Raw genomic sequence first — 144,179 nt, 5'->3', positions numbered from 1 at the left:
ACCTTGGTTCTAAATGCCACTTCGGACTTCCATGAGTGTAAATAAAATATGCCAGAGAAGAACTGAAATCTCATATGCTTAAGAAATTTTAAATGTCACTCAAAGTCTATATTTAGAAGTCCTCATAACTCTGGTGATAACAGTAAGAACTCAAACCCTTATTCTCATGAGTCTAAAATTGGACATTTAAAATAAAGTCCAGATAGAGAGTCAGAACCCCATCTTTAATGACAGATAAGATTATCTGCCATTAAATAGACTACCCCAGATTCTGACACTAGTCATTTTTTATTAATCCCTTTGCCAAAATATACAATCAGAGCTGTTAGTGAAATCAATTTTTTCTGTATGACGAATAATACAAATTCATCATTATTATTAACAATAATTTTAATACAAAAAGACGGATTATATGCCTGAAATTTGGGAATAAATGATTGAGAAAAATCACTGTGCTTTTTTTCTTTATATGTACAGTGGAAAGAATGATGCATGCATAAGTGTATCACGCATGTGCATTCACTAGTGTTTAATATAAAGTTGCACATTATAATAAAGGGGGCCAAGAAGAATCACAGAATCACAGAATCGTACAGATTGGAAGGGACCTTCAGAGATCATTGAGTCCAACCCCCCTGCCAAAGCAGGTTTCCTACATCGGGTTGCACAAGTAGGTGTCCAGGCAGGTCTTGAACATCTCCAGAGAAGGAGACTCCACAACCTCCCTGGGCAGCCTGTTCCAGTGCTCCATCACCCTCACTGTAAAGAAGTTCTTGCACACATTTATGCAGAACTTCCTATGCTGCAGTTTCCAGCCGTTTCCCCTTGTCCTGTCTCCACTCACTACTGAAAAGAGTCCGGCCTCGCCATTCTGCCCCCCACACCTTAAATATTTATAGACCTGGATCGGGTCCCCTCTCAGTCTTCTTTTCTCAAGGCTGAACAGACCCAGCTCACTCAGCCTTTCTTCATCGGGGAGATGCTCCAGGCCCTTCACCATCTTCGTGGCCCTCCGCTGGACTCTTTCCAAGAGATCCCTGTCTTTTTTGTACTGGGGAGCCCAGAACTGGACACAGATGAGGCCTCACCAGGGCAGAATAGAGGGGGAGGATCATTTCCCTCGACCTGCTGGACATGCTCTTTTTAATGCACCCCAGAATGCCATTGGCCTTTTTGGCCACAAGGGCACACTGCTGGCTCATGGCCAACCTGTCATCCACCAGGACACCCAGGTCCCTCTCCGCAGAGCTCCTCTCCAGCAGGTCATCCCCCAACCTGTACCAGTGCATGCAATTAATCCTCCCTAGATGCAAGACTCTACACTTGCTTTTGTTAAACTTCATCTGGTTTCTCACCGCCCAGCTCTTCAGTCTGTCCAGGTCTCTCTGAATGGCAGCACGGCCTTCAGGTGCGTCAGCCAATCATCCCAACTTTGTATCATCAGCAAACTTGCTGAGGGTGGCCACTATCCCCTCATCAAGGTCATTGATGAAGATGTTGAAAAAGACCAGACCCAGCACCGACCCCTGAGGAACACCACTGGTTACAGGCCTCCAACCAGACTCTGCACCGCCAACGATGACCCTCTGCGCTCTGCCAGTCAGCCAGTTTTCAACCCACCTCCCTGTCCACTCATCTATCCCACACTTCCTCAGCTTTGTTATAAGGATGTCGTGGGGGACAGTATCAAAAGCCTTGCTGAAATCAAGGTAGACTACATCCACTGCTCTCCTCCCATCCACCCAGCCAGAGACAACATTATAGAAGGCCACCAAGTTGGTAAAGCACGACCTGTCCCTGGTGAACCCATGCTGACTACTCCTGATGACCTCCTTCTCTTCCAGTTGTCTGGAGATGACATCCAGCACAAGCTGTTCCATCACCTTTCCAGGGACAGAGGTGAGGCTGACTGGCCTATAATTGCCTGGATCTTCCTTCTTGCCCTTTTTGAAGACCAGAGTGACATTGGCTATCCTCCAGTCTTCAGGCACCTCCCCCGTCCTCCAAGACCTCTCAAAGATGACAGAAAGCGGTTCAGCAATCACCTCTGCCAGCTCTCTCAGCACCCGTGGATGCATCCCATCGGGTCCCATGGATTTGTGAACATTGGTGTTGCCTAGGCGCTCTCGGACCACCTCTTCCCTGACTGAAGGGGGGTCTTCCATTCCCCAGATCCTCTCACTAACCTCCAGGGTCTCGGATTCCCGAGGGGGAGCTTTTTCACTGAAGACAGAAGCAAAGAAGGCATTCAGTATCTCCGCCTTCTCAGCATCCCCCGTTACCAGAACACCCCCCTCACTTAGTAAGGGAGCCACATTCTCCCCAGTCTTCCTTTTACTGTTAACATACTTTAAAAAGCCTTTTTTATTATCCTTTATCACCTTTGCCAGATTCAATTCCAGGCGGGCTTTAGCCTTTCTCGTCGCATCCCTGACAACATTTCTATATTCTTCCCAAGTGAAGAGTTTCCCAATAAATTTTAGTATTAATTATTCCTATATTCTATGACTTTGAATACTGTGTCGTAAATAAGGCATATGTTTAACAGGGAAGAGAAGGGAAATTGCCAAGTAGTTACTTGCCAAGTTTGCACAATCTGTTCTATGCACTCAGTGGTGCCTCTGGAAAAGCCGTGTGAGAAAAGTCGATTAAAGACCATACATACACAGAAGGACCAAATTAAGTTCACAGATAGAACCTTATTGTGGATTTTCTAATTTTTGCAAGTTATTGACTTCCTAACAAATATGAACAGTCTTTTAACCTAATATCTGTTAGCCTGTAACACTATTTAACTCATACTGGGCAGCTAGCGTGTCTTACAACAGAGTGATTGAAAGAAGTTCTCTTTAGAAACCCACTACTATGTATAGAGTAACTCTGGTTTTGTCATAACCCACTCTCTTTCCAGTATTATTTTAAATTGCTTTATGCACAAAAATTGCTGAAATTGGTCTTTTCAGGTTTTCTTTTGGCAGTTATCGACTGAAAGATATCTTTTGAAGTTCGTATTTATAGTAAAGTTACCTGCTCTTAGTTGTACTTTTCTAAAGCTCTGTTAGAAATCTGAAGCTCTTACTACGTTTTTCAGCTCAGCAGACAAGTCCCTTTTATGCACTGAACTCCTTAATGTTGCAGAACACCTTCTGACAGCAACATTTTTTGTACAGTTGCCCTTGTCTTCCTCCTCTCATTCACACTGACTCTAAAAATCTTTCAATCCTGCAGGCACATTTTAAATGTTGAATAAAAAGCCAATATGTAAGTCTTTCATTCAGCTATAAATGCAATGACCTAAAGACTCTCTGGTTCACTGAAGATTATTGTCTAAGTTCACTTTTTTTTTTTTTTTTCCTTTTAATGTAAAAGTAATGTCTGGAGTCAGATTGTCAAGGATGCTTACCAGCCACTGTTAAGAACTGTGTAAAAAATCAACACTGAAAGCACCTGATATTTTTTTATATATCTTGAGAAGAAAGTATGACTGTACAGGTGTATTCACTGTCAGGTAATTCACATTACCTTTGACAAAGAACACCACCTACAAGAATCCAAGAGAAAATAGAGCCAAATGTAAATCTAAAGCTTTTAAGAAGCTCTATGATAAAACAAATTTATCTAATTTTAAAGCTAAAATAATAGATAAATTATTCTCATAATTATATTTTAAATGGCATAGCATCCCCAGGATAATTCATACAATTTGAGAATCAACATCAGTGGTACAATAGCAGCATGACAGCAGATGGAAAGATGTGGTAAAAAACACTAGTCATATCTTGTTTTTAAAAATCATATTATTAGAATTATTATAAAATATTTTTAAAACCGTTGTAACATTATCTATGAGGACTAGGAAAGATTATGCAGGCAAGTCAAAATCTCAGGCTCATAGAAACATGACCATTAGGAGCATCTAGTAACAATCTCCCTGCTAAGCGGGGACACCTCCCACTCAATCAGGTTGCTCAAAGCTCCATCCAGCCCAGCCTTGAACATTTCCAGGGAGGAGGCATTTACAACCTTGCTGGGCAACCTGTTCTAGTGTCTCACCAGCCTCACACTAAAGAATTTCTTCCTGATATGTAGCGTAAATCTACCCTCTTCCAGTTTAAAGCCATTTCCACTTGTTCAGTCAGTTCGTGCCCTTATAAAAGGTCTCTCCTCTGCTTTCCTGGAGGTCCCCTTCAGGTACTGGAAGGCCACTGCAAGGTCCCCCTGGAACGATGATAATATTCATTACACAAAAATTATACTATAATTTAGAAGCCAATATTTAAAAATACTGTGGACTCCAAATTAGAAGTCTTAAATGGTTCTTATTAAAATAGTTTACGTTACAATCTTTCTTTCTCATTGCTGTATATAAATAGATTAATGAAGATCAAGTCATGAATTTAAATATTGGTAGATATGAATCCCCCTCTCTTACTGCATGTGTTCTTCAGATATATGAGTGCATTTACTCCATTATTATGACTAAGATTGTGTAGCTGCAAATATTCATACTTTGATCATATTTACATGCTTTATTTGAGACTGAGATGCTAGTTTGTTGTGTTTAAGGTTATTGCAAACAAAACATTTCAAAAAGGAAAAAGATCTAAAACTTGGTGCATATCACCTGGTATTTAGTGTATTTCTTAATTAAATATGTTAATGACTGTTTGTTTAGTGTATTTTTCTTTTGGTAGCAAGAACTAAAACAAAGGGAATTGAAAAATGAGAAAGGAAATAAGAGACATAAATCGACATGGATTTAGTCCTAAATCTACTACACAAAAAAAGTGAATCCCACTTGCTTGTGTTTTAGAACATGTGCTGGCTAACGCAGGCACTAATGTGATTGGAACAAACGGGAATTCTAGATATTAGATAATATTCTACTGATTGAATATACTGAAAATTATTATAGTACAAAACAATGAATTCTATTTATTTTATTTTATTTTATTTTATTTTATTTTATTTTATTTTATTTTATTTTATTTTATTTTATTTTATTTTATTATTTTTTCGGGGAATAATTGTGGTATACATTTGAATCATTACCAAATGATTTTGGAAGAAAATTAGTTCTAGTAAGAATGCTTATTAATAAAAAGTTCAATAAAATCAATTCTATGGTTTGGTTTTAATGGTTTCAAAAATGTAAATATTTTCTACTGTTACTATTTGCTGTTAATGAAAATTTTGGATACATTTAAATGTTCCTAAAATATAAGGCATGTCTTCTGATTCACATTCCATCACCATTTCATATTATAGTTCTCTTCAGCCTTAATGAAGAAAATATGTGTTTAGTAGCTGATTCTCATTACTAGCCAATAGCAGATGCTAGTGAAAAATTTCTATGGACAAGAGATCAGTTTTCTTATTCTTTTTATTGCCACTGGTGAAATAAATACAGAACTTAAATAGGATTCTTAACTAACAGTGATAATAAATCTTTATTTTTGCATGCTATTTCTCCTAACTGACAGTAACTCCTCAAAGAATGTAACGAGGACTAGAGATTTTAGGGTGAAGTTAGCACATTTTTATCTTCTATCACTTTAAGCACTGTATCATAACAACTGGAGTGGGATAGAGAAAGGAAAAGAAGAGGGAGAGAAAGAATTCCATTTTCGTAACCATAATAGAATATTTTGTATCAATGGTATAAATTTAGGAGACTTAGTGTTTTGAAATGCCTTTTTTTTTTTTTTTTTTTTTTTTTTTTTTTCAGCTTGTAATTCATGTTTTGTACATTTAAAGCCAACTCCAATACATTAATAAGGGAATATAGTTTCTACATAGTTGCATTAACTGTGGAGGAATAATTCAAAAGACAGATCACACACAGGCAGCTTGTTTCCTTTGAAACCTTTGTATTTCTCCATGACAAATTAATACATTGTGTGAATTCTCGAACATCATTCGCTCTATATTTTTTAAACATTAGAGGAGACATTTCCTAATAAACAAAATGCAACTCAGTGGAGAGATTAATTAATTCTTCGAGATTCTGAGTGTTTATTTGAAGCTACACAAAACTATTTGACATTCTCTGTTGCATTGCCTCCTACGCTACTGACCTTAAGCAGGCCAGGACCAAATAGCTGCACGTATACACCAATATGACGAACAGCAAAATGGCGTTTATTATGCGTGAACTCTAGCTTATATACCTTATGTGCTTCATCTACGCCCCTAAAGCATGTGCCATACATCAATCATAGAGCTGGGGAGGTCCTGCCATGTCACATCCTGAGGGGTGTCTCGCAGTTGCCTACTACAATTCTCTCTCCATTGAACATGGTGAGAGAAAACCCATCTAAAATTCAAGATTTTCATGCAAAGAAATCAAACTGGTTATATTTCATTCTGAACAGTTAAAAATTTTTGGAAGATTATATCTAAATTGTTAAAAAAATACACTATACTACGACCCACAATCCTACTTCTGTGTCATGGTTTTATGATTTTTTTTGTTATTGGTATTCCATATCATAACATCATGTAGTGCACCGGGAGTTAAAGAGTTAATGCTCCAGTTCTGTGGATCATGGTGTGAGAATCCTTCTTTGTTTTTTTGGCTCAAAGCTTGCTTCCTGAGGTTTTTCTTGTGATAAGACTCTGAGTGACTTGTCAAGGAGGCAACTGATGGGTGCTAACTGTGTGACAATCGATATCGCTTTGGGAACATTTGAAAGCCCCTTCCTCCAGAGCTGCTTGCTCTGTAGAAGAGCGGAAGAGAGTGCTCAGGAGTGTTCACTGGTGGAAGATCTGGCCTGTGACTAAACCGCTCCAGCTTAGTATGGGAGGCTGGGGGATGATACCATTGTATCCTGCGAAGGCAAGATACAAGTTGGTGCCTCCCTGCTTCCTCTTATCTTCTGGCAAGGCCAGAAAGATAAGAACAAAGGAGGTTCCTGCTGAGATCCCAGAGCCAGAAGCTGCCACCGCAAGGAGAACTGACTCAACCACCTTGGGTTTGAGCTGTCACTCAAAAGACAGCTGACTCAACCACTTTGAAGCATTGAAAAGGGGCCATCATAGCCATGGTCGTCATCGTCGTCGTCAATAGAAGAACTCCACCCAACGACCCACCGCTACTGAGCATCAAAGACAGAACTACGAACCTCGCTGGATCCATGGTGGTGACTATGTCCCTCTTGCTGCCTATAAAGACTCCTTGCTTCTTCTCTTCTATCTTTTCTATCGCCCTCCTTCCCTTCCCCATTACCCTAATTCATAATAGTGTCTGCCCTCCCCTTTCCCATTTCCCTGATTAAGATTTGGAATAAACTGGTCGGACCAACATTTGAACCATTGTTTCTTAATCTCACGCCGGGTATATAGATAATAAAAGAACCTCCTCTCTCTCCTATAAATTGGAGCAAGACACATGGACAGTTCCGGGTGCCTGGTTCTCAGAAGAGAACTATATGCTATGTACCCCAGAGGACTTTGCATTGTTCTGTTTCTGTTTCTCCTGGCAATAGGAGAAGAGGGAATGACCTCAAGTCGTGTGAGGATTGTTTCAGATTGGGTATTAGGAAGAATTTCTGCTCAGAAAGTGGTTAAGAATTGGAATGGGCTGTCCAGAGAAGTGGTGGAGTTGCCATCCCTTGAGTTATTTAAGGAAAGAGTAGATGTGTCACTTAAGGACAAGGTTTAGTGGGCAGTGTGATAATAGGCTGATGGTTGGACTAGGTTATCTTAGAGGTGTTTTCCAACCTTAATGATTCTATGATTCTATAATTCATGCAAACTATGAAATAAATTACTCGGACAGGACTGAGTACACATAGAGCACTGATACAACTAGTAACGCAGACTATCACAAATAAGCAGGTTTGGGACCTTTTGGTTTGGAAGTGGAAATTCTAGTTCTCTTTCAGTGAAATATTAGGCACCGTTCAGGACTAGAGAACAGAATAAGAATATCTGAAATACAAGTGATGTCCTCACCCGAGCAGGGAATGAGTCAAAACTGTGCTGCACAGGCCAAGCTTGGTTATTGATCTGAATCTGAAAACAGTGCAACAGTGTATCTGTGGCAACAACTTAACATCAGATCTAATGAAGCTGTCAATTGTATTGTTCTTTGAATCAATATATGCTTATATCAAAATCCCCAATACTGTGTGATCAAAAAATAAATAAACCTGGGACACAGAGACAGAGCTGTCAAGTACAGCACAGGATCTATAAAATGCCTTTAATTTTCTGAAGCGGAAATTGGAGGCCAGCTTAAATAGGTAGGAACAAATTCTCAAGAAACTTCTCAAGGGGCACCACATGCTACTTTACAACTAAGTTAATTTTACCGATATAGATGCAATCACATGTAGAGTTCTTCATTAGTTGCTTAAGAGTAGAACATTGTAGGGTAAAACTGACAATACCAGAGATTGACAGACAAAAACAGCAGAGACCTGTTGGAATCTGAGTCCTGCTAGAACCATATAACACTAGAAGGATAATTTGCATACATCTAATCTCAGATGGTGCTAGATGTCTACATTTGAGCAATCATAAATATGCATTGGCTTAGAAACAATGTGATTCAGTTTGAAATTGTAATACCTGAATTTAGTGGGTACAATCAAAGGTTTATGTGTGAACTAGCTTCAAACTAGTCATTATAATCAATCCAGATCTAATCAGCATTGTCACCAGAGCCTACAAATCAATTTATTCCAATCTAATATTAGCATTTGAGATAGAATTCAAACACAGACATCTGTTGAAACTTGAGATACTAAGTTGTGTACTGTGATTTAGAGGAATGTATGTGAGAATTGCAGAGAGAATACCAGACCAGAACTGCTATTCTGTTCATTCCTTTATTCAGCTGTGTTCCCCAAATGAATATATATATATATAGTTATTGTTATGTGATTAAACTTTCATCTGTGACTGCATCCATATTTCCCAGAAGTAACACCAATAGAAGTGAGCTCATCTTCTTTTCAGGCAATTGTTTTCCCCCAATAATTTTTCAAATAGAACCCCACAGTTCTAATTATTTGCACTCTCCAAACACAAAGCAACAACAACAACAAAACAGCAAACAACCTAAAATGTATAATTGCTCCCAAACAAATGAACAAAAAAAAAAAATTTCCCCAAAACAAACAAACAAGGGACTATCACTTTATTTCAGTTCTGTTTTTTTTTTTTTTTTCTAAAAAGGTTAAAAAGAAATATATAAAATGGACAATCTTATTTGTTTTTAGAGCATTATTCATTTAAAGAAACAATAGAGAAACAAAATTTTAAATGAGTAGAAATGGGATGATAGCCTGAATACATATAATAGTAGGTATAGTGTACACATAGTACACATTGCAGTTTTTCAAGAACGTGCAACATTCAGTTGATAAGCCTTGTTAAAACAATTTTGGTTGCATAAACTGAAAAAAAATATAAAAGAATAATCTAGATTAGAAATCAACATGACCTGCTGAAACCCATTACTAAACTATGTGCAGCATGAATTAACAAATAACTTTTTTTTTCAACTAAAACTCTTTATTTCCTGAGATTTCAAATGCCTCCTCAGAATTAATACTGCATTATGATTCTAGAAAAAAAATCATGTCCATCATCTTCCTCCGAACACATGAGAATGGATACAGTCATTCATTATAATTATACTTGTATTTATTTAGAAGATAACATCACATGTCAAGTTTACGCATGTAAATAAAAGTCATTTCTTAGAGTCCAAAAATAATGTAACATTAAATATGGATATGCTTGGTAGCACTAGCTGCATCTTCACTTCACACACACAAGAAAAAAAAGCATCTCTCGATGTTTACTTTGATAAACACTGTTGCTTTGTAAAGATGCTAAAAGAGTAATAAAGCAAGGAAGCAAGTGGGATTTTTCGTTCGTTTTGTTTTGCTTTTCTTGGGTTTTGTTTGTTGGTTTGTCTAGTTTTTTTGTTTGTTTATTTGTTTATTTTTCTTTTTTGTAGTCTTGTGAATGAATTCAGTGCAGGTTTATATCTTATATTAGTAGTCTACTGTTTTCAGGTTTTAGGTTATTTAGTTTTTATCATACTATCTCATAATAGTTATATAAAAGAAACAAAACAAAAAAAAATTGAAGTTTTAAGCTACATGAAACACATATTTTTGTTACAAACTCAGATTTTTTCCTGGAATATGAATTTTTGGTAGATGACCTGTGAATACTTGTGTTAAAGAACACTATGAATTCAGCTAGAGGTCACTGAAAGTTTGTCTCATAGTAAGACCCTGGGAGTCAGTATGTCTTGCCAAAAACTTTAACGCTTCAGTAAGTGATCCTTCTGAAGAAATACAACTACTGTGATCCTCTCTGTTTGTGGTTGATCTAAGATATAAACAGAGCTTGAGAAATTTATTGAATGGAAATCAAAATGAAAAATTTGAACAAAAAAATAACCTTCTGACACCTAGTCTTTGAGTCAGATTAAGAATGTAAACTACTTCATCATATGCTTAGTGAGGATAATGAAAATTCAAGTACTTTGTTGTTGTGAATAGGCTACAAAGCTTATTTTGCCCAAATTACTGAAGTAGATTTTTTTTCTAGTTATCACCATTCTGATATTGACTTGGGAGCCAACTGCTTTTCACCTCTGCAGGCCTGGCTGAATGTAGCGATTAATGTTTGGAAACAGAACTGAAAGCTGAATATCATTGCTGTTCTACTTTCATTCAAGCCCACCATAGTTTTTTCAGAGCCATCACAGTATCAGGAATGCAAGCGATGATTACATGGATTTCTTCAGGACACTGAGGATGTGCGTAGGAGAGGAGTGATTAGTTTTCTATCATTTCAGCTCTACTATAATATATATATTAATTTAATATATATATATATAAAATAATAATATATTATATATATATAATGATAATTAATATATATATATTAATTTATAATATATATATATAAATTTATAAGAATATGTCACTTTTTTTTTTCTTTTGAAACTTCTGTAAATCTTCATCTATCTACCTTATATTTAGGAGAAAAGAAAATTTCTTCCATAATCCTCACATAAGGCAATTCCAAGGACTCAAGAGTTTATCTTCCCTCAGTTACAAATAAGTACCATAAAATTGCCAGCAACTCTAGTATGAAATCTCTCTTTTTAAACAGATATTCTGTCTGTCTTTAACGACCACACTAATGAACATTTAATGGGCACAACTATTAAGATGTTTAAGTTCCCCTGACATGGAGAGCTGTATTTGAGAAAGTTTAATTTTGATAGAGACTTTTCTTTTGTTAAAACATAAAAACAAACAAAAAAATCCAGACAAATATTTCTGATTTCTCATTGAAAGACAACCAGGATACTGTTATTGTTTTTTTAAAACTTTTTTTTTTTTTTACTTTGCTTTAATTTGCTTGATTTTTTGTTGTTGTTTTTGTTTTGCCTTGAATTGTTTTGTTTTGTCTCATCAAAGGATAAAATATTGAATAGGGAGAAATATCTAGGGTTAAGTCATGCCTTTATGTATGTTGGGTATGCTGTTGAATTATTCAAAGTGATCCACAGATAAATTTCCCTGAAGGACTTATTTTATGTGAGATTCCTTTTCACAAACAAATCTGTGTAGACTCTTTACATAACATAAGGTACATTTCAAAAGGAAATTAAGAGCATTAACAGAAAGAGAATACATGAATTGATGAATTTTCAAATGGGAATGCTGTAATTCATGTCAATATAACATGATTCCAGCAACTTCCGTCTTAACATATTACAAAACAAGTGTAACATATACATTTATATATAAGTCGAGTGGTAGCACATTTACAATATAGATTATACTCTATCAATAGCAATGTAGAATACAATCTATATATTACAATATAGCTTACAATGTATTGTATTACAATCTAAATGATCAATGTTGTGTGTTTTTCTTACTACCAAGTTACTGATTTCCACCAATTTAAAATTGTTTGAGAGATAAGTTTTAGAATAAATACAAAATGGCAGTGGTACCAAAACTTTGAATGTTGATGCAAAGCATGAATATTATTAGGCAGATATATATTCCTCAAATAAAAGTTGAAAAAAAGGAAAAAATGCATTCTGACACTGAAAATGAATATGTTTTGAAAAGAAGAAAATTAAAATTTGAAGTGAAATTCCATTCTGAAAAGTTATTTCTGTTAATTCATTCCAGATACTTTCTTTGGGTAAAGTAATTGGCTTCCTTCAATTACAATTTTTCATGCAGCTTTGGGCATTACTTGCTCTTCCAACTATTTTGCACATTTCGTGTGTCAGGCCTTGGCTTTCATAACCTTTCAAAACACTGCTCTTGCAGAATTTGGACCACTGAGCATCTCTGACACATTTTAGTGTCAAGCACTGTAGCATGCAACACTTAGCTTTAGCATTACACTGTAACATCACTAGTCTGATGTGATTCTCATTGAATTTTAAGCTCCTTAAATTGAAAACAAACAAGAAGGAAAACCCATGTCTCAGAGAAGGTCTCAACATAATAATGCTTAATCTGGACGATCCTTTCTGAAAAATTTAGCATGGTGGCCAAAAATAGCTATTTGATATAGATTTCTTTTGGAATATGGGCCGAAGTTTTGCTGCAGTCCCTGCAGTACACTCTTTGTCATGGCCAAGTCCTGTTCCTAGCCAAATAATCATTGTTTTAAGCATGGTAGCCTACACTTTTTCTTATTCTACCTCTCCTGATTTATTCTGTATTTCCTTCATCTTTGATTTGTTTCTCATCCCTTGTCACGTGTTTTTGGGATCCTTTTCTTGAGGCACCAACCTGGCTTTGAGGATTCCAGTAGGTGGCAGCGTATAGAGGAGGTAGTTACATAAAAGGTTGTCATTGCCTCACATTACACCTGTGGAAGAATTAGCCCTGCACTCCTACTAATGTTCAGGACTATGAAATATTGAAATTATGACGTTCCAAGAACATCCACAGCAAATTTTGTTATTGAAGAATCAGTGCAGAGTCACTCAAATATCAGCATCTTTCTATTTATCTGCTATTCTAAGGAGCTCTTGCATCTTTCAGCATTGTTGCTAATTATCAGCTTTACCATTATTTCTACCATTTATTTCTTTTGAAATATGAACTGTAATCAAAGTTTTGTCACAATGCCTGACTTTATATATATGTTTACACAAATTATACACTGCTTGTGTCTTCCCAGATGATTTTTCTTTTGCTTTCATTGCACTTTATACCAGTAAGACAATTACTTCCAGAGTCAGGTGCGTTCACAACTGAGATAAATTACAAGAAACAGGGGTCATGATGACTTTTTGGACTACCTCTATTCAGTGTTCTTAGGTAAAGACTATTCGTTCTTTCCCAAATCAGAACCTCTTTTAATCACATTCCTGTAAGGATTTTCTCTTATTTCCTTTTCCTAAAATAAATCTATATAGATGATTACATCATGTAAAACTTTCATATCTTACTTGACAAAACCTCTGATTTATTAAAATGTCAAGCTAAGGCCAAACACAAAGCTCTCTGTAACATGGTGAGATGCATAAATTGTTAAGAAATAAATATGGCATTTGGCCAAAATTAAAAGTCACTGATGTTACACTGGATGTCTCATCTTTAGGTCAAAATGTCTTAACATGTTTTTATTCTAGTTATTTTTATGCACATTTCAAAATCTGTTATGAAAACAAATTGTTTTTTAATTCAGACTCAACTGAAACCTGAATATCTTGACTATAAGCCTGGAATTATTTAAAAATAACACAATAGATCAGAAATATATATATATATATATATATATATATATATAGGCTTATCACACTGATGAGAAGCAATTCACTGTATTTTAATTTACATTAAAAAGTATCTAAGACATGTCAACCATCTGTGATAAAATAATCCTTTGGAAAAACAAAATTGTAAAGCTATTTTGATTCCTTTTAAATCTCCATCAAGATTTCCATTGACTTCTACTATTGCTGCATCAGGGATATTCTTTCACTGTCTTTAACATTTGTTTAGCTTGCTATTTTCAAATAAACCTTTGCCTTCTCTAAACCTTTGCCTGCAGGTTTCTTAATGACCCATCAATTAGTATCTGGAGGATTTCATTTTTGGCATTGTCTCAATTTTCTCTTGCCTTTCAGCTTTGTGTCTCTGCATGTTTTCGTTTATTGCTAACCTTGCAGACTTTCCACATATTCTTCCAGAGCATGACTTTACAATGCCACTGGTCAGCAGCTTCAGGCTCTCTGGGTTCACTCCAGCAGGTCTCATGGACCAGTGCACATCCACTGTGTTGAAATGTACACTACATTAATTCATCAGTGAGATTGTTTTCATTTCTCCAGACATTCCTACAGCAAAGGTGAATCTTTCTAGTAAAGACAAAGACAAAGAAGACATTGAATACCTCAGCATTTTCAATTCAGTTCCCTTGTCTCATTCAGCAGCATTTCCTCTTGAATCAGAAGAGGTAGTGAGGTCAAATAGAAACCCAGGAAGTTCCATCTGCACATGAGAAGAAAACTTTGCTGTGAGTGTGACTAAGCACTGGAAGGGGTTGCTCAGAGAGTTTGTGGAGTCTCCTCTAGAGATATTCAAAATCTGCTTGGATGTGATTCCAGTAGCCCGTGTTGCAGTATTTCCCTGATACACTGTTAGTAACTTCATATTTTGATTCTCTTCAGTTCTTGAAAGGAAGCTTCTGAGCATATATGCTATTTTCTTTGATACTGCTCTAAGCAACTTGAGGCTTTTAAAGTACATCAATGTCTGAAAACAAATTAAGGGACAAACCAGCAGAAATTCTGTTTCCATAAATAAGAACTTAGTCAATAAAATATTAATAAGAGAGTAGATCCAACAAACAATGGCAAAATTCAAATCCATGGAACCACAGAGATTTCTAGTTTACTTTGACCACCATAATATTGTTTTAAATAAGGGAAAAAAATGGGAAATAAAAAAGAAAAATCTTCTATACAAAAGGAATGATCAAATTTCCAGATGGAGATTAGAAAAGCTACCAGAGAACACTGCGAAGGGTTGGCAAAATGTAGTCAAAGAAATGAACAGAAAAGAAAAAATACGGTGAATACAATCAACACAATGGTTTGTCTGTTGTTAAGAATTAGTAAGAACACAGTATGTTATTTTTCAAGTTGTTCTCTTGAAATAGTTAAAAGAATCTGTGAAAGATTATTCAGAAGTAGCTTTCAAAGTAGGAGTTGAAAATATTTTGAAAGAGACTAAACACCTGTGTAGGTTTTTTTTTTGTTGTTGTTGTTTTGTTTTTTTTGTTTTCTGTTTTTGTTTTTGTTTTTGTTTTCCCAGATATAATACGTCCTATTTATTTGCACAGAAACAACAGTGGATACAAAGGTCTCAATATTTCCTTTTGATAGAAAAAATCTCAGCTACATAGCACTGATTTTCATCATAGTCACCATCATTAGCTATGCATTTTTCCAGCTACGAACAAGAGTCTGCATGATGTGCATGAATATACACATATGTTTCTGTTCAGATCTGGTTATTAGGAAGGCTAATTCAATCAAAAGGGTAAATGCAGAGTTTCAGTAAGGACAGTATTGGGCTCCCAGTAACCAGTTACAGTTGAACTACTGAATCTTTTGTGGACAGAATTCACGTGAACTTGTATATCTTATCTTCATCTTTTTGTATATAATAGTTGGACTACTTTTATGTTATCAGGCAGACCTACACATTTTGTACAGTTTTTCAAAACAGTGAAATTCTCTTTAAGAGAAACGTACTCACTAAGACACAAAAAGGGAGAATATTCAAAATATAAACATTAGATAAACATGAATGATTTCATGTTGACAGACAAATACCATTATGAAGCATCAAAAAAACTCAATTGATTCTGCAGTGGAACATCTATGATCAAAAAGTAGAAATCTCTTTCTCATCATTCTGAAGAAAGAGGGTATGGCATTAATAAAAAAGGATGAGAAAATTGATCCTGAAATGATTCACATAAAATACTGCAGTATGAATGCATTTTACAGCATGTAATATGCCTAAGGTATTTTTTAAGAGAATGATAACGTAAACTAAAAGACAGACTGTAATGCTCATATGAAAAATTCTGAGCAATAATCTTCTGGCTATGGTGAAAGTAGAAAAATAAAAAACAAAACCTTTAAGAATTTAGACTTACATTAATGGATTGCGTACCAATGAAAAATTGTGTATGTTCTTTCCTTTACTTAACAATGATTTAATAATTGAAGAGAAATTATCATTTTGAGACTGCTGGTGCCTGCAAAGAAACAACACGTTCATTTTTTTTTTTGTCATAAAATAAACAAGCAAGTAAGTACATGTGCTTCTTACTCTGAAGGAAAAATTTTGAAAAGAAATATAATTTGATAAAGCAAATAAAATTCACATAAATTGTGAAATTTTAGTAACAGCAAGCAAAATAATTCATGTCTTATATTGCACAGAGAAGTGATCTCTGAGGATAGTTTAGCATGCAGCTACATCACACAGCAGATATGTAAGAAATGGAAGAGTGCAGACCATGAAGTTCCTCTCTCTTTGGATTACAGTTCTCACCCATACTCTAAAATTATGTGGCTTACTGAAATAATAACTATCACTTTAAAAGGCAGAAGTTCAGGTTTACTAACATGTTTCTATGTCCACTGCATTTTTGACCATGACATAGAGAATAATTGCCATGGCACTTAAAATAAAAATGTCTATATTTTAAAAAACTTTAGCCAATATTTTAATATAAGTAATTATTCCTCCAATCAATACCTTCAAAATTTAATTAATTAAAGACTATTCTCTGCTACCTCAGATCACCATGCTCTAAAACAAAAATATTAGATTTTTTTTTTCCTATGGGTTTAACACAAAGCATTGTATTAGTGATCAAAATTCAAAAGGAAAATCAATAGAAAAAATTCCACAGAACCCACATTTAAACCTGCTTTCTGATCTTTCAAAAACAGCAATCACTTTATAATACTGAACTTATTTTGAGACATACGTAGTTGCAACAGAAATGAAGTATCAAGTTCTTAGAAACACTGAAAAATAACAATTCACAGAACAAATATTTTCACCTCTTTATCCTTAGGTGAAGAACACTTAATAATTTCTCAAGCATCTGCAATCCTAGTATCCTCGGCAGAGAACCAGAAATTACTAAATAAAGGTAATTGTGAAGCAACTTGGCAGTGGGACAGATAGTAACATTCTGAGTCCTAACATTAATGAATTGCACTTGAATCATAAAACTTTGTTAGCTTTCTCATTTAGATACAAATTCATTCATCTTTCAACTGTTTGTTGTTTTTAGCAACTGATTTTTTTCCTATGACCTCAATTTCCTACTAAACATTTTGCTTTTATTTGGCTCCTCAGTCCCTCCCTTTACCTCAGAAATTTGAAGTCCTATTCAAAGATAAATTTCTACTCAGAGGTCTTAGTTTCTCTCTCATCATTCCATTCACAAAACCTGATACTTCTTTTTTATTTGACTATAGGAGACATCTTTATACCATTACCCAGACTCACTTGATCCATTTTCAGAAGTGCAAGAAGCAATACACAGAATAGAAAATACTAGAAAATTCTTCAAACAGAATACATTTATTTAAAAAAAAAAATAGAAAAATTGACTTTTTTGAGCTAATTGTCAGTTCAGAGAATTAAAAGTGACAGTTTGACAATTGACACATAAATATGATAAATACTATTTTATAATTGACACTAAATATGATAAGTAATATTTTCAGGGCCTGGATAAAAACAACAACAACAACAACAACAGTTATCCAATGTCATGACCTTTTGTACTGGCCTCCCTTCAATGTCTCCCTTCTGTGACATAAAATCACTTATAGTACTTCCATTAAAGAAACACACTGCTTATTTCTCAGCAAATAGATATTTTTTCTCTTGAGTTGTTTCTAATTGCAGTCAGTTTTAACAACCATCATACAATGGAACACAAGAAAGGCTACAAAAACACTCATTATACGTGAAAGAAGAAAACTATTACAATTCTAACTGACATCTTAATGGTATAAATAAATAAATAAAGTTATCTCAGATTTAATCATACAAAGGAAGGGAATTTTGACTTGAGACTACAGAAGAAAACTCAATAACACAATTTTGAATGTTCTGCATATACTTCCTATTGTCTTCATCCTTGGTAATATGGAACCTTACCACATCACTCCAGATTTTAACATAGACCATTTCTCCTCCTGAGGAGAAATACAGTGATTGTCTGTGATATTTTGTAGGGAGGAATACACCTCAGATGTCAGTTTCTTCTTACTGTTTATGAAAAGTCTGATTACAATGTTGATAAGTTCTTTCTCCTTATGACAATTCTGCTTAGGATCATATCTATTTTTGTTTTTATAAGGAAATCACAAATGATCAGTTACTTGTCACTAGTAAGTACTACTGTGTAAACTGGTTAAAAGCAATTTTACAGATAAGCTATTATGAAGAAAATCTACTAGGATACCTACCTTTTTTCATTTTCAGTTTTATGTATAAATTAATGTAGTACTTGTGACTAGTGCTTATAAACTTGGAGACTGTTACCATTCCCTGTGTGCATTTCCAGGGTTTTTGCTATCTTATTGAACTTGCAGTCTTATAGGAACCAGTCATCAATTTCCCAGTTTTCTTCAGCCTTCCTGTTGTTTTCCCCTGATAATATAATCAACACAGTATTGCTGTAACCTAGTTAGACATGCATCTTTGTCCTAGGGCCTAGTCATTCACTAGTCCTAGTGAATAGTCATACTTGAAAAATAACGATCCATTAAAACATATATGTGTGCATATAGAGATTCACACACACATACAGATTAAAAGGACTGGTAACTTGGAATTCTATAGGGGAGGATAAATTTGGATATAAGGAAAGGGTTGTTCACTGAGTGTGGCACAGGAACAAGTTCCCCAGGACAGTGATCTTGGCACTAAGCTTGCCAGAGTTGAAAAAGTGTTTGAAGAGCACAGATGTTTGAAGCTTGGTCGGTCCCATATGATGGAGCCAGGAGTATGACAATGAGCCTTGTGAGTCCATTTCAACTCAGCACAGTTTATGATTCTGTATGAGAGTTTCAAAAGTGCAAACTATCCCATTCATTCCTCCATTTTGGAGAGAAACGCAAGAAAGTTTTACCACGAGTAATGAATTTTCTCAGTCAATTTTTATTTAATTCATTGTTAAAGCAGCTGCTTAGCTAGTTAAACAAACAATTCATCTTTTTTTGTTGGTGGTGGGTTTTTTTGCATTCAGCAAATTACTTTTTCATTAATATGACTTTTCATTATCCAACAAATTCTGTTTCAAGATTTATTCATAACTATGAATAAATCAAGACAAAGTTAAATCAATGGAAGATCCTCTTGTATAAATGTCTGAAAGAAATACAATCACTAGTATTTTTCATGGTATAATAATGTGAATGTGGGGTGTGGGGTATTTTTCCTGGCTTTTTTTTTTTTCTTTTTTTTTTTCCTGCTTGCTTATTTGTTTTCTTTTGTTTCAGTTTAATGCTGTCTACCTTTTAAAGCACAGGTCAAAGTGGTGTTTTTTTTTTTTAATTTTAATTTTTATTTTTCCCCAAGTAAAAAGCCTGGCAAATCATCAGTCTTTTTTGCAGATTTTAACGTGAGTCTGACAAGACTACAGACATCTGAACAGACATGCTTTCTGAGTTGTCTGAAGCATGAATCATTCAGGTTAGTCCTATGCCTTTGGAATTTGGCTTAGTTGACCTCTAGGCATTTCAGTGATTGCACTGGATGCTTCACCACAAAAATCCTTTCAAGATGAAAGAACTACTACTTAGGTTTGTCATTTTAATCCTAAAATGTGAATTAAAAGATTGCTTATGTAAAGTGCACTTTATATCAAACTGTCTTAATAATGACCAATGATTCATCCTGAGGAACCAGTAAAATATGCAAAAAATGACATGAATCTTTAAGTAGTAGTTAACATAGGTCCTCAAACTGTGGTATATATTTGTGCTAACATGCTGAATTATATAAAATGAAACTTACAATAATAAAAAGAAAAAAGAAAAAAGTTTTTTTTTTTTATTTGTTTGTTTGTTTTGGTTTGTTTTTTGTGTTTTGTTTTTTGGTTTTTTTTTACTTCTTAATTAGTATTTTTTTAATCAAAGTGCACTGTTTTACTTGCTGAAATCCTTGGGGAATTCTTCTAGCTTGCTTAAAATTATATCAAAACTTTATGCATTCTATTAAACGATTAATTAATAATGTTGAAATCTCACAATAACATGCAATTCAGAGGATCTTGTGAATTGTATAGAAAAATCGTAACTGATGCATTTATAATAAGCAGCTTTCCTGTCCAATCCATAACTGTGTTATTGCTATATTGTTACAGGTAGATAATTGCACATGATCATTTATCTCATATTTATTTATCCACTCCAAATTAGTTTTCTTCACTGTATATTTGTGTCCCTCTCTAAGAGCACAGTCATACAGGAAGCCAATAAATGTTTTCTTTACAGACAGGATTTTTGTAGACCCTGGGCAGCCTGATCTACTACTAAATGGGGAGGTTGGCGGCCCTGCCTGTGGCAGGGGGATTGAAGATTCATCATCCTTGAGGTCCCTTCCAATCCTGGCCTGTCTGTGATTCTGTGATTCTGTAATTTACCTTCCTGTGTTCCTCTTCATGGGAAAAAAAAAAAAAAGAAAAAAAAAGAAAAAAAAAGAAAAAAGAAAAAAAAAGTGCACATGATGGAGAAATTACATAGTTACTAATTACTTCTTTATGAAACATTAATTTATTGATGATGAATTAGACCATCAAAAAATGTTCTAAAAGAAAAATCAAGGTCTCTGCAGGTAATCAGGTACACTAGAAATCATTTCCATGATAGACATGTTTTTTAAGAAATGTCTGTATTTATACCTTTACATTCTTTGTCTTCCAGAAACATTCATACAATATATTATCAAGCTTACTCACATAGCAACCTAGTCTAAAAATGCAGCCACGTCACTGATTAGAGCTGCTTTCTTTGCAGCATATTCAGTAGTAGAGGTTTGACTGCTGAGCTAGCTCTCCTATTAAAGAAAAGGTGTGGCTTGATTTCTGTATATGATAGACTGGAATTCAAACATTTCCAGCCAATTACTTGCTAAACTGAACATAAGAAAACATATTTTTTATTTGGTTTACATTATATAAGTTAGCATAAAAAATATGAATTGGGTTTTTTATTGTTGTTCAGATGCACTTTTTCTTGAGCTATGTTCAATGGTTTTTAATCCTTTCTCTCTTTTGAAAGCTATACTAAAACAAAGCATACAAACAAAAAACAAGCAAACAAACAAACAAAACACATAAAAAACAGATAAACAGTCTAAAAGCTTTCCTCATAATCAGGTGAGTTTTCTGTCAGAATCAAGATAAGATATAGAGGTAGTTAAAAATCTCTGAAGTATCTGGTTTATAAATAGCACCTGAGTGTCTTACTCTTTAAAAATTTATTTCAATCTATCAAGATTTTGGGATTTAGTTATACAAATTATATATGCCCATTTTCCCTCATATCTTTCTAAAAATATCCTATATTTTTCTCTTTTAGTAGCTGAAAATCAACAGAGAATGGCGAAGGAACTGATGGGTTCTCCTGTGCACATGCACATACACGTGCAACTGGTAATTTTATATTTCTATAAGCTGTGGAAAAACCCAAAATAGTACACCAGAAGTGGGATTCACCTCACTGAACTCTACTGTCCTCCAGTATAAAAATCCCCATCTGAGCTGGCAGTTTAGCCTTCCATTTAAATTGGCCTATTTTAGCTATCTATTTTAAGTTGAGATGAACTGAGCTCTGGTATACTCATCTGAAAACCAGTTACCTTGAAGAATTTATTACAGGTACACAGGGGACAATGATGTAAAACTGAGGCAACACTGCTGAAAATTGGATAGGAAAAAATGAGTAGTAAGTACATGAATTTTCCTAGCCTTCAGAGAGCTAGGATGTTAGCCTTTCACAAAGAATGTTCCAGACAGCATCTTATTTAGTTTCACATAAAAAAATGAATTTAACCCCTTAAACTTTTAAATTTGTAGTTTAATACATACTTATGCTGGTTTTTGTAATCTAGTAAATTTAATTGTCAGCTGTGTTTTCAGTCTAGATTTTATTTTATTTTTGTAGATAGATGTACTAGAGGCAAATTACAAATTTTATATATATATACAAATTTGTAAATTATATATATATATTGTCTGGGTAACTGGGGAATACAGGTGATATCTCAGTTAACCTGTTTTGTTCAGAGTAACTGGGGTAATTGAGGAATGTAGGAGATGTCCTGTTGTCATAGAAAAAAATCTCAAAGGAGTTGTTTTGTCCTGAATTTTTAAATCTCTTCTTGAATTTCAGTGTCTCTAATTTCCAGACATACATCCACTTCTGATTCATCCATTTAATCTGTCTTTGATTCACTACAAAAGTGAATCATGCTAACAGAAGTAAAATCATCCTCAGTATACAACCCAGCGCATCTCATGTCTGAAGCCTCATATGACAGAAGAACTCACATGCCCTGTATATGTTTATGGCCATCCAATCAACTCCTTATCCATCCTCCATATTTTTCCAATTTAGAGATAAAGAAGGACTATGTCGAAGGCTTTGTATGGGTACTCAGCCTTTTGGATTGTCAGGGTCACACTGAGTGAAGAGGAATTCTCCTGGGTCAATTTTGGTTGTTGCTGAGTAATAAGTGTGCACCTGGGGTTGGTTGAGGCAACTCACTGGGGAAGAGTTACAGCCATGATGGTGAGGTGGAAGGAGGCAGGACTGTCCTGCTCCACATGCAGCTCACAGGACACAGGTTGGACATTCCTGCTTTACAGCATTCCATGTAGATGGCATTAGTCATTCTTCCCTTAACAACTAATGCAGTCACTCCACCACAGAAGGCCACCAGATTGATCAGGCATGATCTGCCCTCGGTGAAGCATATTAGTTTTCTAGGATCACCTCCATGTCTTGCATGTGCCTTAACACTGCTTCTATAGAATCATAGAAAAATGGAATAATAGAATTGTTTGAGTTAGAGGACACCTTTAAAGGTCATCTAGTCCAACTCCCCTGCAATGACAAGGACATCAACAGCTAGATCAGGTTGCTCAGGGCCCCATCCAGCCTGACCTTGAATATTTCCAGGAATGGGGCGCCTAATACCTTTCTGGGCAACCTATTCCAGTGCTTCACTATCCTTCTAGCAAAAAAATGTTTTCCTTAAACCCATTCCAAATATCCCCTCTTTTAGTTTGAAATCATTTATCCTTGTCCTATCACAAAAGGATATTTGTCCACAAAAGGACAAAATATTTTCCTATTTCTATTCTATTTATTTATATTCTTAGTCTAAGAATGGATAGAGAAGGCTTTCTGATATATAGGCCCTGATATTTCTTTTTTAATACATGCAATATGAAAAACTGGAAACAAAACCTGAAAATGGGAGAAGTCGAAAATCGCTTTACTCCTATTCAGCATTTTGTGTTAAGCACTGTGAATTTTACAAAGAGTAGTACTAACTCCTAGTACTTGCTCTGATGTGCATGTGCAGCTATAGGAGATCCTTGAGCGCCTCTGAAGAAAGATCCCTATCTTAAAAATAGAAAAGGTGTTTTTTCTGTATTTTTAGTCAAGAGTGATTGCTTTAGGGCTAGTTCACTAATGACAACCATTGCTTTGAATAGCATTCCCAGAAAAAAAAAATGGGAGTATATATCAATTGCATGCACAGAAAGCAGCATTAGATTTAAACTACTTTCTCCTTTTGCTCACCTTAGCATTTTTGAGCCATTATCATTATTTTCTATTAGTCTGATACATTTTATTTCTTTATTGCTCTGACATCATACATCATCAGAAATCTTTATTATTCTGGGGATGCTGATGCTGTAAAGATGAAATAAAATTTACATTCCAATGTTTAGATTGATTCAGGAATATAAGTTTAGACTTTAAACTTTTACCATGTATATAGGGACCTTGAGACTATGCATTTCTGTTGAAGAGTCAATCAGGGAACCTGTAAATCAGATGACATTCTTAATTTTCCAGCATAGCTATAAAGAAATGGAACAATTGTCAATGGTTTAAGGGCCATTGACATTGCTAATGCCTTTTTCTTCATTCCTTTGGCCAAAGAATGCAGGCCACAGTTTGCTTTCACCTGGAGGGGCATTCCGTATACCTGGAATCGTTTGCCCCAGGGGTGGAAACATAGCCCAAACATTTGCCATGGGTTGATCCAAGCTGGAACAGGGAGGTGCTCCTGAGCACTTACAGTACATTGATGACATCACTGTGTGGGGCAACACAGCAAAGGAAGGTTTTGAGAAAGGAGATCAAATAATTCAGATAATGTAATGCCATTTTTCTAATGAAATCTACAGAATATCTATTAACTATTTACAAAAGAAAACCAACCAAACAAACAAACAAACACTTTTTTTTCTGCCTAAATTTGTCAGAAATATAAGAATGTATACTTTTTGAGATGATTGATACTGAAAACAAATGAAATATTCAAAACAGGACAGTTAAGTTTAAAAGAAGCTTGCAAATAGCCTAACAGAAATGTCATCTAAGCATCCATTTATAAAAATTTACTTCTGAAATGTACTATTCAATTGTGAGAAAAATGACCTAACTTCTGAAAGTATGTTGTATAAGCTTTCAAATTCTAACCAAATTTATTTCTACATCTAATTTGTTATAAGAACAAATAAACCACTTTGATATTTTTATAAACTATCTTTTTCCATTCCAAGCTTAAAAGGAAGGTATGTTTTTGCACATTAGGTGTTTCCGAAATATTAGATTGGGTAGAGATTGATAATAATCTCATACCACATTGCATAACAGTTTGAGTTAAGACTCTCTTTAAGACTAAACTCCCATTAGAGGCAGTCAGAATGATGCTTGAAAAAGTTTAGGAACAGAGTGATCACTTTTGCTGCCAGTTATTTTAAACTGTGAAAGCCGTAACTGATAAAATATAATCTGTGTCAGAGTGGAAAAGTGCAAGTGTTCACAAAGAAAGACTGCTTCCTTTTACCTGTCTGCAAGATAAACCTTCCAATGCTAGAAAAAGGAACAGCTCCCTAGGTGCTACAGTGAGATACAAGTTGCAAGGCTTAAAGAAAAAAAAACAACAATCTGTCCTGAAATACAGAAGTTTAAAGATGTTACTATGTCACTCTTCAAGGTGGAAACATAATTTGTACACCAAAATAGGGACATATCTGAAACAAAGTGAATTCAAGTGTGATAAAATTTGCTGAAGCAAACAAGTAGAGAGAGAGGAAGGAAGTAACCTTTAGAAAATTTTGCTCATTATAGTGCAGTGAAAAAAGAAGTAGACTAATGTGCACAAATATATAATAAAAGAGAACAGAATCACAGATAGCATTTATATATTTTAAATTAAAAGCATCCTAAGGCCCCAAGATTAACTTCCTGAGCAGCAGCATCTTCCATTCCCAGAGCCTATCCCTAGCCACCTCAGCATACTAACTGGAATATTTTAAAGATTATATAGGCAAACATTCAGAGGTTAATGTACCATTGTCCATGCCAGATGGACCAGACACAGGACGTTCACAGGTAGTGTATGGATGAAAAAAGTCATTGGGGTTAGATGTGATCACAAGGCAGGTAAATATGCTTGAAATGTTTATTTCTATTGCTTTGAAAAATACTGTTCAGCTGAGCACAATTATGCACCTGTGCCAGAGTTTGTAATAACTGACATAACTTATTATATTTGCCATTCTTTGATTTTGAATTTAACTGAAATGAAGCTAGCAGATTTTTTGTTCCTTTAGAAAAGAGAGAGTTCAATTTTTAATTTATACACAATTCATCTACTGTATAACAGCATACTTCCATACCAGATAACTGATAATTACATTTGCTATTGTGAAATGCAAAGCTTGCACAATCTGAAGCATCATCAGCTAATACCTGACTGGCTTAATAATTTTGTCTTCAATGGAGTCTACCCTGACTTCTGGTGAGAAATTTAAATCACATTTTAAGATACAGTATGTAGGTATAGGTGTGGTTTCTACCCTAGGTCAGTTTGTTATTCCTGGACGCCTTACTATCACTGCTGCAATTTCAGTTAACAGCAGCAATATATGTTTCTCATGGAGGAAGCATGCAGTTCAGGAAGACACACCATAGGTCAAGTCTCTACTGCTTTTAACTATTCTTTAATTTTGGAAGCAATCCAAGACATAAATAAAATCAGTCAAGACTTACTGAAGTACCAATCACTATTTTTTTTAGTTAATGGTAGTCAGTATTTCAGCTACTTCCTACCTTAAAACAAACAAACAAACAAACAAACAAAACCCACAAATATTACTGAGATTATTTCACTTATTCCTTTAAAAAATGAAATATTTATGGAATGAAAGCCTATCTCCAATATAAAAATATTAGCTAACATACTCCAGCTTCAGCAGAAACTATTTTTGTATTACACTGCTCACTAAAGGATATATTATATATCTCAACGTTCTTTTCTTTTACAAGATGTGTTTTATAATAATAGTAATAAAATAGTGCTATCTTTTTTGTATTTTCTCTCTCAATTCACTAGACAAGGATTTTGTACATCTTCTGTAAAAAATGCTTGCCATTAGAAAGGTCTAATCCATATCCAATACTAAATAGTGTCAAATATTTAAATATTAAAAATAATTTAAAAATTAAATACATTTTAAAAATACATTTCTCCTTATGAGTGAAGCATGATCAACAAAGGCACACTCTTAGGCTCTCTATGGAACTAAGGGGAGATACTTATTCTTGGCATATGGTGACACCCACTGTGACTGAAATGTTGTAGTCCTCTACATGATGTTTTCCTTTAAGCTGTTGTTCAGTTTTCCTGACATACGAAGCTTATTTTTCTATTCAGATAGAAACTGAGACTTGTTGACTTGTTGGAGACTATAATCTGCTCAACAAATTACATCAAAATAGGTACTTGGACAAATGTGCAGTGTCCAAAAGTAAACCACTCAGACTGTTACAGATTTTGCTATAGATGTAACTTTGCAGAGGAGTTTATACAGACCTCTCTCAGCACCTGCATAAATAATTTAAATATTTAATTTCACAACCCGTGTATCTCTCAGACAAAGAGACTGGTGATATAAACCTGGCATGGTAAAGCAAAGTTTATGTGTGTGAAAGAGAGACAGAAGGTAAGATGTGTGTAATACTGGAGGGGGATTCTCCAAAGGGCCTGCAAGAACAGGGGCTAGTACCCTGACTGTGTAGGAAGACTTATTTCACACAAGGAAGCAAGTGAAGCCTCAAGTGTTGTGTTACTCTATTTATTATTGTATTTCAAGTAGTAAGTTATTCATTAGTATTGTTTTAATTATTATTGTTGTGGTGTTATATTATTTTTAGTTATTATTGTATAATTAAAATTAAATACTAAAATAAGTGCTTGAATTAAAGTAGGGCTTATCTATATCCTTGGTATAGCTACATCCCCATTAACTGATACACATTACAACCTGCTGTGTGGTGCTCATTGCATGGATGTCGCAGGTGGAAACTATGCTTGTAAGAGAGTAACAATACATTTGATATAATGCAGTGATTTAGCAAAGCTTAATTGTGAATAAAACAGCAGTTTAACAAGATTTGAGATGATTGGATTTTCTGTACAGAGAGGATTAAATACATTCATCCAGGAGATTCTTCTGTTGAGTTGTGAGGTTCTAAGTGGACCCACTTGCTTTCTGAACTCCCTGAAACAGAGTAGTAACGAGTCTAGCTGTGACTGGATCCACTCTAGGTCCCAGACTTTGTCAGCGGTTTATGTTTAAGGGATAATGTGTGCACAATCAATCTAAAAGATAAAATTTTAGCAAAACTATCAAAGATTAAACAGTCACTTACTGAGGATCAGTATTGTCAAGGCAATCTCTGCAATAGATGTAACACTGAGAGGCATCCCTACTTGAAGAGAGATCCTGTCATGCAGCCAGCTGCTATGCAGGAGAGCTCAGGGGACTCTTCATTGTTTATGAAGTAAGATGATTGACTCATAGTCATATTTTGGCTGTTGAAACTAGTGTCTGCCATCAGTTCTTCCTGCACCCACTTTTAGACATATTTGTGGTCACTATCTGTTTTAGTGAGGCCTTCAGAATCATCAGTACTGTGCTCATTGTGTGCCTGAGCAAGGTTTTGTGTAACGGCCTGGCTGAATGAGCAAGCTGGGTGTGGGAAAGCACACTGACACAATGAGTAGAAGGGACAAAGGTACTGAAAGCCAGCACCATAGTTACTTTATGGCAAGCATGAAAACAAAGATTTCAAAGAAGCTAAGAGTTGTAAATACTAACAGAACTACTATAAAAGTGTCTTATTTAAGAAGTAGGAGGATAAAGGATACAGGCTTGCTGAGTCATCAGAACAACCTTTTGTGTAATCTTAGAAAAGCTTGAGCTTTCAAAATCTCAAAGTTAATAATACAAAACCTTTTCCACTTTCATTCCATGCTGGAGTGAAAACTGGAATTTATTTTCCTTGAGTGAATATTGTGCTGTTTACTAATGAACCATGGATGCCAAAAAAATATTACAAATTCATCTTTTTATTCTCTCCATCTTCATCATCTATCCATATATTAACTGACAGAACAGACTTCACAATAACAATATTTTTCAGGGAAATGCAGAAACTTGTGCCATGAATTCTGATTCAGTTTTCATGGTATTCTTGGCATGGACAGGGAGGAAAAGCATTAAGTTACAAAACAAGTAGTACATGAATCAAAGGCAGCTGCTTGGCAGCTGACTATTTTTCAGTTGCTAAACCCTTCTGTAGGTGTAGGATGACAAAGATCATCACTGACAAAGTAGAGCAGTATTAATGAAAAGGCAGTGCAACCTAACCTAGGAAGCTCAAAAAGTATTGCAAAAATCTTCCTACAGCTCAGCATTCTATTGCAAGGTCATGCAGAACAGCTTTCACTGGTTCCTTGTATTCACATTTCAGGCTGTGAAACAGGTCATCTGAAATTAAAATATCTGCCTTATCTTTTTTCAGTCTCCACAAAACAACCTGTTAACTACAGGAGAAGATGGGTGCAGAGATTTCTTAGATTACCATGATCTTCCTTCTCTTGCTATAGATGTAGCTTAAATTTCAGATGTACTGTAGCTCAGTAAATTCATCCAAGTATTTCAAGTATAATCAAGCAAGAAGGTAATTCTGTTGTTTTGGTTTTTTTCAGCATTTTCATGAAGCCAAATTATCATCATTTGTTGATAATTTCCTATTGACATTTCTAGTATTTCAAATCACTGTAGCATAGTTATTAAAATCATGCATTAAATATTTTAACTGAGTTTTGTTTAATTCATTTTAGACAGATGAATTTGAAAACCAAATGTGTAATTTCAACAGAAAATATGATCAGTTTGAAAAATATTTTTCTGCAAAATGAAGTCAATTGTAATTTCTGTTAATATTTTGTAATTCTTTATTAAATAAACCACAAATCATCTTTTCCATAGTTTTCCACAGAAAATGGTACTAGACTACTGAAGTGTTACCTTGACCAGTTCACCTGACTTTTTTGGTTTGTAGGGGGTGCAGGTCAACTGGTCTACCAGCACACAGACCTGTGCAAGTTCTGTTCTGTATAACAGTGCTAAACAATTAAAAGCAACTTGAATCTTTCTGGTGCAAATCTTATTTGTATTTGCCTGACGTTCCTAGGACATTTAATCAAAAGACAAATGAAAATAAAAAAATGTGATTCACCTTACAAAAAAAGGATGTCTGTAATTAAATGCATACATTTGTGCTGAACATTTTACATACCGTTTATGCCCCTTTTTGAAATAAGTGAATACTCATAAGCTTTATCATATTTTCTATGAAAAATAATAATTTATTTTGGTTTTAAAGTCTAGCACTAATCAAAGCTTCCTTAAAACTATATAAACGGCACATTCACAGTGAGGAATATGTAATTTTGAAATTATTTCAGTACCAGCACATTGTTACAATTTGCTACACGTTTTCTGATGCTGGTAAACCTACTTCTGTTTTCCATTTAGCTGTGATATTTTTCTCTCACATGGGTAATGTCAGTGACAAAGTGATGAGGTATTTTGGCTCAATATCAAGTCTTGAAAATTTGTACTTCATGTCTGACGGCTTTTAAAACAAGCTGGATTTAATCCATTTTTATGTACTAAAAAGAAAAAAAAAAGGAAAACCCTTTTTGCTGGAGTTAGCATTCACAAAAGCACTGTTTGAGCACTATAGGTAAGCATTATAGTTACATTACTGGCCAATGATTTCTTAGTTTTAAATACAGAGGCAGCAGAAGTTCCACTTTTGCCATTTGACCCAGACACATTACTCCTGGGGACAAAAATATATTTAAAAAAAAATACTGAGAGTTGCCCAGTTATTTCAGAGGTATTCAGCACAAGATGTTTTTTATGATACTAAGATGATAATAAGATATGATAATAATACTCTTATGATAATAAGAATACTAGTTAAAAGAGTGACTATCAATAAGTCAAATACATTGCAGGTTATGTATCTACGTCAAAAACATCTTTTTTGCCAACTCCCAAATATTTTAATCTAAAAATTAACTGTGCTGGCTCATCCTTTTCATGGCATCTTACTCTGTCACATGCGGTTTATAAGAAGTAAAGCCGATACAGACATCGGGCAGCAGAAGATACAGCAACATAATAGAATGACAGACAACCTTTACAAACCAGTTCTTATGGAAATCGAGGAGCAAAGAATGTATGGAAATTAATGGTAAAATAATGGAAGCTGCTCAAACATAAATTTAAATAACTAACACAATAAAGCAATATACTAAAACAACCTAGAAGCTGTATTTATCTTTGGGTCTTCTTGCCAAAAAAAAATTTTACTGTTTCACAATCAGGAACCAGTTCATATTATTCACCCCTTTCTTGGCATCTATTTTGTCTCAAATGCATGTCAAATAACTCAGTCTTTTCAATTTCCAAATACTGTTAGAAAGTAAAGAGCAGACATTTAAAGGAGTGTGAATGAAAATTAGCCATTACAGTGTATTTAAAGAGCTGGTGTAACATCCAGATAAAATAAGAGATTATCAATTTGTGATTCTGTTGGAGCACTGAAAAAAAGGAAGACATCAACATTCTTTCTTTGTAAAAGGAGAGGAGGCTCTTAGTCACAAAAAATGGGGATTCATTACACTCAATTCAGCAGGAAGAAGGATGTCTCAGTTACATAATGGGGAATTATGAAGACAGAAGTGCAAAAATGTAGGAATGTAACTGTATCATTACCTTATGTTTAGAGGGCTACATCTCCATAAATATTCCATAGGTGAAGAGAGATAATTAGTACTTGATTTCAGCAACTGTTGTTTTGTGTTTGTTTGTCTTTTGATTTTGATTTTTTTTCTGCAATTGAAATAAATAACAATAATCAAATTATAATAAATCATTCCATATATATATGATGAATGAAACTTAACAAATACATGTATTATTTACATGTGTTTGTAAATATGTATTATTATGTATGTTTAAATAAGTAGATTGTTAAATATTTCTATACATTTAGAATTTTTCCATTTATTTCAAAGGAAATTGCTTTAGAGAAAAATTTTACCAGCTGTAGCTTTTAAAATAGTTGCTTAGGCTATTTTTCAGCATACACTTTGCTGGTCTGAAAAGGACACTGTGGGGGAAAAAAAAAAAAGAAAAAAAAAAGATACACTTGTAGACCTCTGCTTTATGATCCTGTACAGATCCTCTATTTTTATGTTGCTCACAAAAAGTTTCTTTTTCTTTCATTCATATTACACCAGCTTTTAAAAAGACTCTGCCAAACTATATACCAAAGGTTTCACCAGAGGACTGAAAGAAAGCATTTTTATAAGCCAGAAAGATAATTAAAGGGTAGGAAATTGAATATAGGGAAGATTCAGCAGTAAGGTTCTCCAGACATGATAAATAATTATATTCTGAAGCATCAGTAATCAAAAAAGGAAGAATAAGTGTGTGAACAATATCATTCTCAAGTTAGCTCATGACACTAATATCTTCAGTTTAGCTGAATGCCATTCTCCAGAAGAACAGAAGAACATCACTGTTCATTAAAATGTTTAGTTTAACAGACAGCAGCTGTCAAAATAAAACAGCAAAATTTGGTTTTATTTCAAACTTCTCTTTGCCCATATCTTGGGTAGTGTGCACAGTTCTATCTGCCATTCTAAAGTCACAGGAAATAAGAAATGTACTGAGAAGGAAAGAAGGAAATAAATTACAAGAATGAAAGAGATAAGTTATTAAAAATTACTCAAAAGGCAGGACTGTATCAAGAGAAGGCTTGTGTTTGAGATTCATAAAATAATTGTCATTTTTTAGATAAATAATTGCACCATATTTTAAATTACATATAATCAACTGTAATCACTATTCAGCTAGTACTCAAACTCTCTTGGCCATATACAAAGGAACTCTTCCTGTAAAAAACTATTATTTACTTAGCTTTAACATAATTAAGTGATGAAGTAGATAGGGAAACTTCTGAAAACAACAAACAAACAAAACACAAACTCAGGCAGAAATGTGATATTTTTGTCAGTGGTGTGTATGATAAACTTCTGAATGAATGGGAGAAACTCCTTCTACATTGCACCTTTGTGTTTAAAAAGGATAACCAAAAGCAGAAAGAAGGAAACAATCATCAATTTCTGATCTAACAGAAACAAGGAGCAGTAAAATGAACCGAGAAGCAACAAAAAAATTCCTATAATGGTGTGCAAAATCTGATAAAATTTTACTTGAAGGTATTTTTACTTAGATATCTGAATCCTCTACCTTAAAAAGAGTTAATGTGTTGGAACCTGTAGCTGCTGATAATAGTCAGAAATTAGTTTACATACTGTTTTGAAGTATTCTGATAAGTACTGAAACTTATTCACACTCCCACTAGTCTCCTTCCTTCAAAACCTAGCTGAATCAAAAGATATTCCTCACTCACTGGATGTGATCTGTGATTGACAACAATATTCATCCATTGTGCAAGATGTGACTGTTCAACAAATGCCTTCAAAGAACCAGCTAGTGTTCAATAAAAATTATTGGGAGATCAGTTTAGAGCAGATGAAAGAAGCAGTCAGTCATATTGTCTTCATCTAAATACTTTTCTTTAGATTCTGTTATAGAATCTTACAGAAACAATCCACACAGGTATTAGAGCATAGAGGAACAACAAAAGTTAAAAATGTATTTTACCCAATAAAGATGCTGCCTGATGGAATCTGACAAAAAAAAACCCAAAACAAAACAAACCAACCAAACCAAACCCAAACCAAACAAAAACAGAAAACCAAGCACAGAACAACCAGTGCTTGATCATTTTTTTAGGTTTAATTATATTAATTTTATATTTACATTAATTATATTCAAGGAAGAAAAAAAAAAAAAAGAAAAAAAAGAAAAAAAAGGTTTCCAAATTGATATTTGAATTTTGACATAAAAATCTCATTTTTATTATGTTTAAAGCCACTTAACTATGTTATTAGTTAGCTCACTACATTTGTTTCTCAATTTAGGATTATTTGGTTAAAAATAATATGAAACTCTAAAAGGATTAAGTATGAATTAAGAACAGCTAAAGACGTTGTCATGGATTATGTTGCAGAAATTCTCCTAGAAAACGAATTGACTTGTGCTGATTATACACTATTTTTCTCCCTCTCTTCTGTAGTAGAAGGGCATATGAATATTAGTGAGTCTGTAAGACTCTGTTCCTTTGATTCTAAAAATTCACCTATGCCTGTTCTCCTAGTAATTTCCAAACCAAAAAGAAAATAAAATTTTCAGTACCAGGACACAATTTCCTTCCTACAGTTACTCAGTGAAATAGTAGTTCCAGCCTCATCAGGAAAGCAAGTGCTGTTCTAGTATAAAGTGTCAAGAATCCTACAAGATATATGTTCTCTCTTACCTATCTCTTTCCTTCTTTTTTTTTTTTTTTTTTTAATCTAAATGTTTTTTTCTGTTAGTGTTTCTGTGCATGGTGGCAATGACCTAATCAATAGGTCTGTAAGAAGTAAAACAGGCATGTAACAGAGATGTCTGTTTTAATATTTTCATCAGTCAGTATAAAAACTCATGCTTGGAGTGTCACACTTACAAAAAGACAACATTCAAATTAATAAAGTTTTTATTGGGAAAAAATATTTTTAACTATTTTATTTTACAGAAAATGAAAATGCTTAGGTACTGCTCAGAATTTTTAACTGGCATAAACCAGAAAGAGAAAACTTTCTGAAGTTATGCAAATAATTTAGTTATTTTTATTACAGCAATGTTACATATATACTGGTAGTAGTATTGCTTCTAACGTTACATTTATAAGCTAAATTCTTCTGCTTTTTCTGTTGAATCTCACTGGCTTATGCATTTGTTCAGGTATTCTGAACACTCCCAAAAACATATAACGAGCCATAAGCTGTGAGAACTAAGCAAACCAGTTATCTCTTCTTTCCTCAACTCTTCCCCTAAAATACATCAACACACAAAAAATGCAGTACATGGATATGTTTCTCATCCTCTGTTCTCTTTAGTTCTACCATTTTTCAGCCTTAAATTTTCTTTTGAGCTTTAAGGTATTCCAGAAAAGAATGTATTATCTTACGGTATTTTAACTTTGAATTGAATTGAATTGCTTTGTCTTCACGACATATACGACAACAGAACTAATAACAGCGAGTCTACCTCATGCCACTCATAAAGATAATAAGGAAAGTTATAGATATAGGGTATTAGTTGATGGCCAGATAAACATGAGTCAGCAGTGTGTCCAGATGACCTACAAGGCCAATGACATACTGACTTGTATCAGAAGTAGTGTAACTAGCAGGAGTAGGAAAGTGATTATCCTCCTATACTGAGCTTTGGTGAGGCCTCATGAACTGTGTTCAGTTTTGAGCCCTTGACTACAAGAAAGACATCAAGGCACAGGAGCATGTCCAGAGAAGGGCAACAAAGCTGTTGAGAGGTCTGGAGAACAAGCCTTATGAGGAGAGGCTGAGAGAGCTGGGATTGTTCGATCCGTAGGGGAGGAGAATCAAGGGATGCCTTATTGTTCTCTACAACTCCCTGAAAGGAAACTGCAGTGAGATGGGGGTGGGCCTACTGGTAGAATGAAAGGTAATGACTTCAAGTTGTGCCAGAGTAGGTTCAGGTTGGATATTACAAAAAAAAACTTCTCAGAAAGAATGATAAGGTATTGGAATATGCTGCCCAGGGAAGTGACTATTATCCCTGGAAGTTTTCAAGATAAGGGTAGATGTGTCACTTAGGGACAAGGTCTAGTCTGCAGCGTGATAATAGGCTGATGGTTGAACCAGGTAATCTTAGTGGTCTGTTCCTACCTTAATGATTCTATGATTGTATTCTGTTATGAAGTTGAACTGATGAATAGTTTTGGATTGCATGGTATTGATCTTTCTTAAAATCTTAAGAGCATTAAATTCCTTGCAGTTTTGTGAATACAGAGTTGCGTATATGTATCTCTTAATTGCCACATTATGTGTTGTTTACTGTAATTTGCTTTTTAGAATACAGAAAATTAGATGTACTCTCTTGCTTATTTAGTGAATTTGATGCAGTAATGTTAAACTTGTCATTTTCAGATTCTCAAGCAAATTTGTTATATAAAATAAAACTGATTAAGCTCGCATTTTTGAGATAGCACTTTAAGAACTTGATTAGTATCTACACTATATCTTACCAAAAAAATCTCAAATTTGTTTTGAATTATCACAATTAATAAGAGGAGTCTGCAGTTTTCAATAGTATTTACTATTTATATATATATAGTATTTAGTATTAATAAACACTTATTCAAGCATTTATTTCACGCTGAAGTAAGCAAAACTGTATTGAAATTGGTCAGTGTTTGTACAGTAGTGCTTAGAAACATTTCAGTTATGCCACTATTATCCTAGCATTTTAGGGAAGTCTCATTTGTCTATGAAAGTTTGCTTTGGGGTAGGAGTTGGCTGCAAATTGTTCGTACATTTTTAAATCATATGAGCTTAAAGAAATTGTTGTCATTATACAGTTTTAGTTATTGTTTTATTTTTTCTCCTATGCTTGACACTTAAAAATAAGTTAATGCCTGAAATTTAGGAAACTGAAATGCACTTATGGCTCCAGGATCAAATGCAAAAAAAAAAAAAAAAGTATGCAAATAGAGATCTTTGTTTTTGCAAACGAGTAAGCATAAAAATATGTACATACTTTATTATGTATAGCTCCCGCTGTGTGAAGAATAGACTTAGCCCATGCATAATGGTGAATGCAAATGTGGCTGGTAAGAATATAAACAGTAATATGGATATTCGAAGACTTTAGTCTTCACTTAGAGCACTCTGTAAAAAATCCCTATCCTGTATTTTTAGTACCAGTGTTTTAAAAATACACAATAGCAAAACCAAAAAAAACAAACATGCAAACAAAAAACAGTAAATTCTGATGTTGAGTTAGTTACAGCAGAAATTCACAAGAGAAAAGAACTTATCATAATGATCTTGAATCTGTGACTTTTCAACATGACATTGTCTAGGTGGTCTTTTATGCCGAAGTATCCTGGTTCTCTCAGTAGAGGTCAAAATATCTTTCAAATCTGTGTCACTGCGGAAAAAAAAGGGGAAAACTAAACAAATAGGTTGCAAGAAATATAATGAATTGTGAAATAAGGCTTTTCCTAAAGTATCAGAAACTTCTGTACTGATTTGTCCTCCAGATATCAATACTCTCAATGCCAAGCCCACATTTACCTTTTTTGTTGCACAAGAGGAAATGTAAGTAGACTGTGTACTCTTTAACTGGATGCATGCGACACATTTAAAACCAGTTATATACTGAATAAAGCCAATATCAGCATATGGGAGAAATAAAGAAATGAATGGAATGTGAGATAATCTAGCTAATAATTTTTATGTCTATTGGAATTTTGTTTTGTTATTTTGGACTTTCATATTCTCTCTCCTAATGATATTTTTATAAATGAGATACACTGGCTTTTCTATTGCCCTTTGTTCATTGGCATATTTGTCTCAAAATTAAAGAATCTGCAAATCTCAATCTCCTTGTCTGACAATAGCTCTTATTCAGTCTGTTTTCAACACATTTATTAAAAAAAAAAAAAAAAAAAAAAAAAAATCTAACAGAAAAGAAGAAGGCTTGTTTACACAATATTGTTCACATTGATGTTTTATCTCAAATAGTAAATGTGAACAGATGCCTAAGAAGAAAAACAATGAGGCAAGCATATACTGCAGTGAGTATTCTCCCTATCTCCCATTATTTTCACCTCATGGAAAGCCATGAGACTGACACATTTTATCTATTCAGAAATTCTCATCAGCGCTCTTTTCCAATTTCTTTTCAAATTGTAAATTAATTCAATAAATAACAACATAGAGTTCCAATAACTCAGAAACATCTTCTGTAATACAAGACAATTCCAAATTATCAAAGAGTAAGTAATCTTTTTTTTAAAATGATGATGTTTATTAACAAGAAATGGGATTTAAATTTATTACACTGCTTAAAATGTATAGGTATTAAGGTGAGAACAAATAGATAATAAGATTAATCTTGTACAAGAAGTACCTGGTAAGGGGAAAAAAAAAGAAAAAAAGAAAAAAGAAATCAGAGAAAGGAAGAAATGTAGAAATGTAGACAGGGAATCATTTGTAGTCTACCCAGAATTGTGATTGAACTGTCAGAATAGAAACAGTCAAAGATTTAAAGTAGATGATGTTCATAAATGAAAGCACCGGTGACTGTAAAGGGTATAATCTAAATTTTACTCACATTTTGGTGTTTTTGTTGTTGTTGTTTGTTGTTTGTTATGGGGTAAGAACAGTACAGGAGATAAAATTAATAGATCATCCTTAGCTCTAAATGACTCTTGTCATATATCAGGTGGTAATCACATGGTTATCTTGTAATATTTTCATTATCCTTGAAACACTCAGTACAATATTTTATATAATTTATATAATACTCACTATAATCCTTTACCCTTAGTAATCCTTGAAAAAAATACCAAGTAGATTCTATGTTGTTGTTTTTAATATTATTATTACTGTTGTTTTGTTTTGTGTGTTTCAAGGCTTTTAATGATTCTTCAACATTACAAGTGGTAGAAGTAGATAGGAATAAGAGTTGAATACTCAACATCCAAAATTATATAAACCTGTACTATCCATCATAACTGCATGTAGCTGTGATAATTTTCTTTTAATGGTTTCAGTACTCGAGACATAAAGACCACCAAGTCTAGGATTTGCTCAACAAACCATGATGATCCATTATTAACAAAATGTATATAATCAGGATGCTTTTACAATGCAACACAGATTGAGCAAACATATAATTATAAAGCTATTACTTTTAGCAACACATATCCATTGAATATTTCTGTGTTTAGGCGTTCTTAGCTAGACTTTATCAGCAAATGACCAGATACATTGTGACAATTTTTCCTGCATGTTAAGCTTTGCTAAAAGTCATTGCAAAAAAAGGATTGAAATTGTTCATTATTTTCCATTGTCTGTGAATGCATGTTCTATCAGTTAAAAACTAGAGAAAAGATAATTTTTGCTTTTGCTGTATTATTCAGATCAGAGGAGGCCAGCTATTTTTGTTGTTTTATGGGTGGAAAGAGTGAAAGAATTTCTCACTGTGTACCCTCAATTCAAGACTATCAACACAAACATTTCAGGCTATTGGCAGCTCTGAATATAGACAGTTCCTATCAAACAGATGGGCAGATGCTGAATCTATTTCCTCCTATATTATTTAAATTTACATTCAAGAAAGAATGAGTGATATCACATAAAAGAGAGTTTGATAACATATCTGAAATCTCATCTACTTGTTTTAAGCCCCTAGGTGTCTTGTGGAAGTCACAGGTCTTATTTCACAGCACCATTTAACACATGAAAGGAGATGATAAATGTACATTACAATATAGTAACTATTATAAGTAACTATTATAAAACTTTAACTGTTTTTCTGTCATTGTTAATTTCTCTTACCCAAAAAGCTACTTGACCTCTTTATTCTAAGCTTAATATAATCATAAGTAAATTATGTGAGTTAGGTGTATCTAATTAACAGAAGATATTCTGTTATCTTCTGTTTAACAGAAGATATTGAGCTTACTGCGCATTAGCTTTTTCACAGAGCTATAAAAATGCAGTAGACTATTTATCTGTATAAATTTGAGCCTGGAAGCTCTTCAAGTTACTTTGCATTGGACAGAGACCAAGTTATTAATTCCTGCTGGACCAAAATAATCCTTATGAACCACTATCTGAAGACTGAAGTGCACAGGAAAATCTGTTGTAGTATCCTATATTTAGAGCAGCACAGTATCAATACAGAAAGCCAGACTGGGTTCAGCCTTGTGATAACAGAATGATTCTTTAAAGAAAGATGTAGTATGGACGTATCTGTGCAACCATGCTTGCTTCGGGAGATGTTTAAGAAGGATTATAAATATCAAATCAAAGACAGCTACACTAGACCTGTAATTGCAGTGCACTCACCACTTTTGGTACTAGCCAGCTGATTTCATTCTTTGGCTGTATTTCACACAGAGATTGTGCCAAATTGACTTTAAATACAATTTGCATTTTGTTAATGAGAATACAGTAATTCTGATTGCTTTCAATGCTATACAGTGATTACAATTTGTGCTGATATTAAATGTTGTTTTAAATGTCTATGATAAACAATGTAAATAATAAAATAATATTGGAACAGCTGTAACAAGTTTTTGTTCATAGAAAATATGTATATATTAAACAAAAAGAGAATGTCTTGGGGGTGTTCACAGGAAGACTGGATGGGGCCCTGTGCAGCCTAATCTAGTGGGTGGCAATGGGATTGGAACTAGTTGATATTTATCGTCTCCTCCAACCTACAGTGTTTTATTTCTATGATTCTATTATGACTGAATAAAGTAATCTATCTGTTTACCCTCTGCTGTCCAGTGGTCAAAAATGGCTATCAAAATATGATGTTGCATCTTATACATTCTGTAAATTATTCTACAAAAATGTTGTAAAATATTTATAAAAACTAGCTTTTTATAGATTTATAAAAACTAGCTTTTCATAGATTTATAGTCCTTTTCATAGACTTATAGATAAGTGGTTTTAAGAAAATAATAGCAAGATTTAACTCCTCCACAGTTTCAGAAAAAGGAGGGTGCATTCAAAGGACTGTTCCCTCACCTATCATTATCAATGAGTCATATTGCTATCAAAAGCAGAGCCATATAAAAACTGCATTGAACAAACTGAAATAAACACATCAGAAATAGAGTTGCACTAAAACAGCTAGGCAAAAACAACAGGAAAAAAATAAGAAAAAATATCTTCTTGAGAACAAAGCAAAACAAGCGTACAGAGAATATACAGAGATTATACAGAGAGTAGGTGCAATGCTAAGAACTTTGATGTGACAGCACAAACTGCTCTCTGCTTTTTAAACATCTATACTGTGCATCAGAGTGACTATCATCTGGTTATTAGAGCTTCAGGAAAACATTTAAATGCTTCATCTCTCCCCTCTGCCAGTAAATGTGGCAAGAATGGTAACTGATGAGAAGTAATGTGGTATTTACTCACTTTCAAAGTGAGCTTTAATAGCTTCAGGATGTGAAGATCCATGAACACTGAGAATATATTCCATGGAGTTACATTCACCAAGTGCAGTTCACTTGGCCAAAATCTTAAAATGGTTGTGAATTTAAAGCAAAGAATGACATTGGAAAACCAATTAGCTACCATGTCTTACATATGTTTCTGCCATATGGATGAGTATCATTTTTAGTTAATTGTTCACTGTGAAATGGAGCATTGGGATTAAAAAAAAAAAAAAGACAACAAAAATCTGGCTAACCTCTGGTTTCATCACCAAGTCAAAGCTCATTTAGCAACTGCACTACCCAAAAGAAATGTTAATTTGAGACAACACTAAGCCACCCTCTTCTGATTAGTGCACACTAGGGCAGAAAGCTGGAATCAAGATGACTGCAGAAAAAGGAAAGAAGGAAATGCAATTCCACAAGCTTTCTCCCTGCTTTCTTAAGAGCATGTAAAAGAAGAATGCCTGCTTCTTTAGCAGTAGGAGCCAAAACAATCAAAGGAGCCATAAAGCAGAATATGCAGTGACAAACCTAGCCAGCAAAATCCAAGAGAGGTCATTGTAAGAACAAAAATGTGTGAGGCCAATGGATGCTCCATGCCAATGGCTGGAGCAGGGCTGCAGGTTGCAACCAGCATGTCTGATGCTGGCTGTTGTCAGGGGCAGCATTTGTATCTGCCCCAAACTGGGTGTGCATGGGATATCTATATGCACTCTCTGGCAAACCCATGTGGGTGAAGGGTGTCAAAATTTGGGTAAGTTCTTTACTGTGAGAGTGGTGAGATGCTGGAACAGGCTGCCCAGAGAGGTTGTGGATACCCCATCCCTAGAGGTTCAAGGCCAGATTGGATGGGGCCCTCGGCAGCCTGGCATAGTATTAAATGGGGAGGTTGGTGGCCCTGCATGAGGCAGGGGGGTTGGAGCTTATGATCCTTGAGGTCCCTTCCAACCTGGGCCATTCTGTGATTCTGTAACGTGGCCAGGCTAGCAGAGGAGTTATGCCAGTGCTTGGATGCCCAGGTGTGTGTATGTGCAGGTGTATCTGGATGCGTATGAGTGTGCCTGAACCAGAGATCTGCCTACGTGAGGGGAGGACTGGACTGGCTGTTTGTGTTGTTGTGGTGTGTGAAGTCTTTGGGGTGCTGCTGAAGGCAGTACCTAGCCTGTGGTGAGCCATGACTCACCCTGTCATTGTCCTATGTGTGTGTTTGCATGCATGTACATACATGTGTGTCTTGGTCTGGGGCTGCTGGACTGGAGGGGATGGCTCCACTCTTAATGTCCTTTAACGTCTCTCTAGGAGTTAAAGAAATGTACTGGAAGAAAACATCTTACTGTGCTACTTTCATTATTTAATTTTGCTGACTCCACTGAAAAATATTTTACATTCTGCTATATCCTTTTCTAGCTGAGTTCCTGTGAGTAGAAGGACTTGGATGGACACAAATTTGTTAAGTTCCTTTTGGACTTGAGTCACAGACGAGGATCATGAAAGGTCTTAACTGTTCTTTTGCTACTTACGGCTGAAAGACCAACTTACCTGTTAATTTAGCTGTCTATAAGATATTGACAGTATAAAATTGCCAATTAATCCTTGTAAACATCAGAAGTAAAAGAACATAATCTCTGAATCAAACATCACCAGATTCAATTTTATTGCTTTTTTAACCTCACACTTAAGATTTCTGTCTCTCATTTGCACTCAGCATTTACTACCAACTGTTTAAAAAAGTTGTAAATGCTCTCTTTTGTGATTGCGTCTACATATATATAACTTTCAGTAAACAGACAGAAATAGAACAGAACTCGTTTTTGATAAGTAATCAGTATTTTATGTACAGACAGAATATGGACTCATTAATATCCTAGTAGCATGAATATGATATTTCCTGAACTTATTTGTCCATGAGCTCTTTCACTGCCTCTCAAAGACAGGACTGATATTTTTTCAAGCTATTTTGAAATTGGATTATTTATCGAAAGATCTACATTTAATCTCTTACATGTTTGGAAAAAAATAAATAAATCTGCTTTAATACCAGCCAAAGATGCAGTTTTCCATTTTACAAGATTTTCCAAATTTAATGCTGTCATAACATAAGTGCTTCACAGATTAGAATATTGTCTAGCCAGCATATTTATTTTTACTGACATTGCAAGTGAGACACATTGTTTACAGCTAAGATTGAAAAAATGGATCTCAATGTATGTCAGTGTTAATTTCTATCTTTCAACACGTTTTTCAGATTTACTGTTAGCTATTTCTGAAATTGTGATGTAATTTATATATCTGAATGCAATTATTTGAATAACAATCATTTCCTGTGATGTATGAAAGATCTCTAAATCTGTCCTTAGAGAAATTTTTGTAATGACGAAAAAAAAAAAAAAAAAAAAAAAACCTAAAACAATCAGAAAATAAAAAATAAAACATTCTGGAGAATTGTGCAAAATGTGTTTCAAAAGAGCAAGTCCTGTAACATGAGTAAAAGGAAAACACTATTTAATTCCCTCGAAGCTGTCCACATTCCTGCATTTATGAATAATTAAGTCACTGATCAGAAATTGAGTCTTTGTTAAAAACAGAAAAAAACTGCTCTATTATTGAATACAGCGTGATTTTAGGAAAAAAAAATAAAAGTAAAAATAAAAAATAAGAAAGATAAATATAATAATGTAGCAAACAGAAAGTGGTGTCTATGCAAACAGTTGACCACACATACATAGAAAGTGTATACATTTGTATTTATCTAGACACACTGCATACATGAAATATTCTAAACCTGCACAAAAGTATAGTTGCCCAAGAAGTCTGAGAAGTTGACTAATCAAACTGGAAGAAATGCATTAATTAAGAGTTTTTTGCTTCTCTTCATTCTGTCCTCCTTTGAAATCTAGTAGTTATGACTGTTTTGGTAGGACCTGGACTACATTCAAGGAATGCTTTATTCTTCAGCTTTTAATATAGTTTTAGAATAATCTCCTTATAAATGGATTTGCTCAGTTTCAAACAAAACTTGAATATTTGCTAGGAGTTTTCACTGCAAGGAAATGGTGATCTTTTTAAAACATGGCATTATATGATTGTTCATATGTACAAATGATCTGTCAAATTGTAAAATCAACAAGTGGAGTGTTTCAGGTGTGCTTTTAACGGCTATGTAATGACTAGTTTCTAACTGTGCTGAATAGAAATTAAATACCACCAGTTGTCTTCTCAGTGCAAAATATTAAATGTCGTGATTTTTAGGCAAAAAAAAAAAAAAAAAGGCATTAGCTTGTCCTTACCAATGGGATTGTGAAGAAACTATGGTTAGAAATTATTGATGCTGAACTTTATGATCACTAGTTTTGGAAGTTCTACTGTTCACTAAGCTGCGTAATGCACCTCACTGATAAAATATCAACACCAATCACCTAGATGGATGCCTTCCAAAACGAGTTCTAATGAGGCTGCTTGAAGGAAAACTGGTCAAAGATAAGTTTACTGAGTCTATAAGTAACAAAGTGTTCAGTTCACTAAACATGTAATACAGCGCCATATTTGGACACAAGATGTTACAGCAAATGCAATAAAACAGAATAATAAAACATTAAGATCATGCAGTTGTGTACTTAGAAGTCAGGAAGCTAATATATTATCTTCACTGCATTGATACATATATACATGTAAATATATAAAATATATATATTTCTATATAATAAAGTCATGCCTTCCATTTGCTTTTGCTTTTGCTTTTTTTTTTTTTCATGAAAACTACGGCAGATAGTAAGAGCACAATAACACCATTTGATAGAGAAAATTCTCAGCTACAAAACATTATTTTTCAATATACTCATCACCATTAACTCTGCATTTTCACCAGCAATGAATAAGAGCCTGCATGCTGTGCTTCTAGAAAATCTTCATGGCCACCTGGAACGTGGCTTGTCTTTCACATTACTGTTACCACCACTGAAACACATCATCTACCACCTGACTGTTCTAATATCCACTGCTTGCTCTCCATAAACATTCAACAAGCATCAATGAATTTCAGTGGGTACAATTTTTTCCATATGGAGAAGTTCAATTACACACCTTTTCTTCATGTGCATTTCTGTGTCAGATATCACTTTGTCAGACTGCCCCTCTGCTGCCGTCAACAACAAAATTTAATGATATATTGGCATGAAGGTTCAACCTCCACTGTCATACTACCTGTCAATATCTGCCTCTGACCTCATTGTGTCAACATAATAAAATAGGAGACATTACATTTGGAGTAGCACTTACATTGTCTAAAATACGTGCATCACTTAATATACAAGTATTTGCGTATTTTGCATCATGTTTTAGTATTCACTAAGGAATCGTTGCAGCCCTATCTTAACTATACATACTAATAAGTTTTTCCCACTTATCTAACAATCAGTTTCTGGCAGAATACAAATTGTAGTGAGACTGCAATTTGTCTCTTATCTCCTATGAAGCAAGCGAATAGAAATAAAATTGAGAATGGACATTTATATGTTAGACATGACTTCTTATATGTGCCTGACATAACAGCTATGAGAAAACAAGAAGGACAAGCTGTTTAAAAAGGACAGTAAAGTAATTTACAACTACTTTTTAGAAGAGATATGCAGTATTACAAATGTAAAGGGTAAAGTTTTGATTCTGGGAATATAATTTAAAATTATATATGCTATATAATGTGTATGTATATATATATATGTATTATACACTCTTTTTATTGCATTGTGGATTTAAGTTCCTGTAAGAACTTAAGAAATTAAGTTTTAATCTCCTTAAACATTTTCCTTATGCTGGTACTAGTGTTACTGAGGTTGTGCTGGGATCTATATCAAGTAAATAATTTGTCTGATAATTAACCTTGCCCCAACCCCTCCCCCAAGATCAGATTTTCTCAGCTATATATTTTTAGACTGAACTGTGTCTGTGGAACCTCATAGGCTCATAGTTGAATGCTCACAATCACAGTTTAGCTTATATGTTAGCAGTGAACAACTTCTACTGCACCATTAAATTCAAATTAAGAAAATCATCCTCACTTCACCAAGTAAATGCAGTGTGTGGGAGAAACAATACTGGATTGTAAGAAGAAAAACTGTTAGACATTGCAGCTAACTGCATAAATACATTGCATAAAATAATGCCAGTTTTTACTTACAAGTTTTGTTCTTGTTTGACCTGGGCTCGTATATTATGGCAGTTTTCATCTTTTCTTTGCAAAACCATTGTCTGCAGTAGAAAAGCATAAAAGAATAAAAAGGGACTCCTTCTTTATATTAGAAAGTGCTCTGTATACTAAATGTAGGCAAAACTGAACAGTGAAAAGTCAGCCATGAAGCTATAACTCTTACTAACAACTGCCTTTTGTATTCACAGAGATCTCAAACAAACCAGGCCCTTCCACATTTGCTTCTCAATGCAGCTTGGAAAGCATGTCAGTGAACTTATAGGCAAGAATTAGTTTCTGAGAAGTACAAGTCATCAGTATCAAGTCAAAAATTAAACCTCAAAATGCATCTAGATTTCTTCTCCCTTTCTGTATAAGATATCTTCCCCCTTTATATGTAAGATTTCTTCCCCCTTTATATAAGAAGCGTATAAGTAGTGCATTGGTCTGTGCTAAGGGTTTTAGGCTCCCAGTCCTGGATCATTCTATTGTTGTTATGTTATGTTTCCTTGGAATCCTCAGTCACAGCAGACTTTACAAAGAATACTTAATGGCTCTATGAAAAATAAGTAAATAAAAATAAATAAATAGGAGTGGGGGACTGTTCTCAGAAGCCAAGGCTGACCATTTGGCAGGGGGACTGGGCTAGATGATCTTTCAAGGTCCCTTCCAATCCCTGACATTCTGTGATTCTGTGATCACATGTGTTCACATGAATCAGTTCCCAATCTCCAAAACTGTCTGGTTTAATTCAAGCCACCTGTTTTGAGGAATTCCTCACTCACGCTTGAGAAAATGAAGTGTTATTCAGCCTAAGCACAATACATGATGGAGGCTGCTCTAGCAGCATGATTATCAAGTTCCAGTCAGAGATACGTCATCTAGAAAATTTAATTTACTAGGATAGGTACAACATTGTCCTAATTTGGTCTGGGACAGAGTTAATTTTTTCCTAGTAGCTGATATGGTGCTGTGTTTGGAATTTTGGATGATCATAATGTCAATAACACAGAAATATTTTAGTTGTTGTGGAGCAGAGCTTATAGTAAGCCAAGGACATTGCAGCTTCTCATACTGTCCTACTGCTGGGAGTGCACAGGGAGCTGAGGGAGGACTCAGACAGGATAGCTGGCCCAAACTAACCAAAGGGATATTCCATACCACGTAATGCCGTACTGAACAATAAAACTGAGGAAGTTGGCCAAGAAGTGCAGCTGATAGTTGGGATGGCACGGACATTGGACAGTGGGTGGTAAGAAATTTCACTGTGCATTGTTTGCTTTGTTTAATCTTTCTGTGGTTGTTGTTATTGTCATTTTTTTAATTATTTCCTCTTTTTTTTAATTTTATTTTTTTTCTTATTAAACTATTCTTATCCCAATCTATGGATTCTTTTCAATTTTCTCCCCCATCATACTGTGGGTGTTGGCTGTGAGCAAATGTCTGTATGGCGTTCAACTGTCTGCTGAGCTAAACCAGTTGAATGTATACTTTTAGCTATCTGTCAGATAAAAGCCTGAGATTCTTTGGGATTTCAAGAACCTAGAAAATGAGTTCGTCTAAAGCAGACACTCAACTCCTGGTTAAAATCAGAAAGACCAAACTATTTAAAAATCCCCATATCTGGGATTTTCCAGAAGTTTTGAGGCTTCGTGATGTAAATTTGCTGTAGATCTCGAAATTATTTGACTTAAAACAATCATGTAGGTTGTCATCCTCCATAATGAAGATATCCAAAAGTTTTTAAGCTCAGTTCCTCTGATACTATTTGGCAAGACTTCTACTGACAGAAAGAAACTTTCACAAACACAATAAAAAAATAGAAAATTTATAAGCATTTGTAAGATAACTTACACTAGTCTAATATGAAGCAAGCCTTTATATTAGTTGAAGTACTGACTGCTGAAAGATATGAGACTGCATAAAAGAAAAAAAAGTATTTGATAATCTGTACATATTTCTATTTCCTATTTTCCATTTCAATCTTCCTAATCAGCTATTGTTACAAAATAAAATAATGAGACAGATAGATGTCTAGGTTTATATCCCTTAGTGTGGGGATTGTACTATCACTTAAAAGTGATAGTCACAACATTCTCTTGCCTTATTTTACAGTTTATTTTTATATCTGCTTCAGTAAAGTAATGTAATTTAACAAGAATAACAAATGGATGAATTCATGGTAGACAAAGGACAAAGAGTAAACACATCTGCTCAATAAAGATGTGCACCTTTGGAATCTCTATTTGATCTTAAAAATAAAATGTTAAGCACTGTATTTAGAAACAGAAACCGAGCAATAAATAAATAAATAGATAGATAGATAAATAAGAACACTTAACTTTTATTTAGCATATTATAGGAGACATAAAATGCATTCTTTCCTGAAAAATTTTCAAGGATTTTGCTCAGCTTCTTCAGAATTTCGGATTATCATCTTTTGATGAAAAAACCCAGTCAAATTCCAATTTCAAATTCTTTGCATTAAAAATAAATAAATCTTTAAAAGCCATAGGAATTAATATTGCAATTATATAGGGAAGGCAGCATCTCAACTAGCAATTAAAACTAAGTTACAGAAAATAGAGGAACTATATGGTATGCCAGCAAATTAAAAGACACATTATATACACATAAGACACTTAAAATAACACACTTGAAATATAGGTCTGAGCAATAAAGTGATGTAGTTTTATATTCTTTTCCAAGTGAAACAGCATATACATACATTCCATACCTTCAATTATTTTGATCTCTCTGCACACAAAAGAACACGTGTCAGCACAAACGCAGAACAGATGATCTCCTTTCCCAGGAAAACAGGTAAAAGCTGAATTTAATAAAAAGATAGAACAGACTGGTAAACAAGCATATTGTCCATCAGTCTGCTTACATGTAACTGTCCTTTCTTCTTTCCTCATCTATTTCCATGCTCATTCTTCCCCTAAAGCACCTAGATCCCTCTCTTTCCATGCCTTTAATTCCTTTCCTAAAAGTATGCATTCTGCAATTGATAGAAGTTTTTCTTCTACATTCTGTGAGTTCCATACCCCTCAATAAAGCAGTTACCCTCCTCAGCTTGAAAAATAACAGAGAAATACTCCTGTTGACTTCAGAAATATCACTTCACAAACCATGAGGATGCTAAGTCTACTCTGACAGCCCTGACAAGAGCTGAAAGTACCCATTTTTCTGATAAGGTTATTTTAACTCCTCTTCTTGTCACTTCTATCCTTTATTGTGTGTGAAGAAACAAGTCTTTTCTGACATGACCTAATGATCTCCAGCAATTAGATACAGAGGTTTGAGTGAATAGATTGATGGTGGACACCCACATTGTCTACATGATAGACATTTAACTATAATAAGCTAAATACCAATCTTTAGCACAGGAACCTAGAGTATACCTCAGGCCACCTGATCAAGGGGAGACTGTTGATGAGGCTTTCTTTCTTCAGATGCAGGAGGCTTCTTGTCCTGATGGGGGACTTCAACCATTCAGATATCTGTTCGAAAGACCACATGGCAAGCTGCAAGAGGTCTAGGAGGCTTCTGGAATATGTTGATAATAACTTCCTGGTCCAGGTGTTGGACAGACCGACCAGAGGTGAAGCATTCCTGGACCTGCTGCTCACCAATGCGGAGCAAATCATTAAAGGCATTAAGGTTGGAGGCAGCCTGGGTTGCAGTGACCATGCCCTGGTTGAGTTCGTGATCTCAAGGGATGTGGGCCTGGCAAAGAGTGGCGTCAGGACCCTGAACTTTGGAATAGCAAACTTAGATCTGTTCAATGGACTGTTGGCCAAGATCCCCTGGGATGCTGTCTTTCAAAACAAAGATGTTGAGGAGAGCTGGCTACTCTTCAAGGATGCCTTCCTGAGAGCACAAGAACTCTCTGCCCCTCTGAATAAGAAAGCAGGCAGAGGAGGCAGGAAACCATGGCTCAGCAAGGACCTGCTGGGGATGCTGAGGGCAAAGAAAGTTGCATACAAGCTCTGGAAACAAGGATGTGTCACCTGGGAAGAATACAGGGATGCCGTCCGGACTTGCAGACGTGGGATCAGGAAAGCCAAGTTGCAGGCAGAACTGAACTTGGTGAGGGATATGAAATACAATAGAAGGACTTTCTACAGGTACATTGGCCAGAAGAGACAGGCCAAAGCAAGTCTACCTCTTTTGGTAAATGTAAAAGGAGAACTGGCTTCAATGGACAAAAAGAAGGCTTAGGTACTGAATGAGTTCTTTGCCTCAGTCTTCACTGGTGGCCAGTATTCCAGTATTTCTCACGTCCCTGAGCCCTGCATCCTAAACTTCTAGATGGGGACCGGGGTAGTAAATCCTCCCCCACTCTGAGGATAGAGCAGGTCCGAGACTGCCTCATGAGACTGAATGTGTACAAGTCTATGGGGCTAGATGGCATGCATACCAGGGTTTGAAGGAGCTGGCTGAGGTGGTTGCTAAGACATTCTCCATGATATTTGACAAGTCGTAGCTGTCAGGTAAGGTCCAAGATGACTGGAGGAAGGGTCACGTCACTCCCATTTACAAGGAAGGGAGCAAGGAGGACCTGGGGAATTACAGGCTGGTGAGTTTCACCTGTGTGCCTGGGAAGATCATGGAACAGATCCTCCTGGATGACATGCTTGATCACATGAGGAATGAGCATGTGATCCCAGACAGCTAGCATGGCTTCACCAGGGGAAGGTTGTGCTTGACCAACCTGGTGGCCTTCTGTGATGGAGTGATGGCATTGGTGGGCAACAGGAAGGCGACTGATATCATTTACCTGGACTTGAGCAAGGCCTTTGACATGGTCCTGCACACATATCCTTATCTCCAAATAGAGGGATGTGGATTTGATGAGTGGACCACTCAATGGATAAGAAATTGGTTAAAAGGCCACAGAAAGAGGGTGGTCATCAATGGCTCTATGTCCAGGTGGAGGCCGGTAATGAATGGCATCCCCCAAGGGTCTGTCTTAGGACCAGTGCTCTTTAACATCTTTATCAATGACATCGATGACAGAATGGTGTATGGGAACTGCTGAGTCACAGCCTGAACTTCTGATTGATCACCTGAGGCGAACAATGAGTCAGCCAGAGGAGCACAAGAAGGCAATTTAAGACCTATTTAAGAGCTGGCTACCAGTGGGGAAGGATCTCTTCTGGAGATTGGCTCTGCTCGAGTTTTGTGAGTGAGCCCAGGGTAGGGGTAAGCCTTCTATTTATTATCTTTTTGTTATCATAGTCTGCTTTGTCAAACTCTCTTGTTTATTTCATAATTATAACATCTTAATATTCATTGATTGTACAAATGGAGTGCACCCTCAGCAAGTTTGCTGACTACACCAAGCTGAATGGTACAGCTGACATGGTGGAAGGAAGGGATGCCATTCAGAGGGACCTCAACAGGCTTGAAAGGTGGGCCCAGGTGAACCTAATGAGGTTCAACACAGCAAAGTGCAGAGTTTGGCACTTAGGCTGGAGGAATCCCAGGCATCCATACAGACTGGAAGGAGCGGACCTTGACAGCAACCCTGCAGAGAAAGACCTGGGGTTCTTGATAGATGAAAAACTTAACATGAGCCAACAGTGTGCTCTTGCAGCTCGGAAGGCAAATGGTATCCTGGATTCCATCAGAAGAGGGGTGGCCAGCAGGGACAGGGAGGCGATTGTCCCCTTCTCCTCTACTCTTGTGAGGCCCCATCTGGAGTCCTGCATCCAAGTGTGGAGCCTCCAGTACAGAAAGACATGGAGCGGTTGGAGACGGTCGAGAGGAGGGCCCCAAAGATGATCGGGGACTGGAGCACCTCCCCTACAAAGACAGGCTGAGGAAGCTGGCCTTGTTGAGCCTGGAGAAATGAAGGCTGCAGGGTGACCTCATTGCAGCCTTTCAATACCAAAAGGGAGCCTACAAACAGGAGGGGAATCAACTCTTTGAAAGGGTAGATAACTGCAGGACAAGGGGAAATGATTTTAAGTTGAGGGAGGGGAGATTTAGGTTGGATGTCAGAGGGAATTTCTTTACAGAGAGAGTTGTGACGTGCTGGAACAGGCTGCCCAGAGAGGTTGTGGATGCCCTTTCCCTAGAGGTGTTCAAGGTCAAATTGGCTGGGGTGCTAGGCAGCCCGGTCTAGCATTAAATGGGGTGGTTGGTGGCCCTGCATGTGGCAGGGGTTTGGAGCTTCATGATCCTTAAGGTCCCTTCCAACCCTAGCCATTCTGTGGTTCTGTGAACCTAGATGAGGTTTTTCAGTAACTTGTTTCTGAATTTCATCTTGTAGATCTCATGTTATTGGACCATAGTATATAAAGCAGCTTATAGATTTCCTGCTGATGTAAATTTATTTTGAAATAATCAGATAATATTCTAGTACAGGTGTACACAGTATGTACAGCTTCATAGGCATTTTGTGATCAGTGAAAATGGTTATTGCACAATTTAGTAAGTTCCTTTGTAAAATGTATCTTATTGTTATATATATACTATGTGACAACTGACTGCAGTGATTTTTCACTACGCTTTTTTCTGCACTGCTGTATTTTAAAATGTCACTAAACTATTTTCAATGAAAATGTTATAATGTCAATTTTCAACACGTAATCAAAAAATTAATGCAACCTTCCAAGCTCTTATATCTCAATAAGTGCACTGATTTCTATGATCCCATTTAGAAAACAGTTTCATTAACATTGACCCTTTTAACCTAAAGAAGACTGGCTGCTCTAAGAAAGCAGTTCAGACATGGCTTCTTCTTTCCTTTTACTTTTTTTTTAAGTACTCACTGAAATCCACAAAGTTTGGCCCACGTTATTGCTTTTCCCTCTCTAAGTCCTGTATTTCCTGTTACTGAATCTAGTTGAATGCATTTATTCTTCCTTCTGAAAATGAAGTGAAATTTTAAACAGAAGCTCTGACATATCTGAGCTGCAGTGTTTTAATAGGAACTTTTGATAAAAAATCAGGTCAAGTAGACAAGGGAGACATGTTCAGCAGGTCCTTTTTCTTATTCTCATGTTTGCATCTATCATATATGAGAAATGCTGGGAAAGGAGTGCGAGCTCATCAAGTGCCTTCTGTGAGATTATGCATGATGAATTTAGAATGCATGCCTCTGGGACTAAATTTGAATACATAATGTTGTGCTGCGTATATCTATAACATCTGAACTGAAATATTCACCACTTTATTGTTTATAAAGCTGTGCCACAGGTGCCACAGAACACTCTGTGATATGAAAAGAAAAATAAAAAGGTTATATTGCACAAGACTTGAAACACTGCAATAAAACCTCCAGGCAGAAAAAAAAATTATCAAGACATCAAGGAGCAAAGTGGTAGCAGATTCGAAGTGCAGAGTGGTCAATACTCAAAGGAAGAAATAAAAGGAAAACTGCATACTGATTATCTTTCCTGTCATAAATGTAAGGAAAAGCCTTCAGAATAATTTAAGACATAATATGCTACATCAGGAATCTGACTATACCTGTATTACAAAAAGGAAAACAACTTGCAGAAGGACTAGTCTGAAGAATGTAATGATATGGTATGTCATTTAGAAAATAATACATTTACCATTCCTTTTTTTTACTGCAATTCAAAAGATTAAAAGAAAATAGAGACAAACAACATGTAAGAAAAATATTTTATTTAGTCAACTAAAGGAACAGATTGTTCTGTAATTTTTTCTGATAAATGAACAACCACATATAATAGAAAATTATTCTGCGATAAATATTCTGTCAGTTTGAAAGGTGGAAATTGATGTAGGGTAGTTTGGTTAGGTTGTGATTGGACTTGATGATCTTTAAGACCTTTTCTAACCTCAGCAATTCTTTGATTCTGTGTTTAGCAGTGTATAGGCTGGGTCTTACTATGTAAATAAAATTTGTTGCAAATATCTCACCTTGTCTTAGCACAAATTTATTTGAAAAGAAAAAGGTAAATAAATAACAGATCCTGAATATTTTTTTCTTCAATTTCAACAGTGAATCCTTCAACAGAGAGAAGCATATTATTTATTTCCACAGAGGGACAGAGTTCAAAAGCATCACATTTGAGATTCTGACTTGAAGGTCTATTTGTGGTTCAATTTAATTGTGTAATCATAGGTCTTTTAATGGCCCTACACACATTCCAGAATAACGCCCTTGGCATTTTGCTGCTGATCATCTCTTAAGAACTATGCAGTTTTAAGGGAAAAAATGAAGTTGTCACTGTCTTTTCTAAAATAGAGAAACAGGATTTCACAATAACACAAAAAAATAGAAAATCCAAATTGTTGGTTCTTGTAGTTCTTTCACTGGCGTCACTCTGATTGCATATCTTAGAAAATAACAGGTCAATCTTCTGAAATCCTCATGTCTTATTCATACAGAAAGACACTGATATTACCTGCCATTATAACATTCTTAAATATGCAAGGAAGAAAAACAACACATAATAACTAGGTACTCTTAATATTTTTCACAGAAATAATACATTCTGTGCTTACCAGTCTGTGTATGTGAAGTTCTAATTATTCACAATTTTTTGTTTCTTTTTTCGGTTGTCATTTAACCTAACAGACAGCTAAACACAACACTGCCTGTCTCTTCAGTTGTATAGAGGAGAATATTGAAAATTATAAGAACTCATGGATTGAGATAAGGATAGTTTAAGAATAAAAGAAACAAACTAATAATAGTAATAATAATGCAATAAAACCAAAAAGAATGAACAAGATATGTAACACATAATGCCATTCTCACCACCTTTGCCCAGTGCCTAGCCACCACACCCTGAGCAAGTGCATCTCCCTGTCCAACACCCCCCTCATTTATTGCTGGGTATGACATCATATGATATGGGATATACCTCTGTCCAGTTTTGATCAGCTTTCCTGGCTGTGTTTCCTCCTATCAACTAGTGAATCATCACTTGTAAGGCAGTATGAGAAGCTGAACAGTTCTTTATTTGTGCACAGCTCAGTAACAACTAAAACATCTGTGTACTATCAGCATTATAGTCATCCTAAATTAAAAACTTGGCACCATATCAGGTACAGAAGGAACACTGAGAAGTAAAAGAATCTGGGGTTGTCAGTTGACATGGCTGAACATGAACCAGCAATGTGCCCAGATGGCCAAGAAGGCCAGTGGCATCTTGTATCAGAAATCGTGTAGACAGCAGGAGAAAAGAAGTGATCAAGCCTCTGTACTTAGCCCTAGTGAGGCCACATCTCAATTACTGTGTTCACTTTTGGGCCCGTCACTACAAGAAAGACATTGAGCCCTGGAACATGCCCATAGAAGGGCAGTGAAGTGGTCTGGAGCACAGAGTTTGAGTTGTTAATGAGGGAACTGCAGCTGTTCAGTCTGGAGAAGAGGATGCTCATGGGAGACTTTATAGTTTTCCACAACTACCTGAAGTGAGGTTGAGGAGAAGTGGAAGTCAGCTTCTTCTCCTGCAGAACTAGCACAAAACCTGTATCCTGTGGATGTTGCTCCTAGGAAGGTTAAGGTTGAATCTTAGGAAGACTCTCTTCTATGAAAGACTGGTCAGGCATTGGAACATGTTGCCAGGAAACTGGTAGAGTCACTGTCTCTGGAGGTGTTTAAGGAAAAGGTAGATGCAATACTTAGGGACATGTTTTAATGAACAATATTGATGGTAGGTGCACAGTTGAACTAGATGATCTTAGAGGTCTTTTCCATAATAATCTATGATTCTATGATATTCTGAAGGTAATTAACTCTATCAGAGTGGGAATCAAGACACACGTGCTAATTAATAAAATGAAATATAAAGCCTATGTTAAAATAATGCCTGACATATACTGTATTGTCATTCTATGTATTAATTTGCATATTCTCATACCTAAATACTGCTTGATAATTGATAATTATGAGGCATTTTAAGTGCAGTAGAAGAAAAACAAGGCAAAATATATTGAATATACTTTTAGGTACTTTATGTATGTCTTTATAACTGAATAAAGAGAATAATTGAGAAAAAACAATACATGGAATCTATAGGAGAAAATTTTCTGAGAGCACTGAACAAATGCAATATCATAACTTGAAAAAGCCTCTTAGAGTATTCAAGATTTAAAGACCAACTAGACTTCCAGCAATTCTAAGAAAGTCTTAGAAATATTTTGAGCATGTAAACTGGGAAAGGTTCAGTTTGATTAAAACATTCATTTAGTTGTTATTTGTTTGTTTTTGAAAGTAGCTGTCATATTTGACAAATTTGTTGGAATTCAATGTAAATCAAGCTGACAGTATGATGGAAATGTGCAGTAAATATTCCATGACAAGATTTTTTATGGATCTCGTGTGGAGTCTACATTAGAGGCTAATGTTTAATGTCATGTCATGTCTTGAAAGACAAAAAAGGCTGATGAAATGGGTAACATGTTAGCTAAATCACAGTGAAAATATAGTAAACATAAATTGGATATTTTTTGCATACAGTAATATATATATTGTCAGAATGTCAACATCCACTTTTCAAAAGAGATGAACGTTGAAATTAAGCAGCTCTGCATTATGTCTTTTCAAAGGAACAAAATTCTGTAGTATACATACTGACGCATCTGTGATATAGTTACTGCTGCCTTAACAGCTTTGTCTCATTTTGCTTGATTTAGCCATATTAGACAAAGCGTAGCTCAAGTCTGCTATATTATAATTGGCTTATCTTCTTTTTTCTTTTCTTTTTCTTCTTCTAGATGAATACACAATTTTGACTGCAGACTAACCTTTATAAAAATGCACTTTTACTCTTTTTTGTCTTCATTTGAAAAAAAATCCCAAGAGGACCTGTTTCCAAGTTTTTTAAAAGATACTCTGATTCAAATTTTCTAACAAGTCTATTAACCTTGTTTTTCTGTATGCATGGCACAAATACACAAATACAGCTTTTCCACAGCAGGGAAAAGGACTGGAAACCTTGAATTGTTCCTTCTGTTCTACCTAATTCCAACTGCAACATCTCTTCCCTGGCAAAATGTTGAAACAAAACAGAGCACAAGGAAATCGGTCTGCAATCAATAGATATTAGGAGAGGAATTAGCTGTTCAAGGATGGTGTTTCTCATACCCAATCTTAGGGACATGTTTTAAGAGAAGAGATTGGGGAGATTTTCATGTTTCCGTGCAATAGTCTCCAGTAATATATTAAAATCCCTCAGGGGAAATTTATTAGCTCCTATTCTGGATAAAAGTTCAAAATATTGCCTCAAAGAGAGGGAAAGCAAGAGAGAGAATGTTAGTAAAAAAGCAAAAGACATCTACCCCCTCTCAGTACTCTGAATCTTTTTAATTCATTTTCTAATATCTTTCATAGGGTTTTGAAATTCAGTGGTATTAAGACATCAAAATCTTGAAAGATTCAGAACACGCTGTCCATTTCTAAAAGGATCTCAAGCACACTAAATGTAGAATTTCTGGTCATAGGAAAAATAGCTGATGATTGATAAGAATTGATAAATATATAGACATTCTTCAATGCTTACTTACGTGGTTCAGGTTAAGTAAAAGTATGTTGTTGCCATTATGACTGTCAGAAAAATGAATATCTCATCTACAGTGAATAAAACACAGTAAGAGAAAGAAAAAAAAATCAATATTATTTTTCCTAGGTTCATTTGATCACAGCTAAATTACAGAAGAATATTGAAATAAATAATGCAATTGAATAATCAGTACCACTTAGACTTGCAGAAAGAATGTAGATGCTAAGTGATGTAAGTATGTAAAGAAAACAACAATTTTTGTAGACATTTATGAAGTGGTGAATGAAGTGCAATTTCACTTTCAACAAAGGGTAAAAATCAGATTTATTTCTTCATCTCAGCTTTAAATTAGAATTAAAGCAGAAAGCTAAACCTCAGATTCTGATGTCAAATTACTGTTGCAAATATCTGCCTGTTTCCTCCTCTAAGAGTGCAGTTTGTGTTGGAGCTCTTCTAATTCAAAAATCAGTTATTCTTCAGACCAAAAGTAAGAAAATTTGTAATACCTGATGTGAAAGTTTAACTGTGAGAGTAGAACTTGTACCTGTAGTTTACATTACCAGGAGAAAAATAGAGATTTTTTCTCATTCTTTCAAATTGTATGTCGTATGATTCTATGATCATTGAGTCCAAGTCCTTGTTCCACACAGAACCATCCTAAAATCAAACACTATTTCTGAGAATATATGGTTCAAACCCTACTTGAACTCAGGAAGATTGGTGCCATCATCACTGCACTGGGGAGCCTGTTTCAGTGCCAAAGCACTTATGGTGACAGAAGCTTTCCTAACACTCAGCTTGGTCCTTCCCTTACACAGCTCCATGCCATTCCCCTGGGTTCTGTTGAAATCGCCAGAAAAATCGGCGTCTGCCCTCCGCACCCCCCAAGAAAAAGCTAAAGGCTGCCATGTAGTCTCTAACTTTAGCAAATCAAGTGACCTCAGCTACTCTTCATATGTCTTCTACTCTAGATACTTCACCATCTTTGTAGTCCTCCTTTGAATGCTCTCTGGTTGTTTTGTTTGTTTGTTTCTTTAATAAACAGAAGATAAAGACATCCTGCATTACAAATGGGAGAGACATATGTTAAAACAAAAATCATATTGGTTATGAATATTTTTGAACTGTCAGAAAAAAAGTGTTGAAATATATCCTACCATAGATACATATCATTTTAATTCCTACTATAGACATACACCATGTTAATCCCTAATTTCAGAGGAAGTTCAGAAAAGAGCAGAGCATAACTGCTCATAGAAATATTTTTTGCCTTGCCAAAATTAGACATGTATGTCATCAAGCTGAAATGAACTCAGAAATTTTCTGGCACATAGAAATTTGGTAGTCATTTATTTTTTGTGCTATTTAGTATTTGTTTGCCTTTTGAAAGTGACTCTACAGGAACAGCAAAGTAAATCTGCATTACAAAAGGAAATACTGAATTACATTTGAATTTTAACTTTGCCAAACTTCTTTCTCATTAAAAGCAAGGCAGAGCTCCCTATCTTTATGAAAAGCAATTCGTTTTTCCACCAAAAAGGATAGTATTACAAAATATATTCTTAACCAAAGGAATTCTTTGTTTGAAAAATACTTATTGGACTTATTTTTTTATCAGTTATATTGATCATAGTCCTCTATGTACCAATAGACCCTAACTACCCTTGTCAGCATTACCTCACGAAAGAATTCTCCAGTGAGACCTTAATGTGGACTTTGAGTACTTAAAGTGATCTTATAAACAGAAGGGAGACAAACCTTTTACATTAGCTGATAGAACAAGGGGAATTATTTTAAAATAAAACAGGAGAGATTTAGATCAGATATTAGAAGGAATTTTTTCTTTTCAAGGGTAATGAGATGCTGGAATATGTTGCTCAGAGAAGTTATGGATGCCCCATTCTTCAGGGTGTTCAAGACAAGACTGGATGGGACCCTGGGCATTCTGATCTAGTCAGTGGCAATCCTGCTCAGGCAAAGGGTTGGAACTGCATGATGTTTAAGGTCCTCTCAACCCAAGGCATTCTGTGATTCTATTATTCTATTTTTCTATGATTCGATGATATTTAGAGAAAAAAAAAATTCCACATCGAATGTTAATGTTTTGTTGTAATTCATACATACACAGGCAAAAAGGTAGGTGAGTAATTTTGGATATTTAGTATACATCTGTCTGAGCTAAAATGTGCATATTTTTGAGCACAAAAAAGAAATGAAACTAACTATATTTGAGTTAACCAATAAATTCGGGGTAACGCTATGAAGTACAATGGGATTTCCTTTCCTTCTCCCTTTATCCCAGTCTTGAGTTTTTATCATTTATTCTGTAATATGCATGCAAAAAGATTGTTAGCAGTAGTATAACATCCAAGCTTTATTTAATATTCTTTTCATAAGATTATTTTTTCTTATAAAAGTACAAATGGCAAGTGCTGTTAGAGTGAAATCAGTGAGTTTAACCATACATAGTATTTTAATTAATTTTCTAAACACGAAGTTTAGTGGTGTTGATGTCTAGAAAGATATATATATTTTTACCAGTGTTGCATATTTCCTTGACTCAGTGTGGGTAGATGGTAGAGGTCACACACACGGTCAACAGAAATTGCAAGAACAGAAGAGATGGGTGGAATAAAATGGTGCTCGGAGAATGGTACTCAAGGGGACTGTAAATACAAGCCTAGAATTAGAAGAATGATGTTTTCATGGGAGAAGTTTCAGCAGTTTGTACTTACATTTTTTTTTTCCTCTTTGGCAAAAAATGTTAAAGCACTTTTTTTTTTTTTTTTTTTTTTTTTTTTTTTTTTTTTTTAATTCCTTAAAAAAAAAGAAGCTGGAAAAAGTACTGGAAGTTTTCAGAACACTAACAAACAAACAAATTTGCACAAAAAGAAATTCACTCTCTTACTAAATTCACAATTAAAAAGGACTTGAGATTTAAATTCATTCCATTTCTATAATTTTGTAACTGGGAAAAATCAAAATATAAGAATAATAAGAAGGGGCATTACTGAAAGAAATAGAAAAGGGAGAGATGGATTATTTATGTCAGAGTCAGAGAGTTAGATACGTACTTTTCTGTTGTTTTATTGTTTAATTCTGTGTATGAATACATATGTGGATACATATATATATAAAAGTAAAGAAACAGGAAATAAAACAGTGAAAGCATATGAATCTCAAACATTGTCTTTCCTGTATAGAATGTATACCTTTTTTTTTTTTCACAACAAAAAATAATAAGTTGTTTTTAAATGGCACTTTTACAAACTGAATGCCCTCTATCTTGATTTATCCAGTGAAAACAATGACTTGAAATATCAGCAGCTGAGAATCAGGATCTAACTACCAGAAATATTCAACTTAAAAGGTACGATGCCCAAGTAAACTTTAGAAATAGGGATCCAAAGTTACTAGACAATACAGACTGAATATATATAGCTGTTTCTGTTCTTTAATAGATAACATTAAAAGCACTCCTTCTGTCTTCTGTTCTGAAGACAGAGTCATAGAACCACCAAATCCCAAGGGAACCTCCCTACCAGTGTCCTGAATAGTTCAAAGTCCATCCTCATGATGTCCAAGATAGCAGTTTTTCTGCTCCCATTCTGACTTCATTAAGAATCGAGAACTCTACCATTTCATGGTCCCTCTGTCCAAGAAACCTTCCAACCTCCACATCTCACATCAGTACTTCTCTGTTTGTCAACAAGTCTGGTGGGGCACATCCCCTGGTAGGCTGTCTTACTAACTGCATCAGGAAGTTATCTTCCATACACTCTAGAAACCTCCTAGACTGCTTCTTCTCTGCTGTATTGTAGTTTCAGTATAAATCAGGGAAGCTGAAGTCCGCCGTGAGAACAAGGGCTGGTGATCATGCAACTTCAGCCAGCTGCCTGTAGGTAGTCACATCTGACTCTTCATTCTGTTTAGGCAGTCTATAACACATCATGATGACCACCTTGTTGGCCCTGCCCCTGGTCCTTACCCATAGAGATTCGTCCTTATCATTCCCAGCCCAAGGCTTACCAACATCATAACACTCTCTAACATGGAGAGTGTCAACGATTTACGGGCTGGGTCGGCCCGGTTCCATGACTAGCAGAGCGGAGGAATCTGCGGATCCGCGCCTCCAGAAAAGGGAAACAAGGGACCCCAAAATAATTGAAAATCGTGGCAACGATCTGAGGTGAAACAAACTAATTTACTAAATATAGTATAGCAAAAAAATAATGAGAGAGGGAGAGTGTGTCTGAAAGGTGGATAGGCCTCACCACAAAGCTGAGGTGAGACGTGCAGTCCAGTTGAGCCAATGAAGAAAAGCAGACGGAGAAGAGCAGATGGCGAAGCGCAGGCGAAGAAGAGCAGTCAAAGAAGAGAACATCAGGTGACCTTGCCAGGAGTTATATCTCCCTGCTGACCTCGAAGTCCCCTGGGGAAATGTAGTTCCTCTTCTCCTCTGGACAGGCACCCAGAACTTGAGCATCAGCAGTCAGATCCCCAGTGCATTACATGATATTATGATGTTGGAATACTGATAACCAAAATCATAAAACCATGACAGAGAGTCATGCCACAACCCCTCCATCCTTGCCTATCCCTTCTGAAGAGCTTGTATCCGTCTGTTGCAGCATTCCAGTTGTGGGAGTGATCCCACCATGTTTCTGTAATGTCAACTAAGTCATAGTTTGTCTGACACTCAGTGACTTCCATATCCTCCTGTTTGTAGCCCATGCTACATACACTAGTGTAGATGTGCTTTAGCTGAGGCCCTTGTCTCACTTGTAATCCTGCCATCATGCCCCTTAGCTTATCTCTGGCTCATGTTATTTTTCACATTCCTTGCCAAGTTTAGTCCCATCTGAGCCTTGGTTTTCCTGTTCCTATTTCTGCATATCTGAACAGCATCCTTGTATTTTTCCCAGGCCATGTGTTCCTGCTTCTACTGACTGTACGTGTCCTTCTCATCTTTCAGTTTGACCAACTGGTCATTGCACAGCCATGCTGACTTCCTGTCTTCTCTCCATTTTCTATACTGGGCAATGAAGAGCTTTTTTTTCACTCAGAAATGTGACCCACCAGCTCTGTTCCATTCTTATGTCCATAAGGACAGTTTTGCAGGGGATCTCATTCAATAAATCCTTATATAGCTGGAAGTTCACTATCCTGAAGTTCAGAGTCCTGACTTGAGTCTTTGCCATGCCTACATTCCTCAAGATCATAAACTCCACCAGGGCATGATCACTACAGCCCAAACAGCCTCCAGTCTTAATCTTTTAAATTATTTCTTTTGTATTGTTGAGTGCCAATCCAGTATGCTTCACCTCCAGTTATTCAGTTCTAGTACCTGGATAAGGAAGTCATCCTCAGTGGACTTCAAGAGCCTCCTGGGTCCCTTGCAACTCACTGTATTGATTTTCTTGCAGATATCCAGGTGATTAAAATCCACTATCAGGATGAGAGCCTGTTAGCACAAAACTTCTTGCAGCTGAAGCAAGAAGGTTTCATCAACAGGCTCCCCTTGATAAGGCAAGTATTGGATTCTGACCATCTATCTATTCTGTCCTTTATTGGTCTGGTCTCTAGTTTTAACTCACAGTCTCTCAACCTGGTCATGACTGTTTCTCAGAGGCAGTTCTTCACAGTCTATCCACTTCTTTGCATAGAGAGCAACTCATCCACCCCTCCTACTTTCCCTACCCCTTCTAAAAAGTCTGTAGTTGTACTATAGCAGTGATTCCTAGATTCCACTAAAAAGGCAGTATACTCTTGGGGTGTGTCGCACTCAGTGGAGTTAGAGTTCTCACAATTTCTTGTAGCATCAGAATATACTCCTTTATTGTGTTAAACATACATCTTATATACCATTAACTTACAAGAAATTCCTCTATCAGATTTAAATTCCTCTAACAGATCCTCTAATCAGTTAATTGGCCCTAGCTTCTCCCAAACAACAGTGATAAAGGATGAAAGATTTCTTAAGTGTAACAAGATTAATAATGCATCCAAAAAGAACCTCCTGTTTACCCTTTGATGCAGACGGACACTGTTTTCTCTGTCTTACACTCCAGTCCCTCAAGCTTTCACAGTGATAGGGTCCATCTAGGAGTCTAATAAGCTCTTTGGTGACTCACTCACAGTTATATCTTTCCCCATAGGGGTAAGAAGAAATGTGTGTAAAGCAATTTTAAGTGCAATTGAAACAGACATTAGTGCAAATAAGAATAATTCCATAAACAACAAAGTCCACCAGATGAAAAAGTCTGGGAGAGGTAGTATGAGGGCGGCTCCTAAAGTAACCTTCTATTTTATTATGTTGACCCACAATATCAGAGGTGGATGTTGGTGGTATGGCAGCAGTTGCTGAACCTGCCTGCTAATATTCCATCACATTTTGTTGCTGTGTGACAGATGGGAGCAGAGGGACAGCCTGATAAAATGGAGTCTGATGTAGAATTGCATATGAAGCAAAGCTCTGCGGAAAGGGACCTGGGTGTCCTGGTGGATGACAGGTTGGCCATGAGCCAGCAGTGTGCCCTTGTGGCCAAAAAGGCCAATGGCTTACTGGGGTGCATTAAAAAGAACATGGCCAGCAGGTCGAGGGAGGTAATCCTCCCCCTCTACTCTGCCCTGGTAAGACCTCATCTGGAGTACTGTGTCCAGTTCTGGGCTCCCCAGTAGAAAAAAGACAGGGATCTCTTGGAAAGAGTCCAGCGGAGGGCCACGAAGATGGTGAAGGGCCTGGAGCATCTCCCCTATGAGGAAAGGCTGAGTGAACTGGGTCTGTTCAGCCTTGAGAAAAGGAGACAGAGAGGGGACCTGATCCAGGTCTATAAATATCTAAGGTGTGGGGGGCAGAATGGCGAGGCCAGACTCTTTTCAGTGGTGAGTGGAGACAGGACAAGGGGAAATGGCCAGAAACTGGAGCATAGGAAGTTCCGCACAAACATGCGCAAGAACTTCTTTACAGTGAGGGTGACGGAGCACTGGAACAGGCTGCCCAGGGAGGTGGTGGAGTCTCCTTCTCTGGAGATGTTCAAGACCTGCCTGGATGCCTACCTGTGCTACCTGGTGTAGGGAACCTGCTTTGGCAGGGGGGGTTGGACTCGATGATCTCAGGAGGTCCCTTCCAACCCCTACAGTTCTGTGATTCTGTGGTTCTGTGAAAGGTGTGCTTGAATTGAATTCCTCTATGTGGAAAAAAAATGTATCCATTGACATTCATCGATTCTTGCTGAAGACCAAGCAGATATGAGCAGTGAGGCAGTGAGTGGTGACAGTAACAGTGGGTCACTTCCTCAGCTGCAGATTTTTATAGCGACAGCATATAGGCTCTTGTTCATCGATAGTAAAAATGCATAACTTATGACGGTGACTATATACTTCAGCAGAGAATTTTCTGTACCAAATAATGTTACTGTGCTCATTGTATTTGTTGTAGTTTCCATAGAAATAAATAAGAAACATCACATGCAGAGTGACCTGTGTGCATTTATGTTCTTTTGCTCTAGTATGATATGGATTATCCTGAATAGTCTGTGAACAAGACAGTTCCTTGTTCAAAAAACTTCAGTTTCCTTTACTTCAAGACAAAATTTACTTCAACAAAAGCAATTTGCTGCAATTGAAAAATCCTGATAATGTTTGAAGTGTATAGGTCATTTATGGTGATGATATCTTTCATCACTTTCAGAAATATCTTGATTACATCAGGACTAACAAAAAGCAAAATCTAAATCTTAGTGAGGGGGAAAAAAAAAAGAAAGAAAAAAAAGACATAACTTCACTTTCAAATCATCTGTCTTGAAAGGAATGAAAAAGAGCAAAAAGAACCTAGAAGAACCTGTCTAAACTGTCAAAACTAATAAAAGCAACTTTTCTGTTTTGCTACAGCTGTCTTTCAGGACAGTCAGTGAACAACAGCAGTATCTATTTGAAAGTTTTTTACGCTTCTTAAAGTAATGTTGCTTGCATGACTAGAAAGAAATGTTTAGGCTCAGATTCAAAACTTTTCCAAACTATAATGTTTGCCAGCCTGTCATGGTTTTATGATTTTTGGTCATCATTATTCCACACCATAACATCATGTAATGCAACAGGGGTGGTATGACTTCTGCCGAATGTTCATCTGACGGAGAAGAACTACATTTTCCCAAGAGGCTTTGCGGTCAGCAAGGAGATATAGCTCTGTGCAAGGTCACCTGATCTTTCTTCTTCTCCTGCTCTTCGCTGTCTGCGCTTCGCCATCTGCACTTCCGTCTGCTTTTCTCCAGTCACTCAACTGGACTGCACTTCTCACCTCAGCATTGTGGTGAGGTCTATCTACCATCCAGACAGACTCTCTCTCTCTCTCTCTCATTGTATTTTGCTAATACTATATTTAGTAAATCATTTGTTCCACCTCAGATTACTGCTGTTGTTTTCAAGTATTTTGGGGTCCCCTGTTTCCCTTTTCCGGAGGCACGGATCCGCAGATCCCTCCGCCCTGCTGGTCACGGAACCGGGCCGATCCAGCCCATAAACCATTGACACAGCCTAAGGATTTTTGATAGATAAGTAATATCTGTAATATTTCTGAGAATAACTCTGCTGATCTTCAGTATACAGCATATATCTTAGCTGTACATTTTTTGTTCAGACACTCAGAATACAAAGTGTAAATTATTTCAACACAGGTCAGAAACTTCAGATAAACTACTTAGGGAATAAGTGTGAAAATGAACATATATATGTAGGGGTTTTTTTTCTTTTCTTTTATTTTTTTTTCCCCTTCATATTCAATTAAGAATCTCTTGATTACTTATTATTATCATTAAAAAAAGTTTTCAATCACTTAATCCTTATCAAATGTGTCAATATATTTATTAGCCAATATCAAAAAACATGACCGAGGTTCTACAGTTCTATGTAATGCATTATAAGACAAAAAAAAAAAAAAAAAAAAAAAGGAAAAAAAGCAATTATCAGAATTATCAGTCAGATTTCTGAGGAAATACAAGCAAACAAAAAAACCCTCAAAGTGCCATATTTAAGAGGATAGATGATCTGACAATTTTCTGAGTAAGTCACTCTTTTTTTGGCTCAATATATTATGACATATGTATATGTAGAAATTACTCTCAAGACCAGACAATTTTGAAAATAAACTATGATGTCGTAAAGTATAACTCTTCCCAAAGTTATAATTCCTGTACATTAGCTAGATTACAGCTAAATTAAGGTGGCTAAGAACCAGGATACTCTGCAAGCAGAAATTAGGATATCAGAATCTGGGTCTGCAGTCACTTCAGGAATGGTATGACCTAGACCTTTTAACATCATCAGTGATACTCAGAATATATACCTCAGAAAAAAAATATGTATATATATATATATATATATATATATATATACATATATACATATATATATACTCAGAAAATATACCTGCCTACAGCATAATGATTCCTTCTAAGCTGGGATCTCAATTGAGTTGCTTAGTTTAGATGTGTACTACCATTTGAAATGCTCTACGCTATCCAAAGTATTCACACAGGCATAATTATTATGTGAGACCTCTTTCTTTTTTTTTTATCTTTTTGCCCAAGGCTATCAGTCTAATAACTAGAGGTTAGGACAGCTCTCCCACTCTGTCTTCAGAATTACAAAATATTTGTGTATTGGCAATTAAATCAAGTTATTTGTCAATCACTGCAGTTTGAAGAATTAATCATGTGACACCCTTCCCTCCCCTCAGGAGAAAGGGAGGGGAAGGAAGTGGAAAAATACAATTGAGATAGGATATACTAACTTGTCAAAATGAATGGGAGATAATACAGAATAATTAAAAAATAATAAATCAAACGACCCAAAAATAAATAAATAAGAGGAGAGAGAGAGTCAGTCTGAGTCTTTATCAGCAGGCCCTCACCAGCTGGCCTCCTGGAAAAGATGAGAGAATTTCCCACTCTCCCGGAATTGAAAGATCACGTCTCCAAGAGCCAGAATTTATGCAAAATAGCTGAGTCTGCTAGAAGCACAGCACATAGAAAACACACCCAGCACTTTTCTTAAGCATCAGAAAGCTAGCAGCATGATGCTATGATATGAAATACTGATAAAATCAGGAAATCAATATAGTAAATGACATATAAAAGGATTTTCATCTATCCAAATATAGATCTCCAATATAGGGCAAAGTGAAGAATTGTTCAGACATAGAATTCAGACAGTATGAATGTGTTCATTGTATCTCCTTGACTTTCTAAGAACCTTGATATAAATATTATGTAAAAATCTAAATTTAAATAAAAATGTCTCCATATAGAACTGAATACTATTTTACAGAAATAATGAAAGGAAGAAGGAGAACAGCATGAGAGAGATATTAGGATGTGGAGACCCCATGTGTTTAGCTCTTCACTCTGACAAGGGAAGAACTAAAGCAATTTTTTTCCAAGTTCCCACTAATGCTTTATTGAATTTGATTTTCTTATAGAATTCAAGCTGTGAATTTAGGCACACCTTTCAAAATAGTTCTTGAGACGTTCTGTGACAGAAAATCTAATTGAATATTTTCTGCATTGTAAAACCTAGGACATTTTCACCACTCTTTCACTTTGCTTTCTCAACTCTGTGCTTCTACAAATGTACTGAATTTTACGGATGGTGTGGGATTTATACTGTAAACCAATTCAGTGAAATAGTCTACATTAAAAAATGTGAAATAATACATACTTTTATTTCTAGAATGGAAAATTAATACAAGACTATGTCATCAGTCGGATTGTTCTGATGATTGTTATTTTATCTCAGTTAGGTCTGCAGTACAATGGAAACTGCTAGTACAAAATGGTCTCCCTATAGTAATTTAGTTAAGCAATCAGCAATTAAAAGAACACTTGTTGATCCAAAACTGTACACACTGCTTATTAATTTTCAGAGAGAGGAAGCAAGTATGTGAGTAGATCCTGTGAGAAATGCTTGTATTCAGTATTCCAGGCTTACGTGGAAATCGCTATGAATCACAATTTATTTCATGCTTTTGCAACAGCAAACAATCTTGAGAAATGGCTCATTGAATAGGAGCGATGGAACAGTTTATATTTCCCACTTCCAAACTCAAATTTTTTCCTGTTTCCTCATTGGTTGAGTACTCCAGAGTTCACAGACTATATGAAGCTCTTAATTCCCTCTGTGTATAGTGAAACTGAGGTGGAGATATTGAAGAAGAGATAGGGGAGCAAAGCACTGTATAACATTTGCCAGACAAGTCCCTAGCAGATGCAAGCTAGCAGGCTCCTCCCTATAACTCTTCCTTCTTAGTCCAATGGAGAATCCTACATTGCCCAGCTATACATCTTCCAACTGAATATCCACACACTGCAAAGCATACTCTTTGCCTATCTCATCTATACTATCACAAACAACCTTCAACAAACTTCGGGAAGAAATCATCTCATCCTACATTCACCTTCATCCTACAGTCATCTTCTTGGATAGGACTGTTTTGGCTTCTGTTGGTAATTCAGGCACAAGTAAGCAAAGATCTCACACTCATCCTGCAAGAAAGCTTAACATAGATACTTCTAGACTTAACTACTCTGTTGTCATCTTGCTGTTGAGATCATTTTAATATGTGACAAAAAGGAAAAGGGACAATTGTGGTGTCACATGATGTCATGATGTATGGAAGCTGGCAATAGTGACTAAGTAAACATAATTATTTTGGCTCCTTATATAAATGTTTAATTAGGCAATTCAAAAAGGATTCAGTTCATAAGGTCTAATAGATACTTAAGCTACTGCCTTATGCATATTCAAAAAGTGATTCAAGACTTTACTGATGAGCTTTGGCCTTAATCAGTTAGTTTGACCTTTATAACAACTGGAGTGGATTGATTCTGTACTTCATGTGCACATGAAGTGGTTACCTACTGCTTTTTTTTATTCTTATGAAACAGACATACAAAGCTGCAATTCATAGTAAGTTATTAATGCTTCAGGTAAAATTAAAAGGAGGCTGAATATACTGAAGAGTTTATTAACAATGTCTGATTCTGAACTACTTCATTCTATCCTTTTCCTTCAACCATAATAAATCCTATTTGCTATTAATATTTTGCTAAAAGTACTGTGGAAAATAAGAGGTAGGCTGTTCTTATATTGATTACTTTCAATAGAAGGGCAATTGCGATATTTTTCTGTATGAATTTTTTGTAATTAATGTATATGGAATGAAATTGATCAAACAAAATGCCTTATTCAGAAAGACAACAGTAAATAGCAGGTATTAGCATATATTAACTCAAAGAAAAGAAATTTGGGACAGGAGAGAATAAAAAGAATGCTTGATTTCCTTGTACTTTTTAACCCCAAATCTTTAATTCAGATACAAGATATAATTTGTTCATACATTTGCACAAAAATGAAGGAAAGGTAGTCACAGAACCCCCTAATTAACCTGAATGTGTTAGGGTTGATCATAATAGAAATTCAAATGAATATCTTATTGATCCTTTCTCTGTTCTACAAGGTAGGGGTGTGGGGAGAGAAGGGGGACAGAGAGGGGAAAAAATACATGACTGTGATTCACCTGTGTCTCAACAAGGATGCTACTCTGAGTAATTTATGTGTGTTTTAGTTATCATTAGCAAAAACTAAAATGTTGTAAACTTGCACCCACTATACTACTGCAGGTTTTAGAAACTCTGTGGGTCTTCTTATGCAGAGGTGAATTTGGAAGTCAACAATGTACTTCATAAATAATAAATGCAAACATTTCCATACAGTTACCTACCTTAAGGCAAAAGATAGAGACATCTTTGAGCTTTCTGACTGACATTTTAATCTATGTTTGCCTTAACATTCAAAATCCTTCTACTCCTACTGCTATTATACAGACACCTCTGCAGTGCTTACTCATCATCAAAAGACGTGAGCTGAAGATCTGTAAGGGGAGTTTTCTCTAGCCTTAACATTCCCAATGTGCCAATTTCAAACTACTTTTATGGTTTTATGTTTGCCAAGTAGACATGCCAGCTAGTAATACTTTTCATTTAAAATCTTCTGCTGTCATCTTTTTGTTTTAATGCACTCACCCTTTCAGATAGGCTGCAAGAAGCACATTCAGAGTACTGGAAAGAATAAGCAGACTTTAGAATAACTGTATTTTCAGCGACAGGTTTCGATGTCTTCTGTATTCACAACTATCCATAATGAACACATCTAAATAATGACTATCAAAATAAATATTTTCCTTTCTTCTACTCTTCTTATTCTTTTTGTCAGTATAAAACAATATACATATATTTACATTGATTTTCAGCTATGCAAACTAAACAGAAATTAAGAAGAGCATGAAAGAAAATTTCTTATCATGGGAGAATTGGAATGAAATTTTTAAAAATAGCGCATATAAATAATAAGTCAATATTATGAAATAATTAAGACAACTGCATGCCATTAAAACCTAAAGCAAGTACTAGATCAAGAAATAATAGATAAATACTGATAATAGATTTTTTTTTCTTAGATGTTGCAATAACTCAAAAATTCTGCAATTGGAGTCAAATAGTACAGAAGTCCAGTGTTTTATACTTCTGTAGAGGACTTCTCCACTTTTGCAAATTAAAGGATTTATTGGATTAAGTATTTACTTAAGTATTTACTTTATCAATCTCTACATGCCTTCCACCTGTACTCCCCAAATAAACTTCTCAACTCTGTACAATGTGGTGTACTTCTAAAGAATCTTTATGCTAGGAAGCAATATTATGGATATTGGTAGAATAACAGTAAAAACAAAACAAAGCAAAACAAAGTAAAACATGCTAACACAAAAAGCAACCAAATCAAACCTCCTTTCTTCTGTGAGAAAATACCATCTTTGCTAAGTACAACTGAATGTCTAAAAGGATATAATTGATCTGACTGTTAATATTTGTAGATATCTGGAAATCCTTCTGGACCTATTTTGCTGCTTAAATCTAGGTTACCTAGCACCTGTTAAGAGACATTTAATTAGTTCTCCTGGTGTCTTCCCCTCTTCTTCAAAGGGGTATATCTACCAGATTTTCTGAAGAATGCACTGTCCATTTCATTCCAAGTTGCCTACATGGAAGTAACTGAATTAAGTCTTCTTGATAAGGTCCCAGATATGTATATAAACTGGGAGAAGAGCTCTTCTGCTGAGAAGAATTTAGGAGTCCCAGTTGATGAAAAACTTAACGTGAGCCAGCAGAGTGTGTTTGTAGCCCAGAAGGCAAATGGTATCCTGGATTCCATCCAAAGAGGAGTGGCCAGAAGGGCAAGGGAGGTGACTGTTACCTTCTACTCTGCCCTTATGAGGCCACAGTTGAAGTACTGTGTTCAAGACTGGGGCCCCTAGCCTGAGAAAGATGTGGAGCTGTTGGAGAGGGTCCAGAGGATGACAAATATGATTTAAGGGTTGAAGCACCTCTCCAAAGAAGATAAGGTGAAGTAACTGGCCTTGTTTGACCTAGAAAAGAGAACGCTGTGGGGAGACCTCATTGTGGCCTTCCAATATCTAAAGAAAGTTTATAAACATAAAGGAAATATATATTTATATATATGTGTGTTTGTGTGTATGTGTGTTTGTGTAGATAGTGATAGGACAAGGGGGAATGGTTATAAACTAAAGGAAGAGAGATTTAGATTAGATGTCAGGGGTAAGTTTTTTGCTGAGAGTGGCGAGGTGCTGGAACAGGCTGCCCAGAGAGGCTGTGGATGTCCCATCCATGGAGGTGTTTAAGCCCTGGTTGGATGGTGCCCTGAACAATCTGGTCTAGTACTTGATCTAGTGGCTTACAGATCTGCCTGTGGCAGGGGGGTTTGAATTGGATGATCCTTGAGGTCCCTTCCAACCCAATCCATTCTATGATAATGCATAATTTATCCCAGGAGCATCTATTTCTCTTTGAGGCCAGGACTGATGATTAACCCTTGGAAATGAAAAAAACAGGACATATAAATTTCTCTCTGGTGTCTTTACTAAACAACTCTGAAAAGATACATGCAATGAGGAAATAAGAAATATATTTTAATAGATACAAATAGTTTTGCATAAAATGTACAGATACATTTAAAAAAGAATAATTTATGATACTTATAAAATTGTGTGAAAGTAATATAAAGAGGAAATACAAATGAAATAGTTACGTATTCCTTATTAAAAAAATAATAATAAAAAAATTAAAAACTCAGCTACATCCTTAACAGAATAAATGGATGTTGGTGGATGCTTGCAAGCAAAAAAATTTAATCTACTTTCAGCACACATAGTGTTTCTTATTTTTTTTTCTAAATGCTTACTTAGATAAATGATGTGTCATAAATATGAGTAAAGCACAAAATCAATTGGGTGTACTATATCTTGATGGAGGTCACTTCTAAGACTTCTCAGAAAAAGTCAGTTCTCTTATTGTGCTGACAGAAAAGTAGTGACTACTGTGGTAAGGAACTTAGGAAGACTTTGAAGGAAAATCTTTGTGTCACAGTATATTTATAATTCATATTCACAGATGGCGAGATATGTAGTGTGACAAGTAGAAATAATCACTCTGTCATATTTCCTAAACCTATTCTCCTCGATATGGCATTCAAAATATATTTTTCAGCATTGTAAGAATACAAAGGATTATTCCTTCCTTCATTTATTTCTTTATTTTAAACTACTTACTCTTGAAGATCTGTTTCAATTTGTTTTGAATTACATATTCATCTTGCATTAGAAACTGAACCTTCCTGTCTGATTCTCCTTCACAAGTCTGGAATTTATTATTCAAAGAAATTCTTGTTTTTCAGTCCTATAAATATTGTTCCATCTTAGATTGCTCCACCAGGGGCTGTCATTCACTAACAGAAAAGAGACATCTTTTTTCAGAGTGGTGACCTCTATACTTGAAAATACTAAGAACATGTTCTTTACTATTGCAAGGCCCTTGCAAGAAGCGGATAAAAAATGCTTTATGTTCCATAATTTTCCTTTAATACAAAAGCAGTGACTTTTTAAAAGCTTCTCATACAACTTCTTTCAGAATCTGTGTTATATTTCCATTATTTCTTTTTCAGAAGGTTGTAGAAATGCCTGATTTTTCTTTTTTTTTTTTTTTTTTTTCTGAAATCTTATTTCTCACTCATTCAATTGCTTCCAGTCATACCACAACTGCTACCATGGTAAAAACCTTACAATCAATTTGAGACACATTAGTCTTCTTCTGTCCATTTAGTAAGATGAAGAGACATCTGATACTAAGTGGATTAGCTATTATCCAATGATATAGTAGAACTCAGAGGGAACAAAAAATTTCAGATTTACCAGAGAGTCAAAATATTGGCAAAGTATTCAGATTCATTCTATATTACTCTGATGATTTTGAAATTCTTTGATTTTAGATGATGATAAATTAAGTAAAGTTCAAATTGTAGGGGGAAAAAAAGATCAATTATTAGCATAAATTATGCAGATTTGGAATTGTAAGCTGTCTCGCTCCAATTTATAGGAGGGAGAGGAGGTTCTTTTATTATCTATATACTCGGCGTGAGATTAAGAAGCAACGGTTCAAATGTTGGTCCGACCAGTTTATTACAAATCTTAATCAGGGAAATGGGGAAGGGGAGAACGGACACTATTATGAATTAGGGTATTAATGGGGAAGGGAAGGAGGGCGATAGAAAAGATAGAAAAGGAGAGTCAAGGAGTCTTTATAGGCAGCAAGAGGGAGATAGTCACCACCATGGATCCAGCGAGGTTCGTAGTTCCGTCTTTGATCCTCAGTAGCGGTGGGTCGTCGGGCATAGTTGTCCTGTTGCCAACGACGACAACGACCATGGTGATGATGGCCCTTTTTCAATGCTTCAAAGTGGTTGAGTCAGCTGTTTTTGGAGTGACAGCTCAAATCCAAAGTGGTCGAATCAGCTCTCCTTTGAGTGGCAGCTTCTGGTTCTGGGATCTCAGCAGAAACTCCTCTGTTCCCATCTTCCGGGCCTTGCCAGCAGATAAGAGGGAGCAGGGATGCCCATCTGCATCCTGTTTCTCACAGAACACGATGGTATCGTTCCCCAATTTTCCCACACCTAGCTGGAGCTGTTTTGTCACAGGCCAGATCTTCCGCCAGTGAACACTCCTGAGCACTCTCATCCGCTCTTCTATAGAGCAAGGAGCTCTGGAGGAAGGGGCTTTCAAATGTTCCCAAAGTGATATCAATTGTCACATGGTTAGCACCCATTAGTTGCCTCCTCAACAAATCATTCAGAGTCTTATCACAAGAAATACCTCAGGAAGCAAGCTTTGAGCCAAAAAACAAAGAAGGATTCTCACATAAGCCCACTTAAATATTTGCAATCATGCAAATGATTACATTAAGTTTCATTAAAAATAAGTGTCTTTTCAAGATGATCAGACAATGATCAACTCTTCTATGGAGTTACATAACAATGGCTACAAAATTCAATAAATATTCCTACTTGTTATAAGATTTATAGATGTGCAATATGAGAAGGTTTAATTTTTAGATACTGTATGGAAACAGTAAAATATTATCCCAGCAATTAATATCTAACTAGTCAATAGATTAAATAAATTGGTATATGTAGATAGATTAACACAGTAGTTTACATACATAAATTAGTTTTCTTCAATAAGTAGATTACACGTTAATTTTAACTTTTTCATGATAACATATAATTTTGTAAGGAAAATTCTATTCTGTTTAACCAATTTTTCTCACGTTTTGTGAAGACTTAACAGTGAGTGCTATTTTTAGCTGATTATGATTTGTGACAGTAATACAATCTAAACTGATAACTACAAGCTGCTTGCCCTAATTGATCTTCCTTATTTATAAATAGCTCTGCTACTCATTTAATCATTTTATTAAATTCTTGATGTTGTGTTATATAAATCTCTTTTCAATTATGCCATTTCATTGCATAAAAATCTCATTTTACTTTCAATTATTTTTTATTTTATTTAAAGAAAAGCATGAAATTTTTGCCCCCATTGAATTAATGGTATTTGTTACATTAAGGCAACATTTCATTTAAATTATCTTTATCCTCACAAGTCTAGGAAATATATATATTTATACAAAAGAAATAGTCTCTATATAATTTCTTGAGTTTGTTTCTCATACAAAATTATCCATCTTTGGAAAACCGAAGAGTGATAAATACAGTCTTTAACACTGCAAAACAAACAGACAAATGAAAAGGCAACAACAGCACTTAACTATGAATGATACAAAACACAAAGATGCAAATAGTTCTGAGTAAAAAACAATACTAAAGGTGGGTCACAGAGGGCTTCGTAGTTCCAGGTACATCCTGTTGTGTGGGTACAAAGAAAGGACTTATATTTCAACACAGCATTGGAAAATACATGACAGTGGAAGAAATAGTGAATTAGTAGAATAGTTTAACTGGGGAGGTTCTGTGGGGTCTGTACAGATCAAATCTGCAGAAACATCTTTGAAAACATACCAATAGTGACAATGGCACATTTTATTTTTTCTCAGGAAAAAGGAAGGAAGTATCCAGATCTATAGGAAGATGAAGCAGGAATGAGAAACTAATAATAATGTGACACATGGGAGATCTGATCTCCTCAGTCTACATACATACTTTAGTTTCATCAGAGATAGTTACTTCTGAGCTCACAGAATGAGCTGTATGGGCACCTTCTTCTACCTTTTTCTCCACCATGTAATGTTTTGGAAAATTCAGAAGGGATCTATCTGCTGTTCTATAAGGGAGTCATAAAGAGCTGGGGGAATGGGAGTTTCAAGAGAGATAAATAATTAAATAATGCTGATTTTATGGAAAGAATATGCTTCCAAGCAGATTCTCACAAGGAAAGCTTACTGAACTGATGGAAGAGATTTCTAGCATGAATGTCAGCATGAGCCATTTGCTTCCTGAAATAGATATTAAATAAATAATTTTATTCACAGGGTGCCTACAAGTACTGCTGTAGCTGCCAGGTTGAAAAAAAGTGAGTGCACAGTTTGAGACATTGAGATCCAACAGCGCTGCTGCAAACATACATGCAATACAAGTTGTAAAGAGCTATTTCATGAGAATTTCCACTGAGGGGAGCAGACATTCAGGAAATATGTTTATACATTTTGTGTTCCCGGGTGGAGAAAATTCTTTACTGAATCATCAAAAGGTTTCAGAAAACTTGGACTGGATACACAAAGCTACAGGTCAAGTAGTGAAAGTATAAAATAGCAAGCATGAGCTTATTGCAAGTACAGAATGTCAACAGCTTTAGATTTCTGTAGATTTACTTTTCTATTAGCATCCAGTGAGCCAAACTGCACAATGATCTTGGCAAATATGTTGACTTTTGAGAGACAGGGAAACAGAAGGCACCTTTGTTCAAATATTTATTTGTATTTTTGATCCACTTGTTTCTTTTCTGAAATGTACTGATATTAAATGTCCTGTTGTAGAGGGATGAAGTTAAAGCAATGCTTCTGTTACAGGTAAAACCGATATATAAGAGAAGCTTCTCTGAGATAACAGTACTTTTTGTCTAAAGGTTGTGTAGGAAGCTCTGCTTTGAATGACTGATATTTGCTAATAAAAGGAAAAATACCACTAGTCACATTGGGCATAGTTGTCTAGAATCCACTGGACGTTATAAAATAGACTGATGCAGGACTATATCTAAACATGTAGCTGATAATTTATTACATATGTGATCGTCTACATGCACAAGAACTGTATAACAAAGGGAAGAAGAGAAACAGGTGCCTGTGCTCCATTCTTTCCTTTAAAGGAAGTGAAATGTACATCTGTATTTATGAATTCTTTTTAAAGATGAGTGCACTTTTGTATTAAGCTGAATAATCAAATCACAAAACTAATCAATAGGTAGATATGTGGGCTACTCCAAAAGCAATGTCTCCTATTTCATTATGTTGGCTCACAAAGTCAGAGGCTGTCTGGCAGTAGGTTTTGAATCTTAGCATCACTATTATGTTACATTTCGTTGCTGTGCAACAGATGGCCGCGAAGGGAAAGTTTCATAAAATAGTGTCTGACATGGAAGAGTGTATGAAGAAAAGGTGTGTCACTGAATTTCTCCAAGCAGAATAAATTGCATCTGTTGACATTCATTGATATTTGCTGAATATTTATGAATATCAAACAGTGGGTGTTTGCACAATGAGGCTATGGGTGGTGCTTTTCAGCAGTGATGATAGCAACAGTGGGTCACTTTGGCTAGTGCAGATTTTTATGACCACAGCATGCAAACTTTTGTTCATCACTGGCAAAAATGCATAGCTAGTGGTGGTGATTATGTTGAATAATTGTGCCCTGTAGCTGAGAATTTGATCTATTAAACAGTATTATTGTGTTCTTTGTATCTGTTGTAGTTTCCATGGAAATAGAGAGGAGGCATTTATTTTGGAGCAACATATGTATATTTTTTTTTCCTGTGTCTATGCTGTTTCCTTTAAAAACATATTGCTCAATTTCATCCAAACTGCTATAACTTGAGCTAAAGGACTTCCCATTTCTGAAATAAGTTCTGCAATTACTAAACTATGCTTTTGAATTGACAGCAACTGAATTCTTCTGCCCCTACAAGTTGTTGTTGTCTAAGGATTGCAGTGCAGAAAGGAGCCTGAAAGTATGGCCATGGAGTCTAAAATCAGAAGCCAACCATTCTAATTGTTCCCTTATACCATCAGATCAACAGAGGTCATTGCACGCAGCCAATGAACAGTTATACATTAAAACTTCAGTGGAGAAAGATCAGACCCTAAAACAGATGGAAGTTCTATTTATTTCTCTAAATCTCTCTCTCTCTGCCTCATCTTTATTCTTCTGGGTGGGTAGTTTGTATTGTGTTTTGTGGTTCTAAGTCTAATAATTCTCTGGAACGTTTGATGAGTTCAGTGGAACAAACCGTATTCTTCTATATGTTTTTCATTGACATATATTTCCTACATATCCAGTTATTTTCCAAAAACATCAGAACATTTCTTTACTTGTATAATTTAGTATATTATAGTACAGTAAAGTAGATAAACTTCAAAAATCTGTTTTCATGACAGTTTATATGTTATCTCAATCTTTCCAATTAATATATATATATAGTTGTACTCAAAGTGTTTAATATTTACTGAAGATCTAAATCTATTCTTATTATTAATGGACTTCTATTTACAACTTCTCTAACTATGTTATGATCTTGTACTACTTCTCACTGAAATCCCCACATCCTGTCATGTAAATTCTTATATCTTTAACAATTAGTCATAAATAAAAGTGACCTGAAAATATGTTATATTCAACATTTTTCCTATTCCTGGGTCAAAACTAAGACTAGCGTAAAACTTGGCCTTATGAGGCACATAATTTACGTTGCAGAACAACAGTAGGTAGTAAAGTAGTAAAACTACTTAGGATTTTGAAATCTGTGAAATACAAAAACTTTCATGTTAGAAAGATGGATAGATTCTAGATCTGCTTTAAAAGCCTTCATGTGATTATGTTGAATAGACTTTGGTTGTATTACTGCACATGTTGTCAAAATGAGGAAATAAAAAAGACAGAAAAAAAAAAGCACATCAAAATATTTAGAGCAAAGTAAATTTAATTGTGATATATAACAAGTAACAAGGCTTGGATGAGAAAGGGGTAAAGGAAGAGAATTTCACTATAATTCAGTGATTTAGTTTTGCTTAAGTGTGCAATTTTGCCATAAATTGCCAGTTTATCTTTATTCGTCTGAACCAGTTGAATGAAAAAAAGCCATTGTTATGTGAAGAGGGTTCATTATGCCACCAGCCTAGAATATCCTGTTTGTAACTGCATTCAGCTTCATCTCATACTTCAGCTTCCAAAGTCTGTAGTGAATCTTAGGGGTCTTTCTGTTAACAACTTGTTTCTCAGTGGGTTAGAAAATGCTCGTCTCTCACAGTTTATTATGTGCTTTGTCTAATCACCTGCATACAGACAGACCCCAAATACAGGCAGTTGCCATTTACTAATCAGAAATGAGCATTGCTGCTATGGTTGCCATTGTATAAATACTAAACACAAAACAGTATGATCATCATAATAAGCTCATTGAATAGCTTAGGCTAGTAAGATCATATTTCCCAGAAAGCCTTTGATTTTCATTGTCAGATGTCTGTCATGACCAGACAGGTTTGCAAAAACTGTACCTTCTTCTGACTTTTGGAAACCCATTTAGGTTCTGGATTTTTGCCACTTCACGAATTTGTCAGCCAGTGGAACAGATGGAACTCACAAGAAACAGGTTCTTTTCAGTGCTGGGAGGTGACTGTGTAAGGTGACAAGGCTAATCAATTTCTCTGCACATTCTGGGTTATATATAGCAGAGGAAAACATTTCAGACTCACACCACACTATGCATGATGAAGCAGTAAGCAGCCATACATAGTGAGCAGTGAAAGGAGATGTGGTTTATGAGGGAGAGAAGAGCAAACAAGAAATCTTGATAACTTTGCGTTTAGATCATTTAACACAACAAAATTTTCCAATGTTTCTTTTTCCTTTCCTGCAGTTTACTTTCTGGGGCTACAAAATCACACTTTCTCTGCTTTATATCATGACACTTCTGATGTCTTTTTACTTGACTACTGTAACTTAAAAATTATTACAGTCTTCCCTCACAAATTTTTGCTCTTCATCTGATCTCTAGTCTCTTTCTGATCCTATTGCTTCTTCCAAATAAAAAAGTCTATCCTTTGACAAGATGGCAAATATAATAGGATCATAAACTTAAGTCCAAAAGAAACCATCAGATCATCTGCTCTAGCTTCCTGCAAAGCAGAGGTCATTTCATAGTGTTGGGTTTCTCACCAGTGACAAGTTAGGAAATTATAGGAAATTAGCTCAATTTCCTATATCCTCGACCTTAATACTTCATGACTCCATAATGCATTTTTTATAAAATTTACCTTATATACAATCTTCAAATAAACTATTGTTTTTCAGTTATATTATCAATAGAAGGGTAGATGTGGAAATAAAGTATTCTTATTATGTTAATTTATCTGCAGAAGTTTTGAAGATTCTGTTAATGTACATTTCCTTACAACACCTAAAAGACAAAATCCCAATCAATAGAGTCTGTCCTTGGGTGTTAGTCATAAAGGGCATAGTGAGAAATAAGAAAAAAAAAATCTGCAGTATAAAGCTGGGAAGAATAAAACAGCCAATCACTTTCTTTTCTTTCTTTCTTTCTTTCTTTGTTTGTTTCTTTCTTTCTTTCTAGTCCACCCACACAAGATCTAAAGACGGATATGTAATTCAACTACAGTATAAAATGCCTGTAAGCTTTTGAAACTAGTTTAAAAAACAAGTGAGCACAGCTAGGAAGTTTCTTTGTAATATTTCTGTCTCTTTTATTGCTATAATTCCATTAGTCAAACATTCAATTCATTGAATTTACTTGAATGACTTCAATGTCTACTTACGAAGGAAAAATATGATTTTGAAATTTTCAGTTAACCCTTTCTGAGTTCTTTAAAGCAGCATTTTAACTACTAAATGATAACACAGTATGTGTTTCATAGCTTCTCCTCTCCTCTCCTCTCCTCTCCTCTCCTCTCCTCTCCTCTCCTCTCCTCTCCTCTCCTCTCCTCTCCTCTCCTCTCCTCTCCTCTCCTCTCCTCTCCTCTCCTCTCCTCTCCTCTCCTCTCCTCTCCTCTCCTCTCCTCTCCTCTCCTCTCCTCTCCTCTCCTCTCCTCTCCTCTCCTCTCCTCTCCTTTCTCAAATAAGAAAAGCTGCAAAATTCTTCAAATACAAATACTAAAACATAAGCAGAGATTACTATGATTTTGAAGTAATAGTAGCTCTACTAGCTTCTACATTTCTAAGGAAAAATAGGAATTCAAAGGAAATTACAGAGATTCTGGGAAGCATGTGTTAGATTCTAGGTAATGTCACATCTTAGCATTTTACATCTTAATGTCTTAGATTTCACTTCTGAATAATTTGACCTCTCAAGCATTATAAAATATGAACAACTCTTTTGAACATGCATCATGCATAGAGAGAATGATATTCACTTTAATCAAAATGTGGTCTTCTGGAGTCCCCCTGTTTCAGTTAAGAAAACCTCTTATTTCTAGCTGTTTTATTATACTCAGGGTTTATTATACCCTTAAAATTTTTCCTTTTCTCTAAGAGCAACATAGCTTTCAAGAGGGATCTAAAGAGTTGTGTAACTCCTTACTATTAATCATCAGGAGTTATATGAGTGGATTCACTCATACCTGCTGTTCTCATTCAATAATCTACATGAAATGCAAGTTAAAGATTGGAATGCTAATCTCTTCTTGCTTTTATATTTGACAACTTTACTGAAATAACTTCATATCAAGTTGCATACATCAGCTTAATGACAATAGCACATGTCATACCCAGGAGTCTATGTTTACGTTTGCCTGAACTCATTAGAACCACGTAGGAATGGTTCACAGGAACATCACAAGAATGTTTGTCAAGAGTTTACTGGCTGGTTCAGCCCAGTTACGTGACTAGCAGGGTGGAGGGATTTCGCAAAACCTCTGGAAAAGGGAAACAGGGGACCCCAAAATAATTACAAACAGCAGCAATGATTTGAGGAGAAACAAACTAATTTACTAAATATGGTATCGGAATGGAAGATAACACACCATAATACAATATAATTAGAATTGAAGCTAATAAATCAAATATAATGAGAGAGAGAATGTCCAAAGGGTGGATAGGCCTCACTATACTACTGAGGTGAGATGCACAGTCCAGTTGAGCAGCAGGGAGACAGGAAGAGAGATGACAAAAAAGAGTGGGCGAAGAAGAGCAGATGAAAAGGAGCACATCAGGTGGCCTTGCCAGGAGTTATATCTCCTCTCCGACCACAAAGCCCCCTGGGGAATGTAGTTCTTTTTCCCTTCGGACAGGTACCCAGAACTTGAGCATTAACAGTTAAACTCCCAGTGCACTACATGATGTTATGATGTGGAATACCAAAAACCAAAAATCACGAAACCATGACAATGTTGATCCTCGAATTTATAAGAATCTGTCAGAATATCAATGATCAAGAGAAAAAAGAATGAAATTTAAGGGATCAAGGACCACATTTCTTTGGGTACATATAGTCAAACAGATGAGGAAGGATGGAGGACTATTTTAAAAGTAACTGGGAGAAGCATTAAAGTATACACTCAAAGAAAAAGTAAAAAAAGTGTGTGTGGGGGGGAAAAAACAACACAAAAAAAAAGGTAGAACACAATGCAATAAAATATTTGTTTTTATTTTTTTCATATGCTCATCTAGATTTTTTATTTTAGTAGACATAACAAGCTACTTATTGTTGTCTTAAAAAAAAAAGAGGACTTGATATACTCAGCTCATTGCCACGGCAGACAGTAGTTGTGCCTTTAATGGCCTAATAAACAGCCAAACAACCAAACGGTGCCTCATCTACATATGCTGCTCAATTTATACATATACATATACATATACATATACATATACATATACATATACATATACATATACATATACATATACATATACATATACATATACATATACATATACATATACATATACATATACATATACATATACATATACATATACATATACATATACATATACATATACATATACATATACATATACATATACATATACATACATTTGTCTAACCCTTTATGTATCTTTTGTTTGGAAGCACACAGAATCACAGAATCACAAGGTTGGAAACGACCTGCAAGATCATCTAGTCCAACCACCCTCCCATTCCTATCAGAATCACAATGTTGGAAACGACCTGCAAGATCATCTAGTCCAACCACCCTCCCATTCCTATCAGTACCACAAGCACTAAACCATCTCTCGTAGCTCCTCATCCAGGCGCCTCTTGAACACTGCCAGAGACGGCGACTCCACCACCTCCCTGGGCAGGCCATTCCAGTGCCTGACCACCCTTTGAGAGAAAAAGTTTTTCCTAATATCCAACCTAAACCTCCTCTGGTATAACTTCTGGCCGTTTCCTCAGGTCCTACTATTTGCCTGGGAGAAGAGGCCAGACCCTTTTGAACCACAACCTCCCTTCAGGAAGTTGTAGAGTGCAATGAGGTCTCCCCTGAGCCTCCTCTTCTCCAGACTGAACAATCCCAGGTCCCTCAGCCGCTCCTCATAAGATTTGTGCTCCAGACCCCTCACCAGTTTCGTTGCCCTTCTCTGGACACGTTCCAGGGCCTCAATGTCTTTCTTGTAGTGAGGGGCCCAAAACTGAACGCAGTACTCGAGGTGCAGCCTCACCAGTGCTGAGTAGAGGGGGATGATCACCTCCCTGCTCCTGCTGGCCACACTATTTCTAATGCAGGCCAGGATGCTGTTGGCCCTCTTGGCCACCTGGGCACACTGTCAGCTCACGTTCAGCCGAGCATCAACCAACACCCTCAGGTCCCTTTCCTCTTCACAGTCATCCAACCACTCATCCCCAAGCCTATAACGCTGCATGGGGTTGTTGTGGCCAAAGTGCAGGACCCGACACTTGGCCTTGTTAAACCTCATCCCATTCACCTCAGCCCAGTGATCCAGCTCATCTAGATCCCTCTGCAGGGCCTCCATGCCCTTGGGCAGATCGACACCACCTCCCAACTTGGTGTCACCTGCAAACTTACTCAGGGTACACTCAATCCCTTCATCTAAGTCATCAATGAAGATATTAAACAGGATGGGCCCCAGTACTGACCCCTGGAGGACACCACTTGTAACAGGTCTCCAGCTAGACTTCACTCCATTGACCACCACCCGTTGAGCACGGCCCTCCAGCCAGTTCCTTATCCAACGGAGGGTAAAACTGTCCAAGCCACGGGCAGCCAGTTTCCGCAGAAGGATACCGTGAGAGACCATGTCAAAGGCTTTGCTGAAGTCTAGGTAGACTACATCAACTGCCTTTCCCTCATCTACCAGTCTGGTCACCCAGTCATAGAAGGAGATGAGGTTGGTCAAACATGACCTGCCTTTCATGAACCCATGCTGGCTGGGCCTGGTCCCGTGAACGTTGTGCACAAGCCATGTGATCTCTCCCAGGAGGATTTGTTCCATGACCTTCCCTGGCACTGATGCCAGGCTGACAGGCCTGTAGTTCCCCGGGTCCTCCTTACGGCCCTTCTTGTAGATGGGCGTTACATCAGCAAGCCTCCAATCCTCTGGAACATCTCCAGTCAACCAGGAGCGCTGGTAGATAGCCGAGAGCGGCTTAGCAATTACCCCCGCCAACTTCCTCAGCACCCTAGGATGAAGCCCATCCGGTCCCATGGACTTGTGACTGTCCAGATGGAGGAGGAGCTCCCTAACGGCCTCCACCTCAATCTTCGGGGAGACATTCTGCGTGTCAGCCCAGATATCCAGATCAGGGCACAAAGTGCCCTGAAGATAGCTGATCTGACTATTAAAGGCAGATGTAAAGAAGGCGTTGAGGACCTCAGCCTTCTCCTTGTCATCTGTGGTCACATTCCCCGCCGCATCAATTAAAGGATAGAGATTATCCTTGGTTTTTCTCTTGCCATTGATATATTTGTAAAAGGATTTCTTATTCTGCTTTACTGCAGTGGCCAATCTATGGGCTTTCGCCTTCCAGACTTCCTCCCTGCATACCTTAGCAACTTCCTTGTAATCTCCCCTAGTAATCTGTCCCTTCTTCCAGAGGACATAGACTTTCTTTTTCTTCCTGAGTCTTGACAGTAATTCCCGGCTCATCCACACCGGTCTTCTCCCCCTACGGCTCGCCTTACAGTATTCAGGGACAGCCTGTTTTTGCGCCTTTAAGATTTCCACCTTTTCCAGGCTTCCTGGACTCCTTACCCTTAAGGAGCGACTCCCAAGAGACCCGTGCTACAAGCGTCCTGAGCAGGTCAAAGTCCGCCCTCTTGAAGTTCAAGATAGCAGTTTTGGTAGTCACCCTTCTGACATCTCCAAGAATAGAGAACTCTACAATTTCATGGTCGCTCTGCCCTAGACAGTCTCCAACCTTCACATCACCTACCAGAGCAGGTCAAGCAGGGCACCACCCCTGGTAGGCTCTCGTACCAGCTGTGTAAGGAAGCTATCTTCCACACACTCTAGAAACCTCTTGGACTGCTTTCTTTGCGCCATGTTATATTTCCAACATATATCAGGGAAGTTGAAATCCCCCACAAGAACGAGTGCTGGCGATCGCACGACTTCCGCAAGCTGCTCGTAAAATGCTTTGTCCATCTCTTCATCCTGATTTGGTGGTCTATAACAGACTCCAATTACGATGTCTCCCCTACAGGCCTTCCCCCTGATCCTCACCCATAGACACTCCACTTTATCATTTGCAATCTCAAGCTCTTCAACATCAAAACAGTCCTTAATATAAAGGGCCACACCACCGCCCTTCCTTCCTTGTCTATCCCTTCTGAAGAGCTTATAGCCATCAATCTTAACACTCCAGTCATGGGAGCAGTCCCACCATGTTTCAGTAACAGCAGCTAGATCATAGTTAGCCTGGCGCACAATCGCTTCCAGTTCCTCCTGCTTGTTGCTCATGCTGCGTGCATTGGTATAGATGCACTTGAGCTGAGTCATTTGCCTCACTCCCAGCTCTACAATCGTTCCCCTAGGCTCTTCTCTTGTGAGGCCTGTACTGTCCCCTTCCCCTGTCATAATTAGTTTAAAGCTCTTCTTTCATCCACTATTATTATTTCCCTATTTTTCTAGGTAAAATAATGTATATAAAGTATTAGATAAATGTTCAATCACATATGTTCATATTTACATTTTTGCTATTGTATTTTTCAATCTAGTCTGTTAAGGGTTGCTCACACTTCCTGCTTCACTTCGCATTTTCAGTGCCTTGCTTGTATTGACCTCACTGGTTTTATCCACAGTAAACAATCATGGTGCCTTGAGGCAAGTCCTTATATCTTGAGCTGAAGATGTTGAATTTCTTTTACTTTTGAAAACAATGCATTATTTGTAATTCTATTGATTTTCTGTAAGAATAATAAGAATCATTTTTACATGTTACAGCACATACGTATTTTCATGCCCTTTGGAGATGCTGATGTCTGGTGAGGAGATGAGTTGAATTTCCTAGAAGCTGAGAATATCTTGTACGGGAAGAAATAACCTATTGCAGATCTGGAAGATGAAGATGGATCTGGGAACTATAGTCAAGCTTCAGGACCAAGGAGGAAGGAGATAAAGAGAGATCAAGTAGGTGACCTTTCACATTTTATAAATGATGGTACTTGTTATGTTTTAGGGAGGCTTATTGTTGCTTATACCACATGTTGAAATTGATGCACCCTTATAATAACAGAAGTACATCAGGTCTGATCTTATAAGTCATAAGACAATAATTCTGAATATCATTTGATGTATTTCTGTTGGAATCATAGGGTGTAGTCATAGAAAGAAGTACTCAGCTGACTCAGTTGAAAGGACAGTGATGTTATCACTTTCTTCCTATGCTAATTTTTTCATGAAATTCTTCATTTTGTTTCTCTCTTATTCTTCAGTTTGTAACAACATAAACAGCATAAACATGAGGGTTTTGTGGGAGGGACTAATCCATAAGCCTTAGTGGATGAGTGCTATTTTCATAATTGAAAATACTTAAAAAGAAAACACCTGTTCTCTCACAATTACATAAGGACTTACATAACATTACTATGTCACTATACATTTTTATGATAAACATGTTTTAACTACTATTCCCAGACATGCTTTCTGTTCTGTCTTTCCATAGCTCAAATTTATATCTAGCTATATCTGCTTATATCTAACATCTTTATCTACATACTGGAAAAAGTGCACAGAAGAGTAGCAAAGACTATCAAGGGTGGTGACAAAAAATAAATAAGACAGATGAGTAACGAAAGAAAAAATTGGCAACTTTGAAACTTTGAATGGCATAAAGAAGACAGTTGTTTACTGTCGTCTTTCTAAATACAAATTAGGAAACACTGAATGAAACCAACAGATGGTAGTTTCAGAATAAGCATACGGAGGTGGCTCTTTATAAAATGCATACTTCAATTACGTAACTTCTTACCACAGCATACTGATGAATTTAAAAAGCTTAACACACATTCAAGAGATGATAGACTAGTCTGAGTAAAAGAAATCCATCTGGAAGCTCTAAATCCTTAGGATGATTAATTTGACAGCCTCTTCACATGCAGGCTGTTGAACACTGAGAAATTATGTATGAGAAGTATCACCAAGAGCTTACCCTACCCTACAAGTATGTTCCTACACACTCCTATCTTTCTACTTTAGGAGATGGTCTTTTGAGATAGAGGAGCCTTTGAACTGATCTGTAATGTCCACACTTACACTATGATGTTTTGTTCTTTTATGTTCTTATGCTTTGACATTGAATAACTTGCTCCATTGTCAGAGAAAAGGCTGCATTTATTACAGGGAACCTCAAAAGGAAGTACCACAATTTTGATGTCTTGCTTTTAATAATTTCCAGAAGGTGATTTCAGATTTTAAAACTTTCTAAAAATTAAATTAATTATTCAAATTTAATTTATAAATTTATTATTTAAACTCAATATTTCAATTATTTACACTTGTGAAACAATTTGCCTCAATATCTCTAGTAATAATAATTATAAAATTATAACGTACAAGTATGAATAATAATAAATAGTAAACAAAATTAAGAAAAATAATTTTAAAATAAGAAAAAAAAAAAGTCATGTAATCATAAAATCCTTAGAGTTGGAAGGGACATTTCAAGGTGGTCTAGTCCAGCTCCCATGCAATGAACAGGGACATCCACAGATAAATTAGGTTGCCAAGGATTAGATCCAGCCTCACCTTGAAAGCCTCCAAGAATGGGGCATCAACTACATCTCTGGACAACCTGTTCAAGTGCCTCACCACCCTCGCTGTAAAAGACTTTTTTCTCATATTCAACCTAAATTTATCCTCTTTATGCTTGAGGCTATTTCCCCTTGTTCTATCACCACAGATTCTGCTAAAGAGTCTGTCCCGTTCTTTCTTGTAGCTCCCCTTTAGATATTGAAAGGCCGCTATCAGGTCATCTTGGAGCCTTCTCTTCTGCTGGATGAGCAGTCCCAGCTCTTTCAGCCTGTCCTCATAGGAGAGGTGTTCTGTCCCTTGGATCATTTTTGTGGCCCTCCTCTGGATGTGCCCCAACAGGTCTATGTCTCTCCTGTACTGAGGACTCCACATCTGAATGCAATGTTCCAGTGGGGGGTCTAACCAGTGCAGAGTAGTGGAGAAGAACTGGCCTGCTGACCACGCTTCTTTTGAAGCAGCCCAGGATGCAGTTGGCTGCGAGTGCACATTGCTAGCTCATGTCCAGTTTCCCATCCACCAGTACCCCCAGTTCTTTTTCATCAGGGCTGTACTGAATCCTTTCATCCCCCAGTTTGTGTTGGTAATGGGAGATTGCCTCAACTTGTATCTTGCATTTGGATTTGTTGAATTTCATGAGGTTTACCTGGCCCCACTGCTCAATTCTGTCTAGGTTTCTCTGGATGGCATCCCATCCCTCTGGTCTGTCAACCCCACAACTTGGTGCCACCAAAAAATATGCTGAGGGTGCACTCAACCCCACTATCAAAGACACTGGGAAAGATATTAAAGAGCATTGATCCGAGCATGTCCCCTGGGGACAACACTTGCTGCTGATCCAGACACTGAGTCAATATTTCCCTCTTATTTTTCCTAACCACTTCTGAGCCAGAAATCATTAAATCCATATTGTAACTGAGGTAAAGGATTCACATAAATATTGGCTTGCAATTCATCACACAAAAAATACAGCAAAACTAAGAAATGGAATAATCTGAGCATGTCTACTTCTTTATTTTGTTTTTAGTAATAAACAGTATAGATTAGATTTTGTAGTGATATATTGTAATAATTAAAAATACTTAAGAATGCTTAGATGTGAAGCTATAACTGCAATAAATTATCTTTTATTGCTATTGTTGAGAGTATTTTATAACAGAGAAGATAGCAAATGTGAATGCTTTACAATAAATATTTAATTTTCAAGCATTTCAAAAAATCTGCCCAGATATTATTATGAGTATTTAAAAGCACCAGTTGAAGTTTTATGGTGCACTTTTAGATATAAACTGGTATGAGAAGGTATAGTCTTCTCAATCTCCTTCTTTATTCCCAGGTTGGTCAGAAAGATTAATTAGTTTATCATTGTCATCCCTGACCTCAGCTGTCATACCAGGGGTTACTTTAGATCTTAGGGAAGATTTTATTTTAATAGCTTTCTAGATATTTGTATTATTTATGTTAATTAAAGAACTCCTAATGTAAATTTCTAATGATCATAAAATGACTAGTTTGGAATGGACATCAAAGATTAGCTCATTCCAATCCCCTGTTCATTAGATCCAATCATTTAGATTAGATCCATTAGATCAAGCTTCCTCGGGCCCCATCCAACCTGGTTTAAACATCTACAGGGATAGAGCACCCACAAATTCTCTGTGCAACCTGTGCCAGTGCTTCACTACCTTCTGAGAAAGCATACGTTTTTTTCCGTAATATCCAAAATACATATCCTTTCTGTTAGTTTGAAGACAGTCCCCCTTTTCCTGTCACTATCATAAGGTGCAAAGTCAGTCACCCTCCTTTTAAGCTCCCTTCATTGGTTATTGAAGAACTTTGATAACTAGACATTATGGGTGAGATTATTTTCTTTTAATTTTTATACTTAGTATCTGCTATAATATATGTCTGAGGAAATCTCTGGAAACTCCCTCGCGGTGAGCTGAGTGAAATCAACACATTTTTAGAAATCTCATTTGAAACTTTAAACACTTGTTTTAAAATGAGAAAAAAAAAATATTAGACTATGTATCTTCACGTATTATAAACAAGTTTTAGATAGCCATCCCAAATGTAGATGTCTTCACTGTGGGTTTATATATTCATTCTTCTAAATACTGTTTTCAATGACATCTTTTCCTCTATAAGAATTAAATGAAATTCCACTCACATTACCAAACAGAATCAGAGAATCACAGAATCGTGGGGGTTGGAAGAGATCTCCAGAGATCATCGAGTCCAACCCCCCTGCCAAAGCAGGTTCCCTACACCAGGTCGCACAGGTAGGCATCCAGGCAGGTCTTGAACATCTCCAGAGAAGGAGACTCCACCACCTCCCTGGGCAGCCTGCTCTGTCACCCTCACTGTAAAGAAGTTCTTGCGCACATTTATGCAGAACTTCCTATGCTGCAGTTTCCAGCCGTTTCCCCTTGTCCTGTCTCCACTCACCACTGAAAAGAGTCCGGCCTCGCCATTCTGCCCCCCACACCTTAGATATTTATAGACCTGGATCAGGTCCCCTCTCTGTCTTCTTTTCTCAAGGCTGAACAGACCCAGTTCACTCAGCCTTTCTTCATAGGGGAGATGCTCCAGGCCCTTCACCATCTTCGTGGCCCTCCGCTGGACTCTTTCCAAGAGATCCCTGTCTTTTTTCTACTGGGGAGCCCAGAACTGGACACAGTACTCCAGATGAGGTCTTACCAGGGCAGAGTAGAGGGGGAGGATCACCTCCCTCGACCTGCTGGACATGCTCTTTTTAATGCACCCCAGTAAGCCATTGGCCTTTTTGGCCACAAGGGCACACTGCTGGCTCATGGCCAACCTGTCATCCACCAGGACACCCAGGTCCCTCTCCGCAGAGCTCCTCTCCAGCAGGTCATCCCCCAACCTGTACTGGTGCATGCAATTATTCCTCCCCAGATGCAGGACTCCACACTTGCTTTTGTGAAACCTCATCCGGTTTTTTTTTGCCCAGCTCTCCAGTCTGTCCAGGTCTTGCTGAATGGCAGCACAGCCTTCAGGCATGTCAGCCAATCCTCCCAACTTCAGCAAACTTGCTGAGGGTGGCCACTATCCCTCATCAAGATGATGAACATGTTGAACAAGACCAGACCCAGCACCAACCCCTGAGGAACACAGCTGGTTACAGGCCTCCAACCGGGCTCTGCACCGCCAACGACGACCCTCTGTGCTCTGCCAGTCAGCCAGTTCTCAACCCACCTCACTTCCACTCATCTATCCCACACAATGGATAAAGGTAAAATTTATTAAAAAGCATATAACTTAAAATAAGAACATTTCAGATGGATTGAAGTATTTGTGCTTGTTACAAACCTGTAAATTAAATATACTACAGAATTTCTAATTTGTATTAAAAGCTTTTGTTCTGTTCAAATTTCAACAAAGTTTTCAGTTCTGCTCACATCAGTGCAAGAATGTCACACATTAAATCTAGTTTACTTCTCTAATTTTATAACAGAAATAGTCATTCCTCACAATTACTGTTATTTTTTAGCTGCTTTGCCATTTTCTCTTTGGATCTTTGTTTCAAACGGACTAACCACACTTTTTTGGATGTATCACTATCTTAAATAATTGGATAGTGAAAAGAGAGGACATGAAAAAAAGTAATTCTTGTTAGAGATGTATAGAAATATCATTAAGGAAGAGAGAAACGGACACTGTAGAAAAAGTGACATGCATTAAAATAAGATCAGAAGGAGAAGAGATAAGAATGAACATACATTAAATTTGAGAAAAAATAACTAACAGGATACATGAGAAATTACTCCAAGAGGAAACACACAACATATGAAATTCCCTGTCCTTATGCTGAATGTTAGCAGTAATGAAGCAAGTAAAATCACTAGTAATACTGTTAAGCATGATTTTTTATTCAAGTACTTATCAGTAAACAAAAAACATAAACAACCAGTCAACCTCCAAAACAACCAACCTGCCAAACAAACCTATGCTTTTAAGAAATGACCTTTTCTTTAAAATTTAAAAATATATATATATCTCTATATTCAAATAAATCTATAAAATTATGGAGAGAGGAGCCATTAAATGCTATCACTTGCTAGACATAGAGCATTGTATTAATTGCTTCTTTTTATTCCAGAAATTTATCACCAAACCTGTAAGACATCTTTTATTAAATGATTCAACTTTCAAATGAAGACAAATTATTGTATATACAGTAGAGACAGAGAATTGATTAAATGTAAATAAAAGTTCTATGATGACATATGCTAGCCTGACTTTAAAATAATTTGCATTTTTTTCAACTTCGTTCTTTGTAAGAGTGATTTTATCTTTTCTGTCTTCAGAAATTGAAGGTTTTACAATGTTCAGTCATCCCAAAAGAACTTTGTTTAAATAAACTTACAATTATCTTTCATGTCAGATTTTACCGCAGATTACTATCATGTAACTGTCTATCTTCCGTTTGATATCGTATAGGAATAGAGAAGTTAGTAGCATTAGATTTTCCTGTAACTTTGAAACATGCTATTGAGTATTTTGCAGACATTGAAGAAGAAAATAGAAAATATATTTTTTCAGAAATATGTGGATCTAGTACATCATTCCTTCTGTTTGTTCTCTGTATTGGGAACAATATTTCCATTACTCACCTAGAAAATGATTTGAAATGCTCGAGCAGTGATTTTGCGGGTTACAGTAATTTAGAGGAAGGAAGTGGTATGCTTTTGGGCAGGGTTGCTATTCTGAATCACCTTGGCAGACTGTAGGAATAGGATGATGATCTACGATTAAGCTCATTAAGCTACATCAAATGTAAAATCCTGTATGAGGCAGAGTAATCTCATGTCACTCTATATAATGTTTTATGGAAAACGACCCAGGATTCCTCATGTGCAAGAACAGGAAACAGCTCTGGACATATATTCAGTGTATCTTGACAGTAAGTGCATTAATTAGGTTTAATGAACAAAAGTTTATTTTGTCCTATTTTGTACTTCCCTGTACAAAGAAGGTATCAGTGAATAGCAGAGTGTTCAGCTGAGGAACACCAAAGCAGACAGGGGTCTGGAGCATTGAATGTATAAAGAAAATCTGAGACAGATGGATTTGTCAAGACTGGAAAAGGGAAGACAATAAGTTAATAGGGAGTGACATTTATCAAATACAGCAAGAAGATGGGAGGAAACAAACCAAAGTTACAAGAAGGGAAATTTCTACTGAATACAAAAAGACATTCTTCACAGTGAGAGGCTAAATACTAGAATGGCTTACTTAAAGAGCTTAGAGAATTTCTATTTTTGATGGTGTTCAGAACTTTCCTAGATAAGTTGCTCCTGCTTTGAGGAAGAAGTGTGACTAGAAGACCTATGGAAGTCCCTTTAAACCTCTTTTTCATCTATGGTTGTATGATTCTTTCCATTGTTAGTCCTTCCTTTTCCTTTTTTTTTCTTTATTAAATTAACAATTTGACAGTCTCATCCATAGGCTCTGATATATATGTGTGTGTATTTATACTTTTTTATATACATGTACATTGTAGATACATATATAAAATACATACAGAAAAATAAAGTAATGCTATGTCAAATAAATCTTACCGAATCTTTTTCTCAAAATTAATTTTTAATAACTGAATGAAATGAGGAGCTTAATCATGAATTTGATTTATATGTTTAATTCTCACATTTTTTATTTTTATTTTTCCCTGAACTTGTTATTAACGTGAGTAAATAGAGAAAAGAATATGGACATATAGTTATATGGAGAACCAAAGTCATCCTTCCCAAGAATGTGGTAATGAACAAACCCTCGACTGGCACATGAAAACTGAAAAATGATAATGACTTTCATCAACAGCTATCAGAGTTATTTTCCTCTAGATGTGACATCTCAGTGTGGACTTACAGGGTACAATAACCTTTATCTAGTTTGAGACATACAAATTCAGTCAGACAAAACTCTTTCTAAAGATGCCTATTTCATTTCATGCATTAAAAACTGAATTTAGCCATTTAGGTCAGCTGCAATCATATGTCAACTATTAAATGTCTAGCTTCAAGTGAGATTCAGTTCATAGTGTGTACGACTTCGCAAGTTATCATAATGTGAACATGTTTCTATTAAAGTAGAGTTGTAAGGTTGGAAAAGCAATAAAGAGATTGTGAGAATCTGGTTTCTGCTTGAAAGAAAAAATTGATGATATTATCACTTTATTACCTTTCTACTTGGTCACTGTTTGAGTTTATTTTCATCTTTTCATATCAATCTATGCTGTTGTTTTTCATAGAATATTGCACAAATAAAATAGAATGCTAAGTAAAAAAAAAATTGTTTTCCTCAAAGTGACCAAAGATTTTTGAGAGAAAACATGAAATTGATTATGAAAATGATTTCAAATAATAAAAATTAGTAGAGTGTAATTTTTTTTAAAAAAAGTCATCAGCCTTAAGAAATATGTCTTTACTGAAATTTCTGATAGCAATCTGGATTTTGTTTAATTCCATATGAAATCACAATATCAGAAAGTTCAGTTTATGCAAATATTCTGCAATCTCTTTCATTAGACTGTGATAAAAAGCATATTTCAGCAAGCTTCAAAAACTCATGTATTTGTTGTCATATTTAGTTGTTTCCATGTTAGATATGCATTTATTGTGGACGTCTTAAAATATCACCACACTTTTCTTTATCATCATAAATCTTGCGGTTGGTCAAAACTATGAAAATACATATAGTCATGCTTGATCACATAAAAATCAGAAGAATATAAATAAGTTGCTGTAGACTCACATAACCTTCAGAGGTACTTAAAGTTATCATCCACCCCTAAAATCCATATAGTGCAGCGATATAGCATTAACAAATGCTTCTGAGGGTAATGTCCAGGGTTCATCTTAAGGAAGCAGAAAAAAATCACTGCTATGCAATGACAAAATATAAAGTTATTAATTTGTCAGTATCTTGAAATGTAACAGAAGTTACTTCTTAACGTTATTTCACCATGGAGCTGAAAAATATAAAATCTTATTGAATTTAAACCTTCTTATGAAATAAGAAAGTGGTGTCTGAGCTGACAACTTATATGCTGAGTCTCTGGCTGATTCTATTTCAAATTGTCAAGTTATTATTAACCCCTGAGAACAGCAGCTTCTGGTAGAAATGAAGAGAGTACCTGAGCAGTAGAGCTGCTGACACCATTCTACAATAACAACTTATCTAGCTGTAACATTAATTCAAAATGACCTCAGCTGCCACGTAAGACAGTTGCTAAGGAGACCTGTTCCTTGCAAAATCTTCTTTCTGACTTTTGGTAAAAGAATAAATATTCTTCAACTGTTTTAGTGATTCTGCTTGTTTTAGTGATCAGAAAGGTCTTTTAAGTTGTGCCTTCTGATCTGTGGTCACTCTGATAAAAATCTCTAAGAGGGAGAGACAAAGAGAATAAGAAATTGACAATGAATTTTCAGAAAGTAGGTCATAAAATCAGACTTTTCTGAGATGTTTACATCTTAGAAACAAGGCAATTCTGGAAATTTTGTTGAAGTCTTAGATAACCGGTTACATCTATGTTTTCAGAGTCTTCTATAATAGTTTTAAAAAAATTATACATGTAGATGAATTTGCAAGTATTCCTGCAAGATGAAGAGACCATAGTAGAAATCTAGATAAAAAATTATGCCAACATTTGATTGTATTTTGTATGTCATTTACCTTCAGTGAACATAACGAATTGCCTTGCACCTTCAAAATTCCTTTTTTTTTAATGCCATCTTTGTTATTTTACCATTCATGAAAGGTCACCACATCATTTACAGTATTTTCCATAGTCACTGCTTATATGTAGGTCATTTTGAAAGTAATACATCCTATTTATTTCCATGAAAAATACAACTAAAAAGAGCACAAAAAATACTGTTGATAGAACAAATTCTCAGCTACAAAACACAACTTTTCAACATATTCACCATCGTTAGCCAATTTGCACGAATGAGATAATCTAGACACACTTAATTCTGTTGTGTGATAGCTGTACATGGCTGTCAAGAATGTGTCTGATCTTTCCTATTGCTGTTGTCACTGCTGATATGCACTATCCACCACTTGACTGTGCTAACATCCGCTGTTTGGTCTCCAGAGATGTTCAGCAAATGTTGATGAATGTAATGAATGTCAATACATGGAATTTTTTTCTTCATGGAGGAATTCAATGATACAACTTTGTTTTGTAAGCACTTCCAGTCAGATGCCACTCTGTCAGACTGCCTAGCAACAAAATTTATCAGAATATTGTTGGGAAGGTTCAAACTCTACTGCCATACAACCATCATTTCCTCTGACTTTTTGGGCTGACAAAATATAATAAGAAACATTATTTATGGAGAAGCCCTTGTATATATTTTGCAAAGCAAATAGTGAAATTTGACACGCAGTGGAATAAGCACATTACTTTTACATGGTAAGTTCTATTGTGCTTAGGCTTGTATTTATACTTAGAAATAAGCCTGTTAACACCTGAATGTTATTCAACTCCTCAGTTATATTTCCTCTACACCAGTGTACAAAGACTAGAAGCAGGAATTGGAAGCCACCGTGATACTAGAACACCATGAAGTAGTTGTCATTACCAAAATCTGGTGGGATGATTCCCATGACTAAAGTGTAGCTATTGTTGGCTACAAGAATCTGTGTCCCTGAATATATTCTTATTTCTGAAATGAAGAATGACAAATTAAATTGTTGTTGTGCTGCCTCCAGTAACATATGTATATGTTCTGAAACTGTACTTCTGTCCAGAAATATTAGCAACTGCTTCAAATTTTAATATTTGTTCATGTGCTCGTGTTCAGAATTAGTATTAGGGGCCAGAGGGAGGGTGGGGGTGCAGAATAATAATTAAAAAAAAAAAAAAAACACAACAAAAAACGCCACCAACAAAAAATAAAATAAAAACCCAACAAGATCTTGCTTATTAAAAATAAACCAGGTAAATGTAAATGCTTACACCTATATTTATATGTTTATAAATTTGTATCATAAGCACAAATACAAATGTTTGGTGATGCTGTTCACCTAAATTTTTAAAGAAATAAGAAAATCACAGGCTGAGAAGTGGAAAGTAAAATATTAGAATTAATGTTGACTCCTCATTTTGAAGTAACACACAGTCTATCACAGATATGAAATCCCGAGATTATAGAATGGTTGTACTTAATAGTTTAATTCTCTTTCTATTGTTTAAACCCAGTCCAAGCAAATTGATTACTGTCAGACAGATATTTCTGCCATATAATTTATATATATATATATAAAATGTTTTTTACATTTATATATATAATATATATATAATATTTATATATATTATATACTATATATATACTATATATATTTATTATATACTTATTATATATTATATACTTATTATATACTATATATACTTATAATATATATATATATATATTATATAATATTTATATGCTCCCTGGAAGGCTGCAATGAAGTCTCCCTGGAGCCTTCTCTTCTCCAAGCTAAAGAGTAGACTCCGGGGAGACCTCATTGCAGCCTTCCAGTACTTGAAGGAAGCATATAAACAGGAGGGGGAACAGCTTTTTATGGGGGTGGATAGTGATAGAACAAGGAGGAATGGTTTCAAACTGAGAAAGGGGAGGTTTAGATTAGATATTAGAAGGAAGTTCTTCAACAGAGAGTGGTGATGCACTGGAACATGTGCCCAAGGAGGTTGTGGATGCCCCATCCCTGGAGGCATTAAAGGCCAGGCTGGATGTGGCTCTGGGCAGCCTGGTCTAATGGTTGACAACCCTGCACATAGCAGGGGGGTTGAAATTAGGTGGTCATTGTGGTCCTTTTCAACACAGGCCATTCCATAATTCTCTGATTCCTTGATTCTCTGATTCTACGCTTCTATATTTTGAAAGCCTGTACACTCTCTGTCCTTTCCTTTCTATATCACTTGCAAAACTATATAAAAAAAGATCTAATCAAAAGTATTTCTGTGAATATCTACTTATAGGGAAAAAGAAAGAGGAGCTATTAAGGAGTACATCCTAGAGTTGTGCAATAATACGATGAAGACAGGGACAGACTTGGCCTCACGTCTATGTTCAAAATAAGTTTATCTGTTAAATTTCTTGGATGGGTATTTCTCCTCTATAATCTACCTCTAAGAAAGAATACCTCTAGTGGGAAATTCTGTAAGTATGACAAATTATCTTCTCAAATGCTTGTTTTTACACTTTATTATTCCTATTAAACCTGTAGCTATTCCCAAGATAAGACGAATTATCTCTTAAGAAAATATCTTTAAGCACTTGATGTAGACAGATGGAAGAAAGTGAATTTACTTGACAAATGTATTATATCTACTGTTTCTTGAAATTTGAATTTTTATCTCCTGTTACTTGTATTTCGTAGTTGACTCAATGGATCTTAATAGAAATCTTCAAATCAACCCCCCAGAAATTATATATGCTCAAGATTAGAACAAACTCCACATCTCTACAGACATCTGAAGTAGTATTCTCTACCTATATTTCATTTCCTTTGTGAAAAAGTTGTCTCAGTTTTTAGATTTTTACTTTAAAGCAAGATTGCAGAAAAAAAATTGTGATATGTAGAAATCCACTTGTTGTGCCATTTCTTACCGTGTTTCTGCTGAAAATTTGGAAGTTCTTACTGTTAAAATCAGAGTGGAAGTTTGTGACTCTTGAACTGGATGCAGCTCAGGAATAACCTAAGTCTCAATCCCATATTTTGACTGTCTAATTTGGTTAATAATGGGATTTAATGATATAAACATGCTGAAGGAAAATCTGTTGAAGGGAATTAGCTTTCACAGCTTAGTAAGGCTGATGTTAAATCACTGCCAGATTAAGCTGCATATTCAGTGAAACTCTCCATACAGTAAAGACTTGAGAAAGAGAAAGAAAGAGAAAGAGAAAGAAAGAAAGAGAAAGAGAAAGAGAAAGAGAAAGAGAAAGAGAAAGAGAAAGAGAAAGAGAAAGAGAAAGAGAAAGAGAAAGAGAAAGAGAAAAAAGAGAAAGAGAAAAAGAGAAAGAGAAAGAGAAAGAGAAAGAGAAAGAGAAAGAGAAAGAGAAAGAGAAAGAGAAAGAGAAAGAGAAAGAGAAAGAGAAAGAGAAAGAGAAAGAGAAAGAGAAAGAGAAAGAGAAAGAGAAAGAGAAAGAGAAAGAGAAAGAGAAAGAGAGGGAGGGAGGAAGGGAAGGGAGGGAGGAAGGGAAGAAGGGAGGAAGGCAGGAAGGCAGGAAGGCAGGAAGGCAGGAAGGCAGGAAGGCAGGCAGGAAGGCAGGCAGGAAGGCAAGAAGGAAGGAAGGAAGGAAGGAAGGAAGGAAGGAAGGAAGGAAGGAAGGAAGGAAGGAAGGAAGGAAGGAAGGAAGGAAGGAAGGAAGGAAGGAAGGAAGGAAGGAAGGAAGGAAGGAAGGAAGGAAGGAAGGAAGGAAGGAAGGAAGGAAGGAAGGAAGGAAGGAAGGAAGGAAGGAAGGAAGGGAGTAGATATGGAATTACTCCCTCTACAGTGGGGATAACCTGACAATGAGTAGTTTCAATAGTGGTGTGTCACGGAGTTGACTAGATCAATCTATGTCTGTGACAGGGGCGACAGGCCTCTGCCCTCCCCCCCCACCCCAGTCCCACAAAAAAATGGGAAGGAAGGAAGGGAGGAAAAGAGCAGCGGCAACAATCTGTGGAGGAAAACTTATTTTACTATAATATTGGAATACAAAATAACACAATATATACAATTTAATTGAAATTGAGATTAATAAATCAGACAAGATGAGAGAGAGAGAGTTCCCGGGACCGATTCAAACCTGAAAAGCTTGGAACGGCCAGGAAAGTACCCTCCAGCACCCACTGCCAGGCAGCAAGAGAGCGCCCCCCCACCCGGAAGGGCCAGATCCCGTGACTTCTGTAATGTACAGGGATAGGTACTTGGAATTGGGGCAGTGACACTTTAATGCCCTGTACACTACATGATGTTTTGATGTGGAATACTGAAATCCAAAAACGAAAAAAAACAAAAACAAAATCATAGAACCATGACATAGTGTTAACTGTTTACGGGCTGGTTTGGCCTGGTTTTGTGACTAGCTGGGTGGAGGGATTTCACAAATCTGTGCCTTAAGAAAAGGGAAACAGGGTACCCTGAATAATTAAAAACAGTGGCAACGATCCGAGGAGAAACAAAGTAATTTACTAAATATGGTAATGCAAGATAACACACCATAAAACAATATAATTAGAATTGAAGCTAATAAATATAAGAAAGAGAATATGAAAGCTGTAGGCCTAACGCTAGTGCTGAGGTGATGTGCGAGGCTGGGCCAAGCAACAGGGAGAAGAGCCAAAGGAAAAAGAGCCAAAGGAAAAAGGCATCAGATGACCTACCAAGTCCTTATATCTGCTCCATTCACTTTCTTTTTAGGTATAGACTCACGGCACTTATGTGTGGGGCTCAGTCATCTGAAGATCTGCAGTATGCCTTATGGGCTTACTTAGCTATAAACATCTTGCTTTCATGTAAAATAAAACTAAGTAAAAAAATAATCTAAACTAAAATAAAATAAAACTAACTTCAGATTTGTGACCTTTATTTTGTTAAAATAAAGCATTACGTGATGACAAAATAGCATCACTTTTCAATTGTACCCTTCATTAAAATTAAAACATGCCACAGGACAATACTTAGTATTAAAAATACATGGATTCTAACACAGGAACTGACTTAACTGAAACCCTATGATCATTAATGCCAGTGCTTAAAATGATTAGTAAGATTTTTTCCTCATCAAAGGAAAGTGTAAGATTAAGAGTATGTGGAATCAGTAGAATATGTGTCTTCCACCACTAGCAAAAATAAATGATGTGTTTAATTCAGAGTATCACAGAAAGTACTCATGGAATAGTAGTAGGTATTCTTATAAATATGACACTCCAGAATATGCTGGGAATGGGAAATCAGTACTGCTTAGTGTAAAATTTTACAGTTACAAAATAAGTGAAATGGCAAAAGCTAATATAATGAAATCCATGACTCTTAAGAATCAAATCTAACAGATGAGACAGAGGTTTTTCTTGTGAGTTATGCAGTGCAGGACAAGGTTGTCCAAATATATTAAAGTTGAATATTTGAATGAGTTTATTCTGGTTTAGACAAAAAACAAAAGCAAAAACAAACAAAAAAGCCAAACCAAACCAACCAAACAAACAAAAAAACAGGTAAATAAATTTGTTAGATAATTTGAATCAGAGTATCTTTTAAAAAACTTGGAAACAGGTCCTCGTGGCATTTTTTTCACATGAAGCCAAGACAAGAAAGAGTAAAAGTGTTCATTTTGACAAAGGTTAGTCAACAGTCAAAGTTGTGTATTCATCTCTTTCAATTAAATTTGAGTTTTGAAGATGTAATACTCTTCTGAAAAGTGAGCAAAGTAACATAATATTATTATCAAGCAATTTATATTCAGTAAATGTTTAAGAAGAACACACGCTGTAAGGTCAACCTACCAGAACAATTAGAAGTTATATGTAGTTAGATCATCAACAGAAATCAACGTACAAATTCAGTTACTTTCAAAACATCTCTGACAGAATAATATATGCATAATTAGTATATGCAACACATATTCTTCTACTTTCTTTTCCACTATTACTGAAATACATCAGAGTTGTACTCATAAACTCAGATGGACCTGGAGATCCAGTACACTATCAATATTAAGATTACATTTTTATGCATATTCTTTTTTAACACTACTAATTACTGGAGGGAAATGAATGCAATTTCAATTTCTGGAATTGAAAGTAAGTAAAAGTACTGGAATTTCAATTGAATGTTCAATAATGTAGATGTCTTTTTTTTTTTCTTTCTTTTCTTTTTAATGAATCAGAAAGTAAATAATGAAGATAGTACATGTGCATGAGGTGTAAAATACTGATATATTTGTTTGAACTATTTTGACCGATAATAATTTAGAAAGTGTGATTAAGAATTAAACCCTCACTTGTAGTTGTTTGGTCTTCAGCAATGTAAGAATTAATCTGATATAGGATTGGATTTTTGAAGACTAAAATGACAAGCCCAACTCATACTATGATGGACTCATGCTGCTATCTTTCTCAATTTAAAATTGCCTCAACAATTTATTTTCCTAAAAGCTGGTTGGTAAGCAAGTCTGCTCTAATGCTCATGAAAGCAAAATATTCAGGCATGTTTGAGAAGAAATGTGCAAAGCAGAACTAATGCATGTGTTTCTGGGTATTCTTACTGTCTTAAAGTTATTTCTGAAACTCTGAAAAAGACAGATATAAGAAACGTAGTTATCTAATTGTGATGTCACTAAACTGGTTGATCAAACTCAAACTCAGTTTGAGTTAACTGACATGTAGTATGGAGGCTAAGATTAAATATTTATTTACAATTGAATTCTCCTGAAAGATGATGGCAATGAAAGTCTTCAGTTTACTGTTAAAAATTATTTAAATTACGGATTAGATTGATCTTTTTGAATGTTAGATAAAATATTATTGACTTGCATAACATGTTGAGGTTCCAGTTTCTTCACCCTCTAAATAAAGAATAAGCTGAATAATTTTTTTACATTATTTGAAATACCAAAATCTCTAAGTAGATAAATTCTAGATGCAAACTATACTGCTGGAAAGATAAGGAGGGGATGTTTCTCTTTATGTGAAATAACAGCTGGGATAATATTAGAGAGAAGACAGGGAAAGGTGACATTGCAGTGGGAATCTCCTACAGGTCACCTGAACAAATAATTAAATGAGACCCTTTATAGACAGATAGGAGCAGCCTCTTTCTCAGGCCATGGTCCTTGTGGGAGACTTCAACTGCTTCATATCTGCTGGAGGGACAACACAGAAGAGCATAACGAATTTAGGAGTGTCATGGAATATGCTGATAATTTCCTTCTCCAAGTGACAGAAGAGCCAAAGAGAAATCCTTTGATCATCTTCATGGCCCTCCTCTGTACCTGCTCCAACAACTCCATATCCTTTCTGTTCTGGGGGCTCAAGGCCTAGATGCAGAACTCCAGAATGGCATCATCTCAAAAGTCAGGCATAGTCAACCGCTATGTATTTGTATTTTCTCTGGGGATTACTAATATGTATGAAATCATGGCCAGGATGAAGTATAACAATACATTAGCTCTCCTGTACTTCATTCACTACTGTACAAGCACTACATTTGCCAAGATCCATTTTGATTTCTTTTGCTTATATTGGTCTGTCCCTTTAAAAACTTGTTCATAACTATCTTAAAAATAAATAAATAAAGAAATATTTTTTATTATTGTACAACTGACATATATTTTGTATTATTTATTCTTTTTCTTTATAAATCTAACACTATGCTGTATATCTGCAAATGATATTTAGGTACAATTCAAAGGAGTAGTGAATAATCTCATTTGTATTGAAAGAAGATTCAGAATAAGAATTCTTTTATTTGGAGAAATAGAGGAACAAAATCCTGATGACCCATGTAGTAAATTCCTTCTTAACATTTTAAAAATATATTTTATGTTGTCTTGCTTTGTTCTTCCATTCATGTTTAATTCACATAAAAATCTGTGAGTGAAAAAGGAAACATAAAGGACATTCTATAATTGGAGATATATTGCTTATTTTTATATTGCTATTGCTCTTTTATTTTCAGATCTGGTTTGGGAAACAAAACAAAACAAAACAAAACAAACTACATGTTTCTAAGAATCCTGGAGAAAGAGGAAAGAAATTTTGGTTACTGTGCACCTGAAACACAAAAAAAATCCCATGGAAAATTCAGAAAAGCCTTATTATCTTTTGGTGGATATGCAGATTAACAAATGTTCATAATACACTATTTTAAGATTACTACCTTGCCCAATAATTCCCTGAATAAGAAGTTGAATATTAAAATAGTCTGGTATTTAATGTCAAGTTTCTCAGATTTTTTCCTCATCACTATTGTGCTGCATTCACAACATTATAAGTAATATAATATATAAAGAAAATATACTTCTAGTTTCTAAAATTATATTTAATTCCCACATTTTTGATGTATTTGTCTATTTCTGATTGTAGCTGTTTATGCTTCTTGTTTTTATTATTAAATCTTTTTCCTACTCAGAGCTATCTCAAAAGGCAGAAAGTATAAAAATAATTTACAGTGAAATTCATCTCATCTATTTTTGCTGCTAATGAGATACTAGTCCAAGTGAAAGTTAATCATATGGATTCCCTTTATAGTTAATTAGAGAAATCCACAATTTCAAGTGCAGTCCTAAAATAGATGTGTAATGTAGATGCAACGAATCCTCCTTTATGTGTTTTCATTTGTTCATTTGTTTCCAGTAATAAGTCAAATCCTTATAAGCACTTTAGAATTTATCTATGTATTTGAAAGAGTCTTTTTTGAAGTCAGTTAAGAAATTGGTATTTATAGAGACTGAGTTACCTGACCTATTTAAGACATTTACTTTAGGATAGAATGTAGTACTTGAAAATACCTTTTTCCTCTAATTAGCTGTAAATGGATCTTTAATAGTGTTAATTTATAGCTTAACAACCCTAAGACATCTGAAGATATATGATATATAAATACTGGCATTTTATATGTGCTTACAGATTATTTATTTATTTATTTATTTATTTATTTATTTATTTATTTATTTATTTATTTATAGTTATGCATTTTCTCAATGAAATTTAACTGTAGCAGTGTGGAAATCATGGCTTGAGCAGGCAGTTGTAACTAGCCTTGCTTTCTATGAATGACCTCGCTTATTCTTAGACTTTATTGTCTCCTGCTGTTATATATATGTCCACAGCACTAAAGGGTAGCATGGACACCTTATTGGCCAGCCAATACCAGTATCTGTTATGGGAAGTCCTGGAACAAACACTATAGCAGTTGTGCATTCCCAGTAATGTGAGAACCTCTCTATTAAACTGATGAATATTAACTTGTCTCTGTAGTTTGATGACTAATTTAATTTTAAAAATGATGTCAGTTGAACACAGTATGTAATTTTTCTAATTCCACAATATAAAAAAATATAAAATTATAATTAATATGCTTATATCTGCACAAGTTGAATCTCCATCAGCATCCTCTTCATTGCATATTAGTATCTGAGATTTTTTTTAACTGCAGAATTCAAAACAGTTTTTGAAGCATGTTGTATTATGCACCTATTAATCAGAATGGAAGCAATTCAACAAGGAGTAAATAGTACTATTTGTAGTACAGGATTTTATAATCATTGAATAAACATGAAAAAGAGTCAAGAAGTTGACATCCCAAATTCATTCCTATCTAATATTTCATCTGATGGACAACAGACTAACCTCTGGAAATATTAAAACCAAAAACAAACAAAAAAGAAATGGAATTAAAGTTAGATTTTTCAAAAACATTTGCAAATGTTACATAGGCAGTGTTATACAGGCAATTACAAAATGTTTCCTTGGCACTGAGCTATTGATCATTTAAACAGGTAAAAAAAAGTAAAAATAAGCATATAAGAGCGTTTGTTTCCTGTTATTCTAATTTTTAAATGTTCTTTTAAGTTTTACTGAGTCAGTAAGTGAGCACATCTATCTCAAGGGATGTATTTATTGACAATTAAAAACAACAAAATATATATATCTTCATTACGTGACAATTTTCTAAGATGTTAAGTTACTGACAAGTCAAGATTATAGAAAAAATAAATTCTATTTGACCTCATAAAATACTGGTAAATATATCCTTTTTATTATCCAAAATTCATTTACTCAAACCAGATGTTCAAAAATGTTTTAAATTTGATTTAAAATTGTGTTTATACTTTTTTTCCTTTTGCTTCCTTATAATCCCAGTGTTTACATCTGGTAGACATCCACATTTACACATCTTTGCATGTATATGTTCTTGAAGCTCTCAAATATGTAGTTCTCTTTTGTCAGAGAAGTGGGACATTTAATCCTTCCATACTCTTCTAACTCTAAACTCTAAATAAGTTTCTATTTGCCTAAATCCAAATCTGCCCTCATTATCTGTAATGGCTTTTGTTTGTTTGTTTGTTTTAAGTCTTTCACTTATCCTTTGATGCTAAAAGTTTGGAGTTGAATTGAACCTGCTAGATATTGCCAACCCCCATTATGAAAATGTAATTTTCATACAGGCTTACCCCAAAATTTTAGCTAGATTTTTGTTGTTGTTGTTATTTTTTTGTTTGTTTGTTTTTGTTTTCCAAAGAATTGAGAGATAGCAGTGATAACATGATTTTTTTATTTATGTGGACAGACTGAACAGAGACAAAACAGAATAGTAGTTCAGTATTAGAAGACAATGTTCTTCACAAAAATTTGAATAGCTAGTAAAGATGTGGACAGAGATCCAAACACAGTCATGAAAGATCTGGATATGCTTAGGCAGTATAAAATAAAACCAAAGGAAAAGCTGTTACTAATCTTCATATCTGATCCCCTCAGATTGTTGAAATAACTATAGAAGTATTCTAGGAAGAAGAGTGCTTGAACTCACAAGCTTTCAATTCTCCAGCTTCTCAGATATTATAAAAGAGGACTTAGTAGATAAATTCTAATTTAGTGTGGATACAAAACTGATCACTACCACCTTTGGCTCAGGCATACTGAGTCTCAGTTTTTCAAGCTGTACTTCAAACCTTTGTAAAAACATTTGTCAGTATTTACTACCACTTCTTTATTAACTTCAGGCAATCTTTTATCTTGTGAAATGTAAAGGTATCCGAAGTGTGGGCTTTGTCATGTTACCTCAGACAAGATACTTAAAATTAGGCTGTGCAAAGAATCTTTCCTCATGCCAACTTTTTCAGGTTAGGGCAGTATCTATTTCAGCATCACAGCATGGCTCATATCGGAAGGGATCTCACGGATTATCAAGCTCCAAATCAAACATCCAGAATACCCTTTCAAATGACCTGCTCTACAACAGCAATCAGAGAATATTATCCATGAACTTTAAATCCAACTACTACTGGGTTTTCTAATAAATTTGATAATATGTCTGCTGGGAAAAGTGCTTCTATGCACTCACATGATTAGAGTGAATATGAAAAATAATAGCTACTGGCACTGTGTTCAGAATACACATGGCACCTGTAGTAACTACAGTAGACAGAAGTGTGGTGAGTGTCACAGCTAGTAAAAGCACCTGTAGAAGATCCACATTGGAATTCATCATATAGAATGTTCTTAGGGGGAAAAACAAAACAAAACAAAACAAAACAAAAAAAAAGCACCACCATTCTTGAATTCTGGGAAGGTAGTCATGATATAATATCTATAATAAAATTTAGACATAATTAGAGAAGAAATATATGGGCTGGTAAACATGAAAAGAGGCAGTATATAACTGTTTAAACATGTATATGGCAGAAAGGATTACAGAAATGTAGAATGTAATTTTCTATGCCATATGCTCCAGGCTTCTGGATATCAGCATCCCTAGAACTTAAAAAACAAAGGTTAATAAACACCCACAAATTTAAGTTCCTAAATTCAGTTCTGTATTTGCTGAAGATGAATCTTACTCTTCAAGGAAACTGAGACCGAAGCCTTTTACTTTGATTAAATGTTTTATGGATGACCGCAATACAAATAAGAAACTAAATTAGATTTAACCTAAAAGAAAATACGTAATATAATGTCATGATTGTTTCCTATTCAAAGCTTGTAAAACAAAGTAGTATAGTGTTCAGAATGTTTGTTTGCTACTGAAGTGATGGAAACTCCAGAAACATTTCAAACAGAGTCTAATATGTCTGACAATCCATGGCCTTTTAAATAATTTATTATTATAATAATTATAATTAGTATTTTAGTTGATGAATATCTGAACAAAATTATTATCTGTCAGTTTAAGAGCAAACACAAAATATCAATGAATGATTTTTTGATTATTTTTGATCATATACATAGTCAAATTTAATGATTAAGTAGAAATATGACAGTTACTTTGAATGCATAGCATATAACATGTTCTTCATGTGAATTCTTCCTGAGAAGCAAGACAGAGGACAAGAGAAAAGTAAGGACTGGGTGAAGGAAAGTGTTCAGTTACTATGGAGATAATATGTATATCCTGGCAAAATGTCATGTAAGGAGATTATATTGAATGACTGTGTAACATGGTATTCAGCAAGTATAATATTGTTTGCAATTTGAAAATAAATTTGCATACAGATAAAGAAATCATGGTTTTGTTGTTGTTGTTGTTTTGTTTTGTTTTTTCTCTCTCTTCAAAGTTTGAGTTCCATTTACTATTTGAGTCCTCATGATGTTGAAAGGTCATGACAGCACTTCTACATTTCATCTGACCTCTATTGCTTTTGCTCCCTCACTTCAGTATTGTGCACATTGTTCTGCTTGAGGGCAGAAAGAATAAACATATAAAAGCACAAGAAATGCATCAGTATTTTTATATAAAAACAAAAACATGCAGTGAACATTAGATGTCAGGAAAAAAGAACATGCAATTAAGATTATAACTACAAAAATAACAACAAAAAATCATATCACAAAGGGGAGAAAAAGAGAATGCAGGATTAGGAAACCAACCAATCAACCAATCAGACAATTATAAAAAATACAAACAAACAAACAAACAAATAAAAAGAGAAGATAAAGTGAAAAGGTGAAAAGGAGATGATAAAATAGATTATCAAGGCTGGAAATGTTGAATAAGGAGATTATAATTGAAAGAATAAAAGCATGTAATGACATGCTTTTGGAAGATCTTAGAAGAGAGTAAAGAGTACCTGGAAACAGTGGGTTAATTCAACAGGAAAGGAAATTATGAGGGCTGTTCTCATAGCAATGTCTGTGATTTCATTACATTGGCCCATGACATCAGAGGCAGATATTGGTGGTATGGCAGCAGATACTGAACATTTCCACAATACTCTATTAAATTTTCTTGCCATGCAACAGGTAGCAGCAGAGGGACGGTCTGACAAAATGGCGTCTGACATGGAAGTGCATATGAAGAAATGGTGTGTCATTTAATTCCTCAATGTGAAAAAAAAAACCAAAAACAAACAAGCAAAAAACCACCAAAACCACTCATCGACTTTCATTGGTGCTTGCTGAATATTTACTGCCAGCATGGGTTTGTGAAAGGCAGGTTGTGCTTGACCAACCTCATCTCCTTCTATGACTGGGTGACCAGACTGGTAGATGAGGGAAGGGCTGTTGATGTAGTCTTCCTAGACTTCAGCAAAGCCTTTGACACGATCCCTCACAGGCTTCTTCTGGGGAAACTGGCTGCTCGTGGTCTGAACAGATATACGCTTCTTCGGGTAAGGAACTGGCTAGAGGGCCGTGCCCAGTGGGTCGTGGTGAATGGAGTGAAGTCCAGCTGGTGACTCGTTTCAAGTGGTACACCCCAGGGGTCGATACTGGGGCCCATCCTGTTTAATATCTTTATTGATGACCTAGATGAGGGGATTGAGTGCACCCTCAGTAAGATTGCAGGTGATACCAAGCTGGGAGGTGGTGTCGATCTGCCTGAGGGTAGGGCGGCCCTTCAGAAAGATTTAGACAGGCTGGACCACTGGGCTGAGGTGAATGGGATGAGGTTCAACAAGGCCAAGTGTTGGGTCCTGCACTTTGTGCACAACAACCCCATGCAGCGTTATAGGCTTGGGGATGAGTGGCTGGATGAGTGTGAAGAAGAGAAGGACCTGGGGGTGTTGGTTGATGCTCAGCTGAACATGAGCTGACAGTGTGCCCAGGTGGCCAAGAGGGCCAACGGCATCCTGGCCTGCATTAGAAATAGTGTGGCCAGCAGGAGCAGGGAGGTGATCATCCCCCTCTACTCAGCACTGGTGAGGCCGCACCTTGAGTATTGTGTTCAGTTTTGGGCTCCTCACTACAGGAAAGATGTTGAGGTCCTGGAGCATGTCTAGAGAAGGGCAACGAAACTGGTGAGGGGTCTGGAGCACAAATCTTATGAGGAGCGGCTGAGGGAGCTGGGATTGTTCAGTCTGGAGAAGAGGAGACTCAGGGGAGACCTCACTGCACTCTACAAGCTCCTGAAGGGAGGTTGTGTTGAAGAGGGATTTGGCCTCTTCTCCCAGGCAATGAGCAGGACACAGGGTAATGGCCGCAAGTTGTATCAGAGGAAGTTTAGATTAGACATAAGGAGGAACTTTTTCTCTCAGAGAGTGGTCAGGCACTGGAATGGCCTGCCCAGGGAGGTGGTGGAGTCGCCGTCCCCGGCAGTGTTCAAGAGGCATCTGGATGGCATGCTGTGTGATATGGTTTAGTGCTTGTGGTGGCAATGGTGATGAGGAGATGGGGAGACGGTTGGACTAGATGATCTTGTAGATTGTTTCCAACCTTGTGATTCTATGTGTTTTTTTTTTGTTGTTTGTTTGTTTTATGGAGAGCAAACAGTGGATATTAGCACAGAGAGGTAGTGGGTGGTGTGTTTCAATGGTGGCAATAGTAACATGAAGAATAACCAGCTTTCCAGACAGCCATATACAGCTGTCACATTAAGAAATGAGAGTATTGATCACAGAATTGCAGGGGTTGGAAAGGACATCAGGAGATCAAGTCCAACCACCCTGCTAAAGCAATTCATCTGTGCAAGTCCCACAGATTCTCATACAGGAGCAGAAAGAACACTCTGTGTAAGTTTGTCAGGAACTGTTGAACAAATAGGAAGGTGAAGATGACAATTTGCTAGACTGCATCACTCCTGGTGATGAGATGTGACGTAAGAGCCAGAGTCAAAATGGTAGTCAGTGGAGTGGTGAAATGTGAATTCCCCATTGAATAAAAAGTTTAGGATGAACCTCTTGAGGGTGTAAAATGACGTGCTATGTTATTTGGCACAGGAAAGGAATTATCTTTCTGGATTTTTGGGAAATCAGACAAATATCAACTCTGACCACTAACATCTTGATGTGGCTTGCACTTCTAGAGTCAAGCTATAGAAGAAGATAACCTCTCTCTTGTAAAGCAATAATGCCAGACCACATATCAGTTTGAAGACTGTGGAGCGCATTGCCAATTTTGTCTGGACAATCTTATCACACAAAGTGTATAGTCTGAATTTGGTGTCTTCTGACTTCCACCTATTCAAGCTGACAAAAAGTGAACTGTGTGGGCAACACTTTCTTAGTAACAATGCCATCAAAGCAGCCATGAAACAGTGGGTCACCTCCACTGGTGATTTTTATATGCATGACATTCAAGCTCTTATTTCTGATAATGAAAGAGGTCAAAGAGGAATGATGTTAAAGAGATAAAGACAGAGAATACTGAGGAACAGAAAGACTGTTAGCAGAGAGGAAAGCCTGTCATAGATTTTAAATTGTGAAGGGAGAAGTGACAGGATTTAGTACCAATGTGGACTTAGGTGAAGGAAGAATTGAAAGAAACTTGAAACTAAGTTTGGCAAGCTAAACCATGGATTTACTGTCAATAATGAAGTGAGAAAAAAAACAGGCAGTGTTGAAGCAATTTTACATAAGCTATATTTATGAGCTTTTGAGCTCATGAAGTTCAATTTCCCTCATACAAATTCAAACTCTTTTGCTTTAATATGTCAATTTAATACATAAATATGTGTCAATTTGCTGGATCCATCCAGCATTGTAAGGTAACACTCAGACTTACGTAAAATAGTTCTTTCATTTTAATTATTTGTGGTTATTTAGTATATTTGGTGTCTCCTTGCATGTGTTTATTGATTTGTTTGCCTTTAGGTAACTTAATAGCTCAATTATTTTAATATGAATAGTTTTTGAAACCATTTTTAATCTACACAGATAAATTACTTTAGAAAAATGAATTACAACCTGTTGAATTGACCATCAATTTCTTTCGCGCAAGTTTACATAAACCCTGTAATTTGAATGGAATATTGATATATACCAGCAATTTTTTTCCTTATTTAATTGGCTAATTAATCACAAAAAAAAAAAAAAAAAAAAAAAAAAAAAGTAGTATGAATACTTCTTGCATTCTATTTTATGGTCCATGTTCAGCATATATTGTGACAAATGAGAAGAATAACTTCTGTTACAGAAATGCTTATTAAACTCTTCAGTATTTCTTCAAATCTTGTATAGATATGCACTTTTTAGATGCTTGAGATTGTAAACAATTATTTCTGTTTAAATAGAACTAAGGAAAAAGGAAGCAGCAAAATAACACAAAGACAATCTAAAAGATGAACTGCTTATTTGTACCAAAATTGAAATGAAATGAAAATATTTATCAATATTTATCCTTTTGAATATAAAACAATCTGCTTGTTTCAAGAAGTTTGTAGAGATCATAGAGTCAAGTCAAAACACATAGCTCCTCGAGTTAGGCACAGACTATTATCCCTTGACCACTAAATATAGATCAAGTGACATGTTAGTTTACAAATACTTGGTTTTATTTTTTAATATACATAATATATGTCTTACTGTAGCCGGAGTCCTTGCTCTACCACTGAATTTAGAGTACCTATCCTTAATAAATAAATAAATAAATAAATAAAAATAAGAAATAAAAAAATGAGGATAAATATCACAACGTACTAGTTAAATGCTTTATCAGATTTAGTAGAAGGTAAGAAACAATCACAACTGGCATTTTGTTTAGATTAAAATGTAGAATTGCATGTACAACACAGAGAACAGAAATGTGATGGAAAGTAGTTACTGGAGATTTTAGTACTTTAAAATGACTATATTTTGAAGTAATTAGTTTACTTCTTAACCTGTTAACAGGTGTGTAATCTCATATCATTATAATTGACATTTGGCACTCCACTCAGTAACCTGCAGTAATGTCTACTCATGTGGGCAGCTGAATCAATTAGGAACACAATATTTCTAAGCTAGAACTAGAAAATCGCAAAACACATCTACATGAAATATAATTATTAGGAACTTCCTAGATAGGCAGTGTACACAAATAACCGTATTTGGAACATTAGTCAGGCCATGGTAAAAGTTTAAAATGCTAAATCATGTACAGAAAACAAGACTGGTGTTTTTTGTTTTTTTTTTGTTTGGTTTGATTTGTTTTTTTTTTTCAGCTTTCTCTGCTCAAAGGAATACTGGCCAAAAAGATACAAAACTGTTTAAGAGCAAATTGACGATGCAGAGACAGTAGAGCACAGATATTGAAAAAAATAAAAAATAAAAAAAATGAAACAAATAGATGTATAATGTTGTCTTAATTATTTGCTTTGGGGTTGGGTTTTTTTTTTTTTTTTTTTTTTTTTTTTTTTTTTTTGCTTCAGGAAAGATGACATTTCCAAGAAAGAAGCCAAGGTACTAGTGTAATGATTGTGTAGTAAAGGAAAAATCTTGATTTTGCAGCTGATATATCTGTATAAACCTACTCAGATCTGGAGCTGGCAAGAGAAATTAAGCAACAGAAAGAACTTCTTCAAGAAAATGCTGGAATTATGTCAAGAACATGGCAACAAAGTACATGGAAAAGGCCAAGGTATTCAATGCCGTCTTCACCATAGTCTAATGTTAAGACAGACCTGTAATATCTCCTGGTTCCTGAAACCCACAGGAAAGTCTGGAGCTGGGACAGTTTATCCTTGGTAGTGTAGGATCAGGTTAAGAAATATTTCAATATATTGGACTTACACAAGTGTATGGGATCTGGTGAAATGCATCCACGATCATTGGAAGAGATGGCAGGTGTCATTGTAAGGCTATTTGGAATTATTCATGCAAAGTCACAGTGTCTTCGAGAACTTCTAGAGAACTGGAAGAATGCAATTGTCACTCCTTTCCTCCAGAGTAGCAAGAAGTACCCAGGGAAATACAATAACCAGGAAAGTATTGTAGAGCTAGTTCACAGTAATTTACTGTGTTTCAGTAGCCAGTTTTCAATACCTAGTTTTGGGAAACAAAAAGAAAGCTGTTTATCTATTCAGACAATCTAAATATCTGCATACTAAGTAAAGAAGCTTATAGTCAATGAGAATATAGAGAATATATATATGTATATAAAGAGAATATAGTCAGTGGAGAGCTAAGTAATATTTTCATCTGAATCTTCACTCTATCTACACAACTAATTTTAAGAGTCTAAAACTTGGAAATGAATTTGATAAATTCAGTTTATTCCCAGACTTGATGGTTGGTTATGAAGAGTTAGTTTATTTATTAAGTAACTTCTATATTTTTCCTATTAAATTAAAAAACAAAAATTTAGCACACACTCTGTTTGCATGGTTCTGTCAAATCTGAAACTCCATAGTAAATGGGTCAGATTTATTTTTTTTTTTGGCTCACACTTTATTCCTTTATACTTCTCTCCTACTTGATTAAGTAGTAACTCACTGTAGTGAGAACTCTGGTTATGAATGTTCATGTTATTTATCAAACAAGCATATTCAAACAATTACCAGATCTACATCCTGCTGCAAGCATTTAATGAAACACTAATTACTCAGAATAAATACATATGTGGAGAGAGAAAAAAAAAAAAAAAAAAAAAAAAAAAAAAAAAGCTAAAAGTTTCAAATATCTTCAAATTGACACTTTTTCATTTCTTTTAAATTTCTAAGAAGAAACAGTGAGCTTTTTTTTTTCAAGTATGCTAACTTAAAATTAGAGCTAAGGAAGAGATTATAATTTTTTATTTTAAAATCTGTAGTTTGAAATGTTCAAAACTTTTCATATATTCAATTTAAACATCTTCAATAACTTCAGACTAGAAGAAATTTTTAAGGTGCACTTGATGTTGCTTTATATTAATCTGTCTTTATTACAGTTTAAAACAAACAGACAAGCAAACACTTTTGATAAGACTTTTGGTAATAAGAACAAAAATAAAGTTGTGATATGCTCTGGGAAACTAAAGGCTGATAAGAACATTAGAGTTTGATGCCACTCCAATTTAGTTTATACCTCATAACCTCAGCTTCCAGGACATAAGAAACCATTGGGTTCAAATTTATTTTTCATTCTAGCTAATTGAAACTATTGCTCTTATTCTCTGAGTAAAGCAAATGACATCAGTTGGAGCATATTTTGAAGTGCATAGACTTTTGAAACCTGTTTTGTTTTGTAAAACTAATTACTTACTGATTCAAGTATGGTAGGCCTCACTTCACTTAGACTTGCACCTTTACAGAGTAAAACTCTGCAAGTTAGTTAGGTACTCTGCTAGAGCTAGTTATTTTGTGCTCCTTAAATAAGAAAAAAGCACTTCTGGGATGGATTTTATTTTATGATTTATTTTATCCAAAGGTAGATCTCAAAAATAGATCAGGTGAATTTCTCAGTAAAAAGTGCATCTTTTTCTTTGTGACTGTAAAGAGAACACACAGCAACCATCTCAGTTGTAGATGCATATATAGTAGACAACTAAAATTAGATAAAATTCATGCTATCCTGTATGTGTCAGCAAGTAACGCTGCAAGAGTTCAGATATCCAGTAACTAATGACCTAGTTTACAGTTATTGTTAGAGCTTAAGACTCATCTCTACTATCTCATTCTTGCATTTAGGAGAAATAAGAACTCTCAGATTACTTTCTATAATTTCATCATCCAATGGCTAAGTATTTTTCTTTTGTTTTTTTGGGATGGAGAGCATAGTAAACTCCCCAGTGATCCGGATGGAACTAATTAGAGACCTTGCACTCCATCTAGACTACCAGAAGTTCTTGAGGCTAGATGGGATACATTCAAAGGTGTTGAGGGAGATGGCAGAGGTTATTGCCAAACTACTTTCTACCATCTGTCGGAGTACCTGGTAAACTGGAGAGGTCCCAGAGGATTTGATGCTTGCCAGCTTGATACCAATTTACAAGAAGAGCTGGAAGGAAGATCAGCAGAACTACAGGCCTGTCTGCCTCAGTGCCTGGGAAGGTTATATATCAAATGATCTTGAGTGAGATCACACAAGAGTGGACAGCAGGTCAAGGGAGGTGATCCTCCCACTATTCTGCCCCTGATCAGGCCTCACCTGAGGTACTGTGCCCAGTTCTGGGCTCTCCAGTACAAAAAAGACAGGGATCTCCTGGAAAGAGTATACTGCGCGAGGGCCACAAAGATGATAAAGGGCCTGGAGCATCTTCCTTATGAGGAAAGGCTGAGTGACCTGGGTCTGTTCAGCCTTGAGAAAAGAAGAATCAGAGGGGGATCTTATTAATGTTAATAACTGTTTAAGGTGTGAGAGGCAAAGGTACGAGGCCAAACTCTTTACAGCAGTTAATGGTAATAGCGCAAGGAGAAACGGCCACAAACTGAAGCATAGGAAGTCCTGCACAAATGTGTGTAAGAACTTCTTCACAGTAAGGGTGATGGAGCACTGGAACAAACTGCCCAGAGAGACTGTGATGTCTCCTTCTCTAAAGACGTTCAAGACCTGCATGGACTCCTACCTGTGCAGCCTGCTTTGGGGAGTCTGCTTTGCAGGGATATTAGATGTACGATCTCAAGAAATCCCTTCCAGTCCCTATAATTTTATGATTCTGTGACAGCTGCAGGACAACTGGGAGATCAGACCCAGCCAGTACGAGTTCATGAAAAGCAGGTCCTGCTTGACCGATGTCATCTCCTTCCATGACCTGTTCACTAACTTATCCCAGCTGAAGCAAAAAATGTTGATGTAGTCTGCCTAGACTTCATCAAGCCTTTGACACTGTTTCCCAAAGTATTGTCCTGGGAAAAAGTGGCTTGGACAGTTATATCCTTCGCTGGCTGAAGAACGTGCTGGAGGATTGGGCCCAGACAGTTGTGAAGAATGAAGTTAAATCCAGCTGGCAACCAGTCACAAGCAGTGTTCTGCATTTGTGGGTCAGTATTGGAGCCTGTTCTGTTTAATATCTTTAACGATTATCTGGATAAGAGAACTGAGTGCACCCTCAAGTAAGTTTGCAGGTGGCAAGTTGGGAGGAAGCATTACATAATCACAAAATTGCAGGGATTGGAAGGGACCTCAAGAGATCATCAAGTCCAACCTCCCTTCTAGAGAAGGTATCCTCAATAGGTTGCACAGGTAGGTGTCCAGACAGATCTTGAATATCTCCATAGAAGGAGCCTCATCCACTTGCACTGAACCTCCCTTTTATTTATAAACTTTTATCAGATCCCCTCTCAGTCTTCTTTTCTTCAGGCTGAACAGACTCCGGTTTCTCAGTCTTTCCTCATAAGGGAGACAATGCAGGCTCTTAATCACCTTTTTGGCCCTGCACTGGAGTCCTTCTAGGAGATCCCTGTCTTTCTTGAGTGGGGAGCCCAGAACTGGACACAGTGTTCTGAATGTTTCTTCACCAGCAAGGAGTAGCAGGGGAAGATCAGTTCCTGCAACCTGCTGGCTGCACTCTTTTTAATGTACTCTAGGATACTATTGACCTTCTTGGCCATAGCGGCACATTAATGGTTCACGACCAACCTGTTTTCCACCAGGATCCTCGGGTTGTTCTCCACAGACTTCATCTCCAGCAGATCATCCCCTAACCTGCACTGATGCATACAGTTATTCCTCCCCAGCTGCAAAATTCTACACTTGTTCTTACTAAACCTCATCTGGTTCTTCCCTGTCCAACTCTCCACTTTGTCCAGGTCTTGTTTAATGATAGCTCTCTCTGTAACATATATATATATAATTTAGCTCTATATTCCTTCCTAATAATTGGAAGCTTTTTGTTTGTCTGTTTTGTGTGGGGCTTTTTTTTTTTTCTTTTTTTTTCCCTCCATTATAAGCATTGAAAACTCCTTAGTAAGTCTTAGGTTTGTTATTATTAATGTTCAAGACTATAGTAAGGAAAGGATTTCAACAACAGACACTCAGTCAAAAGCCTAATAACTTCCATAATCTTTCCTTCAGTTGAACTTGCCACCTCAGTTATAATTTAGTACCTACAAAGTCATTATTTTATTTAAAAATCAGCATATGAAATACAGTGTTATTCATCTAGCTATGTAGTTACATATATATTTCTTTTCTCTCAAAAACGTGTCTAAGAAGTGAAGATACAGACAGTATAAACATTCATCTTTGAACTTACGACAAAAAAATACTAGGCTATGCAGAAACTGAAACTGCAGGAGACAGATTTTCTTTCTCTGTATTATTTAAGGTGAAATATCAAACCAGATATAACTCTTCTTTCTTTGTTTTTGTTTTTGTTTTTTTTTCTCACTAACTTTTGTTGGCAGAAAGCAGAGATATTCTCCAACCAGAAGGTTGCAGATCTCTAATGCTTCCTCTTTAACTCACTATAAAGCTGATAAGAAAGTAAATCTCTGCTGGATTATTTCACAGCTCAGCATGAGTATCATGTGGGAAGGAAGAATAAATGTTTATTGCCTCAAAGCTGTAGACAGAGGTCCAAGTTAAAGAAAAAAAAATATATATATATATATATTGTATATATATGGAGTGATCACAAGCTGCTAATCAAAATTTTGAATGGTACTGCAGGGAATGGTGTGTAAAGAAAATAAGAAAGAAAAAATGGGAACAAAGTGGATCAAATCTACTCAACAAGCCAAATAGTTATTTTCAAGAAAAGAAATTCTGGTACAGTTTTCACAACAATCTCATTGCACACACAAGTATCAGGTGTATATGTAGAGTAAGGCTGATGCAGGGTATGCTGAACTAATCCTGCAGTGGCCGGGTAGACGACGTTCACACATTCAGAAAATCCTGGAGAAAAGAAGGCTGCAGGGTGACCTCATTGCAGCCTTTCAGGACCTAAAGGGAACTTACAGACAGGACGGGAATCAACTCTTTGAATCACAGAATCACAGAATCACAGAATTGTAGGGGTTGGAAGGGACCTCCAGAGATCATTGAGTCCAACCCCCCTGCCAAAGCAGGTTCCCTACACCAGGTCGCACAGGTAGGCATCCAGGCAGGTCTTGAACATCTCCAGAGAAGGAGACTCCACCACCTCCCTGGGCAGCCTGTTCCAGTGCTCTGTCACCCTCACTGTAAAGAAGTTCTTGCGCACATTGGTGTGGAACTTCCTATGCTGCAGTTTCTGGCCGTTTCCCCTTGTCCTGTCTCCACTCACCACTGAAAAGAGTCCGGCCTCGCCATTCTGCCCCCCACACCTTAGATATTTATAGACCTGGATCAGGTCCCCTCTCCGTCTTCTTTTCTCGAGGCTGAACAGACCCAGCTCACTCAGCCTTTCTTCATAAGAGAGATGCTCCAGGCCCTTCACCATCTTTCTGGCCCTCCACTGGACTCTTTCCAAGAGATCCCTGTCTTTTTTCTACTGGGGAGCCCAGAACTGGACACAGTACTCCAGATGAGGCCTTACCAGGGCAGAGTAGAGGGGGAGGATCACCTCCCTCAACCTGCTGGACACGCTCTTTTTAATGCATCCCAGAATGCCATTGGCCCTCTTGGCCACAAGGGCACACTGCTGGCTCATGGCCAACCTGTCATCCATCAGGACACCCAGGTCTCTCTCCGCAGAGCTCCTCTCCAGCAGGTCATCCCCCAACCTGTACTGGTGCATGCAATTATTCCTCCCTAGATGCAAGACTCTACACTTGCTTTTGTGAAACCTCATCCGGTTTTTTTTTGCCCAGCTCTCCAGTCTGTCCAGGTCTCACTGAATGGCAGCACAGCCTTCAGGCGTGTCAGCCAATCCTCCCAACTTCATATCATCAGCAAACTTGCTGAGGGTGGTCACTATCCCCTCATCAAGATCATTGATGAAGATGTTGAAAAAGACCAGACCCAGCACCGACCCCTGAGGAACGCCACTGGTTACAGGCCTCCAACCGGGCTCTGCACCGCCAACGACGACCCTCTGCACTCTGCCAGTCAGCCAGTTTTCAACCCACCTCCCTGTCCACTCATCTATCCCACACTTCCTCAGCTTTGTTATAAGGATGTCGTGGGGGACAGTATCAAATGCCTTGCTGAAAGCACGACCTCCCCCTGGTGAACCCGTGCTGACTACTCTTGATAACCTCCTCTTCTTCCAGTTGTCTGGAGATGACATCCAGCACCAGCTGTTCCATCACCTTTCCAGGGACAGAGGTGAGGCTGACTGGCCTATAATTGCCTGGATCTTCCTTCTTGCCCTTTTTGAAGACCAGAGTGACATTGGCTATCCTCCAGTCTTCAGGCACCTCCCCCGTCCTCCAAGACCTTCAAAGATGACAGAAAGCAGTTCAGCAATCACCTCTGCCAGCTCCCTCAGCACCCGTGGATGCATCCCATCGGGTGCCATGGATTTGTGAACATTGGTGTTGCCTAGGCGCTCTCGGACCACCTCTTCCCTGACTGAAGGGAGGTCTTCCATTCCCCAGATCCTCTCACTAACCTCCAGGGTCTCGGATTCCCGAGGGGGAGCTTTTTCACTGAAGACAGAAGCAAAGAAGGCATTCAGTATCTCCGCCTTCCCAGCATCCCCCGTTACCAGAACACCCCCGTCACTTAGCAGGGGAGCCACATTCTCCCTAGTCTTCCTTTTACTGTTAACATACTTAAAAAAACCTTTCTTATTATCCTTTATCCCCTTCCCCACATTTAATTCCAGGCGGGCTTTAGCCTTCCTTGTCACATCCCTGCAGGCCCTGACAACATTCCTGTATTCTTCCCAAGTAGTCAGACCCTTTTTCCACATTTCATGGGCCTTCTTCTTTCCTTTGAGTTTGTGCACGAGCTCCTTGCTCATCCACACAGGTCTCATGCCACCCTTTCCCAATTTCTTCCTCACAGGGACGCACCGATCGTGAGCTTGGAAGAAAAGCTGTTTAAATGCTGACCAGCTCTCACACGCCCCCTTACCTTCTAACACCCTAGCCCATGGGATAGCTCCAAGTAGGTCCCAGAAGAGATCGAAGTTGGCTCTCCTAAAGTCCAGGGTAGCAATCCTACTTTTTGCTTTACTTCTTCCACTCAGGATCTTGAACTCCACCATCTCGTGGTCAGTGCAACCCAAGCTGCCCCCGACCTTTACTTCCCTGACAAGCCCTTCTCTATTTGTGAGAATAAGGTCCAGCAGTACCCCTCTCCCTGTCGATTCCTCAATCACCTGCATCAGACAGTTGTCTTCAACACATTGCAGGAACCGTCTGTACCGTGCGTGCCTGGCCACATTGCTTTTCCAGCAAATATCTGGATAATTGAAGTCCCCCATTAAAAAGGGGGAAAAGGTAGATAACATTGAAAAGGTAGATAACAGCAGGACAAGGGGAAATGGTTTTAAGTTGAGGGAGAGAAGATTTAGGTTGGATGTCAGGGGGAATTTCTTTGTAAAGAGAGTGGTGAGGTGCTGGAACAGGCTGCCCAGAGAGGTTATGGATGCCCTGTCCCTAGAGGTGTTCAAGGCCAGATTGGATGGGGCCATGGGCAACCTGGTCTAGTATTAAATGGGGAAGTTGGTGGCCCTGCCCATGGTAGGGGGGTTGGAGCTTCATGATCCTTGAAGTCTCTTCCAACCCTGGCCATTCTGTGATTCTGTAATTCTGTGAAATACCCCAAATATTTCCTTGTAGTATTTTAAAGAAAGAGTAAGAAAACAGACTTAGGAGAAACCAGAATTCAGAAGCCAGAGTATATGTATACGAATAAGTGCAGATAAAATTTTCATTTAATCCTCATCTCTCACATCACTCATAATCTACTACACTTACATTTAGTCATATGGAGTTGGAAGGGACCTTAAAGATCATCTAGTTCTCATGCTGTGGGCAGGGACATCTCCCACTAGAATATGTTGCTCAAAGTCCCATCCAATCTGGCCTTGAACTCCTTCAGAGAGGATATCCACAGCTTCTCTGGAAAATCTGTTCCAGTTCTTCACCACTCTCTGAGTAAGTTTTCTTCCTTTAATATAAATTGACCTTCTTTCCATTTGAAGTCATTTTCCCTTTCCTAGCACTACATGCCATTTTAAAAATCCCTCTCTAGCTTTCTTATATTCCCCTTTACATAGTGGAAGGCCACTGAAAGTCCTTCTCTTATCCAGACTGAAAAACTTAACTCTCTCAGCCTCTCTTCACAGAGAGTTGCTCCAGCTCTCTGGTCATCTTCATGCTACTCCCCTGTTCTCACTCCAGTAGATCCACGTCCTTCTTCAATTGCAAACCCCAGAGCTGAATGCAGTACTGCAGATAGGGTCTCACGAGAGAAGAATAGAGAGGGACAATCATCTTCCTCAACCTGCTTTTTACTCTTTTTTAGAAGCAACCCTGGATAAATTTGCCTTTCTGGGCTTTAAGTGTACACTACCAGCTTATGTTGAACTTTCCATCCATTAATATTCCTCCTCCAGGCTGCTATCAATGCATTCTCCACCAACTTTTTTCTTGTCCTTCTTATAGGACAGGATAGCAAATCTGTACTTGATGCACTCCTGTATATGTTTGTTTAAGCTGCCAAGGCATACTGTTGACTCATATTTAACTTGCTGTTAACCAAAACCCCAGATCCCTTTCTACTCTCCAGTGCCCCAGTCTTTACATATATCCAGAATTACCTTGTCCCAGGTTAAGACTGTGGCATTTACTCTTAAACTTCATGTGGTTGGTGATTACTCAGCTCTCAGTTGTGAAGATCTCCCTGGAAGGCTTCTCTAGACTCAGTGGAATCAAAAGCTCTTCACAAACTTCCTATGTATACCTTCAAGTCCTTCATCCGAATCACTGATGAAAACATTTAAAGACCCTAAAATGAAGATCTGCAGAACCCCGTTTGTGACTGATCACCAGCCTGATACAACCTCACTTCATACCTCTTGTGGCCATACACTATCTTTTTCTGCCTAAGCTCTGTGAGAAGATCCAGGTACAGCCAAGCTGGAATTTGCTCTGCTTGATTGACTTTCAACAAACACTTTTGAAATTGCCTGTTCCTGTGTTCTTAAGATGTGGTACTTAAAAAATGCACAGCATTGGTGGAACTCATCATCTTCTAAAGTAGTTTCCACAGGGACCTTTCTAATTATTTCTCTGAGCAACTTCAGGTCTGTTCTTCTCATATCCAGAGTTGAAGTTTTGGAGGCTGTCAAGGTTTTATGATTTTTGGTCATCATTATTCCACACCATAACATCATGTAATGCACTGGGGGGGGATTGACTTCTGCCGAATGTTCGTCCGACAGAGAAGAACTACATTTCCCCAGGAGGCTTTGCGGTCAGCAAGGAGATATAACTCTGTGCAAGGTCACCTGATTTTCTTCTTCGTCTGCTCTTCGCCGTCTGCGCTTCGCTATCTGCACTTCGCCGTCTGCTTTTCTTCAGTCACTCAACTGGACTGCACTTCTCACCTCAGCATTGTGGTGAGGTCTGTCTACCATCCAGACAGACTCTCTCTTTCTCTCATTGTATTTTGCTAATACTACATTTAGTAAATCATTTGTTCCACCTCAGATTATTGCTGTTGTTTTCAAGTATTTTGGGGTCCCCTGTTTCCCTTTTCCGGAGGCGTGGATCCGCAGATCCCTCCGCCCTGCTGGTCACGGAACCGGGCCGAACCAGCCCGTAAATTGTTGACAGAGGCAGTTTTCCTTCTATCCCCAAAGATTTATAATTTGACTTATTTGGGCCACTATTTCCAAGATAGCCTCCACTTCTGTCATGAGACTCCCCCTGTTTACAATGTAGGAAGACACCTTTCTCAGTTGGATTCTTTTAAAACTGTTAAAGGAAGTTATAATCAAGGTGCTGTAGGAATCTCTTGGGCTTGTTTATATCTGCTATTTGATATTTCTTCTTAACATCTGGCAAGCTGGAATCACCATAAGGACAAGAGTGTTCAGTCTAGAGGTATCTCTCAGTTTCTTAAATATTATTGTAATAATCCTGGCTGTCTGACCTACAGTAGACTCCCACAACAGCATTCGATTTATTTGCTTGTTCCTTAATGCTAAACCCAGAGGGTCCCAACCATGTCATCATTGCAACTGCAATCTCCCACATAGCCTAGCCCTTCCCTTACACAGCATCACCCACCCACCCACTTTGCCTACACCGCCCGTCCCTGCTGAAGAGCCTGGAATCATCAACTGTGACATACTAGTTACAGGATTCTTCCTACAAGTTTTTGCTTATGCTAATGATATGGTATCTCTGGGACTGAGCCAAGACTTCTAACTCCTCTTGCTTGTTTCCAACAGACCTTGTTATTTAAAAAACATTTATGTTTTTAAAAAACCTAATGCATTAGTGCTATATGATGAATAAACACTGAATTGTTGTGCTGTACTTCGATCTGTTAAGATGGAAACAAACTCATAAAGGAAAAGTTAAAAGTATATATGTTTAAATAAATGTTCAATTCTGATTTAATGATGAATAATTGTTAAACCTGGAGGTAGATGCAAAATCTTTGCTCATAAATTCCTAAATATCTGACTAACAGAATTTGGTATGATGGTGTATAACAACAATCCTTCTATTTTTTTTTCTTCTCTTTCTCTCTAACATTGCGTACTATTGGAGCTGCCTACTCCAAGATATCAATTTGATCTCACTCGTTTTAGTAATTTTTATAGTAAGAAATAATGTTCTGTGTCATTCTCTGTTCATTCAGTCGTTCTTAAGTTCAGCTTCTACTATGCTATGCACATTTCTCTCTACTGAGATTTAATTTGAATGCAATTTTGTGTCCATAGAGAAAAGTAGATGCTTCACTGGTTTCTACATAAATACTTCTATCACTAAGAATTTTCAGGATTGAGGCTTTCAGCATCAACTTTTCATTTATTGTAAAAGCAAGTGAAGGAAGCAGAAAGCAAACTAGATATGTTGTACACTGGCAGCTCTCAAAGAAATCATTTTACTGTGAAAATCTATTCTTCTGGAGCTTTTACTTGTGAACCTCTGAGCATTTCCTCCTTGCCTGAATCTGATTTAAAATTAATGCCCAATCATCTCCTAAGTCAAATGCAGGCAAAAGGCTGAGAAAAAAATGAATAATGAGAATGACAAAAAACACAGTTCTATTGTTTCTGATGAAGATATCATTTATAGACCAATGCCTGTAAGATGGCGTATTATGAAAGTGTAAACATACAAGCTTCAAAACTTTTAATTGCATTTATACTTATAGTCATGATATGTTGATATGATACAGAAATACTGAGTGTCTTGAATGGGTCAAGTTCGGACAAATCAGTTAAAAAAATAGCCAAATAGTCAGAAGTCTCGTCAGAAAGATGATTCTTCCTTGTTCTAAGCTCTCATTCCCACTCAAAACAATTCTCACTCACATATGCCATATATAAAGAAAAGAGCAATAATAATTTTCGGAACTAGTTGAGACAAAGAATAACAATGCCTATCTAGACAAGTAAAAGAGCTAAGCTTGGTTCCTCTTTTCACACTGGAGTCAATTAGTAGATTAAGTCAATATGACCAGTGATCTGAAGAGTTATTTGATATGCTAAAGAAAGTCCCTATTCTGTCTCTGCGTACAAGCATGTATGACTATTGAAATAACTTGAGGTATTTGGAGACAGTAACACAGAACTGACAAATGCAAAGACAACTCTTCCAAGTTGCAACTGGACACAAGACAGGGTATACTGAACGTGTGAGATGAGCCAGAGATGTGGATTTGAAGGCTGGAAAATGTGGAGGATAAATAACTGATTGGATGGTTGTAGCCAGACTGTTGTTGTCAGTGACTGTGTATTCAGGTGAAGGCCAGTCATAAGTGGTATGCCCCAGGGGTTTGTCTTGGGACCAGTGTTCTTCAACACCTTTGTCAACAGCAGAGATAGTGGGATCAAGTGAACCCTCAGCAAGATTGCTGATGACACCGAGTGGTGCAGCTGACACAAAAGAAGGAAGGAATGTTATCCAAAGCCTGGGCAGACTTGAAAAGCGGACACAAGAGGATCTGGTGACGTTTAATGAGGCCAAGTACAAAGCACTTGGGTAGGGCAATCCAAGATATGAGTAGACTGTGAAAAGAAGTCATTAGGAGAAGCCCTCTAGAGGAGGACTTGGTTATCCTGATGGACAGAAAGCTGGACAACATGAGACAGCAGTGTATGCTCTTGCAGCCTGGAAGACTAACAGAGGGGTGGTCAGCAGGGCAAGGAAGGTGATTGTCCCTTTCTACTCTGCCCTTGTGTGGCCCCATCTGCAGTACTATGTCCAAGTCTGGGGCCCCAGTACAGGAAGGATATAGAGCTGTTAGAGTGGTCCAGAGGAGGACCACATAGGTCATCAAAGGCCTGGAGCACCTCTCCTATGAAGAAATAATGACGGAGTTGGGCTGGTTTAGCTTAGAGAAGACTTTGGGCTCATTGTGGCTTTCCTATATTTGAAGGGAGCTTACAAGCAGGAAGGAAACCAACTTTTTACACAGTTCTCTGATAGTCATAGAAGAAGGGGGAATGTCTTTAAATGAAATGCATGGAGATCTAGGTTAAATGTTAGGAAGAAAATTTTTACTCAGAGGATGAGGATCCAGAGGCACTGGAACAGGTTGCCTAGAGAAATACTAGATGCTCCATCCCTGGAGGCACTGAAAATCAGCTTGCATGAGATCTTGAGAAGCCTGATCTACTGGTTAGCAACCCTACCCATCAGAGGGTTTGCAACTAGAATCTCTTTGAGGTCCCCTCCAACCGAAACCATTCCATGATTCTGTGATTCTACGATATCCTATTGCATCATTTGTGGCAGTGAACACCTACGCTTTGATAACTGTATCAAATTACTAGCTAAGTGTAGATCTCTAGAATTTGAAATGAAATATTATCCTCAGAATCCTCCTAACACTGCACAGTGAATATTGAATTATTATTTAATTGCATTATGTTTAGAGATTTCATTGTCAATCTCATTATTCATATTCTAAATACATAACTTAAGCTACTCATGTATTATTATCAGACTATACTACTCTTTATCTGAAAAGTTTGCTAACTCAGAGAGAACATAGAGGATTGGAGAGGAAGGACTGAATTATCCATGAGAAAGAAGGAAACTAGAAAAAGAATCCCACAAAACCAGTTTAACTTTTCCAGCAAATTGTTTGAAATATTAGTATGATTAAAGGTACATGCTATTATTCTTTCTTGGAACTTATAACAACGACAGTATTCCTGTTTAAAAACATGGGAACATTAGCAGGTTTTTGATATTTACTGCTATTTTCATACTGATATATACTGATATTTTACCACCTTGTCTCATAGCCATTTAACTTACATCCATTCTTCTGTCATTTTTGGCCTCTCCTATGTAAAATATTCTATGTAAAAAACAATTTTTTCAAAAGCTCAGATAGTCAAGTCTACGATTTACTCAGTAGTGGTTGCAGGATATGCAGTGTGCACCAGAGCACAGAGCTAGTGTGACTTCAAGACAAGTTTATTCTTGTCTGATTCTGAACCAGTAATTCAACAACACAATTCTTCCACATATGTAGGAGCATACTGATAAATCTTTTCTAAAAAAACAGCAAGCAATGGTCATGAACTTCCGAAATGACAGGAAGTTTTGCTACAAAGACATAGCCTTTCCATAATCTCTGTATTACAGGAAAAAGGTCCTTTTCAAATCACTGTAGAATCACTGAGATAATTCTTTAAAAAGCTATTAATATGCTGACCATATAGTTACCTCTTTAAAGTTACAGAAAGTTGTGTGAAAACTATTAACTCAATGGAATATAGAAAAATTGAAAATTTTCTTTGGTCATACTTGATGTTCTGAGATTTTCATTTGTTTCTGCCTGTAAGTTTCCTAGAATAAAATAATATTTAATTCATTTAATGATGTACTTACAAAGAACTTTTTTTTTTTCATGTAGACTAAATTTGCTTTTCTCCTTGACTTGAAAATCTATTAGAAGAGAATTGTGACTCTTATTACATAAGTAGCATGGAGAAATAATGTAGGAAAGTGCATTTCCATTTAGCATGCTATTCTTATTTGACATATGCATACAGACCTTAGAAGATTTGACTCCACCCAGAAGAAGATTTTCACTAAATCTGAACTTTAGGAGTCAAGTGCTCAATTCAGTTACTTCAGAATAAATTACAATTAACATGGTACTGTGTGTACGTCCCTTACTCTCCCCCTTTCCTGTCTCGTGTTTTCATCGCACTAGAATAAATGGACAAAAAGCGAGTACCAACAAAATACTTTAGGGACCACCACAGCCCCATCTGCCTCTGAGTGATAAAGATACATTTATTGAACTAACTTCATTTCTACACAGATTTCATGTCTGGCTTGTATTTCAGATGGCACAGACTTAGAACTCAGAAATATCTATTTTCTGTCCCAAATACTGGAGAGTTAATGTCCTTACAGCTTTTTTCAATGCACAGAATCACAAGAGACATCAAATAATCCAACTGGGGACAGCTAGATGATGGAAATTCCATCTCATGCTGACACTTGCGGTATTGCTACAGATTGAAGTTACATTGAGAAACCAGAATATTTTCACTATTAAAGACTGATGGTTAGTGGTCCAGATGGCTTACTTGCCATATTCTAGGAGAGAAGGATGAAACAGAACTGCATTAACAAACAGATCTCTCACTACCAGGTTGCCATAAGTTCTGCCAGCTCCCCATGGAGCAGTCACAGCCATGGAAACTGTGGGAGGTGTGTGGGCCCTTCTCACTCACCTGAATATGAGCAAGTCACACAACTCCTATTCTCAGTAGATTGTCTCTTGAATAAGTTAGGAAGAAAAATGGACAAACTAAGAAAGTTTGGGATAGAGAATTTGGGAAATAAGTTAATCAGTTCTGAGAATAAAAAATGGCATTATGGGAAAGAGTAAGAAGTATGTTGGCACAAACTACTGCATCTTTGTGTGCTTTTATAAACTAGAAAGTAATTCAAGCTCATTTATAATGTCTTTTAGATTTATTATCTCGTGTATAAAACACACAGCTTTGGTATTCAGATTTTCTTCTGAAGTAACAATCTGTACCATTGAGAGTTATCTGTCATTCAAGAAAAAAATAATGCACCCCACTGGTTCTATCTCACAGTTGAAATGGGCAATATATTTTTGTTAGACTCACTTACTTTGCAGATTGAAGAAAGACGTGTTATCCTCTAAGATCAACAGTTTCAACTGTTAATTTAAAATAACTGTAACCTTCCTTGTTTGTGTCAGAGCCTTTCACTGCTGCAACTCCTCCTTGACTCTGAGCAATTTTGTGTGATATCTATGACATTCAAGTTATGGAATACAAGGCACTCAGCATGAATAACAAAACCGGTTATTATGCTTTGCCTTCTAGACACTAAAAAAGTTAATGCCTTGCAAATATAGTCAAACATTGTCAATAGCTGCATACTTATCTTTTTTTCAAAGATTTCATAGACAGATGTATTTTTATTAAATTAGATTACACTTGCAACTTGCATTACACAAGTTAAGTTGCATCTTGTAAACTAAATTTTCAAGAAACACAAGTGTATTTTTCCATTATACGCCTTCCTTGCATATAAATGTGTTGATTCACTTACAGTGACAGCATGGAAGCACATGGGATTTTTGTTGTTGTTTTTCTCTCTCTCCACACCTCCCTCCCCATGCCTCTTCCTTTCCCCCTTCTCCGCCCCCCCCCCCCCCCCCCCCCCCCCAAACACATACACTGTAATAAAAGTTGTGATGTCCAAGACAGAGCTAGAGGAACAAAACATTTTTTTTCTAGACAGAATAGACATAGACAAAATGTGATTAAATTTATAGTAGTGTATTTAAATCACTGATTATTTCTCAAATCTTTTCTTTAACATTGGTGTGAAAAGAAAAAATGAAATTATGAATTTTATGGACAATGCAAAAATGGAAGATGCTATGTCAGAATGTATAAGGAAGGTTATGTCCACTGACATGCGGAATCAAACTCTGTAGCCCAACTAAGATTACAAAGCAGGTACGGTTTATTCAGTGCTGTGTGGACACCAGGTGCAAAGGGGATAGATCATCCTAACTTGCACACCGTCAGGAAAGATCATGCTACAGATAAAGGAGAAACATAATCAATAGTTTTCCCGGAATTCGGATACATATTCATTACACCCCTGAGAGTTTGTTAGCATGCAGACCCTCCCCTCTTGCACGTACGTAGTGGGTCGTGGCATGAAGATTTGTTGTTTTCCTCGCAAAGGCTTCTGACCTTTCTCACTGTAAACTCCTGGCTTTTCACGGGGGTGTCCCCCCAAACCAGTTTCTTCTTGCCCTGTGGACATCTAATCACCTTCCTGCCAAATGTCCTCAGGCTGTTCTCAAACCCTTATCTTTATGGCCTTCATCCCCCTCACTATCTCACATAGTGTCTGCCATCCCTTATTTTCTAACAAGCTCTACATTCTTGCTTCTATAAACTATCTGTAACTATTCCCCTTCACCCCCCTTATTCTCAGTCACTGTGAAGCCTTCTTGCCTTTTTATTTTCACTTATGGGGCCCTTCTCACCTTTCACCACAAGAAATAAAATAGAGTGCCATTGGATGAGGGCCTGGAAAGCTTTAATCTTGTGCACCATTTTTGTCATCTCTATTGCAGCAGAACGGAAGATGGACTGAAGCAGAGAATCATCAGTAGCATGGATGACCTGTTTTACTTAAGAAAACATCAAGATTTGTCTGGATTATTCTACTGTATTAAAAAGAAAATATTTAAGTTTGACACTGAATTGCTCTGAAGAATTTATGGAGGAATGTGGTACTAAATACGACCAGCACAAGAATAAATTAACACTACTTAAATATTTTCATTAGCTAACATGAATGGTTGTATAAGATGGCAACCAAGTATTCCATATTTACATTCTTTCTACATTTGAATACTCAGGACAACACTACAAAGGATATTTCTATATAGTGTCAGTTCACACAGACGTGATATTACTGCTAATTTAATTTGCAACTGAAAAAGCTTACTGAAATACTGTCAAAATACAACTACTTTGTTCAAGTTCAGTGATCTAAACTGAAGCTCAAAAGTTCTTCCCAGTGCCCTCCTTAGCCTTTTCTCTCATTTTTATCCTTCCGCTGCCTGCACCACTAGGTGACTATAGGTGCTTGTAGAGCTGCATGCTGAATCAGAGCAGAGAAGCAGATCTAGTTTTTAAAAAAGCAAATAAATTATCATTTCATACTCAGGCCAGAAATTAATCCATTCTACACTTAGTGAGCAATTATTCAAGAGAAACAGAAAGGCAGGAGAAGAAAACAAAACAAAACAAAACAACAACTACAACAACAAAAAAACAGAACTTGCATTTTGTAAGTTTAAATCCTTGGTGCTTGATATTATTATGAAGCTGCAGACATCTGGCCAGAAGGTGTGGTACTGGCGGCCAGGACGTGCCCCAGTACAAGCCAAAGTTTTGACCCAGGATAGAAATACAGCTTGTATCTTGTCTTGGAGAGCAGACCTTACCCTCCTGGTACCCTTGAAACATCTGTATTGCTCCCTGAGAGTCTTTGAGCCTTCAGGATCACCGGAAGGAATGAAATGCCATCAAAGCTTTCCAGTGTTACTGTCAGGTCATGTGCAACACCTGGTGTTGGTCTATATGGGACTGATGGAATATAGCACAGACCTGCACCTCACAACTGCATGCCTCCAGTAAATTTATTGAGCTCTGGCCCATTCTTGTGTCATTAGTGATAGGACCAGGGGGAATGGTTTCAAGCTGCGCCAGGGGAAATTCAGGCTGGACATGAGGAAGTATTACTTTTCAGAAAGGGTGGTCAGGCACTGGAATGGACTGCCCAGGGAGGTGGTGGAATCACCGACCCTGGGGGTGTTCAAGGAAAGACTGGATGTTGTGTTGAGGGACATGGTTTAGTAGGAGCTATTGGGAATAGGTGAACGGTTGGACTGGGTGATCTTTTAGGTCTTTTCCAACCTTAGTGATTCTATGATTCTATGATTCTATGATAAAAGAATATCAATGTTCACCGTTCGTCATTCATCTTGAATTTTACCAGCATGCATAGCAATGGAATTTGCATAAGCATTGCGGTATATCAGATCTCTGTATTAGGAAAGGCTTACCCTTTAGTCAACCTGATCATTGGTTCATGCCGTGAAGGGGTGGAGTGTATTGAAACTGGTGAATCATGGCCTGAACCCCTGATTAATCACCTGAGGCGAGCAATGATTCAGCCAAGGAGCAAAGGTCAAGGCAATTCACCTGTGCTGCTGGAAGGGGTGAAGCATGGCTCCACCTCTTCTAGACCCATTTAAGAGCTGACTACCAGCAGGGAAGGATCTCTTCTGGAGGTTACTCTGCTGGAGTTCTCTGTGTAAGCCTAGGATATGGGTGAGTGTACTTACCATTTCTGTTTCCTGCTTTGGTGTAACAGCTACGTAGCTAAGCTCTCTGCTGTACCACAACATGTATACATTCATTAGTTGTTCACTCACCAGTCGTTTTCTATTAGTGAGGAGCAGGTCTAGCAGGGCACCATCCCTGGTAAGCTCTCACACCAGCTTCATAAGAAAGCTTTCTTCCACACTCTCTAGAAACTTCTTGAAGTTCTTCCTCTTCACTGTATTTCCAACATGTATCTGGGAAGTTCCCCTAAGAATGTGTGCTGGTGATTGCATAACTTAAGCATGCTGCTCATAGAATGTCTTGTTCTCTTCATCCTGATTAGATGGTGTATAACAGACCCCCATCAAGGTGCTACCCCTGTAGGCTTTCCCTGTGATCCTTGTCCATAGACACTCAACTTTATCATTGCCAAGCTCTTCAACATCAAAACACTCTTAATTATAAAGAGGCACACCACTACCCTTCCTTCCTTGTCTGTCCCTTCTGAAGAGCTTGTAGCCACTTATTGCAGCACTCCAGTCACAGGAGTGGTCCCTCCATGTTTCAATAATAACAACTAGGTCATAGTTAGCCTGCTGCACAGTCACTTCCAGCTTCTGCTCGTAGCCATGTTGTGTGCACTGGTGTAGGCACCCTTAAGCTGAGTTATCTGCCTCATCCCCAGCTCAAGCATTGTTCTCCTAAGCTCATCTCAGGTGAGCCCTGCTTTGTCCCATTCCCCCATTACAGCTAGTCTAAAGCTATTTTGATAAGTCCTTCTAGCTTCTGTGCTAGGATTCGTTGCCCCCTTGGAGATAGGTGGATTCCATGGACGGACAACAGGCTGAGTAAACTGTCCCATAATCACAGAACCTAAAGTTTCTGCCTCAACACCGTCCTCTGAGCCAATTATTCATTGCTTGTACTTTCCAAGTGTGCTCTGTACCCTTCACTGCCCCTGACGGTATAGAACAAAAGATCATTTGCTCCTGCTCCTTGAGCTAAATGCCCTAAGCCCCTGATATCTCTTTCATAGTTCACAGCCTTCTCTGAGCAATTTCATCACTGCCCACCTGAACTATAAGTAATGGAAAGTAATCAGTGGACCTAGCCAGCTTTGGGAGTTTTCTAGTTATGTCCCTGACCCAGGCCCCAGGAAGGCAGCACACTTCCCAGTGGCTTGGATCCAGTCTGCATATGGGGTCCTTCCTCCATTCCCCTGAAAAAGGAGTTGCCCACCATGACCACCTTTCTTTATTTCCTGACAGAGGCAGTCTCAAGGTGTGGGGGTGACTGCCTCGCCTTAGGTTCCTTCCTAGGCAGATTCTCCATTGCCTCCACGCTTACCTCTCCTTCAATTTCCAGTGTCTCCAACCTGTTGCTTAGTGAGAGCTGGGGAAGTTTCTGGAAAACTGAAATCTGGAAATTATATTAAGCTCCAGCTACAGAAATAAACTGTTTATTTTCTGTGCAAATTTCCTATGCTGATGACAAATTAGAGATGCTTCTTCATTTCAAATAGCGTAATAGTTGCTGTTGAGAGAACTCTTATGGCAAGAGGCAGCCAAAGTAAACTATGGTAAAAGAAAGCAGTCATGTAGCTAAAAGTGTGTGTTTGTTTGTTGTTGTTTGGCAGATTTTGACCACATAGTTTTTGAATTATTTAGATTGGAAGGGATTCATAGAGGTTGCTGAGTTCCAAGGCTATGCAAAAAGCAGATCTAGTTAGTGCTGGTTGCTCAGGACTGCCTCCAGTCATATTTTACATATTTCCTGTGGAGGACATTTCACAGTCTTTTTGGGCAGCCTATGTCAGTGCTTAAATATCCTCAGGGTGAACTAAATTTTCCTACTATCTAATCAGATATCTAATTTTTGTATCAACAGAATGTAGGTATATGAATATTTTATTACACTGTGGATATGGCTAGGTGCAATCATTTAACCTAAGTATGTGAGAGATACAGCCATCAAGGGGAAAGGAAAAGGAATTCATAGTAACACTGATAGTAGCATTGTGGTATTCATAGTAACATTTAGTTTCCAAATAAGGGAAGCAAATAAAAATGACAAAGTTCATTTAAAAAAAAAAAAAAAAAAATTAAGGCTCAAGAAGGCAAATTATAGTATGTGGATACAAAACTGTTTAAGAAAATTTGAGAGTTTCGGAAATAATAAATACTATATAAATAGCAATAAATAAATAAATAAAATAAACTGTTGATGAGGGCAAAAAAAAGTTCTCCCTCCCCCCAATCCCTCAATTTTAGTTAAAAAACTCAAAACACTAATTACTAAAGGAGTAAAAAAACCTAGTCATATGGGGAAACGTCTAATAGGAAATAACATTAATGTCTCTTTTCACGGCAGGTGTTAGAAGCATAACATACGTGAGTTCTTTGAAGTAATTGATAAACATACTGATAATTGTTTCTGTGATGGACTTTTAAAAGAAAAATAAAAGCCGAACAACACAACGTTTTTGAACTCTAAAGTAATTACTTTGAGGCTATCAGTAAGTAAGGATTGCAACTTTGTTGTGTAAGTTGCAATCAGATGTAGTTTAGTGATGATAAAAAAAAAAAAAAAATTGTACCAGATAATAATTAAAATTACATAGCTAAGGATGGAAACGAGCAATAAATATGGAAGGCAAAGCACACAGGGCAGATTTTAATTGTGTTCAAATTATTTTGAATCTAAATATTAATATACTGATACTGAATAAATGGAAAAGACTTTCTCAATCTGGTGGCCCCTCGAAAAAAAAAAAATACTACTGCTGTTACTATTAATGGACCATAACTATTGTACTAGTTTGTCAACGGTTTGTGGGCCAGTTCAGCCCAGTTTCATGACTAAATGGGGCAAGGGGATTCATGGACCCACACCTTGGGGAAGGGGGAAAAAGGAAAAAGATAGGGAGATGGGCTTAAAAAGAAAACAGCAGCAACAAGCTAAGGGAGAAAACTAATTTACTAAATATGATATCACAATGAAATTTAACACAATATAATACAATATAGTTGGAATTGAAGATAAAAAATCAAATAAAATGAGAGAGTATCCAAAATAGAAGGCCTTACTCCAGTGCTGAAGATGAGATGGCTAGGGAGCACACACGGCAGAGAAGAGTGGTAAAAAAGGAAGGACAGTCTGGTGACTTGGGAGCAGTTTTCTCTTTCCCTCTAAATGGAAAACAGAAATGGAACAGTGAAGTCTTCTGGGATATGTAGTTCTTCTCTTCTGAGAACAAGGCACATGGAAATATCAACATTTCATGGAACCAGAGCATTAAACCTTTTACTCCCATTGTACTACATGATGTTATGATGTGGAATACCAATTAAAAAATCATAAAACCATTACGTAGCTCTACTTTATGCTGACTGTGCAAGGTACCAGTAATAGTCTGTACTTATGAATTTGTCACGGGAACTGTCTATATGAGCTTTGAAAAGACCACCGTGTCCACCTATTAACCCAGTACTGCCGGACTATGATAAAATGATGCCTCCAAGTATCACATATACACATCATCTAAATACTTCCGGAAATTGAGCTATTATTATCCTGACTCAACTAATTCTCTAGGCAGCCTGTTCTATGCCTCACAACATTTTTCCTACTATCCAAACTAAACCTCCTCTGAAACAACTAGAGGACATTTCCTCTAATCATATGTTGTTTGGCAGAAGAGACTGACTTCTCATGTCACTACAATCTCCTTTGAGGTGACTGTAGAGAGGGATGAAGTCTCCCTTAAACTTCCTTTTGTCTAGTCTAAATTGAGTTCCTTCGCATGTTTCTCATAAGACTTGTTCTCTAGATGCTTTAACAACTTCATTGCTCTTCTCTCGGTACATTCAAGCAACTTGATGTCTTTCTTGAAGTGAGGTACCCAGTACTGAACATACTTTTTCAGGTGAGTTCTCAGCAGAACCAAGTACAGGGGGACAATCAGTTTCACAATGGCCATAACATTTCTGATAAAGCCATGATATTCTTGGGCTTCTCAGGATCCTGGGTGCACTGCTGGCTTGTATTCAGTAAACAGTTGTGAGAATCCTTCTTTGTTTTTTGGCTCAAAGCTTGCTTCCTGAGGTATTTCTTGTGATAAGACCCTGAGTGATTTGGTGAGGAGGCAACTAATGGGTGCTAACTGTGTGACAATCGATATCGCTTTGGGAACATTTGAAAGCCCCTTCCTCCAGAGCTCCTTGCTCTGTAGAAGAGCGGATGAGAGTGCTCAGGAGTGTTTACTGGCAGAAGATCTGGCCTGCGACTAAACAGCTCCAGCTAGGTGTGGGAAAATCGGGGAACGATACCATCGTGTTCTGTGAGAAACAGGATGCAGATGGGCATCTCTGCTCCCTCTTATCTGCTGGCAAGGCCCGGAAGATGGGAACAAAGGAGTTTCTGCTGAGATCCCAGAGCCAGAAGCTGCCACTCAAAGGAGAGCTGATTCGACCACTTTGGATTTGAGCTGTCACTCCAAAAACAGCTGACTCAACCACTTTGAAGCATTGAAAAAGGGCCATCATCACCATGGTCGTTGTCGTCGTTGGCAACAGGACAACTCTGCCTGACGACCCACCGCTACTGAAGATCAAAGACTGAACTATGGACCACGCTGGATCTATGGTGGTGACTATGTCCCTCTTGCTGCCTATAAAGACTCCTTGCTTCTTCTCTTCTATCTTTTCTATCGCCCTCCTTCCCTTCCCCATTACCCTAATTCATAATAGTGTCCGTCCTCCCCTTCCCCATTTCCCTGATTAAGATTTGTAATAAACTGGTCGGACCAACATTTGAACCGTTGCTTCTTAATCTCACGCCGGGTATATAGATAATAAAAGAACCTCCTTTCCCTCCTATAAATTGGAGCGAGACAACAGTCAACTGGTACCCCCGCGTCCTTTTGTACTGGGTAGCTTTTCAGTCACTCTTCACCCTGCCTGTATCTTTGCACATGGTTATTCTGATCCAAGTGCAGGATGTGGCATGTAGCTTTGTTGAAATACAGTTGAACTGAGGTCATCAGTCCAACTTAAGAGTCTTCCTACCCTCAAGCAGATCAACACTGCTGTCTAACTTAGTGCTGTCTGCAAACATACTGTGGGTGCACTCAATGTCTTTGTCCAGACCACTGACAAAGTTATTAAAGAGAACTGTCATTTACTGTTACAGTGTATGAAATTAAGGACAGCAATTGTAATTATCAGCACAAGAAAAAGATTATCATAATTTTAAAACAAAATGTGTCTTTACAAATGACTGTGGAGGTGAGAAATATTATCAAAAGTCATTGTCAAGCTTATTAGAAGACAAATCCACTAATAAAATAAAGTAAAATAAAAACAAAATATCTATCTATTCTACTCACGAAAATCTGGAAGTTAATGATTACTTTTAGGGAATGTTAATTTGGTCATTAAGCTTGGATTCACACTATAGGCATCTAATTTATATAGCCGCGTAATGAAGTTCACTGCAGCTGGGAGTAGGAAGGCCCTACAGAGGGATCTGGACAGGCTGGATTGCTGGGCTGAGGCCAATGGGATGAAGATCAACAAATCCAAGTGCTGTATCCTGCGCTTTGGCCACAGCAACCCCAGGCAATAGTACACATTTGCAGCAGATTGTCTGGAAGACTGTGTAGAGGAAATGGACCTTGGGGTATTGGTTGGCGCTTGGCTGAATATGAGCCAGGTAATGTGCCCAGGTGGCCAAGAAAGCCAATGGCATCCTGGCGAGTATCTGAAACAGTGTCGTCAGCAGGAGTAAGGAAGTGATCATCCCTATGTACTCAGCCCTGACAAAGCTGCATCTTGAGAATTGTGTTCAGTTTTGGGCTCCTCACTACAAGAAGGACATCAAGGACCTGGTGAGGGGCCTGGAGCACAGGTCTTACGAGGAGTGGCTGAGGGAGCTGGGATTGTTCATGCTGGTACACATCAGCATGCACATGTGAAGTGTGAAAGAGTATCAGTAAGAAATGAAAAATACTTGCATTGTCTGAAGTTATAAATAAAGCACAAGCTGAAGTCATAAATGCCTATATATTTGAAAGTGATTGGACAAATCCTCACAATTCAGGATCTAGGGACAATCAAACAAAAAGTGCAAAGCTAGTTAACTAACTAAATAAATCCAAGGATACTATTTTTCTTTCTCAATAACAAATAATAGATAACAAATGTGTGAGATCATAATCTAAAATCGCCGAGGATTGCTGCTTCGGAACTGTTCCAGCCAGAAATGGCAGCGACTGACCACGAGGTACAGAGGGGTTTTGGTCGGTTCCCTCGCTCAGGGATCCCTGAGACAACAGAGTGGCCGGGCAGGTCTCAGTCGAGCGCGGCTGACGCGGCGGAGGGGGTGTTGCCAGGGCAACGGTTCTGCATCCACCCCCTCGCATAGAAAAAGCCTCAGGGACAGAGAGGAGGAGTCGGGGTGTGAGAATCACCTGGGCTATTTTAACGGGGACTACACAGCAAGGAGGGTTGTTATCACTGTCAAGTGAGTGATAAGCGCAAGGGCTCCTGTTAACGACCCAGCAATAGGGCAAGAGCAGAGCCAGTGCTACCAGCAACAAGGTGGGGCTGATCAGTCACACCCCATTAAGGCTACCTAGTGCTGTTAGTGTGCCTGCTGGTTTGCAATGGCTGCACCCCGGCAGAAGGCTACCGCCACAAAAATTATGGAGACCCAGGGAAGTTCCATGCTCACCCAGAAGGAAGACTGCAGACGAAAAGAATGTGGAGACCCTGACTGAGGTCCTGTGCGTGCTTGAAAGGAGAGCTGATGCTAAGACAAGTGTGGAGACTCAGCTGAGGCTTCTGATTAAGAGGATCTTAACCAAAAAACTGGTGTGGGTCTGGTGAAGAGTGGCATTAGGACCCTGAAGCTGTTCAATGGACTGTTGGTCAAGATCCCCTGGGATGATGTCTTTAAAAACAAAGATGTTGAGGAGAGCTGGCTACTCTTTAAGGATGCCTTCCTGAGAGCACAAGAGCTCTCCATCCCTCTGAATAAGAAAGCGGGCAGAGGAGGTAGGAAACCAGCATGGCTCAGCAAGGACCTGCTGGGGATGCTGAGGGCAAAGAAAGGTGCGTACAAGCTCTGGAAACAAGGGTGTGTCACCTAGGAAGAATACAGGGATACCGTCCAGACTTGCCGACATGGGATCAGGAAAGCCAAGGTGCAGGCAGAACTGAACTTGGCGAGGGATATGAAAAACAATAGGAGGACTTTCTACAGGTACATTGGCCAGAAGAGACAGGCCAAAGCAAGTGTACCTCCTTTGGTAAATGTAAAAGGAAAACTGGCTTCAATGGACACAGAGAAAGCTGAGGTACTGAATGAGTTCTTTGCCCCAGTCTTCACTGGTGGCCAGGATTCCAGTATTTCTCACATCTCTGAGCCCTGCATCCCTAAACCTCGAGGTGGGGACCGGGGTGGTAAATCCCCTCTCCCACAGGACAGAGCAAGTCTGAGACTGCCTCATGGGACTGAATGTGTACAAGTCTATGGGGCTGGATGGCATGTATCTCAGGGTTCTGAAGGAGCTGGCTGAGGTGATTGCCGAGCCACTCTTCATCATATTTGACAAGTTGTGGCTGTCAGGTGAGGTCCCGGATGACTGGAGGAAAAGTCACGTCACTCCCATTTACAAGAAAGGGAGCAAGGAGGACCCCGGGAACTACAGGCCAGTGAGTCTCACCTCTGTGCCTGGTAAGATCATGGAACAGATCCTCCTGGATGACATGCTTGATCACATGAGAAATAAGCGTGTGATCTGAGACAGCATGGCTTCACCAGGGGAAGGTCATGCTTGACCAATCTGGTGGCCTTCTATGGTGGAGTGACGGCATCGGTGGACAAGGAAAATGACCGATGTCATTTACCTGGACTTGAGCAAGGCCTTTGACATGGTCCTGCACACACATCCTTATCTCCAAATAGAGGGATGTGGATTTGATGGGTGGTCCACTCGATAGATAAGAAATTGGTTAACAGGCCACAGAAAGAGGGTGGTCATCAATGGCTCTATGTCCAGGTGGAGGCCAGTAATGAGTGGCAGCCCCAGGGGTCTGGTCTTGGGACCAGTGCTCTTTAACATCTTTATCATTGACATCAATGACAGAATGGAGTGCACCTTCAGCAAGTTTGCTGATGACACCAAGCTGAGTGGTGCGATTGACACGGTGGAAAGAAGGGATGTCATTCAGAGGGACCTCAGCAGGTGAGATTTAGGTTGGATGTCAGGGGGAAATTCTTTACAAAGAGAGTGGTAAGGTGCTGGAACAGGCTGCCCAGAGAAGTTGTGGATGCCCCATCCCTGGAGGTGTTCAAAGCCAGATTGGATGGGGCCCTCGGCAGCCTGGTCTAGTGTTGAATGTGAAGGTTGGTGGTCCTGCCCATGGCAGGGCATTTGGAGCTTGATGATCCTTGATGTGCCTTCCAACTCTAGATACTCTGTGATTCTGTGAAAATACATCACTGATAAAATTTCCATAGAATCAGAGAATCAGAATCATACAATGGTTTGGGTCGGAGGGGACCTTAATGATCATTTATTTCCAGCCCCCATACTGTGGGAATGGCTGCCAGCTACTAAATCATTTTGCCTATGACCTCTCCCTCACCTTGCCTAGAACGTCTCCAGGGATGAGGCATCCCCCACATATCTGGCAACCTGTTCCAGTGACTCAGCACCTTCTTTTCATTGTGCCATCATGGTGTTGTCTCTTCCCAACTGAGCAGTCTGGTCTGGCCTAGGGCATGCACCTAGCACACAGCAACAACCAAATATCAGCATGTAATTGGCACTGTCTAGGCTGAAACCCAGGACAAGGGGAGGGTGCAGTGTTAATTCTACTTCCTGTACCTACCACACACAGTTTGAATTGAGTTATAATGTACACATGGAATTCATGTGTTTGTGTTGCTTGGTGAGTAAGCACAGCACTGACTGATAACATTCCAACTTACCTAATATCATCTAAAAGGAAATATAACCTAGGGAAAAACAGAAAAACAAAAACAAAACCAAAAAATTTTAGATGAAGGAAGAGTCAGTGAAATATGGACAGATGAGTACTTTTTTTGTTGAGACAAATAATATGGCACTATGCTTAATTAGTAAATAAATCATGTCAGTTTTCAACTATTACAGTTTGAAAATATATGCAAAATCATGCTGCCAAATTTGATGCATATCAAGGAACTTTAAAAAGTCATCTCAACTTTTTTTTTTTTTTTTTTTATAGTTACAACTCAGGCTGTATTATAAAGGCTAGTATTGTGGTAGGTAATCTATGCATAAAAAAATCGAAGTCATTTACTGTTGGTGAGTTTATGAAAAGCAGATAAAGTTGTTCTGATTAAAAAAAAAAAAAAAAGGATTTTTTCTAAAGTCAATTTATTTCAACATATTATAGCCAGGTGAACTGAAGAAACAGTAAAATCTACCAAATGAAATTTGAAGAGCTAAGCTTCTATTTCCATATTTTATGCTTTGATGCTAAATGAAAATATTGATACTATGTATACACAGGTAAAATACAGTTCTGTGAACAGTAAAAAATATGCAGCCTTGCTTTTTATTTTTATAAAGGAATTTATAGGAATTTATTTAAAGGAATTTCTAAGTCCAGACTTTACTGGACTTTTCTAAGTCCTATCTTACGTGAGAAAATATCTCTCACTTTGCCATCATATCAGTGTATTTTGGCAGTGTGTACATTTGTGAAGAAGGAAAAGAAAAAAATTAATCAAAAATCTTTAACAGCCACCTTGAGAACTCACTAAGAATTGCAATATTTTGCATCAAACCATACTGGTGCATTAATTTCAAAAACCAAGTTAAAATGCCCCAATGCCCTAGTTTTCTGTTTTTGTTGCTCTTTTTTTTGTTTGTTTGTTTTCATTAAAAAAATACATATAAAATTTTGTTACTTATATGTGTATTTCTATGTTATATACTTTATATGTGCCCAAGACAATTCCTGTTCATTCAGTGCAGCCCAGAAAAGCCAAAAAGTTGGATACCTATGCTCTAGATGTTTGATTTTAATTCCCTGCAAGTCTACTGCATTTAAATACAAGAACACAAATCATCTTTACCATCTTCTTTATAGATGCCCCGGAGAAAGATATTAAGAATTCAGATTGGCTATATAGATTTTAATCAGTAGATTTCAATCTGACAGAGGTTGTTCCCCCCCCCCCCCCCCCCCTCAAAAATAAAGGTAGGGAGTATGTTAATATGGATCTGCCAAATTTCATCCACTTTCAAGAATCATTTACAAAGCTTCCTTCTTTTCATGTTCTTTCAGTGTCTTCTTCTCATTATTTACAGGACAGAATTGTTGCCTTTCTCCCTCTCTGTAAAGAGGATGTAAGTAGTCTTGCTAACAAAGGCAATTAAAGTGTAAATATGCCACATTTGAAGTGATATTGAAATGATTCTACTTGCTTGCTTTGCCAGAGAAATCCCATACCAGTCCTACTACATTAAACGTCATAGAACTGCAAGTTTGGAGAAGCAAGTTAATGTTTGTTTGTTGTTTGTTTTTCCATCCTTAGAAAAGAATTGGCACTTGTGCTTCTACTCTTTGCAAAGTGTAAGCATCATACAGGAGAAAAACGACCACAAAATGTATGTGATAGGTATCAGATCTTTCAAATATCTTGTGGGTCTTTTTTTTTGTTGTTGTTTTTTTGTTTTTTTGTGTGTGTGTTTGTGTGTGAAATTTGGTACAACTAGAGGATGTCTAAAGAGATGAAGTAAGTATCTTTTTATTTCTACATTATCTGCTAGCCATAAAATGAGGGTTTTGGAAAATTTAGCTGTAGAGAGGAACAGATATTTTGCCATGCAATATCCTACTCAATTTTTCTCTTCACTGATCATGTATTAGCTGACCAAGACACAGGCTTTGTCCTAGAGATTTCAGAAGTTTTGCAACCACTGTGAAAAATAGATATATAAAAGCAGATATATACAAACTATCATTGAGTCATTTCTCCATCTGTACACAGCCTATTGTCATAAACAACTGACATTTTTTTTTCTTTTTATATATAAGTATGGAATTTGAAACAAATGCTAGGATTAATTGATCTTACAGTTAGATTCAGCAGGCTGCTCTCTTCATCAGGAATAGGAATTGCAGTGTCTGTGTCTGTACATGTCAGATTACTCTTCCAGGTTTCATCAGTCTTAGCTGTTGGATAAAATTTGAACTTTAACACTCTGTGTAGAGGATAGATAGTCACTGTAATAACATATAAAATTATCCTTCCCAATCAAAATGCTTCACTGTTTTCCAGAGGGCCACCTAAATTATCACAGAAATTGAAGTCAGCAAGCAAATTCTTTCTAGACTTCAGATCAAAAATCTTGTGCCTCACTAAAAATAAATACATATGTGATAATTGATACAGTCTTCAAAGTGGTTCATGTTGATAATGCCAATGATTTATCAAAATAAATTTAAAATGGACG

This window comes from Tetrao urogallus (genome assembly GCF_951394365.1).
Source record: "Tetrao urogallus genome assembly, chromosome: 1".
Classification (NCBI taxonomy): domain Eukaryota; kingdom Metazoa; phylum Chordata; class Aves; order Galliformes; family Phasianidae; genus Tetrao; species Tetrao urogallus.
This window is presented reverse-complemented; position numbering follows the sequence as displayed.